The 144,179-nt window shown below is 41.7% G+C and overlaps 8 protein-coding genes across 12 annotated transcripts; 5 read left to right on the top strand and 3 right to left on the bottom strand.

Annotated features, from left to right (window-relative positions):
- Window positions 1-20,685: 20,685 nt before the first annotated feature.
- On the top strand, window positions 20,686-23,189 carry mplkip (M-phase specific PLK1 interacting protein). The gene is made up of 2 exons (XM_083697349.1): window positions 20,686-21,146; window positions 21,580-23,189. Exons 1-2 carry the CDS (start codon window positions 20,784-20,786, stop codon window positions 21,778-21,780), a joined length of 564 nt encoding a protein of 187 aa, XP_083553475.1. The 5' UTR covers window positions 20,686-20,783; the 3' UTR covers window positions 21,781-23,189.
- Window positions 23,190-25,019: 1,830 nt separating this feature from the next.
- LOC310803277 (ras-related protein Ral-A) lies at window positions 25,020-36,930 on the bottom strand. The gene is made up of 5 exons (XM_083667993.1): window positions 36,512-36,930; window positions 31,120-31,432; window positions 30,294-30,502; window positions 30,006-30,180; window positions 25,020-29,716 (listed from the first exon to the last, which is right to left on the bottom strand). Exons 2-5 carry the CDS (start codon window positions 31,231-31,233, stop codon window positions 29,594-29,596), a joined length of 621 nt encoding a protein of 206 aa, XP_083524119.1. The 5' UTR covers window positions 31,234-31,432; window positions 36,512-36,930; the 3' UTR covers window positions 25,020-29,593.
- Window positions 36,931-38,081: 1,151 nt separating this feature from the next.
- cUnh7orf25 (chromosome Un C7orf25 homolog) lies at window positions 38,082-42,368 on the bottom strand. Of its 2 annotated transcripts, none has more exons than XM_083667967.1 (2): window positions 42,288-42,368; window positions 38,082-40,743 (listed from the first exon to the last, which is right to left on the bottom strand). In XM_083667967.1, the coding sequence occupies exons 1-2, from the start codon at window positions 42,314-42,316 to the stop codon at window positions 39,408-39,410; spliced, it is 1,365 nt and encodes a 454-aa protein (XP_083524093.1). In that variant the 5' UTR covers window positions 42,317-42,368; the 3' UTR covers window positions 38,082-39,407. The 2 variants fall into 2 exon arrangements, with proteins under 2 accessions (XP_083524093.1, XP_083524094.1); XM_083667968.1 differs by lacking the exon at window positions 42,288-42,368 and adding an exon at window positions 42,071-42,174.
- Window positions 42,369-58,807: 16,439 nt separating this feature from the next.
- Window positions 58,808-89,454, top strand: fbxl7 (F-box and leucine-rich repeat protein 7). The gene is made up of 4 exons (XM_083683102.1): window positions 58,808-58,932; window positions 65,820-65,909; window positions 83,938-84,558; window positions 88,081-89,454. Exons 1-4 carry the CDS (start codon window positions 58,896-58,898, stop codon window positions 88,815-88,817), a joined length of 1,485 nt encoding a protein of 494 aa, XP_083539228.1. The 5' UTR covers window positions 58,808-58,895; the 3' UTR covers window positions 88,818-89,454.
- Window positions 89,455-97,925: 8,471 nt separating this feature from the next.
- On the top strand, window positions 97,926-104,031 carry LOC310802966 (inositol monophosphatase 1-like). 2 transcript variants are annotated; one of them, XM_083667603.1, is made up of 9 exons: window positions 97,926-100,164; window positions 100,382-100,480; window positions 100,798-100,931; window positions 101,375-101,479; window positions 101,747-101,792; window positions 102,375-102,483; window positions 102,646-102,754; window positions 103,164-103,315; window positions 103,787-104,031. In XM_083667603.1, exons 2-9 carry the CDS (start codon window positions 100,421-100,423, stop codon window positions 103,978-103,980), a joined length of 909 nt encoding a protein of 302 aa, XP_083523729.1. In that variant the 5' UTR covers window positions 97,926-100,164; window positions 100,382-100,420; the 3' UTR covers window positions 103,981-104,031. The 2 variants fall into 2 exon arrangements, with proteins under 2 accessions (XP_083523729.1, XP_083523728.1); XM_083667602.1 differs by having other exon boundaries at window positions 97,926-100,480.
- A 4,610-nt stretch (window positions 104,032-108,641) lies between these two features.
- Window positions 108,642-110,998, top strand: LOC310810535 (polyadenylate-binding protein 1A-like; the record flags this gene model as incomplete). Its single annotated transcript, XM_083678329.1, has 5 exons — window positions 108,642-109,490; window positions 109,613-110,083; window positions 110,270-110,375; window positions 110,481-110,708; window positions 110,790-110,998. The coding sequence occupies 5 exons, from the start codon at window positions 108,642-108,644 to the stop codon at window positions 110,996-110,998; spliced, it is 1,863 nt and encodes a 620-aa protein (XP_083534455.1).
- Window positions 110,999-114,783: 3,785 nt separating this feature from the next.
- LOC310803129 (inositol monophosphatase 1-like) lies at window positions 114,784-120,996 on the top strand. Of its 2 annotated transcripts, XM_083667791.1 has the most exons (9): window positions 114,784-114,894; window positions 115,471-115,570; window positions 115,715-115,848; window positions 118,264-118,368; window positions 118,596-118,641; window positions 119,128-119,236; window positions 119,626-119,734; window positions 120,051-120,202; window positions 120,428-120,995. In XM_083667791.1, the coding sequence occupies exons 2-9, from the start codon at window positions 115,508-115,510 to the stop codon at window positions 120,553-120,555; spliced, it is 846 nt and encodes a 281-aa protein (XP_083523917.1). In that variant the 5' UTR covers window positions 114,784-114,894; window positions 115,471-115,507; the 3' UTR covers window positions 120,556-120,995. The 2 variants fall into 2 exon arrangements, with proteins under 2 accessions (XP_083523917.1, XP_083523918.1); XM_083667792.1 differs by lacking the exon at window positions 114,784-114,894 and having other exon boundaries at window positions 115,503-115,570; window positions 120,428-120,996.
- Window positions 120,969-139,427, bottom strand: LOC310802828 (uncharacterized protein). 2 transcript variants are annotated; one of them, XM_083667396.1, is made up of 21 exons: window positions 139,304-139,427; window positions 138,522-138,612; window positions 138,246-138,311; window positions 137,021-137,187; window positions 136,583-136,749; window positions 134,676-134,737; window positions 131,602-131,763; window positions 130,333-130,437; window positions 129,568-129,816; window positions 129,097-129,188; window positions 128,771-128,959; window positions 128,433-128,615; window positions 127,802-127,900; window positions 126,913-127,002; window positions 126,580-126,694; window positions 126,237-126,355; window positions 125,520-125,633; window positions 125,046-125,112; window positions 124,654-124,747; window positions 122,820-122,988; window positions 120,969-122,627 (listed from the first exon to the last, which is right to left on the bottom strand). In XM_083667396.1, the coding sequence occupies exons 1-21, from the start codon at window positions 139,346-139,348 to the stop codon at window positions 122,457-122,459; spliced, it is 2,616 nt and encodes an 871-aa protein (XP_083523522.1). In that variant the 5' UTR covers window positions 139,349-139,427; the 3' UTR covers window positions 120,969-122,456. The 2 variants fall into 2 exon arrangements, with proteins under 2 accessions (XP_083523522.1, XP_083523523.1); XM_083667397.1 differs by lacking the exons at window positions 120,969-122,627; window positions 125,046-125,112 and having other exon boundaries at window positions 122,826-122,988.
- Between the last annotated feature and the right edge of the window lie 4,752 nt (window positions 139,428-144,179).

Here is a 144,179-nt window from a genome sequence, read left to right as displayed (position 1 = left end):
GGGCTGTCAGGGGAGCGGGGCTAGATCCCAGGAAACGTTCCACCTGCTTTACCGAACAGGGTTGGGGTCAGTCCAGCACCGCACGGACCTTGGCGGGGTCCATCTGGAGGTGTCCCTGTCACAATGAACCCCAAGAAGGCGACAGTGTCGACATGAAATTCACATTTTTTTGCTTTAACAAAGAGCTGATGTTCCAAGAGACGCTGGAGGATCAGCCAAACGTGCTGCTTGTGTTGGGCGATGTCCTTGGAAAAGATGAGGATGTCGTCCAAGTACACAAAGTGGTCAAGCAGGTCCCGGAGCACGTCATTCACCAGCGCCTAGAACACCACAGGCGCGTTCGTGAGGCTGAAAGGCATGACCAAGTACTTGTAATGGCCACTAGGAATGTTAAAGGCAGTCTTCCATTCATCGCCCTCTCTGATTCTCACCAGGTTGCTGCGAGAGGTCTAGGGGAACAGGAACGTGGGAACTGGACCTGCTTGTTGATGGGATTACCCCAATGGATGAGCTGGCCCAAGACCAGTCGATGTAAGGATTGTGAATAACTAGCCTGGGATGACCAAGAACTAGGGGACAGTCAGGGAGTCTACAATGAAAAGTTGGATCCATTCCTTATGATCCTCTTCCACCTGGAGATGCACCAGGATTGTGCGCCGAGATATCATGCCCGACACCAAGGGCCGGCCATCCAAAACCATGACGGAATATGTTCGGGGAGAATGATCAGTGGGACCCCCCACTCTTGAGACGACGAGTAGCTTCCGGGCTGGGTAGGATACAGGATGGCATGCCAAGAGTGGACCTCTTCTCGTGCATCCTCTCTCGTCGTTGGTTGTCCACCTGGACTGTCAGGTCGACGAGAGAATCCAATGACTCAGGTAACTCCCTGAGGGCGAGCTCGTCCTTAATACCCTCAGAGAGTAGTCCACCACCGCCTGGTTCCCTTGCCAGTTCGCCGTGAGTCATCTCCCCACCTCGTGTCCTGACAAGTATATCTGTCAAATACTTTCCGCAGCTCCTGCGTGAACTGGAGGAAGTTGGAACAGGCCAGGATCTGCTTTTCCCACTCCGCAGTGGCCCAGGTCAAGGCTCAACCCGTCAGCAGCGTGATGATATATGCTACCCGGGCTTGTTCGGTGGGGAACGAGGAAGGCTGAAGGCTGAACACCAAAGAGCACTTGATGAGGAACTCCCGGCAGCCCTCTGGTCGTCCATCATATCTCTCTGGAGGTGGTAATCGAGGCTCCCGAGACACCGCCAGAGGAGATGAAGAAACCGCTGCGGGTCCCTCTGCTGCGCTACCCGCCTGGGCTGGGGTTTGCTGTGTGATCGACAGGTGTTGGGCTACGGTGGTCAGCTGGCGTAGAGTATCGGAGATCGCCTGTAGGCTTTGCTCGTGACGTGTGAGAACGGCATCCTGCGCTGCTACTGTGAGGTGATATCGCTCTGCAACCCCTGGGTCCATTTTTGACTCAGTCTTCTGTAAGGTTTTGTGTTCGATGAGCGGACCCAGGTGCGGCGCATATATTGAGGCAGACGAAAGGCAGCGATACAAAATAAAAGTTTCTTTACTTGAAGATTTGGTTCTTTATAACACAGGACACAAACACGAACTTTACACGAAAATAAAAGGGGAGAAAACGAACACAACAGAGTTAACTTGAAAAATAAAAAAAAGAGAAGTAACTCATAAATCAAACTCGTAAATATGAAGGGCTTACTTTTCTCAGGTGATCGAACAAACGGTGCACACACTGTGAAGACTGAGCAGGGAGTGAAGGGGAGTGAGGGCATAAAAAGGCATAGGTGACAATCAAACACAGATGCAGGTGATAAGTCCATAATGAGTGAATGAGTGAGTGAGTGAGTGAGAGTGAGATGGCACAGTGGGCGGCCAGAGGGAGACACCTAGGGACCGCACTGAGAAGTGCGACCCCATCCGTAACAGTGCTTTAATTGGTTGGTTGACATGTACCGCATTACATTGTTTCTGTATGTGTGTGTGTGCGTCTGTGTGTGTGTGTGTGTCACTTCCGGGAGGAACAGAAGTGAATAAGGACAACTCTTATCAGTACAAGACAGAAGCAGCTAATGCAACATTGGACTGGCCTGAGGTTGCAGGGGAAACTTGCTGCTCTGGACTTTGTTGACAATTCTTTATCACATTCCATGTACAAAAACAAGTCAGTGGCACATATCACTAATGGCTGCCATGCATACAAATGCCTAATTGCTTGTGAAGTTAGACAGGCATCACCATCAACAGTTAAAATTCACAAGCATTCCTGTGTTATGGCAAGCTGGTTCAGTGAGAATGATGACAAGATATTTTCCAATGTGCCAAATGCACTTGACATTGTTGTTGTTGATAAAGACCAAGGAAAGGTGTCCATATTAGAAGTAGGCTGCTCATTCGATCTTTACATGGAGGACGCCTTTTAGAAAAAAACTGTTAAAATACCAGTCCCTAGTCACACTTATTGGTGGCCTTGGCTTCAGGTATCAGCTGGTAATACTGATATTTGGCAGCCTTGGACATGTATCTGACAGTGCGTGGCCTGCAAATTGCAGGTGTCCCAAAGAAAGAAACAGCTTGCAAGATATTGTTCTGTGTCAGCTGGCTGTGTGCGAAGATGATGTTACCTGTACTCATGACTATTTGTATGACCTTTGTTATATTTTGGGTCTTTGATGTAATGCTTTACTGTGAACCCAAATAAAGGATTCAAATGTGCGTGCGTTTATTTGAACATTGATTGTTGATGCAACAAAGAAGTTACATATTATACCTTTTAAGTTTAAAGCGATGAAAACTTGTAATTGAGATTTAAACCACAGTCTTTAAGATCTGTGATCATTTCAAATAATGAAATATATCCCTTAATTTTGAAGAATATAACTTTTTTCTATCTATTTATTTTAATAATTCAATGAGTTTAGTAAAAAAAAAAAACTATTAGCTTATCATCACCAAAACAATAAGGAACTATTAATCCCTTTTGTTGGTACAATATATTGCTCTTTGTGGTAACCACATATTGTAGCTTTAAGACAGGACCTTTGAGCAGCCACACACAAAGTGCTGTAAAAACACTTTCATGCTATCTATGGGGATAATACAAGTGGATCTAAAGGAGAGACAATCTTTACAGGAAGTGTCATTGGCTGACAGAAATGAGGAAGCCCTCTCATTACAGCTGTCTGACCTGATCAGCTGTTCAAAGGCTTTCTAATGCTGCTTCACTTCTCTATTAAATGATTAAGTCGGGCATAAATACACATCTTTACAGAAGTGCCTTCCTGTAGACTGTTCTTTAAATGTAATTTGAATGCACTCATGCACATGTATTATTATTGTAATGGTAACAATGGCATTATTAATGTACTATGTAACAGCATGTTAGTAGTAGAGTAATTAAATCATTACTACATAGGTAAATGGGCAACTTAATGTATAATGTAACATTAACAGGTTGACTGAATTGAATTTTTGAATGTGCCCTGTCTACCAGATACAAAGGTGTGTCATTCTGATCAAGGGCAGAGTTTTCAATTGACCAGGGTATAAAGCCTCTATTTTCCCTTTCATTCAGGGGATCACAGAATAGAAAGATGACCAGCAAGAGGTGGCAGAGGCAGGAAATGTACAGATGAGCAAGAGGCCACCATCATCAACATGGGGTTGGCTAATAATGCCATTACACTGTGGAAAATTAAACAGAGTCATACAAAACAAGATGTCCTCTTCCCAAACATTGACCAGGTCAGCCTGTCCACAATAGATTGTGTCCTGAAGAAACACCAGCTTCGAATGAAACAGTTATATCGCGTACCGTTTGAGGGCAACACTGACAGAGTAAAGGAGCTATGTTACCAATATGTGCAGGTGAGTACAGCAGGTTACTGTAACTGACCACATCCTTTCAGTACTCTGTATAGACATGTCACTATGCATCTCAGTGTTCCTGTATGTAGGCCTATTGTCTGATATGGTCATTTTCTCTCTGTATTTGAGTGCTTGAACTTGATGCCATTGCTGCTCCACATGAATATATATTCATTGACGAGGCAGGATTCAACCTGACCAGGACCAGGTGGTGGGGGAGGAACATCATTGGCAAACGTGCCATTGTCGATGTCCCTGGCCTGCCTGGAGGAAATGTGACTATGCGCTCAGCCATTGGTCACCGTTGGGTCATCCATCGCCATGCCCTACTTGGACCCTACAACACTGCCCGTCTGCTAACCTTCCTTGATGCACTCAACAATATCCTCATCCCCCCACAGGAAGAGAGACCAGAGCAGCCCAACTATGTTGCCATTTGGGATAATGTAAGTTTCCACCAGGCTGCTCTGGTTGCTCTTCTCTGAACTGGTTTGCTAACAACCCACATTATTCAGTTCTCTACCTCTTACCATATTCCCCATTTCTAAATCTGATTGAAAAATTCTTTTCAGCGGGAATGAATATGACCACAACCCCCATGAGCATGTGGCCCTACTCCAAGCAATGGACGAGGCATGTGATGACTTCCACGTAGACCCATGCCAGGGAGTCACTACCAATCTTCCGCCGTAGATTGAAAACCCATCTCTTCAGGCTACATCTTAACAGTCCCTCCTAAAGACCTTCACCCCCACTACCCTCCTGTACAAGTTTTTCTCCTGTTAAAAAAAAAAAAAAAAAAAAAAATATATATATATATATTCTTCTAGCATTGTGACTGCCAATGGCCCCTGGTCTGAGCATTGATTACTTTATCTTATGATGACTGATGGATAAATGATTCACTTACAGCAAATACATTTGTTTAAGTAAGTCGCTTTGGATAAAGGCGTCTGCTAAATTCCATAAATGTAAATGGGTGGATCTGCCACACCAGGCGCTTTTTCCCCCACTGGCCAGGGAGAACATCGCAGGCGATGTAGATGAGGTCCTTTGGCCTGATCAGGACCATAGGCGGGATGCGGACTGATTTACATGTAGATCTGTTTCACCGCATTTTAGATTTTTATTTTTTGTGGGCCCAGGAAAAACTCTTTTTTTTGGAGTCAGTTCAGTCAGCTGAACATTTGTATTACAGTAACAAATAAATATAAATAAATAATATTGCTTTGTTACCTTTTTGTATTTGTGCACTGATTTCATCATTACATCCCCAGAAAGACAACTTAAACATTTCCTTACTGTAGTGTTTTTTATTTTACTTATCAGTGCAATTACTGTGAGTTTTGCCAAAATAGGTAACATTTGTGTATTGTCAGAACTCTAACAATGTTGCAGTATCAACTATAAGTTTACAGTATGACTCTGGGAAGCTGGGTTGTGAGTTGAGCCCAATTGGAGCTCATTGGATTGACAAATGTGCATTGTATCCTATTCTGATACAATGATTGTGTCAATATGTATATGATATATTATTATTATATACAGTATCGTATTACAATATGGCAACAGTTATTATACTTTATACCATAAAATTGCAACCTATTTTGGGACAAAAACCCCTCAACTTTAAAAAAGGAGAAAAAGGAAACAATTTCTACACAATTTTATATTGTATTTGTATTTGAATATGTAACATGGCCTCATGAAGCCAAAACATATATAAACAGTATTTTGATGGTAATGTTTTAAATGTATCACACCAGTGTTTAATTGATGCTCAGTAAGAGATATTCATATGATAGCTGTGTGTATCGTTTTGGTGGAAAGAATCAGTTTTGAGAAGAGAGAACATGGTTTTGAGCGCAGTGTTTCATTTTGCAAGAGATTTGTCGAGTTTTGACAGAATGGTTAACTCTTTTCAGTTAAGTTTTTTGAGAAATTGAGCTATAGTTTCAGGAAACGTGTTTAAACGATTGGAAAAAATTGTAAGTGAACTAAACTTCAACTGTATTGGATAACTAATTCTCCAAAAACATGTGTCTTCTCTTCTCTTACCCTTAGTAATAGCTGCTTAAACAGTTTCTGGATCACCCCAATATTGTACATTAATAAAAAAAACTCACAAAATCGAATTCATTTTACGTTGTTATCTGAGACTCAAAGACCTGGCAGGTGTGATTTGTTGATCTCTGTAGGAAAGTCCACTTCTACAGTACACTGCACCTGTGGAGGGAGAATGAACAGGGTAGCAGAGGGAAGAGAGGAGACTCTCCCACACATTAAATGGCTCCCTCATAAATCTTTCTCCACTTGCTTTGTATCTGAGCTCCTAAGCCTGAGGCTATAGGCACTGTAGTACTGAGACCTCTGGTTCAGCTTCTTTGAAAAGTCATCTCAATTTACTAGACATCCCTGGATACATTTGACTTTTGACCCACTGCTGGAAAAGAAGTGGTCTGGTTTCCATATTTCCCATGTTATGCTTAGCAACCTTATATGACCTTGTCTGTCATACATAGTGGCTGGTGATGTTGTGCAGCCTCTTTATTCTTATGACTGTTCTAACTCAAAATCAAAGATATATCTGCACCTGCTCGTAGTTAAAGGATTTGACACCAGTAGCCACATTCCATAAAGTGAGTGAATGTAAATTAGTCAGCATTGCGTAGAGAGTGGTCCTCTGTGGCTCTGTTGGTAGAGCATGGTGCTAACAACGCTTAGGTTGTGGGTTCGTTTATACTGAAAAATGTATGCACTCACTACAATGCAGGTTGCTTTGGATAAAAGCGTCAGCTAAATGGCTTGTCATGTAGTTTTTCCCAATCGTTTAAACACGTTTCCTGGAACTATTTTCTCAAATCTTAACTGAAAAGAGTTAACCATTTTGTCAAAAGTCCACAAATCTGTTGCAAAATAAAACACTGCACTCAAAACCATGTTCTCTCTTCTCAAAACTGATTCTTTCCACCAAAACGATACACACAGCTATCATATGAATATCTCTTACTGAGCATCAATTAAACACTGGTGTGATACATTTAAAACATTACCATCAAAATACTGCTGATATAAGTTTTGGCTTCATGAGGCCATGTTACATATTCAAATACAAAATTAAATTGTGTAATACAATACTGTGAATATATCATAAATATTGCACTTACACAATCATTGTAGGATACAATGCACATTTGTCTATCCAATGAGCTCCAATTGGGCTAAACTCACAACCCAGCTTCCCAGAGTCATGCTGTAAACTTAGTGTAATAGTATTACTATAATATAGTTGATACTGCAACATTGTTAGAGTTCTGACAATACACAAATGTTATCTATTTTGGCAAAACTCACAGTAATTGCACTGATAAGTAAAATTAAAAACACTACAGTAAGGAAATGTTTAAGCTGTCTTTCTGGGGATGTAATGATGAAATCAGTGCACAAATACAAAAAGGTAACAAAGCAATATTATTTATTTATTTGTTACTGTAATACAGTAAAATGTTCAACTGACTAAATCAGTCCGCATCCCGCCTATGATCCTGATCAGGCCAAAGGACCTCATCTACATCGCCTGCGATGTTCTCCCTGGCCAGTGGGGGAAAAAGCGCCTGGAATGGCAGATCCACCCATTTACATTTATGGAATTTAGCAGACGCCTTTATCCAAAGCGACTTACTTAAACAAATGTATTTGCTGTAAGTGAATCATTTATCCATCAGTCATCATAAGATAAAGTAATCAATGCTCAGACCAGGGGCCATTGGCAGTCACAATGCTAGAAGAATATATATTAAAAAAAATGTAACAGGAGAAAAACTTGTACAGGAGGGTAGTGGGGGTGAAGGTCTTTAGGAGGGACTGTTAAGATGTAGCCTGAAGAAATGGGTTTTCAATCTACGGCGGAAGATTGGTAGTGACTCCCTGGCATGGGTCTACGTGGAAGTCATCACATGCCTCCTCCATTGCCTGGAGTAGGGCCACATGCTCATGGGGGTTGTGGTCATATTCATTCCCGCTGAAAATAATTCTTCAATCAGATTTAGAAATGGGGAATATGGTAAGAGGTAGAGAACTGAATAATGTGGGTTGTTAGCGAACCAGTTGTGGACCAGAGCAGCCTGGTGGAAACTTACATTATCCCAAATGGCAACATAGTTGGGCTGCTCTGGTCTCTCTTCCTGTGGGGGGGATGAGGATATTGTTGAGTGCCTCAAGGAAGGTTAGCAGACGGGCAGTGTTGTAGGGTCCAAGTAGGGCATGGCGATGGTTGACCCCACGGTGACCAATGGTTGCGTGCATAGTCACATTTCCCCCACACAGGCCAGGGACATCGACGATGGCACGTTTGGGAATGATGTTCCTCCCCCACCGCCTGGTCCTGGTCAGGTTGAACCCTGCCTCGTCAATGAATATATATTCATGTGGAGCAGCATTGGCATCAAGTTCAAGCACTTCAGCAAATTTCTGGTCGTCTTTCTATTCTGTGAAAAAGATATACAGTATAGGCTACATAGATTTCATAAATGTAAGACAAAGCAATATTACACTATACATTTCTCTAAACACAGTAGATATCCATAGAAACCATAAGGTTACACAACTGTAATTACTGTAGAGAGTAATTAAGACTACTGAAGTGGTTACTTACCTATTCTCATCTCTAAATGCCCAGATAACTGAGGCTACCGTGAAGCGGCTCAAATTTGGCTGGACTCGCTGCCCAGCTTCGGTCATTGTTAGGCCATGATGGAGTACATGGCCAACCAAAGTCGTGTGGATTTCATTAGATGCTCCTGCTCCTGCTCCTGCTCCTGCTCCTGCTCCTGCTCCTGCTCCTGCTCCTGCTCCTGCTCCTGCTCCTGCTCCTGCTCCTGCTCCTGCTCCTGCTCCTGCTCCTGCTCCATGCTGCTCTATTTTTCCCCCAACACAGTAGAGGTCACCTGAGGCCTCTTTTATACTCTAACACATGATTGCCAATTGAGTTTGAACAGGTGAGAAGTGAGTGAGACCAATTGGTCATTAGCCTGTGGCATTTTGAAGGCCAGTGTTTTCCAGGTGAACAAAGTGTGCTAAATGATGCAATTTGTGCTTAGACTTTTGCAAAAATGTGATTTAGAATTTCTGTTTGAGTGAAAACAATGGAATGCTTATAGTTTAGCAGTCTGGAGTCTTGTTGTTGATACATGAGCTTCAAGTTTTCAGAATTGTGTGCATAGTTCAATTTTTTGTGTGAAAACTGTAAATGATGCTGTATAACAGACTTCGTTCCCAATATTATTCCCAAATTTGTTAGGCTATAGGCCTACTTCATTAGGCTACACTTCTACAGCTGCGTTCGTGGGCAATTTGAATGTATCTCACAAGTAGCAAGTGAACATGAAGGTTGTTGTCCATCTGGACAAAATCCTTGTTTCCTTTGTGGCAGTCATGGGTGGAAATAGGTATCTGAAATCACCATGTTATTGGCAGAGGTAATGAGGTAATGAGGTAATGAGGTGATGAGGTAATGAGGTGATATGAGGTAATGAGGTGATGAGGTAATGAGAGGTAATGAGGTAATGAGAGGTAATGAGGTGATGAGGTAATGAGGTAATGAGGTGATGAGGTAATGAGGTGATGAGGTAATGAGGTAATGAGGTGATATGAGGTAATGAGAGGTAATGAGAGGTAATGAGGTAATGAGGTGATGAGGTAATGAGGTAATGAGGTGATGAGAGATAATGGGGTGATGAGGTAATGAGGTGATGAGGGGTAATGAGGTGATATGAGGTAATGAGGTGATGAGGTGATGAGGTGATGAGGTGATGAGGTGATGAGAGGTAATGAGGTAATGAGAGGTGATGAGGTAATGAGGTAATGAGGTAATGAGAGGTGATGAGGTAATGAGGTGATGAGGTGATATGAGGTAATGAGGTAATGAGAGGTGATGAGGTAATGAGGTGATGAGGTAATGAGAGGTAATGAGGTAATGAGAGGTGATGAGGTAATGAGGTAATGAGGTGATGAGGTAATGAGAGGTGATGAGGTAATGAGATGATGAGGTAATGAGAGGTGATGAGGTAATGAGGTGATGAGGGGTAATGAGAGGTGATGAGGTAATGAGAGGTGATGAGGTAATGAGGTGATGAGGGGTAATGAGAGGTGATGAGGTAATGAGAGGTGATGAGGTAATGAGAGGTGATGAGGTAATGAGGTGATGAGGTAATGAGGTGATGAGGTAATATGAGGTGATGAGGTGAGAACCACCAGTGAAGTCAGAGCAATTGAGACTCAGGACAGATCTTTGTATTTTCATATAAAGCACAATGGTATAAATAACAAATAATATTGATTTTTCAAACTGAAGTGATACTAATTTCATCTGTATTGGACTGACCCTTTAAGGTCATGACAATCAAGTATACTTTTGTAAGTATACTAAAGTATACATTTATGGGCATAAAATGAATGTACACTTTGAGTATGTAAAGTACAGTCATTACAACTTTAGTGTACTTTAAGTAAATATAGAAAGTATAGAATGTATTTTAAGCATAGGATACCTAAGCTTGGGGTACCTTGCAACCACCAAGAAGGTTAGTAAAACCTTGTTGTTATAGTTCATAGATTAGCATTAAGTGTCTTGGTTGAATGTCTGTTCAATCTATCAGGACAAAATGCATAAATTAAAATGTGAAGCTAACTGTATATCGACATTGTTCACTTTTGAGGTCGGAACGGCCTGTTCTGTCATCCTTGCACCTCTCTGCACTCCATTCAATTGTAAGGTGCACTTTATCACTGTGATACACTCCGACTCTCATAAGTTGTCTTAATTGATCCAACTAACACATTTACCCATGCATTTCTGGTCTGCACATTCACTGTTCCGTGGCAGGAAATGGGAGTTGCCTGGCCCTCTCCAACTCTGCCAGACTTGTCCAAGGTAAAATGGGTGTTTCTTGAATGTTAACTTCCATAGTGGATATGAATGTTATTCCTAGCCCTTGTACTAATTTTTACATAATTGATCTAAATGTAAAAAAAATATTCACGCTTGTGAAAAAATATTTGTTGTAAGTCGCTTTGGATAAAGGCGTCTGCTAAATTCCATAAATGTAAATGTAAATGGATTTACGTCCTTTTGTTATCTTTCTGAGGAGACACCCGCTGACATAAGGTGAAGGAAGCTATGCTTAAGTACATTGCAGTGATAACAGATAATGACTTCATGAAAAGAAAAAAAGAATGTCCATGTCAACCTTTTATGAATACAGTGAATGAGACGCTAACTAGAGAGAACAGTAAATTATATTTAGTGGACAGAATATTGAAGGGACCATTTTTCGTTATTTCCAGACACTTTCTCAACAATTTCAGGCTTTATTTTCTCTGCCTGACTTTCTCTGCTGTCTTCAAAGGTCTGCAGCTTGCATCTTTTATTTGTTAATGCTCTCCCACGATTAGCTCTTGGGCTGATAATTCATTAAGTCACTTAATATAAGCCATTTGTTCAATTGGGCAACAAAAGTGCAAAAAATAGCCTATTATATAACTCCAGCAATAGTACGAAGCATGGCTCCCTCCTCTGGCAGTCGTGTTAAGACCAAAGCCATCTCATTATGTAATGTTTACTAATCTATTCTTTGCTGTCCAACTCAAGTCATTTTGTTTTGAGGAATTTCAGCATGACCCCATCTTTTGTTCTGCCCCCTGTAAGACAAATGGGCCATACACAAGAACAGAGCACAATTTTCATTGGTATTGGTAACAGTTACAACATCTATATAGGACATTTTCCCATAAATACACTGATTGTGAGAGATCTGTCACTCTTTGTTTAGCGTTTTTCTCAAAGCTGTTTTTGTGCATTTTATCATAATGTATGCTCTCCGGATGGAGTCGATGGATCAATGAAATTAAATTAAATGTGTTCAATTTAAACTTATTAAAGGTTAGAACTTACGCGCATCAAAAGGAGCAGGTACTTGATATCAAAAAAAATGTTTGTCAGCAAAGAAGTTACTCTGTACACAATATGTTCTCAAGTGCGATGAAGACCTAACTCCTCAATATTCTGTAAATTTATTACGGTAATAGCCTGCTGCTAGGACGGGCGGGATTTTCTTTCCATTTCTTTCTATATTCAGTATACATATTAATCCCAATCTCTCACGGCCCATAGTCTACTATCAGAATAGCTTCACTAGTGCCTTTATGTCTGTTAATATACATTAGTTTCCCAAATGAACAGAAACACAGTGGAACATGTCATGTAGAAGCACATCCCTAACAATGGCCAGAATCTCCATGATGTCCTGCTGATGATGACTCATCCCACTGTTCAGTGTCCAAAAAAATGTTCAAAAGAGAATGTTTCAAGTGTTATAGAGAGGCACAATAAAGTAGTCACAGGGTGCTGGTTCCGAATAGCATGTAACCAACAAAGCATGAAGCCAGATGACTCGATTTGATTATTAGAGCATGAATCTGCTCAAGTGCCGAGACTCACCGCTTTAAATAAAGTCTGTACTTTGAGGCCCAGACAGGGCCCCTCGATATTGGATTGGATCTGGGGCACCATTCAGTGATAGGACACACACACACCCAATCACACTCATGGCATGATGGACCAGAAAACAGGGGGCCAAGCTGCTCATCTCCTTTTTAGGTCCCTCCTGGAACAAAGGCATAATTCTCCTGTTATGTTTGGCCTACAAGTGAGTTTTGGGAGAGGGATGACTTCCATATCCCTAATGAGACAGTCTGCTTTGCTCACCTACTTCCACAATAACTTGGCATGCTGTTCGTTGACACAAACTTTCAAGCTACATTTTAGCCCATCTTGCAATGTCATGCAGCAAGAACAGAGGCTAAGGCTGAGTTTCTTCCCCTACGCCATCAGAATCATCAACGATGACCCCACCAGTGCCCCCCTCAAGTCACTCACACACTCACTGACATCATAACACATATGCACACACATAATTGTTTATACTGTTTATACTGTCCATACTGTATATTTTTTAGTACTTTTATTTTATTCTATTTTAAAACTTATTGTATTGTTGTACTACTCTGTGGCACTGTCACTTTTGCATTTCACTGTATACTTGTATACACGTGACAAATAAAGAATCTTGAATCTTGAATCTTGAATTGATTATGTAGGACAGGATTGGCCAATCCTGCTCCTAGGGATTACAGGGAATGCAAGCTTTTGTTCTAGCCCAGCTCCAACATACATGATTCTACTAACCAGCTAATCACCAAGAACATTCTTTGTTTGATCATGTGTGTTGATGAAGAAAACCCTCCAGACCCTCTAACTCTCCATGAGTAGAGTTGGCCATCCCTGATGTGGGTGTCAGTCAATCTACAGTACTTCTAATTCAGTGTGACAGTTATGGCCATTATCTCATAATACTTGCAACATCAATTTTAGAGATTGACTTGGCCAGTCAACAACTTTCCACTTTTTGGGCCTGAAAACCTCCCTAGTTGCTATGGCAGTATGTTTTGGGTCTGTTTTGTAGTGGTTTGCACCTTGCAGTGTAACTTCTGTAGTTCTCACTTTTGGGTACCCTGAAAAAGGGGGACTATGCATAAAAGATGAGTTGACAAATCAAACACAATTAAGGGCCATATCTCTATTTTTCCCAGCCCCATTCCTCTCAGTCTGCTTTACTCTGTCCCCACTCCCATCCCTATCAGCCTTGTTTTGTAAATCCAAATATTGAAGATTAATTTTTCTCAAATATACTTTTGGCACAAAGGGGTACTTTCACAGTCCACCCTAGCCCTCAATGTCAGGTTGGAGTTTGTTGGCAGGGACAATGGGATCAAAGGAACTGAGCACACAGTTGTTGTTGTTCTACAGTTCTACACACAGTTCAACATACACTTAATGAGATTCTGTTTTGACAAACTTGGGTCCATCAGATTAAATGATCTGAAACGAAGGCATTGAGCACAGTGTTGTTACAGTCTTGTTCAGCCCAGCACGCGGGGCCTGAGGGCTTCAGGCATGTCTCTCAACAGAGGAAGTCATTGGACTGCTCTCTGTCAACCTGCCTTAAAGCCCCACTGAGTGATTTCAGCATACTGGGTCACCAACTAAACGCAACCAATGGAACAAATACATTCTACATGATTGTCCAGGTCGAATTGTCATAGCACTGGACCACCAATTTCTAAATCAGGTGTCAACTTCCTACATCTGAAACATGCTACTGTTCAACCCAAACACACTTCATCTTATGTCTGAAACCTCATGTATTTTCTTGGATGGCAGTATACGTTCTGTGGAAAGCTTTATGTTCTGACACTACTGAGGTGAATGACTAATTAGCAAATGTATTGTTGAATGTGTGTATATGTTTGTTTACATGTACTAGTCATGCTGTGTGTATTATACATGATCGTATGACAAGCATTCTGGTATAGACTCATATTGCCCTGGTATTGTTTTCTGCCTGACTATTAAGGCCATTGGAGCAGGTCAGCTTGTGGGTAGTATTTGTAGTGATTTAATTAAATCCAGGGAGAGGGACTTTGACTGACTAGATTAGATTCCCAAGTGAGCTCAATTAGTGCTTGATTATTATTTTTTGTCCTAAACCAGAAATTGCTGTTGGCAAGGTTTGAATAGACAGCCTGACTGGGTCCTACTAATCACCCCAAACAACCCCAAACAGGTACCCAAAAGTACCCCAATGTATCCAAAACAACCCAGTAGTACCCACAAGAATGCTACCAAATGTGTGTGCATTCAATTCAGGAAGTGAGATTTCAGCATAATTCTAAAACTGAAAAAGCATAATTCTAAAACATGAAAAGCTCCATATAATCTATAGTCTAAATCTATTGAACAATAATTGAGAATGGATGCTTTATTCTAAAATATAGAATTGTAATTTCAATTTTCTTTCATACTTCTCTGCTACTGTGACAATATAGAATCCTGAACCCAATATATCACATTGTTTTGAGTTGGCTACTTTTGGATTGTGACAGTAGCAACCTGTTTGTGGTTGTTTGGGTTGTTTAGGGTACTTTGGGGTACTTTGGGGTACTTGTTTACCAGTTTGTGGTTCGTTTGGGTACCTGTTTGTGGTTGTTTCTCTGTTGATTCTTTGCCAGGCCTAAAATCTTATCATCAGGAAATTAAATGCATGTTCAATTGGACTTAAATCTGAAGATTGACTTGGCCAGTCAAGAACTTTCCACCTTTGGCCCTGAAAAACTCCCTAGTTGCTATGGCAGTATGTTTTGGGTCATTGTCTTACTGTATGATGAAGCACCATCCAATGAATTTGGAGGCATTTGCTTGTACTCAGCAGACAAGATGTTTCTGTACATTTCAGAATGCCTCTGTAGTTTGGCTGGTGGCGTATTCTACGGATGGTAGTCTGTGACACATTCACGCCTACCTCCTGGAGAGTGATCTATGGGACAGTTGTTCTTCGGTCATTCACTGTAGAAGTCTTGGCCTTCCAGCCAGTTTGCGATTGCTGAGCTCACCAGTGCTTTTTGTCTTCATTTTTCTTTTTATATATATATATATATATATACATATATACAGTATACAGTACAAAATAATAGCAGTGTGATTAAAAAAGTGAGTAAAGCTCAAAATCCTTATAATAGCTTTTATTTCCATACACACAAATGCATTGGGAACACTGCACATTCTATTCCAAATCAAAACATGAAGAAACATTTATCAAATTTGTTATTACTTTACAGAAAGTGAAGAAAAAGGAATATTAGGCTGTTCAAATAGCAGTGTCTGCATTTTTCTTTACAAACTCAAACATTTACTGTATGAACTGAAAAATGCTTGAAGATTTAGCTTTCCTGTGAATCACTGAATGACCAACTTCTGGCACCTGTGAACAGGTATTCCAGCCCAGGACGATTGGACTACATTCCACAATTCCTCTGCATTTCTTGGTTTTGCCTCAGAAACAGCATTTTTGATGTCACCTCACAAGTTTTCTATTGGATTAAGGTCCAGGGATTGGGCTGGCCACTCCATAACGTTAATCTTGTTGGTCTGGAACCAAGATGCTGCTAGCTTACTGGTGTGTTTGGGGTCGTTGTCTTGTTGAAACACCCATTTCAAGGGCATTTCCTCTTCGGCATAAGGCAACATGACCTCTTCAAGTATTTTGATGTATCCAAACTGATCCATGATCCCTGGTATGCGATAAATAGGCCCGACACAATAGTATGAGAAACATCCCCATATCATGATGCTTGCACCACCATGCTTCACTGTCTTCACAGTGTACTATGGCTTGAATTTAGTGTTTGGGGGTCATCTGACAAACTGTCTGCGGCCCCTAGACTCAAAAAGAACAATCTTGCTTTCATCAGTCCACAAAATGTTGCGTCATTTCTCTTTAGGCCAGTCAATGTGTTCTTTGGCAAATTGTAACCTCTTCAGCACATGTCGTTTTTTCAACAATGGGACTTTGAGGGGGCTTCTTGCCGATAGTTTGGCTTCACATAGGCGTCTTCTAATTGTTACAGTACTCACAGGTAACTTTAGACCTTCTTTGATCACCCTGGAGCTGATCATTGGCTGAGTCTTTGCCATTTTGGCTATTCTTCGATCCATTCGAATGGTAGTTCTCCATTTTCTTCCACGTCTTTCTGGTTTTGGTTGCCATTTTAAAGCATTTGAGATCATTTTAGCTGAGCAGCCTATCATTTTCTGCACTTCTTTATATGTTTTCCCCTCTCCAATCAACTTTTTCATCAAAGTACGCTGTTCTCCTGAACAATGTCTGGAATGACCCATTTTACTCAGATGTTCAGAGAGAAATGCACTATAACCAGCATGTACAAAATTTGCTGCCTTCGTCCTTAAGCTCCACTGCTCTTCTGTACATATCTGTCCATACTGTTCATACTGTTCATAATGCACATAATGCACATATCTTTATATTTTTCTTAATACTACTGTTAATACTCTGCACATACTGTACATACCTGTTTATACTGTTCATACGGCATTCCATATTTATATTTATTCTGCTATCTACCTCATGTTACTGTTAATACATATATATACTGCTAGACTGCATTACTATACAGTTCATATGCTGCTACACTGTTCATACTGTAACTTATTTACTCTGCTATAATGCTAATGCTTACTCATATACTGCTTACACTGCACTACTTATATTATACTGCACTACTTACTGCTCATATATTGCACTACCTGTAAATACTGTTCATTGCACTTTCTGCTATTTTGCACTTCTGGTTAGACGCTAACTGCATTTCGTTGTCTCTGTACTTGTAGTCTGCACAATGACAATAAAGTTGAATCTAATCTAATCTAAATAAGGGCCACCTGTGTGACACCTGTTTTTTCACAGAATGAATGACCTCACTAAGTGAACGCCACACTGCTATTATTTTAAACACGTCCTTTGTGGTGGAAGTCTAGGATTTACCACTCTGTACTTCAGCTCTTCGGAGGTAAGAATCAAGAAACAAGTCCTGAGTAGCCACAATATCTGAGTCCGGTATTTATTGCTTTCAAACAAGAGACAAGAGCGTAACAGCAGCCCAGCGTAGATCCAGGGGTCCGTTCAGCACAAGTCTGAAGAGACGATTATCAGGGTTGTCTTTTATACAGTTTAAACATAATGGTAGGCGCCGCCAAGGCTATCAGCTGATGGGCTTGTGCTTACGTGAGAGAGGGCGGGAGAGAATGAACAATGGGGAGACTTTCTTACTGATTAATCGGCGCTTTCTTACTGATCAATCGGCATTCAACATTTCACACCTATTGGCAAGATATGTCTGTTCCCCCATTACTGCGCTCCCACACCACTCCCTCCGAAATCACCGCTGTTCATATGGTAAATTATACAGTGCTTCTCAGAACAATGGCTATAGAACTTTAGAGGTGTGGCAAGAGAAAATGTAATCACAGTATTTACACAAGTTGTATCAGTCATATGAAAGTGTATAACCTGAAAACAGTTCTATCAATGTAGTTCTATCAATGTATTTTCCATAACACCTTTTCAATTAATGATTCAATTACACAGAATCAGCAGCATGCATGTCATGACTGTTGGGTCTGTTGGTTTTCTATTACTCTACTACACCTACTAGTAAATTATTTGCCATGTAGAAATATAATTTCTATCAAAAACAGTGATTGATCTGGTTAGTGATGTTGGACTGCTATTATTTTGAACACAACTGTATATATAATCTTGTCTTTGCAGGGTCCCCCTACTTTTTCATGGCACTGTATGTATTTTCTTCTTCTCTTTTTTTGTGTGCTAATCTACAATGTCTAACTAAACTGCTCACAAGATGTACCATATTTAATGACAGTGTCTCATAAGCCCACATGGCTGGGAACCATAAAAGATGTAATCAATCAACCAATCAATCAATCTAAAGGGAGGAACCTTGGATCTTCTCCTCCTAAGCGTGCACAAGAGATAGGATGTGAGGAATTATTGAGGAGAGAGTTTTGGGATGCTCCTTCAACTCAAGGGCTTGAGATGCACCCCTGCTTTAGACAGAAAACACTTTCTGTGTTATGGCTCCATCTAGTGATTTCTTAATTGAATTTGAAGACCGTCTCTTTATAATCACGATTGTTTCCTTGTCACTATTTTAGTTTGGCCTTCCTGCACTAACAACCAAAAAAACATCCAGGAAGGGAACTTTATGAGTGGCAGAGCCATGTCTCCTTTCGCCCCTACCTCTGTACGCACTTGAGCAGAGCTCTATGTTACTGAAGTATTCTACTTATCTCCTTTTTTAAATGATCCATTACAGAGTACAATGATATCCAGAGCAGAATCATACCAGTATTTGCCAGCCTCTGTTAACACTAGTCATCCCAAACGAACTTCCACAGGCACGATGTGACACTAAAGTAAAATAACTCAGTAAAATAACTGCCATTGTGAAACCCATGCCCTCCTCCTTCCCTGACTTTTCCTAAATGTCTGTTTTTAACATAGTAGAGAAGTACTCAAAGTGATCAAGAATGAAGGATCAGAGTGGATCTTCAGAGTACAAGAATATGTTTTTATTGACAAGACTGGCGCAGACAAAACAGGCACAAAAGCAGCAGACAAGACAGGTGCCTGGGAGAAAGTTCTGGATCAGTCATTTCTCAAAGCATAATTCTCCTGTGCATTCACAGTTATACCTGGTTCTACGTCAGATTTAGCGTTGCACTGATTGGTATTTTCTTATGGGAGGAATCAAAATCAGAGTATCATATTACAACACTGTAAAAGAGTTTGCGTTTCAAATCAAGTGAGGTGTTTATATCAATTTCTTGCAGTATGAAGTTACATGCAGATGTGAGACCTTGACCAAATAATGAGCTACGTCTTCTCCCCGTCTAATGTTCCCCTGCAGAACACAAACTCTCTGGGTCCCACAAGATAACATTAAGGAGTAAAACACTTCTCTAATTCATGCTGGACACCTGCATATGTCTTCACATTCACAGACAAAGAGACTGTGTTCTGTTATCAAAAGTTAACTACATTGTTGAAGCAAAATATGTCAAACAGAGTAATAGTACATCAAAGTCAGAAATACCAAAGCCCTGCTTTACCACTTTTCCCTGCCCCTTCAGTAGCTTTTACAATTTCAAAATCACACAATCTGGAAGCATTTTCTTGTTTTGAAAGCCAACATTTCCAAGTCCCGTCTCTGCTCCTCACCGTAGCTTTTATCCTCATCATGGTGAATCCAAACTGACCTTGCAGTTATGAATGGGCTACCCATTTCAACCATAATGGGTCACACACATACAGTGCCCTGCGTAAGCAATGGGAGTGAAGCATTTTTTCTTCTTTTGGATCTATACTCCAAATGTTTGGATGAGGACCAAAGAGGTGTCAATGAAAGTCAATGGAAGTAATGGAAGCCATTATTAGGCTGAAAGAGCAGAAATAAAATATCAGAAACATAGCCAAAACCTTCGGCTTGCCAAAATCAACAGTTTGGAACATCATTAAAAAGAAAACAAAAACACTGCTGAGCTCAGCAATCACAAACGGCTGGTAGGCCAAGGAAGACTTCTACTGGATGACTGAAGAATGCTCCCCATAATTAATAATAAAAAAACAACAACACCTGTCCCACAGATCAGGAACACTCTACAGGAGGTACGTGTGAATGTGTCAGAGACTAACATACGTCACCAGCCGAACCACTGCAACTACTTCACTGCAAAGTGAAAATCACTAGTTATCAAAAAGGATGGTCAGGTTACAGTTTGCTAAAAAGTACCTAAAAAGCCTGACATCTGGAAAATGGTCTTGTGGACAGATAAGATGAATACTATCATGTACCAGAGTGATTGCAAGAGGAAAGTTTGGAGAAAAAAGGATTTTCCCAAGATTTACAGCATATCACCTTGGTACCATGGTTTGGGCATGTATATTGACCTCGAGAAACACTTGAGAGAGGTAATTCTTTCCAGTTTCTCGTACTATCTAAAAACAAAAGGATAACACCATACTGAGAGGTATTAGTCATAGAAATGTCTTCAAATCCGCTATGTGAGTCGTCGTTAAGCGGTCTGCTACCTTTTGAAGCTAAGTCCCCGCATACCCTGTGCCTACCAATCTGTGACTAATCGTCAACAACTGGTTTCCGAATAACCATTTCCTTTTTTACGAAGTGTTACGCCTGTCCAGGTGGTGGCAGTAATGCACACAATTTCGTTGCCGATTCGCCCTAGAACAAGGAGTAAAGGAAATGTTTTTTTTTGGTAATGGGTTTCCTGTTCCTGTTGATGTCCCCTCCTTCTAACTCTGTTTACAATATCTTGCCAGTTTGCTTGTAAATTAAAGTAGTTCTATCCGCCCAGCTGCCTGTGTGAATTTGGGTTTTGATCATGCAAAGACCGAATTTAAGACAGCCTAGTCCGGGAGGAGGCTTGAATTCAGGTGGTTTTCGCAGCCCGACATTCGACAACAGCGCAGGAGGAATGTTTCCCTCGCCATCGTGGGCATTTCGTGGTCCCCCCCCGCCGACTTATGGACCTAGATTTGGATTTAGTGGCTCCCCGAATACCCCTCCAAGGGACTTCAGCGGTAATGGTAACAGGGGTTATCACAGCGGGGGTAAAGGAAGATTTTACAACAACGGCTCATCACCGGCGCATACACCGCGGAGACCCCACAATGCGAATTTCCGCGGTGGTTCGCCTTACAGAAATGCTTCATACCAGTCGAATCCTGGACAACAGGGCTATCAGGTAAATTAGTAGCCAGGCGTTTATATCTGATATATGTATCCCGACAACCATAAAACGTTGCTTAATCTAGACTTGACGTACTTCAATATGTATTTTGTATTAAAACTGATGGTAGGCTATAGCTACGAAGCGACGCTAGCGTACGTATCAAAGATGGCTTCCGGACCGGTCTTGATACTCGTCGTGTCTCTAATGACTTGTGATACTGATTCGTAAACAGCTGTCTGTGTAACATCGAAACTGTTGCACTGGAACTGTAAGATCATTTGTGCATGTTTGTTGAGAGGTTGTTGTAAGGAGGTTGTTATGATGCAATGTTTTGACACCACACCACACTTTCTTTCAGTGCCTATGTTTCACATGTTGCGGATCAGGTTAATTCTTGTAGTTTCAGGGTCTCATATATGATTTCCCCCCTCCCCCTCCCCCATAGGGTTCTCCCCGGACCTCCACTCCTTTTGGGTCGTCGCGTGGCAGGGACAGGGGGTCTAATGGTGTGGAGAAGTATTACACTCCATCTATGCTGCAGGACCCTTGGGCCAGCCTACAGCCAGTTGCAGTTACAGACTCAAATTCCAAGTGCAGCACCCAACAAGCCTCACACACGGGCAGACCAGGGAGATATTTTAATTAGGACTCTGCAGTGCAAGACTGGAAGAAACCCCTTTCAAGGGCAGCAAGAAACATGCCCTGATGTCGTTGTTTAGGCAACTACGGACCTGAACAATTTATTGCATATTGGTAGGCTATATTCCAGTCTATGGAGATGTAGTACTGCAATTTTACAATGATTCAAAGACAATTCACCAGCAACTGTTAGCGGACATCTCCGATTTCTACCTCCACCAGCCTAACCCTAACCCTGGTGGACATGGCCTTTCAACACTGCAGCTCTTTTCCAGCACCTAAACACCATCTTTTTGAATATGGACATAAGACTAACACATTTCAGGGCAGTGGTAGCGTACCCAAACAAACAGGGAATACATTATACTCACGTAAGGATGTGCAAAGATGCACATTGTGGGACATGGCTAATTGGTGATGCAAGAGTTTGATTTGTGTACCTTTTTTAATTATATATTTTGCGTTCTTAATACTACCAAATGTTGGGTATAGTGTAGCAGTCACCTTTCCTGTGTTTAAATTGTAGCTATATTTTTTGCTTTTTGATTTTGCGTCACTCAAAAATACAGCGTATCAGGACAGGTTAAACCAATATTATCCCATAAAATGCAAACGCCAAATCTCAGAATCGATTGGGCTTCTCAAACATAGTCTGTTCGCTGTGACAGAACATTTTTTTTTTTTTCCAGAGATTTGCTGTATTCTACAAAGTTTTATTAAGTGCTGCATTGAGGGAGGGGTAGGGGGGGTGTAACCATGTGAAGTTGCTCTTGTTTTTCGCTCTAGCTCCACTCCCCCTGAGTGAGAGAGGTGTGCATGTTGACAGACAGTCCTCCACTGATTCGGAGGGGTTAAGGCACATCTCAGATTTTTCCTATGCCTATTTACATTGAAATTATATTTTATGTATTTTAACATTATTTCAAAACGGGAAATATATGAGTGAGTTTTTACCGCCTCAGGTTTTTTACATCTGTAAACATTATCCAAAGGATAGGACTTTTCTTATTTTTAAGAAATTGAATTTGGAAGTTAGGTTTTTATTAAATTCATACATGGTACACACGTTTGTAAATTTGTTTCACTTTGTTTTCAACTGAAGAAGTATCCATCAATGAATGAGTGGCTCCATTAAACATAAGCTAACTGAAATGATTCCAGTATGTGCACCTTCCTCTGAAAATGACATGAAACAGCTTTGGCCCCCTGTAACGTCCTTGCAGATGCACGCTAGACCTACACATTCAAGGTTCAAGGAACAGAGTGGAGTATCATTTCTAGACTACATCAATATGCTGCTCCACATCCCTGCCAATATTTGGCAACAGACATTGCTGTTTAGGCTGCTATGTAATATTTTAATTTGTATTGACTATAATTCAATGTGTATCTGAGTAAATCATGACATTGTTTTTACACGCAATAAATGTAGATTCATAAGACACCGACACTGATCTGTTTTGAAACTTACACCCAAAACACAGACAAATCCATAGCTGTCCTTTTTGAATTAACTGAGAACCATTCCTGTCCTTTGTTGAACTATTTGCGTTGTGCCACGTTCAAACATCTGAAACTCCAAGTAGGCCAGGCTTATGTTGTAGGCTAGACTTTGATTAAGCTACAGATCACTGCAATTGCATCAAGTCACATTTTCATCTTGCATCAAAGTTAACATCTTGATCGGATGTTAGGGTTAGGCAGTTACTAACAATTTCGGGTGCAAAATAAACAGGGCACATTAAGCTTCGTTCTTTTCGCAATGCAAACTAGTTCTACTTAGACAGCTATCTGGACATCGGGCTGTATTTTCCGACGCAAAACTGCTCAGGTGCGTGGAGTAGTGCTAAAAGAGGCATGTTCACGACAATGAGCAGGTCAAGTGTGCTCAGTTGCCCTGAGAATTCTAGCCTTGAAAATGGCACAAATATTTCAGACACCCCCTAGTGCTATACATAGTGGCGCAGACGAGAGCGCTCCAGCGCAGTGGTAATTTCTAATAACCTGTTACTGCAGACATATTGTCAAAGGAAGTAACGTAAAGTAAGCTGCCAACATGCTAGTGACGTTGCAAGTGGACCATGCTGTTTGAGTACAATGGTAATTTTCTTATGGGAATGTCAACTTATCCACAAGTTACCCAGACCCCAAGTGAGGTTAGAGAAATCAACCTCATGATTTGATGGCAGGAAAAGTTAATTCATATTAACACCAAAAGAGTTAAATGATTATCATGAAGCTGATGTTAACTTGATGAAAACGTAAGAACTAACATGACCTTCAACTCCAGCCTCAACAATACAACTGACATCCCCTACATCCACAACATCTACTTTCTTCCCCCATTGTAGGATTTGCAATCTCCAATATATGAAGGGCGCATATTTCACTTGGAGAAAGAGAGTCAGTGCCGTGGTGACATGAATTACATGTTTCTGCCAACATGAATGACAGCTGTGTGCACATCAGGCAGCTGTTTCAGAACCGTAGGGATCTGATGATCAATGTCCCGAACAAAAGCTCCAGGGAAGCAGGTTCTGGCTCCAGTGATCACCACATCTCTAACAATGGAACTTCCAATTACAACCACCTCCGAGGTTCAAGGAGATCTCCGCCTAGCAGGACCAGGCCTATCCACGTCAGCCAAGCCCGAGGGTGGCTGAGACGCACTGGAGCACGATGGACCGTCAGTGATCGTTGAGGCTGGAGCTGGAACGCCGTCCACCAGGGGGAGGGAGCTTTGGCGCAGACCTAGACGGTGGAAGCGGTCGATGTTCCCTGTGCCCTCACCAGTTCTGGAGGATCCAGTACGGTTGTCAAACAGCTTTGCCCCCCTGCAGCCGGACGTTCAGCCCCGGAGGGGCCACAAAGCTCCCTCCCTCTGGTGAACGGCATTCCAGCTCCAGCAGCGGCCTCAGGCGGAGCTTTCTAGTGCATGGTCAGTCGGGTATTGTTCAGGGTTCATATTAACTGTTTGTTGTTCTCCCTTAATTTAGTGATTATGCCACCTCTCTCTGCCATCTCTTCATGGAGGTGTAAAATGCCGGCATGGAGCTGTGAGATCAAAATCAACATGTTTAACTGTCCAAACACACATGGAGATGACTGTAGAGTATACGACCTTCTGGACATGCCCTCTTCATTTCAACACTATGATGCAGTATGTGAACAGGTTGACTAACACTCTCCACTAAAAAGTGCTTGAAACAGCTTGATTATCACTCGTCAACAATAAAGAACAATTCATTAGTTTCATTAAAATCAACTTTATTTAAATTCCTCTGATTCCTTAATCAATGTACAGCATATAATGAGTTGAAGGAACATCAGCTACCCATGGGCATAACAGACTCCATTATAGCGTCATTGCTCATCAGTACCCAACCTCACACACACATGAAACACCACCAGATTCCTGATTACAATAATTGTCTGGTTAAAAAAGTGCTAGGCAAAAGCTTAGTTACATTAAGAACAGTTAAGTTGATGAAAAGAAAAAAACAATAAATTATGACAAGTATGCTTTGCAGCACGAGACTTATGCTCATGTACATCTTTGCTTGCTTTTTTGATTTGTGACTGCTTGTCTTATTCACATATTTTCACTCAGACATTTTGACAGCAAGCAAACAAGTTATGGACATCGGGGGCCACTTGTCCAATAGTTTCCTCTTCAGTTTACGCCTCAATTCCTTCCAAACCCTCATGATAAGGTTCTCCAAGGTAATGTCCATCATAAACTTTGAGAGAGTAGACCTTCTATAGCACATCAGTCTGTCCTCCATTAGCTACTGACACACACCACACATCAGTCTGTCCTCCATTAGCTACTGACACACATATCTGTCCTCCATTAGCTACTGACACACATCACAGTCCTTCATTAGCTACTGACACACATATCTGTCCTCAATTAGCTACTGACACACATCACACAGTCCTCCATTAGCTACTGACACACACATCAGTCTGTCCTCCATTAGCTACTGACACACATATCTGTTCTCAATTAGCTACTGACACACATCACACAGTCCTTCATTAGCTACTGACACACATATCTGTTCTCAATTAGCTACTGACACATCACACAGTCCTTCATTAGCTACTGACACACATATCTGTCCTCAATTAGCTACTGACACACATCACACAGTCCTCCATTAGCTACTGACACTCACATCACACATCAGTAAATTGTTCCAAGATCCTCAACATGTGGAGATACTGTATGTCCTACAGTACGTACAAATGTTTGACCCATACCTACATGAAAGGCATTTCCCTTATAAAATGTGTTCAGTATCAAAAGTAGCGTATTTGAAATGAAAGTGACTATATGAATTTATGCACTTGTATGTTAAACTACACAGTTTACTCAGTTTGAGTTTTTTGGTCCGTCAATGGCAAACAAGACATTATGCCAACAACAAGGCTTTCATTAACAAGAGACAATCCCCATGCCTTGGTGCTCTGACAGTCCTGAATACCTTTGTAATGTAATGCCTACTGTAGGTGGAACTGTCGTCCTTCAGTGCAATACATTGGTTTAAGTTGAAACTAGAATATGGGGAGTGGATACAAGGGTAAAAATTGAAAAGGTATTCTTTGATTTAAACATTACTTTGCAAGAATTATTTGGTCATATGCCTACTTACAGCCCTCAGAGGACACAGTTGCTACGCAAATAGCTAATTGTTGTGTTACACATAGGCGTACAGTTTCTTGTAACGTTTTATTTTCCGATTAACCAGCATTTAGTTCTGGTAACCCTTTCTCAATTATTTTGCCTGAGTCAAAACCTGAAAATCAATAAGCCAACTTACTGTAGAGATAGCCAACTTAAAGACTAATAAAATGTTAGTTAATCAGATAAGAAAATGTAAGAGTATGTGTTACACAACACTCATATTAGCTGTTTGAAAAAAATCTTGACGGGAAAAATGAAAGGGGATTTTCGGCTTGAACCGGAACCAAGTTCAGTAAGTTCAAGTTCACATTTTGACGGCATGCTTCTGAGCTCTTTACCTACACTATTAAAATAGCCATTCAAGGTTACCATTTCAAACAGACCAAGGTGTAATTTTACTAAATATTGTTATATTACATATATATATATATGTAGTTATATATAGTGATAGGGATAAATAAATAAATAAATAAATAAATAACAAGACACTGTAAGTCATTATCCTGGTTATTTAGTAACCTGCAAATTTTCCAATTTAACAGAAGTCAATAAGGTCCAATTTCTGGCCACAAATTGGACCCCATTACATTGGAAAATGTGTCTGCTGCAAGTTGCTAAATAACTGTTATAAGGACTTAAAAAGTGTATTGGTATGTCGACAGGAGTTAAAGTATGTGGCTAATCACAGAATCTGATTTTAGAATGAACTATCCCTTAAAGGCGATTTTGTCCACATCTTGCTATCAAATTTGAAACTGTAGGTACTGTATCTAGATATTGTGAAGCCTAGGCCAGACTTAATTTTTTAGCCCAGAGTAAACTGAATCACAAGCTTTTACAACTGTGGACACTAAATGATGGATTAGAGCTCAAAACCTGGCAATGAAGAACGACACACTAGCCTCTGGGGCTATAGAATATTGTATGAAACAAAGCTTAGTCCCTTGGTTATAAATAGGCCTTTAGCTCTCGGCTATAAATAAATAAATAAATAAATCTAGTGAGAAAAGCATTAAACCACAGTTCTCCAATACTTGTCCTGGAGAAGTACAGAGTGTGCAAGTATCTAATCCTGCACATCAAATTAGTTTCAAATCAATTTATTGACAACCATTCATTGATTGAAACAGGTGCATCAGTGCAGGGGTAGAATAAATACCAACACACCAAGTAGCTCTCAGAGTTGGAAACCTCTGACCTACTTTAAACTGTATCAAATTAAACCCTAAGCCTACTGTAAACTGTATCACATTAAATGCAACAAGCCTGCATTTAAGTATGACTCATAAGTGATCTCAACTCCCATACCTTCTGAGCATAAGCCTGCACCCATGTCTCATTGTGTAAAACCCTTTTACCATGTTATATGGCATATTGTTAGGGGCTGGTTAGGTCACATTTACATTGCCCAGCAGGGAGACCAGGTCACTGAGACTTAGTGTTGCACGCGCTTGTGTTAGACTGGGAACCTTGTCTCTCACGTGGCATTGAATATGAAGCAGCTTTGACATAGAAATGTACTGAAGATACATCTGAATCAGTCAATTTGTTTGTGTGCTTTAGTGATATATTACGAGGGGAAATTGTGCATTAAAAAATATTATCTAAACGCCACTGAAAAGAAAAAGGCTATCCTAATTGCCTCTTGGTGATTTAAAACTCACTTATATTGATCTTAAGTTTGGTGTGATCCTTCCATTTAGTTTTTTGTTTAAATGAAATGACCAACTCCCCTGGGAGTTCCTTACACTGCACTGACATGACCTAAAACATAAGTTGACAGGTTTTTTTTATTCTCCCTTGGCCAATATCTGGAAACAACCCCTAGGTTGGCATAAGCAAAACTGTGCCACTCCCCCTTACCCTCTGATAGGCTAGGTGGAATTGTTGCTAATAGCTACGCTACTTTTCAGATCTATACAAGTGTCGATGCCAAAGGGGTTGTTGCGGTGTTCATTTTGTTAACAAAAAATAATAATGAAAATATACATCATTTTTCACAGGCAAAATATGAGATCATAATTGACCCAGAAGAAACAGTCTTAAGTTGGACAATGATGTGCAGTTCTGACGGCACGGCTTGAAAACAAGGCAGTGACAACATGACGGTTATTGAAATCCTCAATAAAACTCCCTATGAATTTTCTTTGAATATTCACCATGACACAACCATCAACTAAACATATGCGCAATCAATAGATCTCTCAAATACCATAATGACTTCTATCCTACCACAGTCTACACACATCATGGCATATAGGGCTTTTCCTGATTCATGTCAAGAACATGACAACATTCATTAAATTCATGAAAAGTGCCTCCCACAATAAAGGCGCTTGCTGCTTCATGCAGTCTGTGAGAAGTAACTGCAGGGCTCCACACAGCGCCTAAAATCTGTGACCCTCGATCTCGCTACTCTCGTAAATCTCAAGCAGCCGAAATGTTTGATCAAGTCAAACAGATTTTATCACCATCATGCAACAGGTATTGCGCAGAATCACTGATCTACAAATCACCTGCAAAGAAATAACCACTGATTGTGTGATCAATATCAGCAAATCTGCACAATGCCTTTCTGAAGCTGATCCTTTTAAGCGCAGAGCTTGTTTTTGCATTTAATATTGCCCTTTATGTGCCCTGTCCAGGGGTGTGACTTTTAATCTGCTGCAAAGTAATGTGTTCTTATGCCAATTTGGCTGTTGGGAAGAGAATCATGCGATAGGATGTTATGCAGTAGAATATGTTGGTGGTAGGAGAAGGCTATGTATGTTCACACACACATGGAAGTCAGTGATTTATGTTCACTATGGGTTAATGATGCAATACAAATGTAGTGTGACTCAAATTAAATGACATTAAGTCGATTAAAACAGCCCATAGTTTTCGTCATTTTCACAATAACTAGACTAAATCATTATTCAAACAACAAAAATGACTAAAACTTGAGGCTATTTTAGTCAAAATGACTAAGACGAGACTAAATCTAAAAAAGGGTTCCAAAATCAACCCTGGGTCGTTGGGGCTCAGGATTCCAACATAAACCAGAGTAGTGAGAGGATAAAGGAGTGGACTCTTGAGGGAGGGGAGGTGATGGTCTGGTCCAGTCTGGTCCAGCCACTGCCACCTGCCATTATAAAATACAGCACCGCTCCCTGATTCTCTTGGCCAGGCTTTTCCTCTTCTTCTTTCCGTTCTTTTCTTTGCTGTCCTCCATTTTCCTTGCCCGGACCTCACGCATTAAGTCAAAGAAAACCTGCAGGGGGCGAGCATTATATGGGTTGTCATTTCTACAGGGCGTGACATAACCAAACTGATCATCATGTAGCCCCAGTGGCAAAAGTGTTGTGTAAAAATTTGAGCAGGTAAGTATACATTGACAGCTCTCTAGGGCCACCCTGAAACTTACTGTGCTGTTTTCCACATTGTCCTTTCCAGCACTGTAAAAGTAACCAGACCAACACTGTACAGCTCGGCCCATCAGCCCTGTAGTGTGATTAGGGTATTGAGTGTGAACATGAGGCCATTGTTGACAGAGTACCTACCTTGTCTACATTGGCCCTGGTCTTGGCGGAAGTCTCGACATAGCTGACACCCCACTGCTCGGCCCGGGCCTTGGCCTCCTCGCTGCTCACCTGCCGCCGCTCGTCCAGGTCCGACTTGTTTCCCACCAGGAGGAACGGCACGTTCTCATCCTCCTTCACCCGCAGGATCTGTTCTCTGGAGGAAGCATGGGACAGGGCATAGTTTGTTTAGTCTATTGTATCTCTCTAAGGGAAATGTGTCTTTTACTTAAGCAATGGGTCTGCATGGTATCCTTGAGGATGAGCCACCTGAAGTCAGCGGTGGCGGCAAACGACTCCAACTCTGTGATGGAAAAAACACAAAGGAAGCCTTCGCCGCTGCGGAAGTAGTTATCACGGATGGCGGCGTAGTCCTCCTGCCCTGCCGTGTCCAGGATGTCAATCTGGACCTCCTCTCCATCCAGCACCACCTTCTTCCTGTAGCTGTCCGCCTTGGTGGGTTCGTAGTCCTCCACAAACTACAAGGAGAGAAGATGATTGGAAGAGGTAGTTGGTGACCAGGAGGGAGAGGGATTGACAGTGAGGCAAAAGAGTAAGGAGAGAAAGAGATTGCAGAAGGAAGAAGTATTTTCTTTTCCAACCTAGAAATTACTTCAACCCAACAGAGAGAGGACAAACGACTCTATTACGGCACTCTGCTCAATTTAAGAAGATCAATAGTTAGCAAGGGACTGACTGTTATTGGTGATGGGGGATTTATCATGGACGGAATTGGACCGATAAAATATGAATTGATTACCCTCCCCAAGCAATTTTTTCTTTTTTTTGCATAACCCTCCCCGAACCCCCCGAAAAAACATTGCTATTTTATAAATTGCAAATTGCATGACCCTCCTCTTGACTGTATAAAAAAAAAAACGCATAACCCCCCGCCCCCCGACTGAAATTCATCATAAACAACGATCAGTCCCTAATAATACACAACCTGTTGCCAAGTTTCCATAGATTTCCATTGATTTCTCAACAGTGACTGGGATTCATTGAGACCAAAAAGGCCTTTTCTAAACAGGCATAATCACTGTAGAGCAGAAACAACAATATAATAATGGTTTTAAACAGTTATAATAGGTCTCACCTCGTCATACATGAACTGTAGAGTCAGGGCTGACTTGCCCACTCCTCCACTCCCCACCATTATCACCTTGTGGAGGGCCAGCGAGTTCTGCCCTTTGGGCTTGTTGGCAGCCATGAGGGCACACTCTCTCTCTCAACAGGAGGGAAACAAGATAGCGAGAGGAGAGAAGAGATATCGAAGATGGACAAGAGAAAGTGAATGAGAAAAGAATGAGAAGCTTGAGAAGAAGTGAACACTTGAGAGGAAGTGAGAGACTCAGAAAAGAAAGGGAGGTGGCGTCCCAGCAGTCAGGGGCTTCCCAGTGTGGAAATCTCTGTCAAGAAAAAAGAAAAACAATTTTAGGCCGACATCAAGTAGATCAGTTAAGGCAACATGTAGTTTCCCATCATGCTACACTATGCTATCACACATTTTCCAACTCAATGGGCATACACGCTCACTAAGAACTTTATTAGGAACACCTGTACACCTTCTGATGGTGGAGGTGGTGTAATGGTGTGGGGGATGTTTTCTTGTCACACTTTGGGCCCGTTAATACCAATCAATCATCGATTGAATGCCACAGCCTATTTCAGTATTGTTGCTGACCATGTGCATCCCTTCATGGCCACAATTTACCCATCTTCTAATGGCTACTTCCTGCATGATAATGCACCATGTCACAAAGCAGAAGTCTTCTCAAACTGGTTTCATGAACATGCGTTCAGTGTTCTTCAGTGGCCTTCTCAGTCACTGGATCTGAATCCAATAGAACACCTTTGGGATGTGGTAGAACGGGAGATTCATAGCTTGAAAGTGCACCTGAAAAATCTGCAGGAATTGCGTGATGCAATCATGTCATCATGGACCAGAATCAGTCTATCTATCTTTATTTTTGTCATGCCATACTATAAATGACAAACTGTTCATGCACACATTTCAAATGACAATATCTAGGCCTATTCTAGTGGCTGTCCATGTTTCATCTAACAAGAACTACTTGAGCTCAGTTTCACACATCAGAGCAAAATAAATCTTTTTTGAGGCCAATAAGAGAGAAAACACAAATTTCTCAAGAGACATGGCAGCTGGTGGATACGAGAAAAATAAGATCCAGAAGTAACTTTGTGGGCTTGCTCATCTTGGATAGATGAGAGAAGGTTGATAGATAGAGGTTGATAGATAGATAGATTCCACTGTAACAGAATGATGCTGGGACTCGATTGTTTACATTCAAACTTATGCCAAACAAAAACCCTCAATAGCAAAGTTTAACAAGCCATACAACTGTATGCACAAGGACTACTTCTAACAATTAAAAAAAAAACACACATTTACATTAAGAACTGTGCAAATTCAGTTTCGCAATGGAATGACCATAAAATCTCCCTGGGTTTTTTTATGTGACCACGTTTCCCCAAAACTCTACATTAAATATCTGCTCCAAATATGTCTGCAAAAACTTAGTTAACATATGATACCTTGATTTTGAAAATGTTGATCTACAGTAACTGAAGTGGATTTACACAGGTTGGCTGGATGGTAACAGAATGACTGCATGGGTCCCCTACAGAACTGCACAATTTCTGGATTTGAATCTCATTCTGTACATGTAGCTATAAATTGAGAAACAAAAGGTAGACATATAGAATAAACACTCACTATGTTAATATTATTTGAACAACTTCATATATACGCATATAGCAACACCAGTTCACAAAATGGAAGATGTTATGTTGTATCTGGTGTTGTTAGAGGTTGTGGCCATGCCTGCCATGGCTAGAGATACCGCAGTGATACGTCTGCTGAGAATGACGAGTGGAGTGACGAGTGGAGTGATCAGTGGAGTGATCAGTGGTGTGATCAGTGGTGTGATCAGTGGTGTGATCAGTGGAGTGATCAGTGGTGTGATCAGTGGAGTGGCTCGAGACGTTTTTGGCAGCCAAGGGAGAAAGCATGGGACTGATTGAACTCAGAAAAGTCCTTATTTGGTATTTGAGATCTATTGATTGCACATATACCGTATGTTCATTTGATGGTTTTGTTATGGTGAATATTCAAAAGAGAATTTGTAGGACGTTTTATTGAGGATTTCAATAGCCATGTTGTCACTGCCATGTTTTCAAACCGTGCAGTCAAAATTGCACTTCATTGTCGAACTTGAAACTGCACAGATACAACTTCCCCCATCTAGCCTCGCCTGAATTCTAGTCGGGTTCAATTTTGAAGTTAAACAAGCCCATCGATGAATGAGGCCCGGTGTTCTCAGTCAACTTACCAGGTAAAATAAAGGTTAAGTAAATTCTATCAAACACCATCTTACCACATCTCTGGCTATATTAGCTATATACACACCAGTCTATAGATACGGCCTAAACAATGGAGGCTGAATGAGAGTTGGTGCCTTCTAATAACACAGGACAGGACCAGCAGGCCTCCGCCTAGTACAGTGTGAGACCACAGTTGAGGCCAGAAGAGTATGAAAGGATGGTTTATGTCCTCACTGAGACAGAGAGGCAATGGTGGAACAGAGATGACATCACTCCCGCTGGTACGTATACACACACACACACACACACACACACACACACACACACACACACACACACACACACACACACACACACACACACACACACAAACACAAACACAAACACAAACACAAACACGGGGAACCCCTGGTTTATCTGAACGATAATGACTTGGAGCGGTGAAAGTCAAACAGGGCTATTTAAACGTCTGTTAATAAAGTCCTATAATACAACTTTGTTTAGGAAACGTGAATCAAACTTAAAGGAAATGTTCACCAAAATGACATAGATTAGTCACATATTAGGTTCCTTACCCTGAAAGGGGCTTTTGTTGATTCAAGAGGTCACAGAAGTAACTGAAGCCTGCCAAAACTCTAAATAAGCATAGGTGGAACCCAAAGGTCCTCCTTTCCTTTTCGGACCTGCCTGTAAAATGACTTTTTGGTGTGGTCATATGGACTGTCCAAAGATGGACTACACAATTACAAAAAGGAAAAAAAATGCCTATCCGTTAGCTGATAGGCGTACATTTCTGCACAAATTAGCTTTTGTAGCTATCCCTCCCCCAGCTTCATTGACTTGTTTTTGTGGTGTCTGTCCTCTCCCTCTGACAGTAATGTCACTCATTTCCCCCTGCCTCCCCTTATGCTAACATTCTATGGCAATACATGTGATGCCTACTGGAATAACACCACCCTTGTCTTGTACTATGATTTCACAAAATCATGCATTGTGTTCACTGGTTTGATCTTTTCTTGTATGCAGGCCTAGCTACATTGTATTATTTCATTTAGGCTACAGTAGGTGTGACCAACAGACTTTGCATCACTTTAACACTTCTGCATGCCTTGTGTTGGATACATTCTATATCCCAATGACTGTAAAGATAAATGCATCTTCAGTACTAAGTTCTTGCCTACAGTGACTTTACAACATTTGAGTGAATTATTTTCAGTATTCAGTACTGTTCCTTAATTCTATTTAAGAAGCTAGCCTAAATATGGTACTGTGCCAGCTGAAACTGAGGGGACTGGAATGTTTACCAATGGAAATTCTAGATGCTTGATATTTCTACCGCCACTGCTGGAGGTAGATGGTGTGTCCTGTTTTAGGTGAAATGACTAAATATCCTGTCTAAAACACTGCCCATCATTTCCTTATTATGAGAGAGGACTACAGAGTTAGATAGCTGCCAAAAGGTTGAACTAATGTAATGTAAAGATCGTAAATAATACTCATATACTGCACTACCTGTATATACTGTTCACACTGCACTTTTCTGCTTTTTTGCACTTCTGGTTAGACGCTAACTGCATTTCGTTGTCTCTGTACTTGTACTCTGCACAATGACAATAAAGTTGAATCTAAGCTAATCTAATCTAATTCCACATGTAAAACGTGAAGCAAAATGCATCATTTCTGGATTGGAATGTCATTCTGTACATGATGACACAGCTATAAATAGGGAAACAAAAGGTAGACATATAGAATAGACACTCATTATGGTAAGAATTATGATATTTATGATAAAAATACCTACAGTGCCTTCGGAAAGTATTCAGACCCCTTCACCTTTTCCATATTTTGTTGTGTTATAGACTGGGACACCATATGCATCAATGCTCTTTATCTTTATCTTTCTTTGATGAAGATAAACAGCCGAAGAACCCTTTTAGGTTCTGTACAACAATAATCACTTATTAATTCATAAACTAAATTGATATCAGTAAAACACTACAAGTAAAACACTACAAGTATTTGTACTTGTTACTTTTGTTAACTTTCATTATCCTTGCTCCTCATGAAGCAGATAAATTAACAGAATGACCTGGAGGCTGGGCAATGATTCTTAAACTTACAGAAGCCAAACCATTTCCTAAAAACTAGTGTTGATATTAGTTGACCGGGGTCTATACTTGAACTAAACACCTTTAAATACTTTTTATGTTTTTTGGACGCTTTTCCATATGTTTGACCAGAAGCCTTTGCTTATCCCTATTCTTATAATGGAAGGTGGTTGACAAATGTATTCCTCACTTCATTTCCTAAAATATAGACTCTTATCTTTCATTTGACACCCAATTTAATATGCTCTGATGAATTTCACATTTTGGTCCTCATGGGTCTTTTCACTCCTTCCTTCATTTGGCAGCTAAGTCCATAGAGGACCCACCCAGACAAATGCCTTGGCTATTTTCCTCAAGCTTGCTTCTTGGTCTGTCTGGCTACTGGTGGCACATTGGGGTGGCACGCCAGAGACCTTGTCAGTCCCCAAAAAGCAGTAATAGGGGTATATGTCTCAGTTATAAATAATCAATGAAGTGTTGACTGATGGTTGGGAACAAAACAGATTAAATCTGTCACTTCTATCAATAATCACCCGGATCACTTTATAGCAGTGGCAACAGATCAACAGTGCATCTGATTCATGGTCAATGATTAAAAACAAATTTGCTGAGTAGGCTAAACACTGTGATTCCACTCAATGTGTTTAATAATGACTTCAGCATAATCTAATGTAACAGCCTTCTGCTGCTTGTCAAGAGGAATTCGGCCATGAAAGACCATAGCTAAACTAAACAGAGAAACAATTGTCATGGCAGGAACTGACAATTCTCCAATCCAATAAATATACACCTACTGAACACAACTGAACAATTCTTGAGACACGACATATGTCCAATATCTCAGATAGGTTGGAAATCAACAGCAATTTACAATTTATAAGCTCAGGTCAGTAGCAGCATGCGCATTTTGGAAATGGGTGTGGTTGCTAGAATTAAGGGTCCGATTGTAGCTAACAAAAATGATGATGACATGCCATGGTTGTACATAAATGAGTACAATCACAAGTTTAATATTACTCGTTAGCAGTTGCTTACCAAAATGAAGTCGCTGTCTTCAGTCCGTCTCAGCCTGCTACTAGCAGCATAAGCTAGCTAACGTTTGCTATCTATCTATATGATCGTACAAAGAGGCAGAGTCCACAAAAAAAAAAAGACACTCGTCGAAGCAGAAGTGCTTAAGAACCAAATGGGATTACTATGTAGTATTAAGCATACAAGCCCACCAAAACAGGCTCTCCAGTCCAGCCGGCATTCAGTTTGCTAGCTAGCTAAAAAAATGTTTTGAAAGTCCTACTACTACGACTACTACTTCTACTGGAGAGGATGCTTCAAGCTATCGTTTCACAAGTAGAATAAATCCAAATGCATTAGCGTTGACGAAAGGATTTATTCCGATCTGCTAAATAATCCGTAGTCCCTGGTTTTGGCACAATAACAGACAGGGGCTACTAGTATAGCTAGTGTTTCCCAGAGATAGGTGAGGGCGTGCCCGGGCGACGTGATGATGTCTGTGTCATGCGCAGATGTTTCGCTTCACAAAACACGTTTACTGTCAAACAGAGGAGAGGAACGGGAGGCCGCCGATTATGGAGGGAGGGTGGATCGGGTCAGAATTCCATCTGGCATCCAAGTACAATAGAGAGCCGAAATCCACCCTCCTGGTATGACGCGCTGGTACCAGAAGTAAGCATTTATACAGGAGATGCTCCATCGAGGCTCCAATGATTTCACTATAATACAACATTTTGACTGTTCGAAAATCCCCTGGTGTTATTAATGACACATCAACCTTACAGGAAAGCAACCAAGGACATGAAATGGTGAAAATGGGTACAAGACTGTGTATAAAAATAGCACCATACGAACTACATATTCCAAGACCAAACACTGGTGCACAGGAGACATCACTAAACCTGATGTGATGCTTTTAATAATATAATTCAGGTCTAAAATAACAATATGTATTACAAATTAATTTCATGATCAAAACAGGCAAGTGTTATATTCCTAATTTTATGAGTGTTGAACATGTCACCTCAGTTTCAGTCGCTGTTGGACACTGTTTCACACACTGTCATCAGTCTATCCAGAATAAATGGGAGAAAGAGAGAAGTCTGTGTCCTGGGCCTTCACTCCTGTATGCCTAGACTAGAGGTATGCAGCTGATCACAACCTAATATTTTAGTGAAGTGTAAGCATGTTGGAGAGAGGGTCATGATGAACACGGGTGTAGTGCGTGCGGAGACTCAAGCTTTTCTGTTGTACACTTATATCACAAATACAGTGCCCTGCATAAGTAATGGGACAGTGATGCATTTTTCTTCTTTTGACTCCACATTATGGCAAACGTTTGGATTTGAAATCAAACCATTAATATGAGGTTGAAGTAGAGATTCTCTTAGATTCGCTTTTATTTGATGGTATGTGTACAGATTAAAAAAATTACCCCACTTTTTACACATAGTCCCCCTATTTCAGGGTTACCAAATGTATTGGGACAGATTTATCAAATGTTCAAATTAAGCACTCATGTTTAGTATTTGGTGGACAATCCTTGCATGCAATAACTGCTTGAAGTCTGCGACCCATTGACCCCACCAGACGCTGGGTATCTTCTCTGATGATGCTCTGCCAGGCCTGTACTGCAGCCATCTTAGTTGTTTTGAGGTCAATTTGCCTAAAATCTTATCATCAGGAAATTAAATGCATGTTCAATTGGATTTAAATCCGAAAATTGACCAGTCAAGAGCTTTCCACTTTTTGGGCCTGAAAAACTTGTTACGTTGTTATGGCAGTATGTTTTGGGTCATCGTTTTATTGTAGTGCCATCCAATGAATTTGGAGGCATTTGTTTGCACTCGAGCAGACAAGCTGTTTCTGTAACTTCAGAATACATTCTCCTGCTGCCGGCAGCAGTTACATCATCAATTAAGACAAGTTAGTCCTAGTTTTAGTGGCAGCTATACATGTTTTCCAGATGAGATGGTATGCTATAAATGTTGGACAGATCCTTTTTTCTCCAAACTTTCCTCTTGAAATCATTCTGGTCCATCATAATATTCATCTTATGTGTCCACAACAGCTAAATGTAACCTGAGCATCCTTTTTGCTTCCTTGATTCCCATTGACACCTCTTTGGTTCTCATGTTGACAGAAACCAATAACAAACTCCAAAAGCAAATCCAAAGCTGAGAATAAATACTACACATTAATACCTCTCTTATGCCTGCACGAATTACGCAACGGAACATATTATTTTTGTGTACCATAAAATAGGGGAACTATGTATAAAAACTGTATAGACCCAAAAGAAGAAGAGAATGCTACATTGTCCCATTACTACGCAGGTCAGTGTATTTCTTCATTCAATATGTGGAGCACGTTCATTTTAGGTTAAAGATGTTTTATTCACATCAAACTCAGACTTGCATCACAGAAAACAAATGCACTTGACCCTCGGCACATTGTGCAAAAGCAGATGAATTGCCAAAAAATGCTCAGCCGTACTGAGAACCCAGGGAATGGGTGTGCACTGAAGCTTTTTACATCATGTACTCAACCAACAGTTTGGTCCAATGGCGAATTGTTACACAATTTGCTTGTACATGTTAGTGATGCTTTACCTTGGGAGAAAATAAAAGGCTAATATATTTGATAACATTATCATTTGAAGACATAATTGTCCTCTGCTTTTTCAGAAAGCAATTTTCCACACCCCTTTCAAGTTAGTTCAGTGGTATATTCCACAAACTTGGGGTTTTAATCTCAAAAACTCAAAACCGTCTTATCCTTCTTTCCCCCTTGACAATCGGCTGTCCAACCATGGCCCTTCATTCCATTCTTCTTCTGTCCTAGTTCCCACCATTTCACAGCCATTTTCTCTCCGTTAGTCATCCTTTTTTCCTAAGTGGGGTAAGCGCTCTCTCTCCTCTCATATTGGAGTGGCCCTCCACTCCTTGCCTTCAGTGAGCGCCCTGGGTTGGTGGATAAACACGCTATACCGAACCCCTTGATTGGCAGCTGCCCTCACAAAGCCGCTGTTGGCCGTCATGGTGACGGCTCTGAGGGAGTCTCCCGTGCCAAAGATCATGAGCGAGCGGCAGTTGACCTTGGAGCTGGTGGTCAAGCGCTGGGTGCGCTCCGAGGGCTGGTCAGGAACCACCCGGAGGCGAGCCAACAGCTCCTCAGCGCGGGCCTTCTCACCGGGACCGCCCAGGGTGTCCAGGATGACGCGGAAGTCCTGCACGGCTGATTGACAGGCGTAGAGCTCCTTGCCCACCATGAACTCCTCCAGACCCGGCAGCACCTTCTCCTGCCGCTCCTGGGCCGCCTGCTCCGTCAGCACCTGCTCCTTGAAGGTGAAGTGGCAGCAGCCGTGGCTGAGCGACGACACGTAGGTGATGAGCGTAGTTATGTCCAGATTGGCCCGCTTGCACACGTCCACCTTGACCTCCGTTGGGAAGGCCAGGCTGGCCACGATGGTGTCCCTGTCCACCCTTGTGTGCCTGACGTCCGAGTCGTCCGAGTCGGCGTCGTCTGCGTTATTTTCTTCTTCGTCATCCGCCACCTCGTTCTCGCCACCTTGCTCCTCCTCTTCGCAGCTGCCGCCGCCGCCGTCATCCTCATCCTCCACTTCGCCTCCCTCTTCCTCTCCTACCACTGAGTTCACTGCAATGATGTCCCCGCGCACAGAGATGCCCATCTCCCGAAGGCGGTCAGCCATGGGGCTGGAGACGCCGTTATAGAAAGCGAAGATGATGTGAGGGTTGCTGTACTGGACAGGCTGCTGGCGGCTGGCCTGGAGGAAGTCCTCCGCTTGCCGCACCACGCTCTTGTCCCCGTACTGACCACGGCCCTGCCAGATGTTGTGCAGGGCTTCCGCCTTGCGCCCGATGGCTTTGACCCAGGTGTGGCCCCCGTTGGCCACCACATCCACCACAAGCGTCTGCTTTGTGCCGCCTGGGCCCTCGTAAGCGAAGACATGCAGCACACTCACCACCTCCTCCAGGCTCTCTGCCGACTCCACGATAGCCTTCAGGTGGGTGAGGTTGGTGCTCTGCAAGTGGGACTCTTTGATCAGGACCTTGCCCACCTTCACCTTGGTCAGGAACTTGAGCTCGGCACGCAGCTTGCTGCAGAGCTTGGCCCTACCCTCCACGTCACACGTCTGGCGGGCGCAGAGCAGCGCCACTCGCTCCAGCAGCTCCTGGGCCACCCTGATCCGCTCTTGCAGCATGGAGTGTGTGGCCATCGCTGGCGCATTATTCCTGTGGACACAAAAAGAGGGGACAGGCTCATGTCAGTGGAAAACTACTAAGCAGCATGATTTTAGGCCCGATTTTAATGTTCATACTGTCACGATTAATTAGAAAGGTTTATAATAATAATAATAATAATAATAATAAAATAATAAAAAATAAATAGTATTATGAACCAAGTGGTGAAAAAAGTACAAGAACAAAAAAACTAAAAAAAAAGTACAAGTGTAAAAGTACAAGAACTGATTTTTTTTTTTTTCTTGCTGGTCCATTTCAGCAGTGATAATGTCTCAGTCTAATTTGCCTGCACAGCACCATCTGTCATTGGAGCCAATTAACTGCTTTGCACCTCGGCTAATTGCACATTGATTGAGCAGGTGAAATGTCAAGAGAGTCTAGGGCAGAGCGGCTCCAATGACAAATGGACTGGGAGTGCTATGCGTTCACATTGCACCCAAAGAAGCAAACCAAAACAAAAGTGACCTCTAAAGTGATCCAAACTCGGACCACCTCCCAAGAGGGGTCTGAGTGAATTTGGAGCATTCACATATGCATGAACATTTTGGCAAAGACCGCTAAGTTCATAAAATTGTCTGAATGGGACCAAGTGTGAAAATACCCTGAGACATCACTGCTGAAATGGACCAGCAAGAGAACCTGATCATTCAGAAGGGCAGTGTTAACACAAAAAGAACTGAGTTGTTTAGTTTAGATCAGCTTTAGACTGGGTTTGGTTATTTTAAAGAGGACTTGATGTGAACATACCCTGAACATTAGGACGAATGTCAAATTGTCTTAACAGAGAAAAAAACAAGTGTGAAAATACCATAACACTTTCAATGTGTGGCATGGGGAACCAAGCTTCCTAACCCTAACCCAACAGTAAGGTTCATTAATTTATTGAATTTGGATGTTCATAATAACAGCCAACTTAACCATCACTACATGCTGCTATAAATAGCAAGCAACATCATCGACACTAGCTGCAACTGTAGGGTGGAGTTCAATACGGAATATTTTCTCTGACGCACCGCCTCTGAAACACGAAAGCCTTGTTTGTCTGCCGACACAATTACATTAAATGTTGTCACAGACGTTTTTTAATGCCCCTCTATGAAACGTTTGCCGGTACACAAAAATAACGATAGACGTTTACCGACAACTGGCCAGACGAGCCGTTTGCATTGAGTACGTCTAGCTAGCAATATTAGCTAAGTCAGCTAGCTACGCTAGGCAAAGTTTGCTGTCTGTTCATTGCTGTCAAATAAGACTTATCTTTATGTTCCATTCGTATAAATGGAAATACACAACACGAAACATATTCCAAATCACTTACGAAAAAGTCGGCAAGTAAAACGTTTGCTGCGTTCAGCTGCCCCCTTTCTACGTCGATAGCTCGCTACCTATAGTAGGTACCAGTATCACTAGCAACTAAACCGCTGTGACTGACTGCTTCTTCTTGAGCTCAGTCAGCTGCTTGCAATTCTACCTCAGTCGTCACCATTGATGATAAAGGTCGCCACCTTTCGCTTGGAGGTTTATACATCACTCACCTGCCCTGCATGCCTGTCTTCACACTCATATGTATTCACACTCATGTGCTTGCGAAGCAACACACAACTTCCTCGTTTACTTAATTAGTGGGCTTGCTTCAGGAAGTCCAGCAATCGTTCTTGCTCAGAATTATGAGTGGACTTGCTTCAGCCGAGGCTTTTCGTAGTGTTGGTCAGAGGGGGTAAAGGGGTAAAGCCTCCATTATTGCCCCTATCTCAATGGAGCCCCTTGGTGGCCGAGTCATGACTAAGGTTCAGAGATTCACTGAATAGCAGACAAAGAATTGGGTTAGGGTTAGGGTACCATAACCCAAGTATTGGTATTCTAGATAATAAACAATCCTCTCTTATCAACTTAGCAGTTCTATAAAAATGTACAACTTCACAATGTTGACAATCCATTTTATATATTATATTATAATATATTGCTGTGGTGGGGGTGAGGGCTCATATCACTCCTCTTTGTGGAGGCCAGTGGAACAGGTATGGATCCTCCCAAGGCGCCTCCCAATTCTTTTTTTTTTTTTTTCTTCTTCTTCTTCTTCTTCTACTTCTTCTTCTACTTCTTCTTCTTCTTGAAGAAGCTGTTCTACCTCCAGCTTGGTGTCTTCAGAGGCCTGGCTGTCAAGGAAAGCCACCTGTGGCTGAATCTCTCCAATTGGGGTGGAGGCCTCAGCAGTGGTGTCTACTGATGTGACATTGCCACTGGTCTCCTCAATGGACTGTAAACAGACAGAGTAAAGCATCATTTAATAACACACATCCTGTAGCTGTCTAATAGAGCGCACCAAACATACAACAGGAATAACACAAGACTTATGTGCATTAGTTCAGACAGGGCACTCTAAGTTGAACAGCACAGCTGTCCGTCAGGTGACAGGATGATCACACACATGCAAAAACACCATCACATGTTCAGGGGCTTCACATGTTCAGAGGCTTAAAGCAGCCAAGTTTTACCCTCCCCCATAGCATCAACAGTGTGTTGATTGTACTGGCTATGAGAGTAAGTTTTGGTTTTCACAAACCAAACCTCCACCTGCTCGTTCGCTCTGTATGTAGCCTACCTACCTCACTGAACTGTCCAAAACAACGATGCATACGTAATACAAACAATTGATTACAGATCAAAACACATTACAGATCAAATATAATACACTAGATTTAAACAAAATCAAACAGAGCATTTCAGATGGCTCTTATTTCTTATCACAGTGGCCAGGCGTGGTCCAGGGGTTTTAGCAGGGCCCACACATATGTGTGTGTGAGCTGAAGCCCCACCAGACACTTGAGGTAACTACCCATGACTCCTTGCACAATCGTTGTCTGAAGGCTTTGACCAGAGGCTGTAATCTGGTCCAGCTCAGACAGGATGTTCTGGACAAGACCGGAGACTTGGGAGTGGTGGAGAAGGCTATGCCCGACCTCCTCCACTGCTTCGATCAAGGGAAAAAGTAGAGGATGTCTACCTCGCCCCTGTTGGCCTCGACCCCTGGGCCCAGGTGGACGATGGTCTCCTTGAGGATCTGATACACCACCCTGTTCAGACCCTCAAGGTGGTCAGGGAACTTCACAAGGTAGGAGGAGGTCATCTTCTTATACGCCATCTCGCTCACCGCGTCCTGGACAACTGCTGAAGGGGGCACCATCAAAGCTTAGGAGGCTGAAGGTCTCTGATGCATCCTCAAACTTGTTAAAGACAGTCCTCACCATGTCCTGTGGCACATCCTTGCTAAGGGCAGTGAGACGTACCATCGAGACGTCCCGATACTGGCTCAGGTACTTGGCCGCAGCTCAGGCTACCAGCCCACAGATCTTCTCAGCAGCAGCACGCTTTCTGGCCTCCATTTTGACCCTATCATACTGCCTTTCCCCCATTGGCCCTAGCCCGTCCTCTAGGAGGTGTTTAAGCGATGACCTCACCACCTCTGGGATGAGGTCATCCTTGGCAGAGCTGAGGAAGGTCATAGTTATATATAGCTCCTCCCTCTTCACTGGGTAAACCGGGCCTCTCTTCCCATGCCTCTTGTCCTTCTTGGGCCCAGCCAAGATAGAAGTTGGCAACACAATGGGATAACAGAGAAGACAGGGAGGAGGATCTTGCTAGCAGTCGTCTCTGCAGCCAGGCGGAGCTTCTCCAAGAACAGCTGCAGTCCCTCAGTAGTTATCTTCATAGGAAAGAGAGAGAGAAACAACTCAACCAAGGTTGCTCTGGTGTTCTTAGAGAAGACAACAGGTTGTTGTCATACTATACATACTGTTCTGTAGAACTGCATTGAGAGGCTTTCCCAGTGTTGTGCTAGACCAAAGTATTTACAATGCCCTCCTGTACTGCAGCCATCTTCAGTTGTTGTTTGTTTTGAGGTATTTTTGCCTAACATCTCATCATCAGGAAATCAAATGCATGTTCAATTGGATTTAAATATGAAGATTCAAGAACATTACCATTTTTGGCCCTGAAAACCTCCATCTTCTCCAGAAGGAGGAGCCTCTTTGCATTCCAGGCCTGTAAAACATCATTATTTCAGTTTCAATATTTAAATAGCAGGAGAGATGAGACACTGGTCCATCATTTAATTAATTTGAATATAGACAGACATGCCATTGTAAATGTTACTGCTTACCCTACAACATTAAACTCACTACCATTTCAGTGAATATGTATGTAGGCCTACTATGCTCTAATCCGTACCACTTCAGCTAGATAGAGCTCTCTAAACTGAAGTCATGACATTTGTATGTGTCAGATATATCTTTCTCTCTCCCTCTGTCACTCTCCACTTCTACTATCTACAAATCACCATATGCATGATATATGATTAGCTTAACACATCTAGTTTGTAACTTGTGAATTGTACTATCTAAGATTGACGAGTACAGTGTAGCAAGCAGTTATCTATGTATCTATTTCTGAGCACCAAAGCTCAACTGACTCTTCCAGGAAGATACTCCCAGCCATCAGCCAGTCCTTCATCTGGTGCAGGGAAATGTTGGATGGGACTTCCTTCTGGTTCTTCATGAAGAGACTCAAGAAGAGTCTCATGAGCTATTTTAGGTTGGCCAGAAGCTGTCCATCAACAACACTGCATACAGTTGTCAATTTCTCTCTCTCTCTCTCTCTCTCTCTCACACACACACACACACACACACACACACACACACACACACACACACACACACACACACACACACACACACACACACCATGACCCATCCTAAAAAAGAACTCTACTGTGGGTGCTAGTATGTATACACTAAAGAAATCACTATTGCACAAGGTTTTAGCTATCAGTTTGGTGTCGAATACTGACTGACTGAACCAAAGTTCTGTCTCTCAGGGTCTGTATGACACACTCATTATTACGTGCGATATACTGTAAGCCTATACGCAAATTCAGAGCCATGGAAAATCTATTCAATCAATTCAGTTAACAACATTATCAACTTGGCTGGTGGTGTAAAACTAGGGCCAACTTGGCTGGTGGTGTAAAATGGGCTGTAGGAGATCAATGTGATAAACATAAATAAATAAAAAATTATACTTGATAATACATGCATTCAAGTATTTTTAGAATACTGACATTGTATCATGATGAGCAATATCAAACTGAATGATATTTAATCTAGCTTCTCCTATGCAGCATCTGGATATCTTAACATAGTAAAGGGTGTATCATCAACAAAGCAGAGCTGCAGAATTATGTCTCTCAGTTGGAACGCAATGATAAAGGGCCCAAAGCATATTTTCAAGCTGATGTTTACTGCTCACAATTTTTAAATAGACAATGCCAATGCTGTGTGTGTGAGAGGGAACTTAGTGTGTAGAAGAATGATGTGTGTGTGTGTGTATGTGTGCGTGCGTGTGTGTGCTTGCGTGCGTGCGTGTGTGATGATGCAGAGACTGTAATCTGATTGGCTGCCACAGGACTCACACAGTTTATTTATCTCTCTCATATCTCATCTACAGTATGTACATGTACAGTGCCTTCCATAAGTATTGGAAAGAGGAAGCATATACTTCCCATATATTGTCCAAATAGAGTACTCTTGCTTAGTATTTGGTTGACAATCCTTTGAATGCAATAACTGCCTGAAGTCTGCAACTCATTGACCCCACCAGACACTGGGTATCTTCTCTGGTGATGCTCTGCCAGGCCTGTACTGCAGCCATCTTCAGTTGTTGTTCGTCTTGAGGTCTTTTTGTCTAAAATCTTATCATTAGGAAATGAAATGCATGTTCAATTGCATTTAAATCTGAAGATTGACTTGCCATCCAAGAACTTTCCGCCTTGTGGCCCTGAAAAACTCCCTAGTTCCTATGGCAGTATGTTTGGGGTCATTGTCTTTCTGTATGATTAAGCGCCGTCCAATGGATTTGCTTGGTGTCTCGTCCTGTTTCTTAGTTTATGTTTGTCTTTGTTTCATGTTATTCATGTTTCCTGTTTTGTGTTCCTCACCTTGTCTCTCGTTTCAGACACTTCACCACCTGCCCATGTGTGTTTCCCACCTGTGTGATTGTCTACCCCGCCCTGATTAGCTTCATCTGTTTCTCATCATCCTTCCCTGTGTATTTAGTCTGTGTGTTCCCCTGTCTCTGTGCCAGTTCGACTTTGTACCTTTGTGTCATACGTCCCAGCATTTTCTTGTGATAAGTATTCCTGTTTTTTTGATCTCCGAGTGTGTTTTTGACTTTGCCTTTTTGCCTTCTCCTTGTCGGATTATCTGCCTGCCTTTTTTAACTTCCTACCTGTGTACCGAACCCTGCTTTGCCTACCCCCTTCCTGGATTATCTGCCTACCTGTTGACTGCCTACCTGTGTACCGTACCTTTATTTAAATTAAAGACTATTCTATTTACAGGAGAGAAAGGCACAGGGGGGTAGTGGGGATGAAGAGGTCTTTAGGAGGGACAGTTAAGATGTAACCTGAAGAGATGGGTCTTCAATCTACGGCGGAAGACAGGTAGTGACTCTACAGTCATGACAGGAGGGGGAAGCTCATTCCACCAGCGGGTCACCCGGACAGTGAAAACCTGTGACCGAGTAGCAAGGCTGCTGTATCCACGTAGAGGCGGCGGTGCCAGGCAGCCATCCGAAGTGGAAGAGCGAAGTGACCGGGCAGGGGTTTGGGGGCTGACCATTGCTTGCAAGTACGGAGGAGCTGTTCCCTTTGCCGCCTGGTAGGCAAGCACCAGGGTCTTGAATCTGATGCAAGCTGCTACTGGGAGCCAGTGAAGGGTGCGAAGGAGGAGGGTGACATGGGAGAATGTGGGGAGACTGAACACCAGACGGGCGGCAGCATTCTGGATGAGCTGCAGAGGCCTGATGGCAGAGGCAGGTAGCCCGGCAAAGAGTGTGTTGCAGTAGTCGAGGCGAGAGATCACAAGTGTTTGGACCAAAAGTTGTGCTGCTTCTCTGGTGAGGAATGGACATATCCTTCTGATGTAGAGGAAGAATCTACAGGAGCGTGCTGTCACTGTGATGTTCGCCACATAGGATAAGTGGTTGTCAAGGATCACCCCAAGATTCTTGGCTGTCTGGGAGGAGGTCACAGAAGAGATCTCTACTGTGATGGAGAAGTCTTGGAGAGGGCAGGCTTTCCACGGGAGGAAGAGCAGCTCAGTCTTGTTAAGGTTGAGCTTGAGGTGGTGGGCTGACATCCAAAATGTCTGCGCTGAAATGTCTGCAAGACACGCAGAGACATGTGTTGCCACCTGTGAGTCAAAAGGGGGGAAAGAGAGAAAGAATTGAGTGTCGTCTGTGTAGCAGTGGTAGGAGAAACCGTGTGAGGAAATTACAGAGCCAAGAGATTTGGTATAGAGGGAGAACAGTAAGGACCCTAGGACAGAGCCCTGGGGGACCCCAGTGGTGAGGGCTCATGGAGAGGACAGCGATCGGCCAGGTAGGAAACAAACCAGGAGAGTGCAGAGCCAGAGATGCCCAGTTCTGAGAGGGTGGAGAGAAGGATTGGATGATTTACTATATTGAATGCAGCAGACCGGTCCAGAAGAATGAGAACAGAGGAGAGGGAGGAAGCTCGAGCAGAGAGGAGGGCCTCCATGACAGCAAGGAGAGCAGTCTCAGTTGAGTGGAGGGCCTCCGTGACAGCAAGGAGAGCAGTCTCAGTAGAGTGGAGGGCCTCCGTGACAGCAAGGAGAGCAGTCTCAGTAGAGTGCCCAGGCTTAAAGCCGGATTGGTGAGGATTCAAGGAGGTTGTTCTGAAGGAGGTAGTGAGACAGTTGGTTAGAGAGACTCCAAAGGCAAATGCAAAGCCTAGAATCAATACTAGACATTGACAGCTCTCTTATGTCTGCACAAATGATGTAACGGAACACACCTGACTAACCAGAAACACCTGTCCAATTGCCAATACTTTTAGACTATGTATATAAAGGATTGTGATTTCTAAATGGTGAAACCAATCTGAAAAATTATAACATTGAATTAAAGCTGAGAATCTCTACTTTCATAATAATAACTTGATTTCAAATCCAAACTGTTGGAGTATAAAGCGAAAAGAAGACAAAATACTTCCTCTTTCCAATACTTATGGAGGGCACTGTACTGTATGTGGTGCCATGGTGCATGATGTGTGGAACTCCCATTTTCTCCCTTGAAGTTATGCTGCCACCTGGTGATATTTTATGGTACTGCAACTTTAGAGGTTGGAATGATCGTCTTTCTACTGCAGCTCCTCAGAATTTACCCGGAAAAAAAGGCCTGATCAAGTTAACTTACATTACGCACAGTCTTTCATATCAAAGGTGGCCGGGTTCGCATATAAAGCTCATATTTGTTGAGTTAAGTTGAGTGATTATTTGATTAGTGTGAATGTATACATTTTAATTGCTTTATTTAATATAATTATAAATAAATAATTGAAAATATATAATAATATTTTTCTAATATTTTCTAATATAAGGCAAGAAATTACACACAATATTATTGAGTAAATGTAATTTCCTGTTTTTGAATAAACTTGAATAAATTGTAGTAAGTCCAGGGGAATCAAAATAACCGTAAAAATTGTTGGTTTGCTGATAATATGAATATACTAGGCCAAATAGTCAATCACAGAGTGCCATACAAAAAGCCAAATCCTCTTTAAAAGGACACGTTTTAGTTATTTAGGTTATTTAGCTGCTGATGTTATGCACTTGGACATATGCGAACACACACACACACACACACACACACACACACACACACACACACACACACACACACACACACACAAATAATTCCTGTTCTAAAAATTACTGCTTTTCATCACAGCTCTCCTTAATATTATTCTTGGGATTATTTTGCTGTGAAATACAACTGGTGTTTACTGATTCTTATTGAATGATAATGGAGGATACACAGGTTTTGCCAGATTTGTCACATTTATTTGTAAAAAAAAATTAATTGGTCAACCATCAAGTCGGTGATTGTCCAGACATTTCATCTGAAATGTATGTGAGTGTATGCACTCACTGCAATGTAAGTCGCTTTGGATAAAAGCGTCAGCTAAATGGTATATATTATCTGAATCTCTGGTGTCTACGGGGGCTACGTTTGAGGATTCTCCTCCACTTCTTGGGGATATGGTTGTCCTTGGAGTTGCTGGTGTGTCCTAGTGTTCCCTCCCTCTTCCTCTTTCTGGAGGCTGAAGGCCTCTGCACATTGAGGAGGACAGAGCTTTGAGGGTCAGAGGCCATCGTGTAGTTGCTGCAGATGGAGGAGGTTGTATATCTGCTGTAATAGAACCTGACCTCTTCAGAGCTGGCATCGTTAGGGTATTTTGTGTCATACTGATCCATAATTGTAATTACTGTATAATGCACCAGTAAAATTCATTAGGCATATTGTAGTTTTCATTTCATCACTGTGAAACAATTTTGCAAACAAAAATGCTTAAATATGTTATTTTTGTGTGTGTAATTTCACTGAATATACACAAATGTAGTAAGTCCAGGGAAATACAAATAACCATGAAAATGTTTGGTTTACTGATAATATGAATATACTAGGCCAAATAACACTTCTTTAAAAGGACACGTTTTAGTTATTTAGGTTATTTAGCACTTGGACATATGCGAACACACACACACACACACACACACACACACACACACACACACACACACACACACACACACACACACACACACACTGTAATTCCTGTTCTAAAAATGACTGTTTCATCACATCTCACCTTAATATTATTCTTGGGAAATTCTTACTGTGAAATTCAACTGGTGTTTACTGATTCTTATTGAATGATAATGGGGGACACACTAGGAAAATTCCCCTCATTCTTTTGTAATTGAATTTCATTATCAAATGATGTAACCGTGGTCAACCTACAAGTCCAGATGATTGTCCAGGCATTGTGTGGACAATAAAAGAGACATTAAAATTTCATCTGAATCTGTAAACACCTTCCAAACAAGCAAATGAAATGTACAATACTACTACAATACAATTACCTTGCAGAAGTATGCAGCGTATTGGAGAAGTATGTTGACGGAAAACAAAAGTAAACACATTCATGAAGAGAGAGAGAGAGAGAGTGAGAGTGTGAGAGAGAGAGAGAGAGAGAGAGAGAGAGAGAGAGTGAGAGAGAGAGAGAGAAGTAGAGAGAGAGAGAGGCAGAGAGAGAGAGAGCGAAAGAGAGGGGGTAGAAAGAGAGAAAGAGAGAGAGAGGGGGGGGGGTAGGGAAAGGAGTTAGAGAAATGCCTTTGACATATTCAGTACAAAATAATGACTCATTGATTCATTCTCCAATGTATACTGTATAAGATATTCTCCCCCCCTCTCAATTAAATTCAAAGGGCTTCATTGACATGGGAAAACAGTTGTCAAAGCAAGTGAAATTACAAATAAGCAAAAAATTAAATAACCGATAAAACACAAGCGTTTCAAAAGAATAGTAAATGTAAAACGATGTAAAAGTTTTGGCATTTAAAATGTTATATTAATGATGATGTACAGTGTTGTATCAATGTGCAAATAGTTAAAGTACTATAAATCGTCACTCCTCCCTCCCATATTCATGACAGTTTTTGCTAGATTTTAGAACATTTATTTGTAAAAAAAATAAATTGGTCAACCAAATTGGTCAACCTTCAAGTCAATGATTGTCCAGGCATTGATATTTCAGCCTCATAATGGCTTCCTTGACTTTCATTGTTTGGCGTAATTGAATGGCTCCGCTCTGTATAGCTCCCTGCCTGAAGTTTAAACAACATGAAATACTAACTAACATAAGCAGGGAGCCTATAACTATCAAACCCGCCATAGGTAGCTAAATACAGGGTTACTAAGTGGGTGGAGGCTGGGGCGGTGAGTGGGACAACCAACAGTGAAACTCTCACAGCCAGTGGCGTCACACTGTTTAACCATGGTGGAGTGTTGCATACCTCGGCTCTTTTAAGCCTTGTCTCTGAGACATGTGATGATGTTTTGCATAATTGTGAATCACTTGACGGACAGCTGCGCCGTTCAACTTAAAGTGTCCCGCCAGAACTTACGGAAACTTCGTTTCAGTCAGGACACACGCTTCAGCAAGTCCAACTATTGTTCTTTGACTTATTAGGTGGGCTTGTTTCAGCAGGAGATGGAAGCGGGTTCATAGGTAAGGTATCAGTGTTGTGCTGAGGTCCACAACGCATCTTATGGATATTGTCTGATAACAGAAAACTATAATAATAATAATAATATCAAAATGCAAAAACAAAAACAACAAACTGGATGAGATAGCAGAACTAGAACTTTTTATTGATCAACGTATTGACATGTTGAGTCAAAAAACAAAATGAACAAGACAAGCACTATCCAGAGAAACAGAAGAAGCGCGGCCTACCAAACATACAGCACAGGAATTATGGAAGAGGATTTCCCAACCACATTTCCAAAATTTGACAGCAAACTATTGGTGAGCATGAATGAACAACTGACAAAACTTGATCTACAAAGCTTGATCTACTCTAGTAGATCAAAGCTTGATCTACTAGAGTCACTTAAGGTACCAAAAAGGTACCCAACAAAAAGGTACCCATCAAACCACAACTCACTGTTGCAATGCTTACCCATTATAAGGTGAAAGTGGCGGTGCTTGAAAGCGGAAGGGAACTAAAAGGAACAAATTACTCTATACTGAACAATATACTGGGAAATTGCAATCAAATCACTACATCCAATTCTCAAACAACACAGGTTGCAGGGCACGAAGGTCCGGCTTGTTTTGGACAAATTATACATCAACAACAAACTCTTCAGGGATCCCAAGATAACTACCTGGTTGTGAGTAACCATGCCATGCTGTGACAGCAGCCGAATTCTAAACACTTAATTCTCTATCTACAGTTTAGTATACTGTGGACATTAGATACTAAATTGGTTCACGAGTGACAATTTTAAGCTAAAAGGAAACACCATTTGTTTTGTTGACTGAATATCGGGGACCAAAAAGGCCACTGACAGAGGCCGGAATGTACCGTGGCTGTTGCTGGTGTTGAGGTCAATGTAGCTGTTGTTATCGTTGTGGTAACTACAGTCTCAAGACTGGTGCCTTTGTTTTCTTATTGGCTATTTTTGTTGGCTTTTCTTGCTTTGTTTTCTGTTTATAGTGCTTTTTTATTGTTGTTATGTTATTGACTAGTATTATTTACTTGGGCGTTTCAGCTGCCGTAACAGGCAGTGATACAGCCGGACAGGATACTTCCTGTGGTGCATCTGTAAAAGTTTGTGAGGATCTGGGGGTCCATGCCAAATTACCTCAGCCGCTTGAGGGAAAACAGACGCTGATATGCCTTCTTGATCACAGAATGAGTGTGGTGTGACCATGTTATCCATTCATCCATCCAGCCAACCAACCTCATCTTACTTTCTTTCAACTAACCAGAAAATCTTTACCAACCCTGATAAAAGCTTTCTGATACCAATACAACTTTTTAAACTATTAAGCTTTTTGTAACTCCAAAAACTCTAATCCGGTTAACCATCCTCTCTTTCAACCATCCAAATCAAATCAAATCAAATTTGAATGGTCATGTACACAATATACAGGACACAATGTAATGAAATGCTTTAGGGTAAGCAATTCCTCAACAACACAACAGTCAAACAATATCAATATCAATTTGCAGTACAATGTCATAATAATAACAAAAGGAGGAAACAATAATAATAGCAAAACAATGGCAATAGCATGAAGTGTCCCAGACAGCATCAACAACACTCACAGTGAGTAAGTGTGGGAGTGCATGTGTGTGTGAGATGATGTGCAAATGGTTGCACAGCAATGTGCAATGTGTTTGTAGAATGACGATGAGTTGAGGAGTCTTATGGTCTGCGGGTAGAACCTGTTGGTGCGGGCCTGGATACACCGGTACCGCTTCTCGGAAGGAAGAACTGGGGTCGTGGCTGGGGTGACAGATGTCCCTGATGATCTTCCCGGCCTTTCTCTTGCACCTCTCGGAGTAAATGTCCTGAATGGCTGGGAGCTCACGGCCCGTGATGGACTGGACCGTTTTCACCACCCTCAGTAGAACCTTACGGTCTAGGCCGGTGCGGCTGCCGTAGACGAGGCTGTGATACAAATTTATGAAGATCTGGGGGTCCATGTCAAATTTCCTCACTAAATAAATATTTATATATATGCGTTTCGGCAATTATTCATAAGGGCAGCGGATCTCGTCAGACTGCGCATGTGTGTAGCAGTCACTCTGCTGAAATAAACCTTTTTTTTTTTTTTGCTGATTGGCTGACTAACATGCTCCGCTCTGTGCGGCGAAAATACCGTAAGACCATGAACATTACACATGTTTCGCTCAAATCAATAAGGACAATATAGGCAGATAAAAGCATCCCAGCATTGAAAATCCGGCCTAGTCCTTATTTTTCCACAGACTACGGACGGAAACGGATGCCGAATGAACCCTCTGGCTCCTCTATCTCTGTGCTACAACTGCCCAAGCCCATTAACACAGAAGGGGTTTAAAGCTATTTCCCTCAAAGGGAAAACATCCGTTGGCTGATTTAGAACAAAGACACCATTCAATGTTTTGTTGGGTCCCAAGTAGAGAGCGTTGTGCTAATTAGTCTTTTTATGTCTTCATGCGCGACAAGCCACTGCAGGGGGTGTGTAGACTTTATGTAACTTCCCCATTAATTGACATTAGTGTGAAGTGCCTGACCCCTGGAAGTGCTTAGGCTTCATCTTTCCTTTCCGTTTTTGTTTGAGCATGGTCCACAGCAACTTACAAAACCGACATTATAAACACCATGTGTACAGACAGATGAGTCAGTGAGGTAATTCAGGTTTTGGATCTGGTGAGCCATTACCTTGTTTCACTCCTACTTCAGGTTACACATAGAAGCCCAAGTGGGAGAGACAGCCCTACAACACACACAAAAAACATCTAAACAACATCAGCTGTTTGCCGTATTATTTGCATGATGCAACTCAGTGATTGCCATCCAAAAAGGGCTCATAATGATGAAAGAGAGGGACTGGGTGGCAAAGATTTAATTTTATTGCATGTCTAACAATAGTGGTCAGTCATTGTTTCTACAACATTTGGATAATTCAATTCATAAAATACATTTCCTGTTAATCTACAACTGGTTAGTAAACAATTTACTGGCCACCATGAACTTCCTGTAAATTGGCAAGTTCCAATTTCAGTTGAAGACCCCCTCCAATCAAAATTGGACATTTTAAGCTGAAAATGCACATTTTAAGTATATCAATATACAACTATTTTGGTCCTAAATAAGCAGTTTTGTTCAAAGAATAGATATTTAGACCCAAAGTCAAAATCCTTACAATCTGCTTTTGATAATGTGTGATCGATCTGACGTCATTCAGGTAAGTTCTCTGCCTGCCCCTCCAACCTTATTTGGAAACAGGTAACACCCCCCTCTAATAGAAGTTTGTAGTGTGTAGTGTAGACTGTAAGATCAGAGTGTAACGGGGTGGAGTGGTGTGGACCCAAGTAAAGCAATAACACAGGAGTCAAGGTTTGCAATAATTGAAAACGTAGGTACTTTACTAGGAAACTCAGGTGATACATACAACAGTGAAGGCTCAGGACTGAACAAAGAGTGACATTTGAGACAGGTTTATATGCTGGGACTAAAACAAGGCACAGGTGTAGCCAATTAACTATATAAGGAGAACACAGGAGTGAGGATTCCTCACACAGAGCAGCGCCACCGCTGTGCCTACAAGGCTTTCTTATATTATAGCCTGCTTCAAGATACCGAATGATTTTGTGAAAGTCAAAAAAATCTGAAACATAACAAAAATCTTACCAAAATCAACAGTGTGGGACATCATTAAAAAGAATAAAAAAAGCACTGGTGAGCTCAGCAATCGCAAACAGGCTGGTAGGCCAAGGAAGGCTTCGACAGTGGATGACCGAAGAATGCTCACTATAATTAAGAAAAAACAAAACCTGACTGTCCCACAGATCAGGACCACTCTCCAGGAGGTAGGCGTGAATGTATCAGAGACTACCATCCACAGAAGACTTTACCAGCAGAAACAGAGGCGACACTGTAAGGTGTAAACCACTAGTTAGCAACAGAAACAGGATGGCCAGATTACAGTTGCTGTAATAAAAAGTACCCAAAAGAGCCTGCAGAGTTCTGGAAAAAGGTCTTGTGGACAGATGAGACAAAGATTAACATGTACCAGAGTGAAAGTGTAAAGTGTGGAGAAAAAAAAGGAGGAGCCCATAATCCAAGGCACATCACCTCATCTGTGAAATATGGTGGAGGGGTGTTATGGCTTGAGTGTGAATGGCTGCCACTGGAACTGGCTCATTTGTCTTCATTGATGATGTAACTGCTGACCGCAGCAGAATGAATTCTCAAATTACAGAAACATCTTGTCTGCTGAAGTACGAGCAAATACTTCCAATTGGGCGGCACTTCATCTCACAGCAAGACAATGACCCCAAATGTACTGCCATAGCAACTAGTGAGTTTTTCAGGGCCGAAAACTTAAAGTTTTAGAGTGGACAAGTCAATCAAAGTAAAAACGGCCTCTGCATCTGTGCCCTGACATTCACAAAGTCCTCTCCTGGATTGTGTTTTTTTATTTTTTGTATTACGTTTGTTTTCCATCATCATTACTAATCAGAGGGCAGGGCTCTCCCCAAAGCATGTTAGAGTGGCGCTGCAGCGTGCTGTGAACTTGCCGGTGTCACTATGTAAACATTTCAAGGCAAATTAAACTATATATTTAGTAATGATAGAGTAACTATCTTTGATCACCAACAACATTGTTGTTAAAACAAAAGCGAAAGTTCAGCGTTTTCAATTGGAGTTGCTCCAACCAAGTCTCGAACTTGCGACCTGTGACTTGCCGACACACATGACTGTCTCCTCAAATACCCAAGGGTAGGGTACTCACCAAAAAGTAGTAACCCATGTAAAAAAGGGCACCCCCCTCCCCTAAAAGGTTTTGCTTCAATAAATCTCCCTCTTATTCACTTGCTGTCTTGCAGATTGCAGTGTGCTGCTCCAACCAAGTCTCGAACTTGCAAACTCTGACTTGCTAATCCACGTCACTCAAATACCTGATGTTAACCAGCTACGATATCGAAAAGCTAACAATTCAACAGCACCGGTGGAGGTATTTGAACTTGGAGTGAGTTTACCATCTCAACTTGGTTACATGAGCATTTGCCCTTCCATAAGTCTGTGCCTGAATTCAGCAGAATTGGTGCTGGTACTAAATGGCAGTGTTAAATAGAGGTGCTTCATCAGTGTATCTAAAAGAAACAGTGAGTGGACCTAGAAAAGGAAGTTCCTGAAGACATTTTGTGGGCTTGCAATGTACTTATTTTGGTAGTTGATAAAGTTAAACAATGGTTTGGACTATAGATAGTCCGATAGATGGAGAGAGAGAGAGAGAAAGAGTAAATGTGCTTAATGTTTAAAAAGTCTAAATAATATACAAATCTGTATAGATGTTATTTAAGTAGCGTCAGTCAGTACACATTTTAAAGTTGGATTGAGTTGTCAAGCTTAAAAGTTGAAAGAGGAGATACATTTTAAAATGTATCATAGGAACCCAATGGTTCTCATAGAAACCCATGTTAATTAATGCAATTTAAAAAGGCTTACATTTACATTACAACTCTGAATGGAAGTTCTTTAAATGGAGTCTGTTTACACAAGTTGAATTGAGGTGTCAAGCTTAAAAGATGAAAAAGTGGATACATATTGAAATGTCCACAGGAATGAATAGGATTTCATGCAAATTCGAGTACAGCTCAAAAAGTATAAATGGTATGAAAATGGATTGCTATTTGTTTTTTATGTCCATGCACCAACCTCACCAAGTTGAGTGGTTGAGAGTAGTAGAGTTGGTTGAGGATTGTTAAGGTTGGAGAGAGAAAGTGTAAATGGTTTTATTGGCGCAATAGTTTGGTAAATGTTTTCCAAGAGAGTGCGTTGTTGTGTAATCATTCTAAGAATGAGTTCTGCAGTTCTCACGCTGTTTTTATTTAAGAGTCCTGAAAGTTCCATGGCAGTTGCAGTAACAAAGAAGGTCACAAAATGTTGGCCTAAATCAGAAGGCAGAGACCTCTGACTCGCATGTATGCTTGTATTCAACCTTTTGAAATTCATTATGCTTTTTAAACTATTAAAACTTGACATTTTAACATTGAGGTTTATAGAAACCAAAATATGCAATTTTGGACCATCACTATTCTTACACCTTTCAGGCTATTCACACCAATCAAACTGTATAAATGTGCCAAAAACTCCAAATTATCAACCCTGATAAACAAGCTTTCTGATACTTATTAAACTTTTTAAACTATTAAGGTTTTTGTGACTCCAAAAACTCTCATACAGTTAACATTATGGAATGTTGATTTAGGCTAATATTATGAGAGCTCCATTGTTACAGCTACTGCCATTGAACCTTCAGGACTGTATTGTATCCGCTACCATAAGACTCTCAACTTCTTTTAACTACCCAACAAATCTATCATCCAAACCATCTTTAAACTTGAATCTTTAAATCTGTTTTCCATTACCAAATGAAGATTGTTTTATTGTTACAATCGAGTTTATAATAACTGCGACTGTTCCAACTCCACTGTCTCTTTAAAACTTCAGCCCTCCATTCGCCATTCCTATGATAGACTGACAAACCTCGGGTAAAGAGAGGGAGGGTTTTTAGCAAATCCCCCTTGCCTCTCGCAGACGCTGGATGGATGTCTGCTGTACATGGTACTCGGCAGGAGTGGATGCTTGGGTCTTGACGCAATAAGTATCCGTTTTTATATACTACAGCTCGTGAGTCTGGTAGTGAGTAGTTCTCAATTTGCAACACTCGGTGATAAAAAACTTTTGGTCAACATAGCTTATTAGGCTACATAAATGCGTGACATTTGCGTGCAATTTCTTTGAAACCAATGCACTTTTATACATTTCAGACTATTTTTGGATTTATGGATCGTTAACGATTCAGTGAGAATTTTCCACTGGGAAAATACGGTCTATACACGCATCTTCTTCCGACTCACGCATTCTTGCTGGATTACTTTTTATTTTATGGATACCTCGGGGCTCTGCAAATAGATTATGCATAACACAGGATGGGTGCGAACAATGGGAAACAGAGTGGGAGCGAGGGTAAGTGTTAAAAAAGAACGAATTTTACAGTACATTTTTTTCCCCTCAAAAGTTGGCTTATAGTTGCAGTAGCCTACGTTCTGCAGCCATAATTGTGGCAACGTCATACCTTTTGCCGTTTCATGCATATGATGTTCAGGCAACACTTAAACAATGCTGTCAAAGTTTTCACAGTATATTGGCTACTGCTTTTAACTCTTCAGATGTTATTCATGTTAACAGTCGTCAGCACAGGGGATTTGAATTACTTTGGGCTACGGGCAGCCTTTTGGTTGTACTCTTTATGGCCCAAGTAAGCGAAAATAGTTTAGAGGCTATTGAATTGACAATATTATTTGAGTTTTAGGAACTTGGTAGTACTTTTGACTTGAGTTGAACAAATACATTATCAGTACAATGAAATTAAGGCAGTTCAGGCAACCTTCTGTTCTGATGATGGAAATGCTGATTCTCCATATAAAAAAATGTCATACGCCATTGTGGCATTAGAAAGGAGCTGGGAGTTATATCTGAAAGATCTCTTTACTATTCAATTAATATCATCAGCCTTTACATTATGAAGGGTTGGAATACAAGGCATACAGTAGATGATGATGATTGGAATACCACTGTCTAATGACAATTTAAAAAGAAGATCAAAACCCAGGGGAATGATCTGAGAGGATTTACTGTGAGAGAGAAACTGGCTGTTCTGTGATGGTGTTTAGGGAGAGAGGCCCTGTGCCAGGTGCTGGATAGGTCCTTATCTTAAGCCAAGAGCAGTGGCTCAAACATTCTCATTCTACTTGTGTTCAGGGGAAAAACAAAAACAACAACTTTGAAAAAAGGGAAGTAAAAGGCTTTGGACTGGCACCAGCTTTTTTCAATGGCCTCATTATACCCCATGGACATTTTTAAAACTGACGCTGCATTAACATTGTTTTTTGTTTTGGTTGTATTGTTGTACAGTGCATTCGGAAAGTATTCAGACCCTTTTTCCACATTTTGTTATGTTACAGCCTTATTCTAAAATGGATTAAATTATTTTTTTCCCTCATCAATCTACACACAATACCCCATGATGACAAAGCCAAAACAGGTTTTTAGAAATGTTTGCTAATGTATTAAAAATTAAAAAAACGTAAATATCACGTTTACATAAGTATTCAGACCCATTACTCAGTATTTTGTTGAAGCACCTTTGGCAGCGATTCCAGCCTCAAGTCCTCTTGGGTATGACGCTACAAGCTTGGCACACCTGTATTTGGGGAGTTTCTCCCATTCTTCTCTGCAGATCCTATCCAGCTCTGTCAGGTTGGATAGGGAGCATCAGTGCACAGCTATTTTCAGGTCTCTCCAGAGATGTTCGATCGGGTTCAAGTCCGGGCTCTGGCTGGGCCACTCAAGCACATTGTCCTGAAGCCACTCCTGCGTTGTCTTGGCTGTGTGCTTAGGGTTGTCCTGTTGGAAGGTGAACTTTCGCCCCAGTCTGAGGTCCTGAGTGCTCTGGAGGGTTATTTCATCAAGGATCTCTCTGTACCTTGCTCCAGTCATCTTTCCCTCGATCCTGACTAGTCTCCCAGTCCCTGCCACCACAGGTGGACTCCAATCAAGTCGTAGAAACATCTCAATGGAAACAGGATGCACCTGAGCTCAATTTTGAGTGTCATAGCAAAGGGTCTGAATACTTACGTAAATGTGATATTTCAGTTTTTTTATTTTTAATAAATTAGCAAACAATTTCTAAAAACCTGTTTTTGCTTTGTCATTATGAGATATTCTGCGTAGATTGATGAGGAAAAAAATGAATTGAATCCATTTTAGAATAAGGCTGTAACAAAACAAAATGTGGAAAAAGTTAAGGAGTCTGAATACTTTCCGAATGCACTGTATATCCGTCATGATGGAAAAAAGTATGCTGCAGCAATGTCTCAGAGATGTCAGTTTTAATATTAGTACCCACTGTTCCACTTAGGTGTTGTTCTGACGTATTCTTAGAAACATTGTATTAGCATGTGACAAATGTGCATTGTAGTTGTAAACAATCGTTGAGGCCATGTCCCATGGCCATGTGATTGTAAACATAACCTTTGTTACATCCTCTGTAGAATTCTTTTTTTTATTGTTCTTTTTTTTTTGGAGTGTGGTAGTTCCACTCTTGTATATTTATATTGGATAGAGACAGTAGAAGTAGAGAAAGACAGGAATTAAGGAGGAGAGGGCATGTCAGCAGGGCATGGGCTGGATTCAAACCCATGCCGACATGGGCAAATGTCTGCACTGTAGGCCATGGTGCTAGACCACTAGACCACCCCAGGCCACTCTCTGTAGAATCATACTGTACAATAGCTAACATATACAATATATACTGTATATACAGCATTATGCAGTAAGAAAGTCTAAACTATACAGTACCAGATGAGTATCTATACAATAACATTATTTGCACTGTTAGTAACATTACCTCACATTCATTGAAGTATGATGAAGGGAAATTCAATGAGCACTAACATTTGATCTATGCATGTTTGAACCCCAGTCTCCCACATACTCTACAACTTTACTAGTCACCGAGCTTTGGAAAGATTGAGTTGTGCTGATATTCAAATTGTATATTCAGCACTCATTGCATGGGAGAATAGGTAATTCTCTGGCACATTTTTCCATGAGAAAGACACCCATTGGAATAAAATTGAGGGGCTCCATTTGGACACAAGCAGAACTCTACAGTCAATGCCCACTCTTCTAATAATCACTTAAGCCCACTGAGCTATAGGAGGAACTCCTCCTGTGGGAATCCACTTAATGAATCACCTCTCATATAAGGTTACCCACACAGAAGTGCTTATCTGTACATAGTTTGTTGCTCATTCTGTATGTTGACATTCATGATAATAGAGTGCCAGGATGCTATGTTTTCTGAGATAGTTATACTATTGGTTCAAAAGGAGACAAAGGCATAGGAAAAATTGGCTGGACTTTATGACATCCAAATAATAACCTACTAATTTCAAAACATTATTTTAATGGTATGATGAAATTTAATACATGGTGAAAATGTATTAAACTAAATTGGGACTTATTATAAAGTAATGTGTGTTTATTCAAAAATTTAGAATATAAACAAAAATAGGTATAAAATACCAGCTTGAGACACAGTCAGTGCAACCTAATATACATTTTAGTAATGGATGAGTAACATTATCATGGTTAAATATTTGTAATCAAGACATTTTCAGTATGTAATAGAACAGAATATACCCCACCAACATTAGACAACTATGCAGAAAACACTGACGATGGTGAAATGTACCTGTAGAAGTCAATCAAATCAATGGCTGGGGCGTAGATTAACTGAAACACTTGACAACAGTACTCAGGCCAACTTTGGCAAAGTTCAGATGTGTGGTCTTCCCAATACGTTGTCATGAAGCTGTTCAAAATCTGCCTTACAAAAGGTTATCAGTTTGAATCGCATGTAAGGACACATCAAAAAATGAATGTAGCAAAATATTCTCAGGCAAGGCCCTTCTGGCTGTTCTGGAGTCTAGACTGAAGACAAAAGGTGACCATGCCTTTGCCATTAGGGCCCCTAGACTCTGGAACGACCTGCCTGAGGATCAGAACCAGAATCAGAATTCTTTATAATTTATTTGACCAAGTATATTTGCACATACAGGAAATTGACTTTGTGAAGTTGGTGCTGATATTAGGCTATAAAGATCAGTATTTTCTTTTAAATCTCTTCTTAAAACTAAAAATCATTTTTTGTTTTATCCAACTACAGTGTCTGTGATCTGACTGGAAAAACTCCAGGCTTAGTTCTCCAGCTCAGTACATCACATAACTACGGCCCAAGGTTCTTCCTAGTTCATGTGGTTAGGGAAAACTCCTGACCCTGCTTTCTCCCCACTTGTCATTGACATCTGTTTGAGATGAATATTGTGGGAATTATTTGCATGGATTCAGGTGATAGACAGATACATGTGCTGATATTGAGGTGTAATTAGTGCTGTACCGCATAAGCTGATCAGCAAGTTAATATTGGAGCGTGAATCTGTCTTGTTTTTCTTTTCTTATTTTAAGTTTGGCCAGACTGTACTTTAGCAATCTGTTTAGAACACATGTTTACTGCGAGCACACTTTGAACAAATAACAGACAGAAGCATCACATGCACAAGTTCTTTTTTTGATTATAGAAGGATTGACCCATTTCCACCACTAACACAGCAATGGGTAATGTTATGGTTGAAGAGAAAACCTATTGTAATTTTGAAGGCAGTAGCTATTTTTGTCATTAATTGCAGGTTGAAAGTGAAAATGACAGCTCTGGTGACCAAAGTGGTTATCTGTGTAACGAGGTAGGATAAACATGAGCTTAGATGGTTATTCTTTAAGCATGCAGAGGCCTTGTGGTCATCACAACTACCAGTCATGCCTAAGAGATGTACAGATGTGTAGATAAATAGATACATCTCACCTGTGTCTTTTTGCATAATCATGTAGGCCTATAACTGTAAAGACCCATTTTATCTTTTAGCATCATACATATTGTCAAACACAAAACTCAGAACAGCAGTTTATATATTCTCACTGTAGTTTGAATATCCTCTTAACTTATTTCATGTTTTCTTCTGCCATATTCTTCTCTCCTACGACTGTTTGGCGCTATTATAAAATATGTGGCAAGCAAGCCAATAAACTAGCAACTTCTATTAAGGTTATGGTTTGAGTCGTCCTACAAACTGGCTCACATAGATGACAGAAACTTTCCACTGGTGAAAATAACTTGAGGTAGAAGTTGCCCTTCACCACAGATCCAGGATCAGATTGCCCCAATATCAACTTTAACTGTTAGGAAGCCCATGGTATTGTCACTGACATGCTATGGGTATTCCAGGATTGTCAGATTCATACATTGCTGTGTGAGTGTTTTGGTAATTATTCCCCCCTCCTACGCATAGCTGAGAGAGACAATAGACAATTAACAATTAGGATGATGTCATGACTAATGAGAGAAGATGAAGCTGTGTTGTGGAACAGTATCATGCACATGGGCTGACTGCCATGCTACCTTTGATTCAAAGATAAATTAAGTTGGGATTGAATTCACTCTACAACATGATTTCAAGGTCCCTGACAATGCTCTTGTTTCTAATGGGAACCAGAATTAATTGATGTTTCATTATGTTGGATAATATGCATATTCTTACCTTTTATGGTGAAATGTCGAGAGAGAGAGAGAGAGAGAGAGAGAGAGAGAGAGAGTGAGTGAGAGATCACTTTTGAGTTGTGAATGTGATTATAAAACGCTGTGTAACTGGCCTTTGGTCCTGGAGTGGATCCCCTGATCTTTCATAACTATTTCTGACAAGTTTTCAAGTTATGCCCAGATGGGTTTTATTTTTATTGTGAAGCTTGAGGCGCTGATTGGCTATACAGACATTATGCAACAACATCATCAGAAGAGCAATTAAATCAAAGACCAGCTCATTAGCTCATGTTCTTCAGAAAGTGCGGAGTAGGTGGAAAATAATTTGATCCCATGACAATTTTAAATGTAATTCGTACAACATTTATGCCTCTTAGGATACAGAATACCACTGTTGCGGTATTAAGCCTAGACCTAGTGGATGTAGTACTGTAAATAGCATGGATAATATGTTATACAGTGCACTACGTAAGTAATGGGACAGTGAAGCATTTTTCTTCTAACTGCTGTCAGCAGTTACATCATCAATGAAGACAAGTGAGCCAGTTCCAGTGGAAGCCATACATGTCCAAGCCATAACACCCCCTCCACCATATATTTTGTGGATATTGGGCAGTTTCTTTTTTTCTCCACACTTTACTCTTGCCCTCACGCTGGTACATGTTAATCTTTGTCTCGTCTGTCCACAAGACCTTTTTCGAAAACTCTGCAGGCTCTTTTAGGTACTTTTTAGCAAACCGTAACCTGGCTATCCTTTTTTTGTGGCTAACTAGTGGTTAGCACCTTGCAGTGTAGCTTTGTATTTCTGCTGGTGAAGTCTTCTGTGGATGGCAGTCTCTGACAAATTCACGCCTACCTCCTGGAGAGTGTTCCTGCTCAGTGGGACAGTTGTTTTAGGGTTCTTCTTAATCATGGTGAGCATTCCTCAGTCATGGTGAGACTTCCTTGGCCTATCAGGCTGTTTGCAATTCCTGAACTCACCAGTGCTTTCTTTCCTTTTAATGATGTTCCAAACTGTTGATTTTGGTGCTGTAGGTTTATGGTTTGGCCTATGTTTCTGATTGATTTTTTCAGATATTTCAGCCTCATAATGGCTTCCCTAACTTTCATTGATGTCTCTATCGTCCTCATGTTCACTGACATCAATAGCAGACTCCAAACACAAACACAAAGCTTAGAATCAATACTAGACATTGAGACTCTCTTATGACTGACAAATGATGTGACGAAACACATCTAACAAACCCGAAACACCTGTCAAGCCATTTGTCCCATCACTTTTGGGTGCCCTGAAATAGGGGGACTATGCATAAAAAGAGTTGTAATTTCTGAATGGTGAAACATGTACACAAATACCATCAAATGAAAGCTCTCTACTTTAACTAATAGTAATTGTTTGATTTAAAATCCAAACATTTGGAGTGTAGAGCCAAAAGGAGAAAAAATGCTTAGCTGTCACATTAATTACGGAGGGCAGTGTATGTATGTACATTGAAATCTCACAAAAGATTACAGAGACTAGTAACTTTGATTTATCATTGGTCCACAGGGCGATGTTAATATATTTTACCCATTAGCTTTTTACATTGAAAAGCACCAGCTAGGTTTCATTTGACACCAGTTGTCCTTTAGTCATGTGTGTTCTGTGATATGGGGTGTCCTGATTTGTTCTGATGTGTTTTCTGTGGCTCTTTAGGTAAAGGCAGCTCCAGCATTTCCTCCGACCTGAGTTCAAGCACGGACCAGACATCCACCAAAGCTCCCAAGAATGCGGCTACCAGTGAAGGTAAGGGCATCTGGACCTCATTAAATGACTCTTGGCTGTTTAATTTTTTCCCTGTCTCCCTTTTGTACTAACTATTTTTGGAAGAAGCCAAGAGATTTTCAGAGATACGTGTGCGTGTGTCCGTGTGTGTGGAGTTTTCCTTATCCCTGGGTTCGTAAAAAGCCTGGTCCCAGTTAAGAGAGGAAGAGGAAGAAGGCTGACTCCAAATTGTGGTGCTGCCTGATAGAGTATGTCTCTGGGAGGGGGGAGGGAGGAAAACTGTTTCCGAAGATTAGAGGTGTCTTCGGTGAGCTCACAATTAAGTGCTGTTATAGCTGGAGGTTGGAGGAGGCACATGCATCTTTCTCATGGCAGGTGACCGCCATCTTGGCTAGTCTTCATGTTCATGGTTGTTTAGTAGTAAATACTTGTATCTCATTTGGGTACTAACACACTCAGTGACAACTCAGTTACAAATGTTTTGGTTAAAAATGTGACACACACACACGCACACACACACACACACACGCCATAATTTGTCTTCTTGGACTTGCCGCCTACAAAATAATAGCAGGGAGCTGTCCTCTCCTCTCTATCATAACAGTAGTGCAGCGAGGCCTGAGGGCCCTGTTTTCAAGAGTGCAGTCTTTTAACAGTCAGCATTGGTTTGTGGTGTCTGTGCATCTCCATTTCATTCCCCAAAATGGCTGCTGCTGCAGAGCACCAGCAGGACTACTAGCAATGTAGTAAATATTGAACAATATGAAATGGATTGTATTTGCATTTATACTGTATGCAAGAGAGTTGGAATAGAATAGATTGGAGTGTTCACTCAATCGGGCCTTTCACTTATCAAGTGCCACTGCAGAAATTGAGTTGAGGAAATTCTATAGGAGTGTAAGACAGAGGCCAGACACACTTACATCTTTTGACTCAACAACCAAATATATGAATTGACTCTTACAGTCTTTTTTGGAGTTTATTGCCAGTGCACACACTGAAAAGGTTGTGTGTGTGTGTATATCTGTGACTGTGTGTGTGCGTGTTAGCGGTGACGTGACACCTATAGTGGAGGTAGTATAAATATCATGGAGAAAAGAATGGATCACTTCAATTTGCCTGACAGTGGAAATTTTTATTTATATCTGTTGATAATGATGCGATATAATATTGACATGACTGGCTAGGTAAGGTACTCTATCTGGCTAGTGTATCGTTTGCCAGCAGAGGAGGAAAATAGGAGTCTATTTTGTGACTTGGTGGTGAGATAACATTGTTCCTAGCATTGGGCCTCTCCTACTATGGTTTCCGTAGTGATAAACTGTGAAGTCTGTGCCCCGGCCAGCCCACGGCAATGACGGACCAGTGTGTGTGTGTGTGTATGTGTGCGTATGCTTCAGACCTGAGTTGAAATAGTAGTTGAAATAGTATTTGAAATAATTTCACATACTTATCTGTGCTTGATTTTGTTTGCTAAAATGTGATATCTATCTTAATTTTTGAAATCATATTACGGTTGCCTTTATAACATAATCTTTCCCTCCCTTTAAGTGTCACCTTGGAGCATGCACTACTGTACTCTATGTACAGTATTCCAGGAAACACCGCAACTTGACCATGTTTGCGCACACTCTCTAGACAGTGGCTAGTGGTCAGTCCACTTTTTTTTCACTGAGGAAAACCTTACTCCAGACTTCTGCACTCCTTGTCCGTTACAAAGCCCTGTGCTATGATCTCATTCACATTCTTCACATATTTCTGTTTATAAAGAGTACAACATTTTGCAATTCACCTCTAAGGAATCAATCTCATCTTCTGTGACCTCTTGACCTTGGTAGATAGTAGCCACGTGGGCTTTTAAAGCTGTTTGGAGTGTTGAGACACAAAGAGCTATGCTCATATGCAGCTGTGGAATTAGTAGGCAGCATTGTTTGCTTTTTATTGTTCTTGCAATTTCCACTCAATCGCTTGAAAGTGTTTTTGGAACAGTGTTGTTGAGAAGGACAGGACAGAAAATGGCAATGCATTCGACAAATATAATTGTTTTTTCAAAGCTGTAAATACACTAAACTTAAAAACATTCCCTATTGTATGGGCCAACGTACTGTATGTGTAATGAGATAAAACAGGCCTTTGTCAATTATGAGCGATCAATTATTAATTAAAATCCTTTTTGATATATAGATTGACTGAACAAAACACATATTTCCCCTTAAAAGATGTTTTGAAAATTTTGCATACAAATCTCAAGTTAATTCTGTTTTCACTGATGACATTTTGTGCTTTAAGTTTCAGAAAAACAATTGAGATTAACTGAAATACCTATGGAAGCAAATGGAACAACTGGCAAAACACTCCTGATAATGAGACAAGGATTGTGTGTGTGTGTGTGTGTGTGTGTGTGTGTGTGTGTGTGTGTGTGTGTGTGTGTGTGTGTGTGTGTGTGTGTGTGTGTGTGTGTGTGTGTGTGTGTGTGTGTGTGTGTGTGTGTGTGTGTGTGTGTGTGTGTGTGTGTGTGTGTGTGTGTGTGTGTGTGTGTGTGTGTGTGTGTGTGTGTGTGTGTGTGAGCGAAAGTCCATGTTTGTGTTCCAGGGGATGGAATTTGCCACGTGAACTTTTCTCTAAGTGTGTGTATATGTTTGTGTGGTCCGTGTGACTCGTTTATTTTTCAGCCTTCAAGAAAAGAGAGAAAAAAACAAAGCAAAGCAATTTTGGATTGATTTTTATCAGTTGAACTAAACTGTGTTGGATTTGCTACTCCTGTTGTAAGTACAGTAATCATTACCCTCATGCTCTCCACATCTTTAAAGGAGCATATGTTTTCCAGTATAATCCCCCTGTTGCAAACAACAAACCACTTTGTTAATGATGACCCGGGGAGCTATGACCTGTCCCATCCCATTACCAAACAATGAATCTTGCTCTTTAGCTCCAGCCAGGGCTACTAAGAGTGGACAAGCTCTTTAAACCGTTGTTAGGAGAGGTTCTTAGGAAACAAAGAGATTGTCTCATTTAGCTATTTGAATTGTTGTTTGGTTTTGGTGGTGTTACAAGAGAGGGAAACATTTTGAAACATTTTAATCAGGCAGTGCTTTGAGACCCTCAACATGGATTGTGGATCATGGATTGTGAGGACGCAAAGTAATTTTGATATCAGTGTATGCATACAGTGCCCTCCATAAGTATTGGAAAGAGGAAGCATTTTGTCTTCTTTTAGCTCTATACTCCCAACAGTTTGGATTTGAAATCAAACAATTACTATGGGGTCAAAGTAGAGAACTTTAATTCAATGGTTTTTGCTTTCAGATTTGGTTCACCATTCTTCACCATACTTATGGAGGGCACTGTATCTCTATATAATGTATCTCTATATAATGTGCATTTTTATTTTCTGTGCTCCCTCAGTGTAAGTTTGATTGCATGTAGCCGTAGTTTCTTCCTTGCAGACCCACTGTACGGTATGAGATGCTTTGAAGTTTTTAAGTACACCAGCATGGAGGAATGCATCCCCCCTCCCTGGCAGTGAGTGGAGGACATTAGAGGAGTGTGTACTGACTCACTTTGAGCCTGCACAAGCTTTGCATAACAATTGCTATAGTCTGTGGAAAGTCAGTACCATGTTCTCATTGACCAACAGTTATTTTCGTATAGAAAACATTATTCCTGAACATTATTCTAATCACCGCTTACAGCATGTACTTGATAATGACCCTTTATTAAAACTGCACAGGAGGTGTATAGCCTATGTTTGAGTATTTAGGATTCCAAACAAGATTATCTAAAGGCGTATAAGGGAAATTAATTTGAAGAGTTTGCGATTTATAGCCATTGTCATCTGAGGTTTTCAGTTCAAGTCTATCCCACACAACATCTCAATTCTGACTGGACACGGTCTTTATAATATATATTACAATAGAAAACATGTCGATAGAAACTATATTAAGTATAGGTACACAGACACACACACACACACACACACACACACACACACACACACACACACACACACACACACACACACACACACACACACACACACACACACACACACACACACACACAGAGTGGGAGGACAAGCACTGGCTTATTTGTTGCTGGTCCTCTCAGCTCAAAATCTGCCTAAGAAATCTGATATCTGTGTCTGAAGCTGGACTACTGCAGCACAGTCAGGGGTTAGCCACAGTTCACAGTGAGAGACCCACATGCTACCATACCGTGGGGGGTGCATGGGGATGGGGTGGCATATTGGGACTGGGTTAGGGTGATGAATTGATACAAGGGAGGCTGATGGACCAAGCCCTACAACATCTCCCTATAAGCCCCAGGGCCTGGCTCAAGCCCTGTAAGCTCTGTAATGCACCCTTGTGCAGTCTGTCTCAGCAGTTGGTAAATTAAAAAGATTCTCTGTGGTTCCCTGAAAAATATATTTCTCTCCTTTTAGGGACTTCTTTTGTGGGCCAATTAGTCTGGATACATTTTGGATAAAGATTATTTGAGGTGAATGAATGTTAGAACATTTGTGTGGAATATGTTGTCAGTTAACTCTGAGCTGGCTAGTTGACAGCTGTAAGCCAGCTGGTGCTTAATTTAGACATAACAGTGATAATATAATAATCTTCTTCGATCTACTGGATGTGTACATTCAATAAACCCTCATCTACAGTGACAAGACAACCTATCATATTTTGTCAACCTACAGATCTTAACAAAGGAAAGTTAGTTGTCTAGTTGCTTTTTTTTGAGAATGTGATTTGAATGCAAGCCTATATTATTGTCTTAGCTAATAATGTCATGTTACAAGAGTATAATAAATTATTATTTTCGTTTGCTAGCAAGTGATCAGAATTGTGCCAGATTTAACTTGGCTCCTTGTAGTAATATCTATCCACATCTAATCCTACTCCTAAGTGAATACCGATATGCAGACTTCAGCAGACTTGATATGGGAGAGGCATTCAGCCATATGCTATAAATTCAGGAAGCAGCGTTCTCTGATCACTGTCAGTGTGGTGAGATGAGACTGTATTAACACCTGCCCATCCTCAGACTTATGGTGAGAGTTTGCACACAAGAGATTTAAGGGTCTGGAGAGGGCTCTTAAGAGCTTTAAGAAATCAAGTTCACAGAATTACAATTTAAAGGAATATCTCCCCAATTGCTCGCTACCTTGCCAAAAGGAAGTCAATGAAATTGGCACCTACAGACCCAGATGCAGCAATTTGTGGCCAGCACAGTAACTGGAAACGACCAGCCCTTTGTTACTCTCTGCAAAACCGTCACATGACATGTAAGGCATGCAGCTGTAGCTGCTGAATATGTTTTTTGGAACGGACCATAGACCTGAGGCAATAAGTGTGGATATTAAGAGTAGAAAGTACTGTAGTGTGTTTGTTTAATGCATTCCATGTAGTCCTACAGAGTTCAATGCTGGTGTTAGGCCCTGCACCCCTTCAAAGAGAGGATTTATAACACATTCCTGTGTGATAGTACATTTATATTGCAAGAGCAGATTCCAATGATAAACACTCATACCTATAAATGGCCATGCCAAAGCTCTGTTCACTCTATTATTTCTACTCAGGCAATTGTACACAGACAAGTGAAAGAGAGGGCTGTTGATGCTTCTATTTAGATACAGTAACACTTTTGGTAAACCCTCTGTCATAAGGCATACTGCTATCAATGTGATGTAAAATATACAGCTGATGTCAGCTTATGGCAACTGATTTTGTATGGCATTCAATTTGATCTCGATAAGCTAGTAGGCAAACATTTTGTCTTACAGCGACACTTATATGTGTGGTGTTTATTTTGTTTTTATTTGGTCATTTGTCTTATTATCCAAAACCTGATCGGCTCGGCTATGGTTGTGCAGTGTACTCTAGTCTACATTACCCCTCTGCTCCTCTCGAAGACCTATGACATGAGTCCCGGAAAAGCTAGCTCTGTACAAATGTTTTTTGGCAGAAAACGTGTGTTGGACCGCTTCCAATGAGTGGATCTGCTCTATTTATCTGTTGTGGATTAGAAGTTTCATGGAAAGAAACCTTGGTTTGTATGAGAAGCATAGAAGTTATGAATCAAATTCAATATCATAGAGCAACCGGGTCAGTTAGCACCCAGTCCTATATGAAGCCAAGTATGCTACATCCTGATTAAGAGCTGAACCATAACAGTGACCTTCCATGATTTTTGGTAGTGAGGAAGGTACTTTGGAATCTGTGTAGTGTGGAAAATTACCCAGAGAGTTCTAGTTGGATTCCTGTTTGCAATGGACCTCATTTTAAGACATTATATTTAATATGCCTATTATAACAAGGCTGCTGACCAGAAGAAGGAAACCATGTTGTTTTTGGAGGGAAATGTCTTGCGTGTGTTTGTATTACGACTGCCCCCTAGACATGATGTTGCCACCCGTGAAACAAAACATTCAGAGCAGTCAATTTAGGTTCACAGGTTAGCAATGCAATGGTTAGATGTGTAGTCTGAACTCTGACTCTATGTTCTGAATCTATGTTCTGGTGAAAGTATCATGGGAGTAGGCTCACCCACTCAACCCACTAGGTTTCAAGAGCCCACAGTTGTGGTGAGTTGGAAGAAGAGAAGTTACTTTGTTTGAGAAGAATAAGTATTGCTGTAATTGTATTCTTTCAGTGACAGTTTGGCAGATGGGTGAAGATAACGAAACACAAATACATCTAGAGAGGATTCTGAAGTGGAAATATCTGTGGTCCCTGGTCTTACCTTTGGCATTGAATTGAGTCTAAGACTCAACAGCACTATTATTCTTTCCAAGACATAATAGGAAACCACTGAAATCTTAGTGACAAGAGCAGCATTAGCTAAGATGAGACAATGGTTGAGCACCACACTTGATTTGTGGATATGGACCAAAGTAGAGTCTGCGTTAATCTGACAGTCATGTGGCATGGTTTCATGTAAGTTGTCGACTACTTCTTAGCTTAGCATCAACTATTATTAGGGCCTTGACTTTTTGCTTGATCATGTGACCCGGCCAGAAAAAAAACATATTAAGGCTGAGTATTCATGTAGGGTTATGAAATGTTATAATCAATGTATTTGTCACCTTTTTGTTAAATTTTGAGAGGAACTTTAACACACAGTTTTGCATTAAGGGCATTAGTAGCAAGCTTGAGCATTAGTAGTAGGGCATTAGTACCAATTGATTTGGCCTCAATCTCTTCTCAATAAGCCATGCAGGCCAGTCATGAGCTTGTGTCCTTAGATTACCTGTATTCAAATGATCACTCTTAGTATCATCAGCACATGGGCTGATGATACTATGTGTCTCGCTGGTCATAAGTACATTTTAACATCTGCATATGTTTAGATGCCCTTTGGAACCCCCTATAGCTGTCCACCTAAAAATAATGTGTTGTTGTATTTGCTACTTTATTAAAGGAGCAGAGTGTAAGTTTGTCGGAAATCTGCCACCTCTTGCCACCATTCGAAACAACAACATCCTCCTTGTTAATAATATTACCCCCACCTGAGATGGACTTGCAGTGTCGGATATTAGCTGTTGTGTTTCTGCATCTGCACACAATACGAAGAGGCAGCCACCAGAGACTGAAAGGTGAGTCCACTCCCTTAGAACACCCCTGGCCAGTAACAACATCTTTGTATACAAACTAAGTATCAGGTAGGACACTCTCATTCCCTGATCGCTACCGATTAAACATAGTCGTTACAACCATTGGGAAGCTTTTAGAAAGCCTGAATGTTACATACTGGACCTTTTAAGTATAATTTGGTAACACTAATAAAAAGTTCCTCAGCTCTGACACCTGTGTAGTAATACGGTAATTACTCTTGTAACAACACTGTGCAATTATGAATTACAGCATAATTACACAGCAGCAACTTAATTGCAAAGTGTTGCAGTAACATTTTACTTAAAGCATACAGTTATAATGCATGCATAGCACATTATAAGACTTGTTATAAGCATATATGACTGCATTAATTATTATCAGCCATTTTCTAAAAGACAGATATATTATTAATAAATTATAAGGCATCACAGATTCCTATAATGTGTTATATATGTGTGCCTCATAGAAAGTGTTACCAGGGCATTACCTGGGGCTACTGTATATAGTCTTAAAGTAAGGTACCAAAAAAATTCTGTACCCTTATTTGGTGTTTGGCTATATTTTACCTTATTCAAGTTTCTGTTTTTAATTCAAAGAGGCAGCAGCTTCTGCATTGGTCTCCTACCACTGCTTCGAGTGCCAGTTCTTTCTGTGGAGAGTTCCTGTTCCTGAATTGCACATCGAGTGTCTCCTTGACATTACTGGACAAACGTCAGTAACCTTTTTACTGAAATTGCAAACCCCTTGAATTACTGCCTTTTGATTGTCACTTTTAAAGTGTGTGTATGAGAGAGAAGAAAAAGAGAGAGAAAGGAGGTAAGAATGGCTCTTTTTAGACACTACAATTCTGGCATTTTCAGATATACGTTTTCAATTCACGTGACCATTGTGGGTTTACTGCTGGGGCCTAAAGTAGCATGTCCATAGCCATAAATCCTTATACAGCACTTGCTGCGAGACATGGGCGGTCTGTGTTGTTCTTTGGTCTGTGTGTTGTAGGGAGGGACTGCTAGGGCATAGCACAGTACACACACAAGTGCATGTACCCACACATGCATGTGCACACACATACAGTACACATGCTGTCGTCACCCATGCACTTCTGTCACTGACCCTGTTGGGCTTTTTAATAATGAGAATATGCTCTGGAAACATCAGTGTTCGATTTGCCAAGCGTAGCCTATCGAATAAGGGGCACCACTACTCAAGTCTGGCTTGAATTAGTGGCAGGTGTTGAATCAGGATCTGTGTTTGTGACATCTAGGAATCCTGGATCTGAACTTGACAATAACTCAAGCCCGCTAACTTTGGATAATCGTGAATATGTATAGCTTGCTTCGTAGTATAGCCTACTTGGCTGTTGGGACTTACTGTGGCCTGGAAATGGCCTCTGCCAGAAATTCCACTCAGGTTATTTGGTACGGCAATGCTGATTGTGTTTTTACCAACCAACAGGTATTTGCTTTTTAATTGGGAGATACTTCTGTGAAAGAGGACAATAATTTGCATGTCCAACAGCAGCTCATTTCTTTTGTTCTTGGAACCTTCTCAAAATAAGCTACATTTTTTAAAGCTGTTTGTGGTGTATGTTTTTCTTCATTTCGTCTTCTTCAAGTGAATTAAAAAGCAAAGGCACATGAGAGTAAGACAACAACCAGATGTGTTTTTGCTCCAAACTGCTCCTCTTTTTCTATCATCTCATTTTTGCTAATGTCAAGGCCAGTGTGAGTGTGCAGGATTAGCTTTGTAGGGTCTGTTTATGTTGGAGTGCATGGTAGGGTGGCTCTATTCCCTAACACACAGCATTCAGGGTCAGAGAACACTTCTCCAGATCCTCTCTGGTTTATAGATCACTCGCAAGGCACCATCATTCAAAGGGAAAAAAGAGAAAGCTATCCAAAGTGGTTAGAAACATGAAATGCGTCTCTTTTCTCTTCCTTTCTGTTGTGGCAAAGCCGACCAGATGTTGGAATATTTCCTCTATGATGTTTTTGATTTAATAAAGAAAATCCCATGCCCATCTGTATGAATGATTTCAGAAAGGGTTGAGGTTAGTCAGAGAGGGTGATTCAATAAGATGAACCACATAAGTCAACCCTCTTTAGTTCACCCAAATGACAAATGTACATCATCATATGGAAACACAGTAGTCTATGGACCTGGAGAGTCAACATGATTTGGATTATATATATATATATATAATCCTATATATATATATATATATATATATATATATATATATATATATATATATATATATATATATATGTATATATATATCTGGATCAACTTGAAATGACATACAAGTTAGGATTGTGGTAGCCAAAGTTACCAAACAGTGCATCTATTTACCGTTAATTAGCTATTGTACCAACTCCCTTCTGCTAGCTATTGTAACGCAGCTTCATGTCTCCAAAAATTATGTGGTGTCTCCAGTTATGTTTACATTCTGCAAACCCCAGGACCAGAATTGAATAAGTGGTCTCGGCCAGGGTATATAGAAGCTGGGGAGAAATGACCTGAGAAAAGGAACTATTTTTTGAAACTACTGCCCTGTCCACCCCCCTGCAGACCTCACTAGCTGAGGGGCAAACGACCAAAAGGGACCAAGAGGGATCACGAAAGAGAAAGTGGAGAGGGAGAAAAGATTTTGGGCCTGTTGCTCTGCCCACAGACTCTGATGGCTTTTCCCTCTGTCCGCTCTCATCCATCCCCCCATTATTCCATTCCCCTCTCAGACAGGGTAGCTGGCAGGCCTGGGGTTTTTCTTCAGGGAGCTGGGGCTGCCATTGCTATGCGTCCACCAGCGGGGCACCTTGCTCTAATTAAAATGCCTTCTGTGCTTCTCATGCGAGGCTCCCCTGGCTGTGGAGCTCCTGAGGTGCTTAGAGGGCTCAGTGGAGAAGCTTTTAAAGGGATGGTTCATCCTATTTTCTTGTTTCGGTGAAAAATCAGAGTTGACCTCATAGACCAGTAGTGAAAGCTTCTCCACTTTGCTACCGCAGCACAGGCTAACAGTTAGTAGCGCCCTCTCTAATAGACAGCATTCTGATGATACTTAGTTTAGCATCGTTGAAATGACTTGCCAAAATCTCCTCAGAGAAACTTCCAACAAACTTTAGTAACGGCTATATATTAGACTAACCTGTACATTATTTTATTATACTCTCAAACAGTGTAGTTTTGCAATAATATGCAATGATCCAGTGTCACATATACTTCCTGGATTCCATTAGGATAGAAGCAACTTTTTGTTCACAGCTAGTAATCACTCTGCGGTTGAGTGCCCAACCAACGAGGGGAGCGCTTGGCTGGAGAAACCAAAACCAAAACAAGGCTGAAAAAACGAGGCTGTGTGTGTCTACAAAGAGGAAATAGTTCTAGTTCTAAGCAAATGGATTATAGAGACTGCAATTGTTTGATTTTCGATACAACATCAAAAAATCCTTTCAAGCGTAACTCACAACTACACTTTGTTTGAAGTGTCTCTGAGGAGATTTTGGCATGTAATTTAAACGATGCTAAACTAAGTGCCATTGGAATGCTGTCTATTGGAGAGGCCGCTGCTAACTGTTAGCATGTGCTGTGGTAGAAAAGTGGAGAATGGAGAACCAGAGAAACTTTGACTACTAGCCTATGAGGACAACTCAGGGTAAGATGATATTTCACCGAAACATGAAAATTGCCCTCTTTTTTCCCTTATTTTCATCATCCTCCTTCTTCCTTTGTGGATGGCGACATGTCAAATCAAATCAAACTTTATTCATACACGAATGCAACACAATGCTCTTTATGGGAATATGAATAAAAACAATTAAAAGACAAAAAGACTTGCTTATGTAAAATAGAACACATCCATGTCTGAAAACAGGTCTCTAGAAGTGAACAAGTCTTTTTTCTCCCTAGCCTGGGTGCTTTGAGTGAAATCTGACATCAGATCAGGTTACCCTAGGAAACCAGGGGTCAAGCCTCTGTGTCGCTATGAGTGAATAACGACCTGTGATATCACTCTGCTTTTCTTTACCATAGAGCCCATGATGAATTTCTAGTGAAACTCAGTAAAGCGTGATCTTGAGTGACATGAGTAATATATTCACAACTGTCAGAGTAGTATATGTCTATGAGGAGCAGCTTCAAAAACAGCAAATGAGCTCCAGTCGTGTGTGCGTGTGTGTGCGTGTGTGTGCAGCACCATCCAATGAATTTGGTTTGGGAGAGTCTAAGGTTTTGGCTGTTTCTCATAGATTTTTCTGATATTTCAGCCTCATAATGGCTTCATTGACGTCTCTTTGGTCCTCATGTTGACAGACACCAATAACAGACTCCAAAGGCAAATGCAAAGCCTAGAATCAATACTAGACATTGTCAGCTCTTATGCCTCCACAAATGATGTGATGGAACAGACCTGACAAACCAGAAACCAGCCAATTTTCTAATACTTTTGGTGCCCTGAAACAGGGGCTATGTATACAAAGGGTTGTTATACTTTGTACCCCCACACACTCAGTCAAACACACACACACACACACACACACACACACACGGTGGAGGGTGTGCTATGGTTTGGGTTTGAATGGTTTGGGTTTCAAGTGTACAGAAACACTGTCTGCTCGAGTACAAGCAAATGCCTCCAAATTCATTGGATGGTGCTTCATCATGCAGTAAGACAATGACCCCAAACATACTGCCATAGCAACTAGGGAGTTTTTCAGGGCCAAAAAGTGTAATGTTCTTGACTGGTCAATCTTTAGATTTAAATGCAATTGAATATGTATTTCATTTCCTGATGATAAGATTTTAAGCAAAAACACCTCAAAACAAGAACTGAAGATGGCTGCAGTACAGGCCTGGCAGAGCATCACCAACGAACATACCCAGCGTCTGGTTGGGTCAATGGGTCAACTTCAGGCAGTTATTGCATGCAAAGGATTGTCGACTAAATACCAAACATGAGTACTTTCTTTGGACATTTATATATTTTTTTCCCCTGAAATAGGGGGAGTACATTTAAAAAATGTTGTACTTTCTAAATGGTGAACCCAATCTATAAAACAACAACTGAATTAAAGCTGAGAATCTCTACTTTGACACCATAACAATTGTTTGATTTCAAATCCAGTACAGAGTACAGAGATAAAAAAAGACAAAATGCAATTGACACATTCTGATAAATAAGCCCTGACGTGAAGTGACCACAAAGGAAATGGTGGAGAAACACATAAACAGACACAGCCATTTCTTAACCTAAAGCAGATCATACCTAATATATCAAAGGTATAGTGTTTCAAAAACTAGGATTATCCAGCATGAATACCTTTTCAACACCTAGAGAGTTGACATTTTTTACTCCTGAGCACTACAGAGTGTGAAGGTTTTTTTCTCAAAAGGTCAGTGGAATTCAATGCCCAAACGTTTACACATTTTTATTAGTTTTTGAGTAATGGTTGTGAAAGATGTGGAAATGTGGGTGAACAAGGCAGAAAGGCAGCATTAGGATTCCTCTACTGGGGATTATGTGGCTTCTAGCCAGGAGTTTTACCACTACACCGAGCTTCAGCACCAGGGTGTTCAGGCTTTTGCACTGGCCCAACTCTGCTCATGAAGTCCATCAAGACCTACATTTAACTGATTCAAGTGTGTTAGTACAGAGCTGGAACAAAAGGCTGCAGCTCTCCATGAGGGGGGGTTGCCATTCCTGATGCATTGAGTACAGGTTAACTGAAGAGATCAATGGTAGTGACATGGTAAACAAAACATACATGCCATATATCTGGATATGCTTTACAAATCAATAATAAGCAACTTCATATACTGTACACATATAGGGTGATAACAGGTCATTACATCTGGCTTTTGTCAATCTTTATAAGGTATGTTGTCTGCTTACTGTACAGTATGATTGTTTTCTGAAGCATTCTTTCTTATAAAAGTTTAGGAAGGCTTCATCAAGCCTTAAAAGTTATCCTGCTTTTAAAGTCAGACCCTCCATGTCTCTCTGACCACCTCTGCTGACGACACTCCTCATGGAACCTTCTTGAATCACCCCCAGTGAGAGTAAACAACATGTGAGCAGTTGACCTCTTGCTCACATTCACAGCAGGATTCAATGAGACCACCAAAAATGTGGAAACTGGGCCATATTCAGAACATCTCATTTTTGACTTTCAAAGAGGAACAATGCTGGACAAAGATTGCAGCAAAAGGTCCAGTCCGTCAAAGCCGTAAGCAGCTTTCAAAGAGGCCATATTTTTTTTGTGTTTTTTTTCATGTCGTCTTTATTGAGCGTTATGAATGCCTAAGATGTGTGAAAGCTTTTTATTTATTTTTTATATTCATAAAAGAATGGTCGGTTAATAAAGTTTGACCAATTTTGATAGTTCATAAGTCATGCTTAAAGGTGCTATATGTAGCTTTTTATCCTTCAAAATGTCACTAAATAACCATGCTGAATCATTACTTATGATGCATTGACAGTGCGTGCACCTGCCAAGACGCTTTTGCCTGAATTTGCTTTTCCAAAATGTTTGGGACATGCTGGGTGTCTACTACTTGCTGTGGGCGCGTAACCTGCAATTTGCTCTTTGGCTACCTATTGCCTGAGCTGCAAGCAAGCATTTGTCAGTGCTTGAAGCCAACCTAAGCAACTTAAGCTTTGTATGCAAAAAGAAGAAGTTTGTACTGTGTAAAGCCAGTCATGCAACCGAATTTGCACCCTCGCCCTCGGTGACAGTTGGCTTCACAGAGCTGGCGGCTAGTTTAGTGAGATAATGGGGCTTCTGAGTGTTGTAGTGTCGGGTCACAGTATGAATGCAAAGCTGCTGGTAAAGCACTTGTTTCATGTGAAATGTAAGAGTCTCCGCTGGCTGGTTCATTTTCAAAGCTAACACTTTGTTCGCCACTTTGTTCTTCATGTAAGCATTGATCTAAGCCTACCCTCACCAGAAACTGATGTTAACTACAGCAGTCAAATAAAAAAACGGTCAACAGTTCATCATACATTGATACTACATTGTGTTGTTTTATCTGCCATATTTATTTGGGTAAAGGGTCAACTAGTTTCAGGGTGAGTGTTTGCAGGGCTCCTACACCTAGTGTGCTGGTCACCAAAAAGGCATTCTTTGCATTCCTGGCTGACATCTTCAAGACGTGGCATCAGTAAAACATAACACTGTCCTTGTCAAACTGAGGTTTTTTTTATGTGCAGAAAGTAGCAAACTATCGACGACGTCAGAAACATGGAAGAAGCGGAGAATAGCTGGTTAGGGAGAAGCGGAAAGCTCTTCAAAATGCCCTGTTAATTTTGAAGGGGTACAAAGAAACGATGCCCTCTAAAATATCTAGTGGTAAATTAGCTAGTTGCTACAGGATTGTAATGTTCTTACAGGTTGCCTAATCAAATACGAATTATCCTACTGATTTCTTTATCAAATGTATTTACCTTACTGGACAGGTAGGGGTAGAGGTGGGTGAAGCAACAGCACAAGGAGTGCAGCAAGGGAGAGATGAAAGAGGAGAGGAGAGGGCAGAAAGAGAGGAGAGCGACCGGCTTTGTCTGGGAAGCCCAGACTGTCAGGATGGGACCCCAAATGGATAGATCTTCCAAGGCTTAAGCTATAGGCATGAACCATAACATTTGTGTAATTTGAATTCAAGTCTTGACTCACCTAAATTGACATTAACCCCAACTCGGTTGGGGGGCTATGTCAGTGTGTGCTGACACACATTTAAATCCAATTGAACATGCATTTAATTTCCTGATGATAAGACTTTAAGCAAAAATACCTCAAAACAAACAACAACTGAAGATGGCTGCAGTACAGGCCTGGCAGAGCATCACCAGAGAAGATACCCAGTGTCTGGTTGGGTCAATGTGTCTCAGACTTCAGGCAGTTATTGCATGAAAAGGGTTGTTGACCAAATACTAAACATGAGTGCTTAATTTGGACATTATATGAATCTGTCCCATTACTTTTGGTGCCCTGAAATAGGAGGACTATGTATAAAAAGTGCTGTCATTTCTAAATGGTGAAACCAATTTCTACACAAATACCTTCAAATAATAATAAAGCTGAGAATATCTACTTTAACCTCATAGTAATTGTTTGATCTCAAATCCACATTTTTGGATGATGGAGCCAAAAGAAGAAAAAATCCTTCACTGTCCCATTACTAATGCATGGCACTGCAAATACTTTTAAAAGTGACTTAAAACTTAGTTTATAGTTTATACTGAGTTTTCATGGTTTTGTAACATAACAAGTAGCAATCCCATAAACTAGGCTAGCCAAACAATGGGAGGGCTACAATACACATCACCCCAGCAAACACAGTATGTAACCGCAATGTCCAGCAAGCGCTCAGAACAAAACACATATACTGTATTCAAGTACAAAAGGTAGGCTACATGTTTGGAGTGGCAAGTCCAGATTGCTTTTCAAGAAATGTTTGATTGCCTTTCTGTTTTTCCAATCCTGTCTTATTGCACTAGCCCCCTGTACAAGTTTCTCTCCTGTTAATAAAAAATAAAAAAATGAGTAATTTTTCCTTCTTCTAGCATTGTGACTGCCTATGGTGATGATTACTTTATCTTATGAAGACTGATGGATAGATGATTCACTTACTTAAACAAATGTATTTGTTGTAAGTCGCTTTGGATAAAGGCGTCTGCTAAATGCCCTAAATGTAATGTAAATTACACCCTATTGTATCCAATTAAACTACCCATTCACCCCTGCATCCTATTTGTTATCAGAATGAAAAGACTGAAACATTGTTCTTGGGTTATGTTATTGCTCCATTTACTGTCCTAACACAAAGACTGTATTATGCTAGCTCAACCCACTGCTCTTGGCTCTCTATGCTTGAAACGCTTGGCCTATTTCACAGAGGACATTATTATTCATCCAGTTTCATTCATCTTTGTGAATCATTGACAGTACTGTACCTGACACAACCTTCTAATGTTATGAAATTACAAAACAGGAAAGCATCACAAAGGGTTACAAATCAAAGCTAAAATGAAACACACTGAATTCACAGTATTGTAAATTAGTCATATTGAAAATCTAAATGTGTTCTATAACGCTGGTAAAGTGATTGCAGGTCAATGAAAGAATACCATGACCACAAAGCTGTCTGGAGACTATACACTGGTAAAGTGGAACGTCACTGGAGACACCCAAACAACCATGCAGCGCTGTAACACTGACATGGTAATGCAGATATTTGGCTGTCAAACTTGATCCCACTGTAATAAAATGTATGAGTGTTAATTATTTTAGCTTTCTCCCTCATCCCAGAAACGGAGACAGTATGAAAAACTGGGGAGGTTAGAAGATTTTGTTTTCAAAAATCGGTTTTCAGCTAGATTACCGACACGTTACCCATATTACTTGTACCAGAACACGTCTCCAATATCAAACAAAAATATTGTATCACGCTCAAAAATAGCTAAAATAGCTTTATTTACAGTCTCCTGTGGAGTGTCCAATGCAAACTTGCTATGTTTGTCCCCAGACAGTTTCGTTGTCATGGTATTCTTTGATTATTATGCAAGCACTTTACCAGCGTATCGGAAGCTCCAAATATAGTTATTTTAGCATGTTTTTTAGCTTGATCAAATATTTTTTATTTGATATTTAAGACACGTGTACTGGTACAAGTAATGTGGCTAATGTTACCAGTCGCTAAAATAGTTGAAAACTTATATTTTATATCTTGTAACCTGCGCAGTTTTTCCACACTATCTACGTTTCTGGGATGATGGGGAAATGAATGAATGAACACTAGTCCATTTTTATTACGGTGGGATTAAGTTTGACAGCCAGATATCAGTATTATCATGTCAGTGTTACAGCGCTGTGAGCTTGTTTGGATGTCTCCAGTGACGTTCCACTTTACTAAGGTATTGTATGCTTCATTAGATTTGCTCAAGAATGAAAAGCTACAGTTGCTGACAAATAGCTTATTGCTGCTGCATATTCTAATTCAATTACCATTTTGTTGTTTTAGTCTGGTAAGCTTGTCATTTTCAGGAAATTTTCTCAGACATTCTGCCTGTTTTTTTCATCACTGCGTAGGGATGGCCTCAGAAGGGTCTGGAATACTAATCTCTTTGACAAATGAAGAAGAGGGAGTTTTGGTCTTATTGCTGTCCTGTCCTGTCATGAATGGGCCTTGTACTGTTTTTTTATTGCTGATGAACTCCTGCCACTCATACTGTATATCAGAAATGGCAAGTTGTCAGATGTCAATCAAATGCAACATTAGAACATTTCATCAGCTCAAATAAATTATTTTCTAGTAAAATGTGTTTTTTTTTACAAATCATTTTCACTATGGACAAACTCCTGGTACAGAACATGCATGTACATGTGCAGGACAAAATGGCCAATGTGGCATAAATTGACTCTCTCTCTCTCTCTCTCCCCCAGACTCAGACCTGAGCATGCGGACATTGAGCACACCCAGCCCCGCACTCATCCTCCCCCCCTACTCCCTCTCCTCCCCCCTCCTTACTTCCACCACCCTCAACGGTTCCTGCTCCACCGCCTCTTCTGAGACCATTGCCATGGTGCACTCCCCGCCCGGCGCCTTCCCCACACACTCGCGTCGCGGTGCCAGCCGCCTCCCCAAAGACCACCAGGGGGTGCCCATCAACCTGCTCCCGGACCACCTTTTCCTGCAGATCTTCGCCCACCTGCCCACCAACCAGCTGTGCCGCTGTGCGCGGGTGTGCCTGAGATGGTATAATCTAGCCTGGGATCCCCGTTTATGGCAAACCATCCGGTTGACGGGGGACATCCTCCACGTGGACCGGGCCTTGCGGGTGCTGACGCGGAGACTGTGCCAGGACACGCCCAACGTGTGCCTGATGCTGGAGACAGTGGTGGCCAGTGGCTGTCGGAGGCTGACGGATCGGGGGCTGCACACGGTGGCTCAGTGCTGCCCAGAGCTACGGCGTCTGGAGGTGGCTGGCTGCTACAACATCTCCAACGAGGCCGTGTTTGACGTTGTGTCACGATGCCCCAACCTGGAGCACCTGGACGTCTCAGGTAAACAAACGTCTTCGTGAGACCGGAACAAAGCAATTGCTGGAAATACAATAAGTATTTTATCTAAAAATGAGAGATTGATAGGCGACTTCCACACTACCTGTTAAGTTGATCCTGTAATATGCATTAGAGGGAGTCATTCTGCAAGCCTCTATTCCAAAATAGTGGGAAAGATAGAATTCATGGTTTCCATTCATTTTGAGTTGAGTCTGATTTCTACAGTATGTACAGTACAGTATCTGTATCAGGATATACACATTAGATAAAATGGAATATGGACAACATTTGATATACAGAAATGTGTGACAAACTTTGAACTATAACTTTAACCACACCAAATCAAAGAGCAATACAGATTAAACTTCAGATGAAACTGTCATTTCTGTAATGACAAATAAACTGAACTGCAGATTGCACTGTTTATTAGGGATGCACCGTATGACAATTCTTGGCCAATAGCGATTATTTGTTTTTGTATTGGGTACTAGGCGGGGCTATATGCCTGCAAGTATCCTCAGCCTATACCAAGCGTGATTGAATAGGTTTTTCAGTGAAAACAGAGGGACACATCGGGTACACAGAGGGAAATTGAAGCTGAAAACATGATGACTGGGAGTAGTGACCGCTGGGCTTTCTGGTTTTCCCCCTTTTTGCTTACATTTTTCATGAGAACATGCCGGATGTTTTTAATTATCACCCTATGCCAACATCCTCAATGTGGGCTATCATGATGAAGCTCTTTTCTTCCTCCTGCCTTGCTGTACTGTACACATTTTCATGCCTTATTCACAGAAAGTAGAAACAGGTAATGACAACTATAACCTTGTTGAGATCATGCGTCCTAGTTCTGAAAGCCTGGTGAAATCCTTTGCAGAAAGTAGCTACAAAGCCTGTTTGAAATCACCACATGTCAAACCTATCAAATACCTAATGCCAACTAGATTTTCTCCTGGCAAAACAGAATTCAGTTTTTCCTTCACGTTTTCTTGCATTTTCTTCATTGCTGCAAGCTAGCATCTAGCAACAACTCTGCAAAATAGTCCTACCCAGTTGGAAAACAGTCAAGATGACCACATAATAACAAGCAATAATTTACGGACATGTGAGGGAGGTTTCAGAATGTAACATCCAATTCAATTGCGAGCACATTCTCCCATCGCTCCGTCAAGGATAAGCCAGGTCAGCTAATCTAAAATTCTCACGATTTGGTATGGTTACGCAAGACTATCACAACTCATGATATGACCAGGGGCATATTTCAACACAAAGAAAATGCTGAACTGTCAAAAAGGTTAGTCGATGTTACTTGCTTTTAGGAATGGTATGATAGGTCAAATCTGAATGAGATATCTGATACATTTTGAGGGTTAGAAAGGAGCAGAAAAAGGGGGGCATGGTCTTGTCTTGATTAGTGTATTATAGGCAGGGGTATTCAGTAGGTTTCATTATAGGCAGGGGTATTCAGTAGGTTTCATTATAGGCAGGGGTATTCAGGAGGTTTCACATTTTACAGATAAGAATGCAACATAGAGCATACAGCTGACACAATTCCCTTTTAGATGCCCCAGACAATAAAATCGTCTCTACACAACCCATTTCTATCTGAACGTTCTGTAACATTGCATGCTCCTGAATATGCCCCTGATTTATTCAGCAGAGGGAACTCCTGCTGAACTACAACATGCACAGGGATGACAACAATGTGCTCCGACAGGAAGCGGAGCACAGGAAGTGGGAAATAAAACACCAGGAAAGGGACTAAAATAAGGAAGGAGGAGGAGGAGGCGCTTTTTTGATTAGTCACATTTCAAAGCCTTCCTCTATTCCCCATACCATAGTCCCATCAGAAACACTATTCTGAGGACAAAACTCGGTGAGAGAGAGATAAAGGACAAGGTAGAAAGAGAGAGAGCTTTGTATTGTCAGTACCCAGTAGGACAGTACCCAGTGGGAGAGGGGGACAGTGGTCAATTCAATTCAGGGATGCTTAATCAGCATGGATTATGAGTCAAGGGTTACTGGATTCTCTCAACAGAGTAGACATGCACATGGTTTTACCTCAGACAGAACTAGGGAGGGTCAATGGAGTGGGAGAGACAGTTGTAAGAGTGATTCATTACTCCCAGCCTCTGGTTCTTAGAGAACTGTAGCTAGAGCTATATGTCATACTTTAGGAATTTGCTGGGACATTTTACCACTGTTGCTCTCTCCTTAATGTCCCCCACTTTTTTGTAGGCAAAAGCACATTCGGTGGACACGGCCCTTAATGCAGTAGGCATATAGCCTTACGAATTTGGAAAAACTATTTCGAAAATATCAACTCAAAGCTGTAAGAAGCAGGACTGATAATTAATCAAATAAGCACTACACGTTCCGGTCACTTTTCAGTCTAGCTACGAATACAGATTTAGTGAGAGAAGTCTGTTATGCAGCATAATTTATTACCGAAACATGGCCTATATCAATACGGAAACCAGAGTTGTGTAACCTAGGTTTATAGCTAGTTGCATTGAAGTAAAAGCGTCTTATATCATAAGAGTTAATATGATAGTAGACTAATGTCGCCCAAATAATGTTTCTTTTTGGTCACAGAAGGTGATCGCACCAAGACAAAGGCCTCCTGGTGCGCAACAGGGGCACAGCCTTGTAAGACAGAGACAACCAGAGTGTCAGAGTAAAACGTTTATGAATAAACGTATCCTTTTATAGAGGGGTGCTACATCATTTGTGGGGGACAACATGTTTACTGTACAATTGTTTCTTTTTATGGTGCATTCATCAGAAGTTATCTCATCATATATTAGAGCACAACAGACAAACGATCCGTGTTAATGTACCCAACAAGCGATGGGTCAGTATTAGTGCTTATTAATGCTTGCTTCATTGTTGCTTTATCTTGGAAAAAAAGTGCATGGAGCCAGACAATCTGCAATAGAAGAGTTTGAATGGACACTAATAAATTTGAGAGGCTTCAATAACATTTTTGTTGAAATTATACATTTCATACCAATGTAGGCATTAACATTAGGGATGCACCGATTGATCGGCCAGCAATTGGTATCAGCCGATTTTGGGAAAATGTGCACAATCGGTGATCGGCAGATTGCTTTAAAATGTCAGATTATTCAGACCGTTTATTGATTCTAACCTGGCATGTTAATTTGATCAGGGACTTTTTCAAAATGTGTAATAATAATAAAGTGTAATGGTAATATTTGTATGCCATTATATTTATGGGAACTGTATTTCACTTCACTTCTCCTCACCATTCTTCTTCTGCGACAAAATAACATTCTACCGTGTGCTCCCATAATCCCTGGGCCCTTAAAGGTGTACACATTTTTTAAAGAAATAAATAAAACTTTTTCCCTCACTTTGTAGTTGTATGATTGTATGCCGAATGTTGGGCTTCCCGTCACGTTTATACATACAGTAGGTGATAAACAAATGTCACATTGTTTGGTTAAAAGTTGGCTGCTTGACCTAAACGTGCTCTCTCTCACTCTCTCCCCTCTCAACAAGGCTGTTCTAAAGTGACCTGCATCAGCCTGACCCGGGAAGTCTCCCTCAAGCTCTCGCCCATGCACGGCCAGCAGATCTCCATCCGCTACCTGGACATGACAGACTGCTTCGCCCTAGAAGACGAGGGCCTGCACACCATCGCCGCCCACTGCACCAAGCTCACCCACCTGTACCTGCGCCGCTGCATGCGGCTAACCGATGAAGGCCTGCGCTACCTGGTCATTTACTGCCCCTCCGTGCGCGAGCTAAGTGTTAGCGACTGCCGCTACATAAGCGATTTTGGTTTACGCGAGATCGCTAAGCTGGAGGGAAAGCTCCGCTATCTTAGCGTGGCACACTGCAGCCGAATCACGGATGTCGGTGTGCGCTACGTGGCCAAATACTGTGCACGGCTGCGCTACCTGAATGCAAGGGGCTGCGAGGGCCTCACGGACCACGGTTTGGAGTATCTGGCGAAGAGCTGCCCCAAGCTGAAGTCGCTGGATATAGGGAAGTGCCCGCTGGTGTCAGACGCCGGCCTAGAGCTGCTGGCACTAAACTGCTTCAACCTGAAGCGGCTCAGTCTGAAGTCGTGCGAGAGCATCACAGGGCGAGGGCTGCAGGTGGTGGCAGCAAATTGTTTTGACTTGCAGCTGCTCAATGTGCAAGACTGCGACGCACCACTGGAGGCACTGCGCTTCGTCAAGCGCCACTGTAAGCGCTGCGTCATCGAGCATACAAACCCTGCCTTCTTCTGAGGCAAGGGAGGGGTAAGGGTAGGGGGACCTATTCACATTCAAATTCAGAATGATTTTTTTTATTGCAGTGGATTATTTCACACAAGACTATTCTTAAGTTATTTTTTTTCCTTCCCTCACCCACTGTCGCCAGAAAAAGGAAAACATTTAAGCGCATATTTAAAATCTAAAGGGATGCATTTTGAGCAGAGGAAAGCAATAATAATATAATTGCACGGTATTATCTTTTCACTTGAAAGGAAATATATAACCACATGAAATGCACCTCTCTAGGAGCCTTCTCAGTTTCACTGCATTATCTTGGAACACCAAGGAATTAAAATGGAATGTAATTCTATTATGAAGACTGTAACGATGATTCACATGTGACATTCCACTGAAAAGACTTTCCTTTTCCTCTGTATAGTCATAGTAGTGTTGGTATGACTACCAATAACTACATTCAACAGTGCTTAAGCCATTAGGTTTGAAATGGTTGGCTTGTCAGTTTAAAATGAAATCATTGAATCGTTTACATCATATTTTCCCATGGTTAAATGTTTTTTTATTGGGCGGGGGGGGGGGGGGGGGGATTTGAATTCAATGCTCAGTGCCATTTTGTGAAAGTATTGTGTACAGTTCCACCACATTCTAACTCTGCTCCGACAATCACTGGAACAAGTACATAGAAAGAACATAAAATTGAAATAAAATAACCCATGTTCTAAATGATGATGGTGTGATTACTTTGTCTGAAAATAAAGAAATGATATACCCATTAAGTTAATCTGCATTTCCTAATAAATACTATGTCTGACTATATTGGTCATTGGAGTGAAATTGTTTCAGAAACAGCTAGAAATTACTACAGAGTCAGTATTTTCGATAAGCCCATACAAAAAAATGCTGAAATGTACATAATGAGGGAAATTACTTATACATTTCCTGCATTTAAAAACTTGTGAGATACTCTCTGAGAAGCTGAACTCTGTTTGGACGACAGCGACTTCTATTTATAGGTGTTGTCAAGAACTTGAGCTGTGAACCAAGACATCAAACACTGCATAGTATAGTCTTTCTCATTTGAATTTTTAATGTTATATCTAATGTTGTGTAAAGCCTCTGAAAATAATAGTAGTGTGTATCAGCAAGTGTATTGTTTTAAATTAATTTGTATATGTCTACAGACCCCCACCCTCAGGCACAATGATACCTACCTACAGTATGCAAGGGGACCAGGGGAGCCTGGTGGAGGTAGAAAGGACGGGGTCATTGTGATGCATGGAATGGAATGAGGAATGGTATTAAACACTTGTGTAGGAACGATGCCACCTGTTGTAAGACAATGATAAGAGGGTGCAGGAAAACAATGTAACCCTCACCTTCCCACTCACGCTACTACAATGTGACTTGTGCACAATGACTACACACACACACACACACACACACACACACACACACACGGAAAGGAAAAACCCGGGTCTGTAGTGATTAGCCTATAGTTTTTGGTGGCCAGGTCACCTGATTAAGATATACTCTCCCCAAGTATTACCACTCACCCCTACTGTATGCATAGCAACACTTATGGTGCTGAATGGCTGCCTTCCAGTGGTGCAATGGTGAAGCTGCATTTATCAGAATATTGCATAGGCAGGAAAGAGACTGGTAATAGGCCCATGTAACACAAAAATGTAACATGTAACTGAAAAAGGGATAATGTGTAAATGAATATCATTAGTAGTGTTCTATTTTATAGTACTCTGTTTTGATAGACATTAATATGAACTTATTAAAATGTCATATAAATTAACTTTAAAGCACCATATTTAAAAGTGGTGGGATGAGGGTTAGAGTCATGCTGAAAATCTAAAATATTGTATGAAATAAATCTTTAAAATAATATAATTATGTTTATTAAATCAATTCAAATCCATCAATCTGTATTATTGTTATGGATAACTTTTCAAAATGAATTGCTGACACTACAACATCCCTTGTCTCGTATATTCATCCAATCACAGGCCCTTTCATGCGCATGATGAATTGTACGTATAGCGTAAATGCGCCAATTCCAAGTAATTTCTGGTGTTGTTCGGTTTGTTTGCCATGTGCAAATATGGATAAACGTGCAAAAAGGAAAAGACAGTGCAGCTACAATAAACAATGGGAAGCAAAAAAGACGTGGGTTAAGCCCGTCAGCGGTGACTCGACCAAAGTCTGTACTTTATGCCGTCGGGAATTCTCAATTGGCCATGGAGGTGATAATGACCTAACTCAGCATGCTTCTATAGAAATGCACAAGAAGGCCACACTAGCTAAAGGTGCAAGCAATATCGGTGCATTCTTCGTGACAGCTACTGCAGAAAATGACAAAATCGCGGCAAGTGAAGCCTCGTATCATACGAGGCTTCACGAGTCGTATGTGTACCATACGGTTAAACACGGACTCAGCTACAACAGCACCGACTGCCTTGTTAAGCGCAAAGGTGCTTTGTTTCATGACTCAAATGTTGTGAAGAAGATGCACTTGGGAAGAACGAAAACTGAGATGATTACAATGAATGTTTTAGGACCAAAGACTGCGAGATATTTTGGATGATCTGTCCCCGACCGAAGGTGAGCCCGTGTATTTCTAAGTTGCCAGTGATGCCTCAAATAAGGAAAATAGAAACATGTTTCCAGTGTTCTGAGATATTTCTTTGTCTGATGGAGTGCAGTGCAAGTTACATGACTTTTATGAAGACAGTGATGAAACTGCAAATGGCATACATCAAGCTCTGATGAACTGTCTGGAAAAGCATGAACTGGATATTAGACACATCACAGCCTATGCAGCAGATAATGCCAATGTCAACTTTGGAAAACTCTGCTACCTCTGCTAACTCTGCGATCGTCTTCTGCAAAGCTGGCCAGCTTTTACTTCATACTTCAGGTCCCTTGGGGAGACCTGTTCTGTGGCACTGAAGAGGAGTTTTGAGGATGAAGAAAAAACTGGAGCTGCTGAGATTTATCTGTGCTTTTTCCACAACGTGGGGTGTGTTTTTGACCAACTCATAAAAAAGCTGGAGGAAACAAAGCTCTGCATTACAGATATTTACGAGGAAGTCCGAAAGTTCAAAATGAAGATGTCTCAACAGAAACAGGACAGCTTTTTTGGATACCAGACCAAGCAGCTGATGGACAAACAATTGTCAGCACAAAGGTCCAAGCAGCAACAGGACTTTGTGAAGTCTATGACTCTGTCATTGCATACATTGACAACTGGTTTGATTTCTCACCAGAAAATGTAATAGTGAAACTGAAACCAATCGACTTCTATGAGGAGCTCTCCTTCACTGACCTGGTGCAGGTGGTGGCTGCCCTCAAAATGACAGAGACAGTCAGTATGGACCAACTCTATGAAGAGTTTTGTGCTAGCCGGGAGGAAATACAGAAAGCCGGACAGGATACCACAAAATCCACCAGTGAGAAGTGGGTGGCAGTTTTCCAAAACATAGGGAAAGCCAACTTGATCAACATGATCAGGATTGTCTCATTTGTCCTCAGTATGCCAGGCTCAAATGCCTTTGTAGAGAGGATTTTCTCTCTGATGACCATTAAATGGTCAGAAACAGATGCAGCACAGAGCTGATAAAAAATGAACTTCAAATATCTGTGAACTGTGACTTCTCTCTGGCTATGCAAAAGGACAAAGTACTGTTTGAATCAGTCAAGAGCAGCAACAAATATCCATGGAAAAAGTAGACTTGGTGACTCATGCCCCTGTTTTCCTCTTTTGCATTTGAAATGTTTTTTTTGTTGTAAAGGTCCAAATTGTGATTTCTTTGATCATTTATTTTGAGGTTTATTCACGAGTTTACATAATGATACAGTTTTAGTAAAGCTATAGTTTTTGTTGTTTTTTTACTAAATGGAATATACACTTTTTGCTTTTCCAATTGAATAAGAATATGAATATATACAGTATATTCACACAACACCATACCCACACCGCCGTGGCACGCCACCTTTTGTCCCCTATTTGGTAGTGAGAAAGTTGGCAACCCTACACACATTAGACCAACAGTATAGTGAGCGTTCCATAACAAACACATTATGCGGTTCCTTTCAGGAAAGAGAATGAAGATTTTTAACTTGAAAACCGGAACGAGAGATCTTGCAAGTTTTCAGCCCTCTCTAGTGGCCCTTTAAACTACTTTGTTTTGATGGTGAGATGAGATTGACAGAACTCCTAATGTAATATTGTACTTCAGAGTTATAAAATAAGATGTGTATGTAATAAAGGCGTAATTGTGAATACGTAATTGTAACAGAGGGGTTGTATTTGCAGAAGATTTGGGTCAAGAAACTCACATTTGAGGGGTGTGTCTCATGAATATCATAGATAGGCATTCTCATCTGATATTTTCTGCGCAAAATCTCCATGTTCCCTGCATGCTGGAGAGGCTGAATTAAGTCCAGCAACACTATTGGCAGGGTTTGAAATTGCAAATAGGTTTAATTTAATTGAAATCAATGTGATCCTATGGTTCATTGAAATGATAGAGAGGACACAAACATGTTACACTGCTATGAAGACCCCCCCTCAAGCACAGTTCACCCCCTCATTAGAAGTTTCACTTGGAAAACTTGGCGTATTATTCTCCACAATTCAATTCCACTCAAGGTGGGCCATGGCAAAGAACAGGCTATTTAGTTGTGATGATGACATTTCAGTCTTTATATGTTACGATTCAGAAGGACTGCCTTAAAAATAAAGGTTATAGAACATGGGAATTCCCCAGCCAAATCTGTTTAAAATTTAACTCATAGATGATTTCGTTTGGCCACCAGAGGGGTGTGATTTTGAGGCAGTGTGACTTTCCAAGTGCGTAAAGTCTGGAACGCCTATTTGGCGAGATAACCGTGCACCTTTTCAAAATGGGAATACCAAATATTGGAAAGTTTGGAGCCAGGAGTGAGTAAAAGGCACGGAGTGCAAGGAAATCAGAAGAGACCTGATGCACATCAATGAGGGCAGGTCCAGACGATATTAACATAAGTGTAAAATACTGTAGCCTATATATGCAAAGGCTATGTGTCTTTGTTTACAATCTACTTGCCAATGCACATGCCCATTCCTTTGAGAACTGGTGGTATGTAATAGCTCTGCGGCTTGCTGACGCTGAATTTAGAAGGGCATGGATTGGTTCATAGATTTTTTTACTTTTAAATTCATTCCCGTCTGCTGTCCATAACTACAGACCAGTATCCCTTCTCTCCTTATCTAAAACCCTTGAATGTGCTGTCTCTAACCAACTGTCTCACTATCTCCTTCAGAACAACCTCCTTGACCCTCACCAATCTGGCTTTAAGGCTGGGCACTCTACTGAGACTGCTCTCTTTGGTGTCACAGAGACCCTCCACTCGAGCTTCCTCCCACTCCTCTGTTGTCATTCTTCTGGACCTGTCTGCTGCATTCGACACAGTAAACCACCCAATCCTTCTCTACACCCTCTCAGAACTGGGCATCTCTGGCTCTGCACTCTCCTAGTTTGCATCCTACTTGGCCGATCGCTCTTACCAGGTGATGTGGAGAGGATCGCTGTCCTATCCATGAGCCCTCACCACTGGGGTCCCCCAGGGCTCTGTCCTAGGGCCCTTACTGTTCTCCCTCTATACCAAAACTCTTGGCTCTGTAATTTCCTCACATGGTTTCTCCTACCACTGCTACGCAGATGACACTCAACTCTTTCTCTCTTTCCCCCCTTCTGACTCACAGGTGGCAACACGTGTCTCTGTATGTCTTGCAGACATTTCCGCTTGGATGTCAAGACAAGACTGAGCTGCTCTTCCTCCTGGGGAAAGCCTGCCCTCTCCAAGACTTTTCCATCCCAGTAGAGAACTCTACTGTGACCTCCTCCCAGACAGCCAAGGACCTTGGGGTGATCCTTGACAACCACTTATCCTGTGCGGTGAACATCACAGCAACAGCACGCTCCTGTAGATTCTTCCTCTACAACATCAGAAGGATATATCCATTCCTCACCAGAGAAGCAGCACAACTCGCCTTGACAACTGCAATGCACTCACCCCTGCCCGATCACTCCGCTCTTCCAGCTCGGCTGGCTGCCAGGCACCGCCGCCTCTATGTAGATGCAGCAGTCGCGCTACTTGGTCACGGCTTTTCACTGCCCCGCTGGTGGAATGAGCTTCCCACTGCTGTCAGGACTGCAGAGTCACTACCTATCTTCCGCCGTAGATTGAAGACCCATCTCTTCAGGCTACATCTTAACTGTCCCTCCTAAAGACCTCTTCATTCCCACTACTCCCCTGTACAGTTTCTCTACTGTAAATAAATTAATAATAATAAATATATATATAATAATTCTTCCTTCTTCTAGCATTGTGACTGCCAATAGCCCCTGGTCCTAGTATAGATTACTTTTTCTTGTGATGACTGATAGATTCAAGATTCAAGATTCAAAGTGTTTATTATCATATGCACAGTAGAAAACATGTTTCCCTGTACAACGAAATTCTTGCTTTGCTGTCCGCAGAATGCCAACCAATGTAAAATATACAATACAAAAGAATATACAATATATACTAAACAAATGTACAAGACAGCAAAATTTAAGGCATAAAATAAAATAGCAGCAATAATAATAATAAACAGTGCAAACGTAGCAGTGCAATTATGCAAACTGGAATTTAGTTATGAGGTAGTAAGGTTATATTAATCTCCTATGGATTGTTTAGGAGCCTGATGGCAGTGGGAAAGAAGGAGTTCTTCAGTCTGGTGGTCCTGCCTGAGGGTAGAAGTGTGAACAGTCCGTGCTGGGGGTGGGTGGGGTCCTTGAGGATGGAGGCGGCTCTCCTGTGGACTCTGCGGTGGTAGATGCTCTGCAGAGAGGGCAGTGGAGTCCTGGTGATTTTCTCAGCGGTATTCACCACTCTCTGCAGGCGTCTGCGGTCCATAGCAGTAGTGCTGCCGTACCACACAGTGATACAGCTAGTTAGGATGCTCTCAACAATGCAGCTGTAGAAGTTGCTGAGGATCTTGGGCGACATGCCAAACTTCCTCAGCCTCCTCAGAAAGTACAGCCGCTGTTGGGCCTTCTTAACCAGCTGAGTGGTGTTAAGTGTCCAGGTGAGGTCCTCGCTGATGTGGACGCCCAGGTATTTGAAACTGCTCACCCTCTCTACTTCAAGATCCCGGATGTACAGTGGCCGATGAGGTCCCCTCTTCTTCCTCATGTCCACTATCATCTCCTTTGTCTTGTCCGTATTGAGGGTGAGGTTGTTGTCCTCGCACCATGTTACCAGACTGGCCATCTCCCTCCTGTAAGCCGCTTCGTCCCCGCCCGTGATGCATCCTATCACTGCGGTGTCGTCTGCAAACTTTAGGATGGCGTTGTCCTTGTGGGAGGCAACACAGTCGTGGGTGAACAGGGTGTAGAGGATGGGGCTGAGGACGCATCCCTGTGGGGTGCCAACATTTGTAATAATGCTGGCTGAAGTCCTATTGCCAATCCTGACAGACTGGGGCCTGCCAGTCAAAAAGTCTAGGAGCCAGTCACAGAGGGTGGGGTGCAGGCCAAGTGTGGACATTTTGTGGATGAGTCTGTGGGGGATGACTGTATTAAAAGCGGAGCTGTAGTCTACAAAGAGCGTCCTGATGTAGGAGTCTTTGTTTTCCAGGTGGGAGAGGGAATAGTGGAGGACAGCAGCGATGGCGTCTGAGGTGGACCTGTTGGGCCGGTAGGCATACTGCAGGGGGTCTAGGGTGTCCGGCATGCTGCTCTTAATGTGTGCCAGTACCACTCTCTCAAAACACTTCATAATGATTGGAGTGAGTGCTACTGCATTCAGGCAGGCAGGTTGGCTCTTCTTGGGAAGGGGGACGATGGTTGTGGTCTTGAAGCAGGAGGGAACAGTGCTGTGACTGAGGGAAAGGTTGAAGATGGAGGTGAGAACATCAGCCAGCTCGTTGGCACATGCTCTGAGAGCCCGCCCAGGGATGTTGTCTGGTCCTGCTGCCTTGCGGGGGTTGATCTTCCTCAGGGCTTTGTTTACCTGGCCTGATGAGATGGTTAGTGGAGGGGAGGGGGGTCGGGTGGTCCCGGTGTGTGTGTGATCCTCTCTGTGCTGTGGCTGGAGGTCTCAAAGCGGGTGTAGAAGATGTTTAGGTCGTCCGGCAGGCTGTCTGTGGAGCTGATGGTGTTGGTGGTGGTCCTGTAGTCTGTGATGTGCTGCAGGCCTTGCCACATCCGCCCGGAGTCAGCAGTGGAGTAGAAGCCGTCTAGCTTCTCTCTGTACTGCCTCTTGGCCGCTGTAATGGCTTTTTTCAGTCCATACTTCGCAGCTTTGTACTCCGTCTCATTGCCTGATCTGAATGCAAGAGAGCGAGCACGCAGCATGTGGCGTACCTGACTGTTTATCCAGGGCTTCTGGTTGGGAAACTTCTTGACTTGTATGGTGGGCACGATGTTGTCAACACAAGTGCTAATGTACCCAGTCACATACTCAGCATAGTCCTGTATGCTGACAGAAGAGTCCTCCAGCGTGGCTGCAGCTTTAAACACATCCCAGTCTGTCTGAGCAAAACAGTCCTGCAGGGTGCTCTCAGTCTCTGGGGTCCAGAGTTTGATTTGTTTAGTGACAGGGTTTATCTGTTTCAGTCTTTGTCTGTAGGCTGGATACAGGAACAACGAGATGTGGTCCGAGTGTCCAAAGTGGGGGCGGGGTGCAGCCTTGTATGCACTGCGTATACTGCTGTAAACATGATCCAGTGTATTCTTCTCACGGGTGGGAATATCCACATGTTGGTAGTATTTGGGAAATACAGTCCGTAAATTGCACTGGTTAAAGTCGCCGGCGGCGATAAAAACAGCATCAGGATGAGCAGTTTCTAACGCGCTGATAGCTTCGTGGAGTTAGCTCCCGGGGGGATGTAAACAGCGGCCAAAAACACAGCAGTAAATTCCCTCGGTAGGTAATAGGGACGGCATTTCAGCAGCAAAAACTCCACATCTGGCGAACAGTGCTTGTGAACGGTCCGTATGTCGCCACACCACGAGTTGTTGATAAACACACACACAGCTCCCCCTATGGTCTTACCGGAGGCTGCAGTCCTGTCTCCTCGGTGTACGCAGTGAGTCTGTAGCTGAACGGCGCATTCTGGGACTTTGTCTGAAAGCCAGGTCTCGGTGAAAATTAGAGCACTGCACTCTCTTATTTCCCGCTGTGTTGTAGTCCTGGCTCTTAGTTCGTCCAGCTTGTTTTCCAGAGACCGCACGTTAGCTAGCAAGAGGCTGGGTAGCGGTGGTCGGCTAGCGCGAGCTTTTAGCCTAGTATGGAGGCCTCCTCTCTTGCCCCGCTTGCATCGCCGTCTCCGAAGCGCTCTCCTGGGGTCAGCTAGCGCACTCCAGCTCGGTGCTCCGGGGCCTTCCCGGGGGTGGTGGTGATGGCTGCGGGAACGTACAATGAGTTGTAGCTCCAGTGGTATAAAACCAGTAAAAACAGGAAGACTGTGTGAGTTGTCGATGTCCAGCAATGCCTGTCTGTTGTATGTCAGCAGTGCATGGCATGTGTGCACTGTAGATAAAACAAAAAACACAAAAAACAAAACAAAACGCCGGCACTGATAGATGAATAGATGATTCACTTACTTAGACAAATGTATTTGTTGTAAGTTGCTTTGGATAGCATCTGCTAAATGCCATAAATGTAAATGTAAAATGCAAATGATAAATGCCTCCTGAGTATACAGTAGTTCAACTGTCTTACCCCATCAGAACCCAATTTAAGATGTTGTTTTATTCCATTATTTCTAAACAATGTGACTGTGGGGAAATTATGGTCACGTGGGTTAAAGTGTATTTCAACGTCCGAGTTTCAAGGTCTATGGGATTTTCAATTGGATTTGATCAGTTTCATCTTGGTAGGAGATTCTGTTTCAAGTTTAACACAAATATAAGCAGATCTGTAATGTATTGACATCATAGATGTTAAGCAACTCAAGACTATGAAACAAGGGGTTTGAGTCAGTTAGGGGGTCAGAAAATGTTGCCGTCCTTACAAAATGCTTCTGGAGAATGAGAAGATGAGATTGCTCTTGTATGAACTATGCCCAGACAATGTTACAGTTTAACGGTTCTACTTGTAGGCCTACTACCCCAGACAAAAGTCATCTTGTTATAACATATGATAAGAAAGTAATAATCATACGTTGTTCCTTACTGGAGATAAAACAAAATAAATAGTCAGAAGTTTGAATAAATATAATCCGCAGAGCTGTTGTTAGTTTGATTGTTAATAACATGGTTACAAACATATATGACTGGGAACGGCAATGATTTAAGAACTATGAAAAGAGGGGTAAGATCTGTTATGTTGTCTTTGCTGGTGTTTTGTTCTCTCTGTATGGTGTTCAGGGTCATCCTGAATGAAAGAATGACCTCAGAAAACACTGATTTGAGCCCCTATCTTTTTCCTCCAGGATTTGTCATGCATGGTGACCCTGTGTGTGCGTGTGTGTGTGTGTGTGTGTGTGTGTGTACTCTCAATCTCTTATCAATGTACACTAGATCAAGTGTTAAGGTACATGACATAAGGTCTGTGCACAGCGGACGCCTGATGTCTAGCAATCAAAATGTCCTATGTAAGTATGATTAGGTCACACTCACTCTCAAAAAAATAATTCAAATTACACAGGAATGAAAGAAAGAATGTTGCTGAACATCAATAATCAATTTGTTCCAGATATAGAACAGCAGCATAATATAATTGTGTAACCACGTGAAACGCCGTCTGTCTCACATTTTTTACCGCAGTAAATCAATAATGACATTAGGATCTCGTGATCATTACAACCACGAGAGCTCACACTCACACAATTTCACTCTCGCACGCGCGCAAACTTTTTTTGAAGAAAAGGACTGCATTTTTCTGATACCTATCCGCGTGATAAATCCATGAAAAGAAAGTATAGTGGCACGTCAGAGACGTTCATCTTGACCTAATTTAAACAAAATATTGCTGAACTATATCAAATCAATTAGAAATGTTGTTTTAAGATACGTAGTGTCCCTGTGTTCATCTTGTTCTCTTATCTTGTTTCTGTAAAAAACAGTCTATTTTCCTGGCAAATGCGATAAGTGGACTGGCTATCGTATATTTTATTTTGATTCCCATGACCAGGACACCAGGGTGTTGTATCTGATATAATCGAACAGTAAAGGTGACTCATTATGATAATCGGACTCTTTCATTGGTCCACAATTTGAGAAGGGCATGTACTTTTGTGGAAACATTTTGTATAAATGTGGGATGTATATTTATTGTAATTTACACTCCAGTCTCGTCGGGAAATCTTCATTGTGAGGTAAAGTAGGTATTTTTATTTACATGCTTAACACTGTATTAATTTAATGGAGGACATTTTTTATATTTACTTTTAATATCATGTCGTCACAGCCTAATACACATTATGTCGGTACATTGAATTGACTTTTGTCTAGTGTACATTGATACAATTAAACATTGGTGTAAAAATAAAGCTGTTTTTTAATATTTTAATTTGAACTGTGACTGTTTTTAAGTTGATTAAGGTGAAATCTCCAACCTCTAACATCATCATCATGGCTGAATGGACAGAATGCATGAATTTTGGGATCACAATCGCCAGACAAGCTAGCGCTGCAAGTTACCTTTTATTTTTACCTTTCAGAAATTCAAATGCAGTATTATGTTAAGCAGAGTTGATGAAGTTCAATTGTTACATCATGGGCTATGGTACAATTACGTAATTTTAAGTTCACTTTTGAATATTTCAAAACCACTCAAGAAAAATAATGGATAATGGATACATTTGAATTACTTCAAATACTGAAGTTGAATGCAATGAATAACCATCTGGTATTTCACACCAATACACACCAAAACAGTAGATTTATTTGTGCCATTATTTGTGGTTTGAAGGATTATGCACTATAAAGATCAAGTCAATGTATTTCAGGTGGTCTTGGATGCCTTTAAGTCCAAGAAGGAAGTGATGTTGAAGAGTTCTCCAGCTGACCTGGTGACAGAGACAGACCTGAGGGTAGAGAAGATGCTCATCTCAGCCATCAGAGAGAAATATCCTACACACAAGTAAATTATTCTATTCTTCAATATTGCTGTCTCATATATATTGTGACTGTCTGATATCTCAAAAGGGTAATGCTACCACCTACTGTCTGCCAAAATTTCAATATTGATGTCATCATGCCTCCAAAGGTGACATTTTGGGAGGCAGTTATCACCAAAATGTCTCAAACCCAAAGTCTGTAGTGTAGATTGTCATATCAGATGCAATGAGCCCAGTGGCCCCCTTGAATTTGAATACAGATTTGTACATAGACTGGTACAATATCACAACAGTCTCTGAACAACCCAATGTGGAACTGTGTGGCTCCTATTCAGGTCAACAAGTTCAAACTGTGTCAGGAAGCAGATCAGGGAGAGGAAAGGGATGTGACCATATGACATGTTTAAAGTGCAACTTGAGCAAAAATTGCCCTTTTTCTTCTTTGACCATTCTTCTGACTGCTCAGGTTCATCGGGGAGGAGTCAGTGGCTGCAGGGGAGCGCCTGGTGTTAACAGACAGCCCCACGTGGATTATTGACCCTATTGATGGGACTGTCAACTTTGTGCACAGGTAAAGGACTCATTGGGTACATATTACATAATTCTGTCCATCTTTTGGCTGATTGGGTGATGTGTTTTAGGTACCTGGGTCATTTGTCAAAACACTCTTTTAGGTGTGCTTGATTTTGGCAAACTAAATAAAGTGCAGCTGAAGCATTTGAAACTATTTGACATACTGTATGTTTGGCCCAGGTCTTGTAATGTAATGAGATATGTATTTGTTATATGTTATACTTATGCTTTATTGTTATGAGGTAAAGTTTGCCTGTTCCCACAGGTTCCCCTTTGTAGCCATTTCCATTGCCTTTGCAGTCAACAAGGAGGTAATTAAGAGGATATGACTTTTGATTGAAGAAACAACAAACTATCCCAGGGCATACTTACAGTAAAGGGATAGTTCACCCAAATTACAAAATCACATATTTGGTTCCTTACCCTGAAAGGAGTATAGGGACTAGGACAGACTGAAATCCACACTTTGGTTCTGTTTATCTGAGCACTGTAACTAACAGCTAATTATTTGCATTTTTAACCAAAACTCAATACTCAATGGACCCTAAGTTAGCATTTTTGAAATGTTATGCTCAATTCATCTCAAAGTCATTTAAATCAAGTAGTTGAGTCTCTTCATTGAATTTGAGATGATTTGGGCATGACATTTGCTAACTTAGGGTCCATTAACTTGCACTGGGGTTTGGTTAATGCTAACAATTAGCTGTTAGTTACAGTGCCCAGATTAACAGAACAGAAGTGTGGAGTTTGTCCTTGTCCATAGACTCCTTTCAGGGGAACCAAATATGTGATTTTGTAATTTTGGTGAACTATCCCTTTAAAATAAATAAATAATAATAATTGTTATTATTATTATATATACACTCACCGGACCTTTCACATTTCATCTCCAGACTGAATTTGGGATTGTCTACAGCTGCGTAGAAGACAAACTCTTCTGCGCCCAGAAGGGCAAAGGGGCTTTCCTCAACGGTGTACCGCTCTATGCCTCTGGTCAGGAGGGTAAGACAATCTCACTTTGTGCTTCATCAATCTTCTGTCCGTCAAGTGAATCAAACATCATCATGAAGGGTTCACCCAATATGGCCAGTCCACAATTCTCGTAACATTGCTAACAATTGGAATGTCTGAGAACTCTAACTCTATTCAACCTTTTCCAAACAGACATTACCAAGTCCCTGGTGGTAACAGAGATAGGAGCTGAACGCGATGACCTGGCTCTCTCCACCATGACCTCAAACATCTTCAGGCTTCTGAAGCTCCCCATTCACGGGTAAGGAGATCACCACTGGTACCATCAGAATGAAGAATAACTGGTCCGATTCCAATACATATGAGCAATCTTTTACCAGCTTCCTTTGCCCTGAGGTCTTTTTTCTAAACTGACATGCACTATTTTCTCAAATGTATCTGCAAATCTTAAGTGTTCTCCAATGCACTGATACAATAAGTGCAATTGGCGGATTAAGTGCAAGCGCCTCAAATCATGACTTGCACTCAACTCATGCAGCACCATATCTGCACTAGAGCCCTTTGCCTTCTTCCTTAATCTTCCTCATTGCAAGGGCCTTTAGTTTTTCCTGGCCAGATTACATGGTCAGGAAAAACCACTGGCCTTACTCATTGCATTAAACTCACATATGAACAGGAACCCCCCTGAACTTTGTCCCTCTGTTGGTCAGTGTCCGTGCGGTGGGCACCGCTGCGGTGGACATGTGTCTAGTGGCAACAGGTGGTGCTGATGCCTACTACCACATCGGTATGCACTGCTGGGACATCGCTGCCTCTGCCCTCATTGTCCGCGAATCCGGGGGAGTTGTCATTGACACCGACGGTATGTTGTCTGTAAAGCACGCCTGGGTTGAAAAGTATTTTAATTACTCAAATACTTGAGGTGCGCTTGATGTAGCTTTACAGGCGCAACGGAACCAAGACAATCATTTCTGCAGTGCAAATCCGCCCCACCCGATACGCAAAGCAAGCTGCATGTGAATTATTTAAAATACTTTCAACCCAGGTCTGCTGTCAGGTCCACACATCTCTGAATGTAACTTGAATCCACATAAACTGCGAGTGCTATTTAGTGGAAGGAAGATTGAGCCCGTAAGCTCTAAGTTGTGTATAATTGTAAACGGTATGGGATCACAGCATGTTGTTTTGTTGAGCAGATGTTACAGTAGTGCTGAATGGGTGCCAGAGGCATATTGTGCATGAAATCCTAAATTGCGAATGACAAACATAAGCACTTCACATTGCTTTAATAGTTTAAAACCATACATTGAGGGTGTTGTCTTTTTCTTATCAGGCACTGAGTTTGATATGATGTCCAGGAAAGTTATTGCCGCGAGCAGCTCAGCTGTAGCCAATCAGATTGCAAAGGTGGTCCAGGCCTTCCCTTGTACCCGTGACGACGAGGATACAACCAAGTGTACCTGTGGGGCAGCCAGCAGTGGACATACAAGCACAATGGAAAATAAAACACTTAGTGTAGGCAAATAAATCATTTCTTGGAGAGATGAAACTTTATGAAATAAAAATGTAGTTGATTTATTTACTGTATGTGTCTTACTTTTCGGAACTGCGAGGCTGTGCTTTTGTGTTTTAAGCCCATATTTGACTGCTACTTTATCAAGTGGCTTTCTTCTGCATAATGAGATCATTACATGCACATTTTCTTATGCCTAAATCATGTTAAAAGAATATTTCCACAATGTTGGTTTTATATCTCATTTGAAACCGCATGTACAAATCACTTTAATTGTTGAATGTGAGCTACAACACACCATATTGGGGAATATACTGACGTGGTGTAACTTACTGAGATGGGGGCCATGACTGTTTGACATTTACAAGAGTCGCGAGATCGATGCTCAGGCAGTTTTTAGAATGAGGCGCTGTGCAGCCCAAAAGTTGCTCCTCACCAACTGCACGGATAGCAAGTGTCTTCATAATGGGAGGCACTTTAATGACCAATCATAGGAATGTATTCTTGACATCACCTATACCTGAATCAGGAAAAGCCCTTTATGCCGCAATGTGTAGACCATCCATGACTTAACTGGAGGTACCCGTCCCCGTTATCTCTCCCCCCAGCACCCAAAACCACACATGAATGTCTCTCAGAGACATTCTCATAAATGCAGCTATAGTTATACAAAATGATTAATACATGCGACTATAGTTATGCAAAAGGATTAATACATGCAACTATAGTTATGCAAAACGATTAATCAATGCAATTATAGTTATACAAAATGGTTAATAAATGCAATTATAGTTATACAAAATGATTTGCCTTCCACATGAACACCAGACGAGTAGCAGCGCCAGACGAGGCGGGGTAAAGGTGAGAGGATCACAAGTGTCTGGACCAAGAATTGTGCTGCTTCTCTCGTGAGGAATGGACGTATCCTTCTGATGTTGTAGAGGAAGAATCTACAGGAGTGTGCTGTCGCTGTGATGTTCGCCGCACAAGATAAGTGGTTGTCAAGGATCACCCCAAGATTCTTGACTGTCTGGGTGGAGGTCACAGTAGAGTTCTCTACTGTGATGGAGAAGTCTTGGAGAGGGCAGGCTTTCCCAGGGAGGAAGAGCAGCTCAGTCTTGTTAAGGTTGAGTTTGAGGTGGTGGGCAGACATCCAAGCAGAAATGTCTGCAAGACATGCAGAGACACAAGTGCCCAGGCTTAAAGCCAGATGGTGAGGGTCAAGGAGGTTGTTCTGAAAGAGATAGTGAGACAGTTGGTTAGAGACAGCACATTCAAGGGTTTTAGATAAGAAGAAGAGAAGGGATACCAGTCTTATGGACAGCAGACGGGTCAAGAGTTGGTTTCTTGAGAAGAGGCTTGACTCAAAGGCGGCCTGTCTTAAAGGCAGCTGGGACAGATCCTGTGGATAGAGAGGAATTGATTATGGTGGTAAGGAACGAAAAGGTAAGGTCGCAGGAGAAGAGAATGTCAAGTACTCCAGATGAATGAAGCTTCTCTGACTGGATGTTGAAGTCACTCAGTAGAGTGAGTGGTGTGCTGTCCTCAGGGAAGAAGCTGAGAAGGTGAGAAGGACATCCATCTCTTCTAAGAAGTTGCCAAGCTGACCTGGGGGACAATAGATAACAACAATGTGAAATTTGACAGGGGAGGTGACAGAAACAGCATGGAATTGGAAGGTGGATATGGACAGGTGTGACAGAGGAAGGATATTATGTGACCACTTAAGTGAGATGAGGAGCTCTGTGCCACCCCCTTGGAGTCTAGGGGAATGAGGAAAGGAGTAGGCATCAGAGAGGGATGCCGGTGTAGCTGTGTTTTCCGATGTAATCCATGTCTCTATGAGGGCCAGGAAGTGGAGGGACATGAAGCAGGTAAGCTGAGATAGCCTCTGCATTCCAGACCACTGACAGGCAGTTCCAAAGTCCTCCCGTGACAGTGAGGTTGTGGTCAGTTGAGCATAGTGGGTAGACTAGCTTAGATGGGTTGCTAGGGGGGGTGTAGCATATGTGTCCTCCTGAGGGATGAAATAACAGGAATAGGGAGAAAGCACATTGTGATATTTGCAAGTATAGAGATAGAGGGTTTATGGGAAATACAAGATGTAGGTAAATACACTCTGAGTAGTGAAAAAAGATTCAAATAAAATAAAAATACTTAGTAGTCTGGCCTTCCTCGATGGACTCCACAGACTGACTCCTTCGTCTTCGAGGCTGTCGCCCTTTGACAGTCAGGATAGAAGTACAGATTCTGTATTGTTGGTTGCAGCCCCCCCCCCCCCCCCCCCCCCCCCCCCCACCTAACAATCACTTAACGACCAGAGAGACTTCACCACTCAAGTCCAAATGTACTTTGTTCTAGTCAGAGCTGAGTAGGGACTTACGTAGGTTGCAGAGAAGTTTCAGCCCCTCCCATTGGAGATTGACAGCATTTGGCTTCAAGCTGATTTTTCTCAACAGAAACTAGCTCCTTAGGCTTCAGGCAGGATAGCCACGACAACAACAATAACTAACAGCAACACACTTAAGTTAAACAAGATTAAATTAATTTACTTAGTCTAGAGCAGGGGTCTCAAACTCAATTTACCTGGGGGCCGCTGGAGGTAGAGTCTGGGTGAGGCTGGGCCGCATCAAGTTAATAAAAAAAAAACTACTATCAATGCTTTGGCTTCTGCCTACCATACACTTTTGCAGCGCTTTGGGCACCCTTAAGGCGGGCTTTCCATTGTGATATATTTACATGTTTTTATCCCAATACCTGAGTATTTGGGATCTTATGTAGTATGCTCTTTCTATATATTCTGAGAGGGATTTGAAAACGTTATCATTGTTCATAGCTTTTTTGAGCACGTTTTTCTTATCATTATTAAATTCATCAATCGTGTTCTCTCTCAGGTGTTTATACCTTTCATATTCATAAATAAAGTGATCTAGATTTTCTTCTTTTTGTTTACATCCTACACATCCTTCTGCTCTACCAAATCTCTCTGGATACCATTGAGCTAACTCTGGTGTCCATGTTACTCCACCTGTCTTAATTCTTAACATCAAGTGCATTGTCTCATGTTTTATGTCTTTTAATTTCTTGCTCTTTTTGATTAAATTGTTCTTGGTAAATTCGTTTTCTTTTACGATCGCACACATCTGTCCTTTTCCCTTTTCTTTATTTCTCTTGTAATAATAATCTATAACTTCTTCTTTATAATATTCAGGTTCTAACCACCATTTAGCTTTTGTTCATGCCGCCCATCTCATGCTATTTGCTATCCATGTCATTCTTTTCCCTTTCCTATTGCAACACTCTGCTGTCTTTATTAGGTCACTGATTACTCTTGTTGAGTCCGCCCACTTCCTAAGTCCTCTGTACCAGTCCTCTGCACTGGGTGACAGGAGATATTTTCGTTCCACTTGGTGTCACTCCGGAATCACGTTTCAACCAAGTGACTAACGTTGCTAATTCGCGTTGGCTAACTTGTCAACAAACACCACCGGAAGCTGTCACGAACATGAGCTATGTTAGCCCATAAGACTTTTTTTTTATCACTTATGGCATAAGTGATAAAAAAAAATATATATAAAACGCCCAGGGCAACGACTCGGCAAAAAGGTGCGTGTGAGAAAAACGCGCGGGCCGCACTAACACTAAACTTTGATGTCAAGTAGGGGGCCACAAAATATCGTCCCGCGGGCTTCAATTGGGACGCGGGCCGTGAGTTTGAGACCCCTGATGGAGACTAACAGCCTTTGTCACAATGGAAACCTTCAGCCTACATCATGGAGACGATACAACTCATCAATTGTGGAGCAGCGCTGACACAGACTTCTTTACCAAGCATCTGTTTACTGTAGTTATATCAGTATTACAAACCATTGAGATGGGACAGTTTGGGTATTTTTGCCACCAAAATGCTAACTTTGATATACTTGGGTATCCATAAACCATAAAAGAGTTTTACTGAAAAGAAAAAGGGAAACACCTAGAAGCAATATCCGAATGTCTGTCAATCCTACATCTGAAGCTCTATGTCTAAACACAGTTATGTGCAAAGTGTAGGAACAAGTGATTCAAACATTTGACAATGTGCTGAATTGTTCTATGTTCAACCGTTATTTAGCGAATGAACAAACACATGTCCATGAGTTCAATAAGTAGTTACATTGTTTTAAATGTTTTAACTTCTTTCAAAGCTTTCTATGAAATGATTGTTTCAAAAAAGGCCCTGCCACCATTGTTGGACCGAGGACCGTGGCTCCCATTGAAGACACACAGAGGACATGACCTTGGTTGTTTTGAGCCAGTAAAATGATTTGCAGTAAAATGATTTGTGATGAATGTGGTCAACTCCCCCCCCCTCATGAAGGATTCCTCATGAACCCCTACATGGGGTTTGCTGACCTTAGTACAAAATGGACCCTGGCTATGGTCTGTGAGGTAACAATGACTGAAGTTAGAATTCTACTAACATATTACACACATCACATCCAGTCATTAAGGATGTCACAATTGACAATGTGATGACATTACAATGTAGAACATGCAGCTGGGCTTCTAGAATCCAGCTACAGTACACATGCCATTCATTTACCTGCAATTCCTCTGTGAAGAGCTTGATAGATAGATGTTATTTGTTCTTTTCACTGTTTTTTTTTCACCTCTTGTTGTCTGAATGGCCTCGATGGCCTCCTTGTATGTAGGAGATCTCCACAGGGACACCACTGAGGGAATGCTGCATGAGAAATTCAGCCCTTGTGGTCCAATCATCTCTATAAGAGTGTGCAGGGACATGATAACACGCCGATCTCTTGTGTATGCCTATGTCAACTTTCAACAGCAAGCTGACGCAGAGCGTGCCCTGGACACCATGAACTTTGATGATGTCAATGGAAGACCTATGCGCATCATGTGGTCTCAGCGTGACCCTTCTCTGAGGAATAGTGGGGTAGGCAACATCTTCATTAAGAATTTAGTGGAGACTTTTGACAGCAAGGAACTCTACGACAGGTTCTCTGAGTTTGGGGACATCCTTTCCTGCAAGGTAGTATCTGATGAGAATGGCTCTAAAGGCTATGGCTTTGTGCAGTATAATACCCAGGAGTGTGCTGAGAGAGCTATTAAGAGACTCAATGGCACGTTATTGAATGACAGAAAAGTGTTTGTTGGACACTTCAAATCTTGCAAAGAACGAGAGGCTGAACTTGGATCCAGGGCCCGAGAGTTCACTAACGTGTACATCAAAAACTTTGGAGAGGATATGGATGACCAACGTCTTAAGGAGAGGTTTGAAAGATTTGGACCAGCCCTGAGCATCCGTGTCATGACTGATGACACTGGTAAGTCCATGGGTTTTGGATTTGTCAATTTCCAAAGGCATGAGGATGCCAAGAGGGCCATTGATGAGATGAATGGCCGGGTGATAAATGGGAGGCGGGTCTACGTGGGCCGCGCCCAGAAGAGAGGAGAGCGCCAGACTGTGCTGAAGCGCCAGTTTGAGCAGATGAAGCAGGGCCGCAGGACCAGATACCAGGTGTGTGTATATGAAAAAAATGATATACTGTAAAAGAAAAATAAGTTGATAGTCTTGGTAAACATTGTTGATATATTTGAGGCATGAAAAACATCTCACTAAACAGGGTTTCTCTCTACCAGGGTGTCAATCTGTATGTGAAGAACTTGCATGATCGCTTGGATGATGAGCAGCTGCACAAAGAGTTCTCCCACTTTGGAACAATCACCAGTGCAAAGGTGATGATGGAGGGTGGACGCAGCAAGGGATTTGGCTTTGTGTGCTTCTCCTCCCCTGAGGCGGCCACCAAGGCTGTGACTGAGATGAACGGCCGCATCGTGGCCACCAAGCCCCTGTATGTGGCCCTGGCCCAGCGCAAGGAGGTGCGCCAGGCTCACAGAACCAACCAGCGCATGCAGAGGATGGCCAGCGTCGTTCGTGCCGTTCCCAACCCAGGCATCAACCTCTACCAGGTTGCTCCCCCACCTGGATTCTTCATGGCAGCCATTCCACAGGCCCAGAACTGTGCTGCTCCATACTTCACCAATCAGCTGGCTCAGCTGAGACCCACTCCTCACTTGGCTACCCAGAGTGTGAAACCTCTGCACTTCCAGAACATGCCCAACACCATGCCCAACCCAGGCATCAACCTCTACCAGGTTGCTCCCCCACCTGGATTCTTCATGGCAGCCATTCCACAGGCCCAGAACTGTGCTGCCCCATACTTCACCAATCAGCTGGCTCAGCTGAGACCCACTCCTCGCTTGGCTACCCAGAGTGTGAAACCTCTGCACTTCCAGAACATGCCCAACACCATGTGTCCATCCGCTACCGGGCCTCAGACCTTCAATGCTATGAAGACCACACCCTCCCAGTTGCCCCATATGATGACCTTTCAGCGCATAGGTCAGTATATTTTCTGAAGCAACGCTGCTCATAGTGGTCTGACAACACCACTCGCCAAACATTTACCATAAATATCCCTTTGATCATGATGATCTTTCCTCTCAGCTACCCAGGCCTTGAGACAGCGCCCTGCCAGTGCAGATGCAGCTACAGCACGGATGCGCACCGTGCCCCAGAACAAGTACACAGCTGGTGTACACTACCCCCAGCAGCACATGGCTCCCCAGCCACAGGTCCCCATGCAGCAGCCTGCTGTCCATGTCCAGGACCAGGAGCCTCTGACTGCCTCCATACTGGCTGGCGTTCCCCATGAGGACCAGAAACAGATGATAGGTGAGTCTATTTGTTTGTTTTTATGGATCCTCATTAGCTGTTACTGTTACTGTTACAGATATGAATTCTCCCTCCCTCCAGGTGAGCGTCTCTTCCCATCTATCCACAACATGCACCCCAGCATCGCTCCCAAGGTCACCGGCATGCTGCTGGAGATGGACAACTCTGATCTGCTCCACATGCTGGAGTCTCCAGAGTCCCTGCGCTCCAAGGTGGATGAAGCGGTTGCTGTGCTGAAGGCCCACTGGGCTGAGGAGGCAGCACAGAAATCTGGCCACATCCCAGCTTGAGTTCCAAGCGGCTAACACATAAAAAGGAGATCCGGACTTTGAAACCTACTTCACCATGAAAAAATATTGTTGTTCTGACCCTCGTCTTCCTTGGATTCCCCCTCGTCTACCTTCCACGGACCTAGCCCATTCCTGTGTTGACTACCCGCCTGCCTACCTGACCCCTGCCTGTCTGACTACCCACCTGTCTGCCCGACCCCTGCTCTTCTGACTACCCCCCTGCTTGCCGAACCCCTGCTCGTCTGACTACCCCCCTGCCTGCCGAACCCTGGACTGACCCTGGACTACTCGACTACCATTCCTGTGTTGACTACCCGCCTGCCTACCTGACCCCTGCCTGTCTGACTACCCGCCTGACTTCCCGACCCCTGCTCGTCTGACTACCTGCCTGCCTGCCGAACCCTGGACCGACCCTGGACTACTCTCTATTGGATTATCTTTCTCTCTCCTACCCCTATTCCCCTGTTATAATTAAATACGCCTTCGGGCTAAACCCCACCACCTTCTCTGTGTGCCGTCAATCTGGTTCTTCAGACGTTCACCAGTAACATGAGGAATGGTATGAAAGACACATGTTGACATGGAATGGAATGATTACAATGAGCCTGTCCTCCAATTTCCACCTCTAGCCTCCACCAGCCTCCACTGTTTATGTGATGTATAAAGTTTGATTTACTAAGACAGATACATCGTTAGGATGCACCAGTTGGTCTGAGGTTAGTACTGAGGTTATGGCTACTTTGCAGGTGTGTTCCCCAGGAGGTGGATCCTGTCCAAGACACCGCATGTGTGTGTGTGTTTTCTACATTAACAGGAAGAGGACAGATATCAAGGTCCTGGCTCCTGCTGATAACCTGTACCACCACTGGCTGATGATCATCGCCACGGCCGTGCTGTACAACTGGTGCCTCCTGGTGGTCAGCTATTTTATCACGCCTCTCTGCATCCCCCCAACCAGTGACTGACATGGTTTATCTCCTTTAATGACATGTGCCTTCTGAACAAAAGAAAACCATGTAGTGTCCTCAGTAACCCTTAAATGCCATGTGTCTTTTGGACGAAATACCTCCATTACCCAAAACCCATGATAAACAGCAGTAACTATAATCCATGGTAACCTAAATTGACCCATACAAACTCATGCTGCTCCACTTGCTAGTCTGGGAACCCCTTTGTGTGTGTGTGTGTGTGTGTGTGTGTGTGTGTGTGTGTGTGTGTGCGTGCGTGCATGCGTGCGTGCGTGCGTGCGTGCGTGCCTGCTCGCGCGTGCGCGTGTGTGTGTGTGTATGTGTCTCTGTGTGTGTGTGTGTATGTGTCTCTGTGTGTGTGTGTGCTACAGTGCCTGATTTGATGAGTTACAGACCAGAGGTTCCATGGTGTGGCTGGTTCTGGACTACCTGTGTAATAGTCTCTACCTCCTGGACATGGTGGTCAGACCGAGCACAGGTCAGATGTCCTACGCTCAGTCACACCTAGTCTGACCGTAACCCTACCTCTAACTATCCGTGCTCTGACCATATGTAATGTAGTCTCACCATAACCCTACCATTAACTGACTGTTCTCTGACCATGTATCGTCAAGTTGTTCTGACCAAAATTGTTCTGACCATAATCCTACAGATACCCGCTGTGACTGCGGGTATCTCTTCTCTCCCAGCTTTCCGAGAGACGAGGAGTTCTTTTTGTGGTGTTTGACTTCCTGGTTGGCGTTCTGACCTTCGCCTCAATTGTGAGCAACATTGGCGCCATGATATTGAACATGAACACCACGCGGGCGGAGTTTCAGAGCCACATCGACGCCATCAAGCACTACATGCAGTTCAGGCACGTCAGCAAGGCAAGGCCTTAGTCATTTTGGTACCCTAGGCGAGATTAGGATTAACAATGGCTTAGGTTCTAGGAAGGAGCAGTTATGCAGATTGCAACCGACTGTATGACTGAGCGTAGGACGTCTGTCCTGTCCTCAGTCTGACCACCATGTCCAGGATGTAGAGACTATCACACCGGTAATCCAGAACCAGCCACACCCACACCCACACCGACACCCACACCCACACACACACACACACACACATACACAAAAACGCACACACACAAACACACACACGCGCACAAGCACACACGCACACACACACACAAATACAGACACACACACACACACACACACACACACACACACACACACACACACACACACACACACACATACACACCTGGCATGTCCTCACACCCTCTCTCCCTCTCTCTCTCTCTCTCTCTCTTTCTGTGCAGGTGCGTATATTCCAGGACTGCGAGGCCGGCCTGCTAGTAGAGCTGGTATTCAAGCTGCGCAGGACTTCCACCCAGGAGACTACATCTGCTGCAAGGGCGACATCATCAAAGATCTCTGAGTTACCGTCACTATGGACACCAACCACAGTCTCCATCACTGTTGGGACCAACATTCAACTTCATCTTGCAGACCAACAACACCCCATGTCACCATAGAGACAGACTTCACCACTCAAGTCCAAATGTACTTTTTTTGGTCCAAACAAATCGCTTTAAAAAATCAAGTTTCATGGTCGAGCCCAGGCCTTTAAAGTAATTTTGTTTGTTAACATATATGCCCACATTTGTTGCTATAAAAAAACCTAGCATATTGTATGTGTTCACATTTTCAGTGTCGCTAAAGAGGGGAGAAACACGCAACATTACATGCTTCACTTTTACTACAACAATTTTGGAACAAATTAACCCCATACCAAGTTGTGTCACTGCTAACTTTTATTCTGAAAGGGAATTACTGAGGTCACGGTGTGAGCGAAAATCCGACTCAGTGTGGAAATCTACTCGGGTAGCATCTGTTTCTGGGTCATTTCCGGGTTGGAAATGTCATTGTTGCACAAGTCATAAGTATTAGTGTACATGTATTTAATGGATGTTTTCGGGTGTAATTTAGCTAATATGCATTTGTATCGAGCTAGCTTTATGTAATGTAGAGAGTCACTACAGTAATTATCCAATTAAATATTAGGCAGCCATAAGCGCTGTTCAACTCGATCATTAAAATCAAAAGTAAATGTTCACGTCGAGTCGAATTTTTCTTTCTCATGTAGAGTGTAGCATGATAGAGATGTCCCTGCTCTTCCATGCGTGATGCGATGGTTCGATCCTTGCCTGGAGCATGGTTTTGGGGGGGATTTAAGTTAATTTTAATTTCATTTTAATAAGAATTGGACAGGTGCAGGTATTTAATGACTCTCTACATTACATACATCTAGCTCGATACAAACGCATTTGAGCTAAATTTACGTTCCACAAATACAAATGCAGATTAGCTAAATCACAACTAATTTACGATCCATAAATACAAACTCATATTAGCTAAATTGCACCCGAAAGAAATCCATTAAATAGACATGTACTCATAATTCTGATTATTGCGCAATATCAAAACCCAGAAATGACACGACGCGCAGAGCATCTTGTGTTATGTCTAGGGTTTTACGATATTTTCGCCACACAGACCGCAACATGTTCACAGCCCGCCAATTGGCCAAACATTGTTTTTTTTTTTTAAAGAGAGTGACTACGCACATGCGCAGTCTGACTAGATCCTCTACCCTTGTTAATAATTGCCTGAATAAAAACATTCAACGCAATTTAAAATATCTTCCCACCTACTTGCCTTTCGTTTTCTAGCTACTTCACCGAATTTATATTACGAAGTTTGAAACCAAACCATTCACAAACCTCTCTACGCATGCCTGCAGACAGTGGCTACGTTTTTTGTACAGTTGCATTTGTAGTTTCCGGGGTGGGTAGCGGCGATTTAAACCCACTCAACTATCTTCTTAATTCGATAATCTTTACAGGAACTGATTTCCTGTTGTCTCAAGATTAATCTACACCGGGTAAGGTTTTCGTCATTTTAGTGACTATATCTATGTCTTTTATCGACTCTTTGCATGCATGTTTCTTGCTTCATGGAAATTGTAAAGCCAGACCATAGTTTACTGTCATTGTCAATGCGTTAAAGACTCGAGCAGGTAAATATGTTGTCATTGAACGGCAGAAAAGCAGTCTCAAAGCCTCAACATTGACAGTATCAATTCTAGAGCTACGCGAAATTGACTAGTTTGCACGTAGACATGTTACCAGTGGAAACAACAGTGGTCCAAAGTGTGCTCTTTCATTACAATAAAGGTGCTATAAGTATTAGATTTCAGATTAAAATCACACAATTTCACAGTAGGCATAGGCTTATTTCTGATGAAATCCAGGAAACTGCTAGGCATACTACACTTACTACACAAAGCAGCAGACAGTCATTTGATTGAGTATTGTTGTTGTTGTCAAATCACAATTAGGTGATCCCACTGAAGCAATTAATTTGCTGTTGTCACCAATATTGATATTTTGGCTTAACCTCTGAATAAGATGTACTGATACCATCATGGTCAGAATGGCTATTTCACTGTGTTCTACAGCCTCCTTTTAAGGACATATTTCTCACATCAAGGCACCATGCCTGACCTCTGGCAGGATGCCATGGACCATGCTGTGGCTTTGGCCAGGAAAGCAGGATCTGTGAGTGTGTGTGTGTATGTATGCACGCACGCATGTGCACACAGAGTAGTTGATTGTGGCTGTTATATACCTATTGCTGCCCATAGAATGTTATTATACATGACCACACTTTACCAACCATTAATCCACCTTTATTTTCTGCAGATTGTAAGGGATTCAGTGCAGAATGAGATGAAGATTATGTGTAAGAGCTCCTCTGTGGACCTAGTGACCAAAACTGACCAAATGGTGGAGCAACTCATTATAAAGTCTGTGAAAGAAAGGTTTCCCACACACAGGTAAAATAACTTTTTATAGCCTCTGTAAAGCAGTTGTTTTCCTGAACAACTTTATTGCAAATAGATACAATAATTTATTACAGTCTTTGAAGTTTTATAACATAGGTATGATACTACTGTATTAGTAGGCTTACTGTGAGTAATGGCATATATTATTACTGTATGTACTTTAAGTAATACTGATTGTAAAATGTGGTCGGCTGAATGGCAGAAACACACACACACACACACACACGCACACACGCACACACACACACACACACACACACACACACACACACACACACACACACACACTCATAGGTGGAACTGAAGTGAACTGTGATTAGATCTAATGCATGCATCGTGCTTCAAATGGTGCCAAGAGTCCAAAGTGGAGGAAACTCGTTTTTATCACTCTGCTATAAAAAAACCATACTAAACTGAAGTGGGTAAGGGACAGTGACCTACGGTGTGTTATTGCAAACTAATTGGGTAAAGGAGATTTTGGAGGACTGGAGTGATGTGTTCTCTGGAGTGGGTTCTAGTGAGCAAGTGGGCAGCTGAGTTCTGAACGTGTTGGAGTCTGTTGAGGACCTGTTAGTGGCCCCAAATAGAACAAACGCATGGATGAGGATCTCTGCATCACTGAAGGACAGGGAGGGTCAGAGACTAGCAATATTCCTGAAGTGGAAGAAGGCAGTTTTAGCCATGTGTTTGACATGAGGTTCAAATGAGAGAGTGAAGTTCAGGATTACTTCATTTATATGTAAAACATTTTAGAGTGTACATAGTGTTGAATTTAGTTTGCTGATATGTAGTATTGGTATATACAGTGTCCTGTGTAAGTAATAGGACAGTGAAGCATTGTTTCTTCTTTTGGCTGTATCCAAAGTTTGCATTTGAAATCAAACAATTACTATGAGGTTAAAGTAGAGATTATCAGATTTTATTTGAGGGTATTTATGTACGTATTGATTTCACCATTCAGAAATTACAACACTTTGTAAGACACAGTCATCCTTTTTTAGACAGATTTATATCAAATATCCAAATTAAGCACTCAGTTTAGTATTTGGTTACAATCCTTTGCATGCAATAACTACCTGAAGTCTGTGACCCATTGACCCCACCATACTCTGGGTATCTTCTCTGGTGATGCTCTGCCAGGCCTGTACTGCAGCCATCTTCAGTTGTTATTTGTTTTGAGGATGTTTTGCCTTAAGTCTCATTTTCAGTAAATGAAATGCATGTTCAATAGGATTTAAATCTGGAGATTGACTTGGCCAGTCAAGTCAATTCCAGACTTTCCACTTTTTGGCACTGAAAAACTCTCTAGTTGCTATACAGCATGTTTTGGGTAATTGTCCAGCTATATAATGAAGCGCCGTCCAATGACTTTGGAGGTACTTTGCTTGTACTTGGACTGACAAGACGTGACTGTACACTTCATAATTCATCCTGCTGTTGCCATCATTGAAGACAAGTGAGCCAGTTCCAGTGGAAGCAATACATGCCCAAGCCATAACAACCCATCCACCATATTTCACAGATGAGGTGGTATTCTGTGGGCAGTTCCTTTTTTAATTCACACTTTACTCTTGCCCTCACTCTGGTACATGTTAATCTTTGTCTCGTCTGTCCACAAGATCTTTTTCCAGAACTCTGTAGGCTCTTTTAGGTACTTTCTAGCAAACCGCACCCTGGCCATCCTGTTTTGTGGCTAACTAGTGGTTTGCAGCTTGCAGTGTAGCCTCTAGTTGCTGGTAAAGTCTTCTGCGGGTGGTCTTCTCTGACACATTCACGCCTACCTCCTGGAGAGTGTTCCTGATCTGTGGGACAGTTGTTTTGGGGGTTTTCTTAATCATGGTGAGCATTCTTCAGTCATCCACTGTAGAATTGTTCCTTGGCTTACCAGGCTGTTTGCTATTTCTGAGGTCGCCAGTGCTTTCCGATCTATTGATTTTGGTAGGTTTAAGGTTTAATGTTAATGTTTCTGATTGATTTATTTCTGATATTTCATCCTCATAATGGCTTCCTAGACTTTCATTGACATCTCTTTGGTCCTCATGTTGACAGACACCAATAGCGGACTCCAAAGGCAAACAAAAGCCTAGAATCATTACTTGACATTGAGAGCTCTCTCATGCCTGCACAAATGATGTGACGGAACACACCTGACTTACCAGAACCACCTGTCAAGCCAATTCTCCCATCACTTCTGGTACCCTGAAATAGTTGGACAATGCATAAAAAGTGTTGTAATTTCTGTATGGTGAAACCAATATGTACACAAGCGGGGAACCTCCACTTTAACCCCATAGTAATTGATTTAAAATCCCCAAATTAGGAGTGTAGAGCCAAAAGAAGAAAAAAATACTTATGCGGGACAGCGTATTGATCTATTAAGTCCGGTTGTCCTCCTCTGTATTCAAGCTTCATCGGTGAGGAGTCAGTGGCAGCTGGAGAACCTTGTGTCCTGACTGACAACCCAACCTGGATCGTCGACCCAGTTGATGGGACCACTAATTTTGTACATGGGTAAGTTGTTGGGATACCTCTCTTGCTTAGAATACGTATAGCCCACCTATATCATTATGCATCAATATTGGACATTATATCTGGATAAACTTCAACATATACAGTATATGATATTTAACCTCAAGAATGTTTAATACTTTTCACCCTACAGTAGCATCATACATGCAGTGGTTTCTTTCTTTAATGCTGTGTAGCCATTTTCCTCTGACATTTCTGCTCCCCCATAGATATCCATTTGTTGCCATTTCTATTGGCTTTGCATTGAACAAGAAGGTAAGTCTTCGGAATCACTCAGGGTTCTTTCTCTCCAACAGACTGTGTCACCTAACCTTGTTCAAATGTTTGTTCAAATGTTTAAAATGACATGCATAACATCCGGTTACAAACTACAAACTAAACTGCTGAATTTACAGAAGAACTTAATCATGAGATGGCTGTGCCGCTAGCGAAAAACTCTTAAGTTGGGATTTGTTTTGCTATAATAGGAAGAAAAAAAATCCTGTTCAGAATGGCACCTCAGTGGCTCATTCCAGAAATGACCACCAGAGATCTTGCGTAACTAGATACATTAGCAGTATAGCAAACATTCCACCTAGCCTTATAGAGAGCCAGGTGGACCCACTACCATATTGGTCCTATCTTCTGTACAGTATCCAATCCTTTCAGATCTATAGTGTGTGTGTGTGTGTGTGTGTGTGTCTTGGGGGTTAAAGGCAATGGGTTGTTTCTGGACTAAATAACTTTATTTATTTTTTACAGATGGAGTTTGGTGTGGTCTATAGCTGCATAGAAGACAAGATGTACACAGCTAGGAAAGGAAAGGGAGCCTTCTGCAATGGACAGCCTCTCCAGGTGTCGGACCAGAAAGGTACCAACAGCTGTCCATTATACTTCCTATCACTATATTTTTGGCCTCACTTACTAGGCTCCATTGCCATGCACAGCTTCATTAGAAATACCCCCCCCCCCCATTGTCAAGTTGCTTTTTGGCCAATTCCATGTCATTCCAGTAGGTTTGGGATTCAGTTGATTTCCATACAAATATTCTTTCCATTTGGACCTCAACCGAACTCCGATTAATATTGAAATCCGATTAATAGAAAGGACACCGCAATAAAATACAGATTGTTTTCTTTTCCTGACAAATTCTTTTCACACAATACTCATAATTGGGTCCAGTAGTCAACCCCTCCCCCTCCCTAATTCGCCCAATCCCTGTCAAAACACTGATGACAATGTCTCTTAATTCCTTTTAAGAGATCAATCAGTCAATCATCGCCACAGAGTTCGGCTCCAGCAGAGACACAGAGGTGGTCGACAAAATCTTTTCCAGCATGAGGAAAATCCTGTGTCTGCCAATCCATGGGTGAGTCAACACAGTTATATAATTAGGGCCAAGAGGGAAAAATTTGTCTGAAAAATCATAGATTAGCTAAATAGTCAAATTATTCATTAATAAGCACATGGTCTGTCTCTTCCTCTCCTGTGTTTATCTGTAAATCCTGACCAGACCTCAGCAAAATATTGAAATTGCTTGAGAATACTCTGTGCGGTTTAATTAATGTGCTTGGCGCACCGGTTGGGCAAGGTTTGCTCATTTGAGATGATTACATTTACATTTAGAAAGCTAAATTAAGTGCTTTAAATACTTTTGAACCCAGATCCTGTGTTTCTCTCCTCAGGATGCGGGGTGTAGGCACGGCTGCCACCAACATGTGTCTGGTGGCGTCAGGGTGCGTGGAGGCCTACTATGAGATAGGGATCCACTGCTGGGACATTGCAGCTGGTGCTGTCATAGTCACAGAGGCTGGGGGAGTCCTCATGGATGTAGAGGGTAAGGCAATAGACTATAAGAGGACGTCATGATCATTGACACTAATACAAATAAGTCACCACATAAATACGGATTCGTGCCTGATTTTGTCCTCAATAATATTTTAGAGATATTCCCACTGTTTGTCTAAGCTGTTATTATCCCTTAATTATGAACGTTGATTAAGTAAAAGTGCTTTTATAGGTTAATTAATGCATTTGTTGTTGTTGTTATGTATTTCTTTAGGTGGAGAGTTGGACCTCATGTCCAGAAGAGTGGTGGCTGCAAACAACAAGACAATTGCTGAACAGCTCGTCAAAGAAATAGATGCATTTACCCCTTTGCGAGATGATGCACCTCTAGAACCAAAATAGGTTAGATGAAGAAAATTGTAATGTTCAATTCAATGAAGAAAATGTTGTTGTTTTTTTTGTCATATTTTCTTAGAGAAATGGTTTGATGTATTTTTGAAGAAATCGTTCTTCAATAAGTCTGCTCATTGAAAAGCAACATATTTTGTCGTAGTATACGTTTCAATCGTTTGAAATTGTCAAATGAGAGAAAATCGAATGTTCAGTTGAAAACTATTATCCAGGAGATCTGAAATGTACTGTATATTTGTCACCAAAGTCATTAACACAAGATGCAGGAAATGTGCTATATGTCTATATAATGTCTATATAACTGTATAATACTTCATTTATATGATTAGAAGACCTGATAAGTTGATTATAGTCTGTAGAAATTGACACTTTTTACAATAATTCAGACACACTGTAGACAGACAGTCAGTAGAAAAATAAGTTTATTAAAGTACTTTTACCAAGTAAAAGTGTTAATGACATTATGGCTGTTATTTATCACATCCAAATCATGATCCTTTTCACACAAAACAAAAATTTATGCTGGAACAAAACATGCAAACACAGACAGTTTAAGCCAATCAGTACATAGTAACCCCCCCCCTCGAGTCCCATACCATCCTTGTGTGGCTCCAGTTATACCTAAACCCCAATTTTAGATTTTTAAATGCAATGTCCATTACATTATGTACCTGATTTGAGTATATTAAATTGACCGGTCCCAAAAAAGTATTATTCAAAATCCAGACAGAAATATGTCTGTGATTTACGGTAACTGAATAAGGCTACATTTTTACTCAAAATGTGGTGTTAAATTGTGTGGCTTTTCATATCCACATGCATAATATAGTTCCTGACATTCAACAATATTTCTGTGTTAAAGTGTGACAGAATTCACACACTGGTAAGTGTTATAGAAGAGGAAATACAAGTATGAAGACAACTCTTCGAGTCATATTTTATACGTTTGTTCGAGCTAACCTGAGACCTTGTGGAATTCAACAGAAAGAAAACATTCCACAGACGTGCCATCAACATAGACAAAGTGCTTTTTAAATAGCTACACATGCTTTCATAAATAAACTCCAAATGACCGAAGTAAAAACAAAATTAAAAATCTGTCTAAAAGTACTGCTTTTACATGAAACCGCTAGCACAATACTGGGGTACACAACTCACTTGAAGACCAAAGTGTCTGCTTGTGTTCTTGTCACACAGCAACTACTGCATGAGCGTGCAAATAGGAATGTCTTGTGTAGAGCTGACAGCTCTATTCTACAGGACAGTCCTTCATAATACATTTCCATCTGAAAGATCAGTAATGTTGCACCCTATAGACAATGAGTTGCTTTAACTGCATAACAGAGACCTACTGTATGTCATCTCTGATTCACATTAGGCACATTTCTGGGTAGATGCTGTGAAACCAAGGACCCAAATTGTGCATCACAGTTCTGTGTGATAGCAGGTGGTCAGGGGAGGCTGGTGGAGGCAGAATTCAGAGGACAGGCTAATTATAATGCATGGAATGAGGAATGGTACCAAACAAACACAAACTATTCCTATGCATTACAATAAGCCCATCCTCCGATTTCTACCTCCACCAGCCTCCCCTGCTGGTGGTGTATGAGACTGGAGTGCATATAGCAACACTAGAATTCAATTATCTTTCATACAGCCTACAACAGTAACAGTAATCTTCTTATCTTGGGATGTAGTAGGGCGTAGCTAAATGTAAAAACGCCTTTATCCACCTAGCATGCTATTGCTACATTAGCATTATCAGCATTAGTGTTTGTGTTGACATTTTTCTGGTCAGATCACATTGATCTGGAAAAACCACACGCCCTATTTATGTCATTATTGTGTTATATATCCCTTATGACGTGGGGTTCAAGTGGTGATACAAAGGCTCAATCGTTAAGCAAAAGTAGCAGCTGAGAGTCCTCAGGGAACCCCCTTGCAGCGTTGATTTGGGCAGAAGACCACAAGCTCCCCATAGAGGTTGACGAGGGCAGAGGGCTACGGGCGACCTTGAACTTCACAGGGTGATCGTTTCTAAGGCGAATTTTCTGGGTCAGAGTCTAAGAGAGATATACATTGCATTATAATGTGCTTTAAACTACAATGGAACTATATTGAAACCATGATCATTTAAGTACATAGACCTGTCTGGTTTTGGAACAGCACTGGGATTTAAATGAAAAGCACTTTTTCAAATGCAGCTTAATTGTACATTTACATTTAGTGCGGTCAGGTTTCCTAAAAGTGCTCACCAGTCTAAGGCGGTGTGTGTAGAGCGGCTCTGGTTCTTGAGGGTTCTGCAGTGGAATAGGAACGTTCCACCGTTGCAGCTCCGCCACCATCTCCGCCGTGTCAAACAGCAGCGCTGGGTCGGCGCGCCTCCAGTTGATGAGCTCTACCAGACGCTCCTTATAATGTAAGCTGGAGAGAGGGAGGAGAAAAAAAGGTGTTGTCATTTCTAAATGGTGAAACCAATATGTACACAGATACCATCAAATAAAAAGTGAGTCAAAAGAAGAAAAAATGTCCTGTCCTATTACTTGCGCAGGGCACTGTAACATTTGATTTATAACTATAAGCTTCTGTAGCAAAGGTAGGCTATTTACTTGGAAACTTGTGTTATTTCGACAATGAACTTTTAGACATCACAGCTTCAGAACAGAAAAACAGCTAGGCAGATTAGAAGCTTCTCATAAATAAAAAAGGATTTGCACAGAATCTAAATAAATGACACTACGGGAATCCAACAGGGCAATGAATAAATGTCAGAACAAAATAAACACAATCAAAATGACGATGTAGGCTGCCCATTAAGGTTACTGCAGTTTATCTACATGTGCTTTAGCCTTGTTTTGAGAAAAGCGACTTCTATTGTTTTATCAGCTGAGTATGGCAGGTGGTATATCGGGAGACGTCAGACTTCAATGTGTCCATTCTTTTACAGTCATTGATCGGTATCGGCTGATTATTTTATGAATAATGGGTATCAGCCCAGAATGCATCCCTCCAGGCTCTCCAGGACAGGAGTTTGAGATGCCTGTTCTACAGTGGAAGTGTGATAAAGGCCCTGTCCAGAAACAACAGTTAGGCCCAGGGCCTAATATATATAGATATGCAGAGTTTGACAAACGACCCTCCATCTTGGCACCAAACCTTCCATGAAAATAACATCGTAACTTTACATTCTGATTATATGCAATTGGTATTGGAACCTTTTAAATGTCTAAATCCCAAACAAAGTTGACCAAACTCTGTATATCTATGGCTCTCAGTCCTTCTCCCTAGACCAGGGGTTCCCAACTTTTCAGCACACTACTCGGAATTCTCACAACCCTAACATGCCCCAAACCTCACCCCTGTTGAGACGTCCTGCCCTAGACACTGAAAGGATAGGTATTAGCAGGATGGTAGAACGCCAAGCTTGGCCAGGTGAAATTCACCATCTTGCTTTTCCCTATCCTATCTTTTCAGATATACACAGGTGTCAAGGAGGACCAGCCTCAGTCTGGTACGGTAACAGCACGGCCCAGGACAGGCGAGCTCTGCAAAGGGTGGTACGCCTGGCAGAAAAAACCATGGGAGCTCCAACCCCCCCTCTCCATGTCCTGTACACCAGGAGGTGTAGGACCAGAGCCTACAGGATTATGAAGGACCCTCACCACCCGAAACATGGACTGTTCCAGCCGCTGCGGTCAGGAAAACGCCTCCGCTATCATGCAGCAAGAACAGAGAGGCTAAGGCTGAGTTTCTTCCCCCACGCCATCAGAATCATCAACGATGACCCCTCCAGTGCCCCCCTCAAATCACTCACACACGCACTGTCATCATAACACATATGCACACACATAATCATCCATCTGCTATTTATATTGCTTACTGCTTATACTATTCATATTGTTTATACTGTCCATACTGTATATTTTTTAGTACTTCTATTTTTATTTTATTCTATTTTTAAACTTATTGTATTGTTGCACTACTCTGTGGCACTGTCACTTTTGCATTTCACTGTATACTTGTATGCACGTGACAAATAAAGAATCTTGAATCTAAGGGCTGCTTCTGGACAGGATTGATGTTTCTTACGTGCAGTAGCCACTGTATTCTGGGAGAGCTGGGCGACCGCAGGGCTCCTCTTTGCGACTGCCCGTCTCTCCGTGTTCCAGAACCGCACAAACACCTGAGACAACAACCGCACAGTAAGAAAATAACGTTTTCGGGTTTAAAAATTGAATTCAAAGTGAGCACGAACGTTCAGGTGACATCGCTCGCCCCTGGGGTAAAATGGGTAATTTTGAGAATGATAAGTTGGGAGTTCAAGTTTATTTAAAATGGTCTGACGCTATAATCAGCCTCTCAGAGTGTAAGGCTTAATAAGGGGCGAGTACAGAGAGCAGAAGAGGGCTGAGTCCCACATTGTAACTTGAGACCTTGTTTACTGTAACATACCAGTAAGTGCTTTCTGGATCAAACTTTACCTCTGGAGCTTGTTCCCTCCCAGCCCTCTTTGGATCTGACCTGGCCTGACAAGGACACTCTGTAAAGCTGGAGGAGGATATACGAGCATTTACACTTTACATTATGACAGCAGGTCACTACGGTCATAGACATAAATAAATAAATAAATAAATAATAATACAAAATAATATCCTAACAACTTGTTTTCCTCCTCTTTTCTCTAGCACCGTGACTGCCGACGGCGCTTGTTCTTATCGAAGGTTTTTACTTTCGATGACTGATGTATAGTTAATTTACCTACTTAGACAAATGTACTTATTGTAAGTCCCTTTGGATAAAAGTGTCTGCTAAATGACTTAAATGTAAATGTAAGCACAAAGGCATTTGTTAGTTATTTAGTAGCTCCCACATCAGGATTTATAGTACATACAATACTTGGATGTACTATGTACTAAATACTTGCATCAACATAGTAGTAGTAATGGAGGATTTACTTGGAGCAGCTTCTGTAATCTGGCCACGTTCCAGTCCCGTAGGTGGTACAGGCAGTCCCTGGGGTGGTGAGCGTGTAACCCCCTGGTCCCACACTCCGTAGAGAAGTCACACGTCTGAAGGGATAAATATATAATCACTGTAAGCATTTAACCAGAGGCTGAGGGGGTAGGCAATAAGACAATTCATAAGTATATGTTAAATACACCGTAAGTACTTTACGTATACAGATACAGTAAATGTATACATGTACCTGACAGCCCTGACCAGGTCAGGTCATTTGGTAAGAAGAATTCCTGGCCCTTGTCAGGATGCAACATCTGTTATGTCATTATTGTTGTTGTTATTTTTTAAAGTTTTTTTTTTTTTTTTTTAGTGGTGGCAGTCCCACTCTTATATATTTGTATTTGTCTTGGATAGAAACAGTGGAGAGAGACAAGAAAGGAGGAGGGGGCATGTCAGCAGGGCATGGGCCGGATTCAAACCCATGCCGGGCAGGTGTGTGCACTGGAGGCCGTGGTGCTAGACCATAACACTGTGACAGTGTGATGCAGGCCTTTTGATAATTCATCTGTTATGTCAAGATTGTGACAGTGTGATGCAGGCCTTTTGATAATTCAACTGAGGGTCTCTTTTCAAGGTAAAGAGTGAACACTGTTATTAGCACCAATGCTTAAATCTGAAGAAAAGCTTTTACTTAGATGAAACTACAAACTTACATATCCTAATTTGAAGGGCCTGTTGCAGCCGCCACAGAACTCATGCTGGCATTGGGTACATTTGAAATGGAGACAACCACCCTTGGAGAGGTAGAACACAAACTTGCATTTTGGACACTCTAAAAACAAAAAAACAATATTGTGGTTAGGTCCAGTATGGATTAGAATCAAAGTTCTTGATATGGAGACATAGATGCCAAAATATGATTTCTCGTGTGTAAAGTATGTGAACACAAAACATTGAGATGAATGTGTGGCAGTATGAATGTATATCTTTCTTTCTTCATCTAACCTTCAAAATCTCATCGATAGACCCGAGTATTAAGTGTGTTTGTGTATATACCTATTTTGTTCTTGCTGAGGAAGTTCTCCAGTCCTGTAGTCTGGTACTCTGGGTTGTTGTGGAGTTGCCACTCTCCAAACTTCTCACAGGAGAGACCCTCATGTTGTGGAGCCCACTGGTGCACCAATGCACCGAAACACACACACACACACACACACACACGCACACGCGCACACACACACACGCACGCGCACGCGCACACGCACACACACACACACACACACACGTGTCAAAAGTCCATGAGTTCAACTGAAAGCTGTCAAAGATAGCACAAGCTAACCCCACCAGTTAAATAGAAAGTGTTGCATAGTTTGCACGTTGCATAGTACTTACAGCAGTCTTGCATTGGGAGCAGGTGCTTTTCCCACAGCTAGGGCAGTCCATCCTGAGCCTGTCTGCCTCGTGGAGATGGCCAAAGGAGCACTAGAACAAACACACACAAATACATGGATGTCAGAATGAACACAAACATGTCTTACATCTAGTGGCCCGTCTGGATGCTGTGGCCCTGCAGAGTTTTTCAGGGGGGTGGAGTTGCGATTCCTAGCGTATTGTATCTTTATCTATGTTGTAGATCAATGAATCCCTAAATATTCCAACCCCTTACGGTCACCCCTATCCCTCATTTGGCTCAGCCTCAGACTGCTGCTGTTCTGCTGGCTGCAGCTGTCCCTCTGCTACCTCTCCCTGGCTCTGTCCCTTCCCCCCCAGAGCAGGTGTGTTCTTCTGCTTAGCCCTGACTTGCTGCTGACTACAGTGATTTAATGCCACATCCAAAATCACTTAAATTGCATTTAACATATGTTGATTATTTACCAAAACACATAAAACTAGCAAATGTTTCTCATTCAATTTGGTAGCTGGCTGTGCTTTGGTGGCTACTCTTGCTTTATCAGGTCTGGCTCTTTAGCTAAAGCTGTTATCTTGCCACCATTTATTTGGTCTATGAGTGGACACTCACATTATATGCACTTAATACTAGTGCTACAGATACATTCTACCAGCAATCTCCTCCATTGCGTGAAAATGCTTCTTTGAGGGAGTAAATAGGGAGCAGTTTTTTGAAATAGTTGTTTACAGAGTGTGTGTGTGTGTGTGTGTGTGTGTGTGTGTGTGTGTTTACGAGGGAGAAGGGAGAAAGGATAAAGAAAGAGAGGAGGAACGAGAGATAGAGAGAATGGAAGCCAGAGAAGGAACAACAACAAGAGTGGTCTTCTCTTACGTGGGCACACCAGCGGAAGTTGGGCATTTCCTGCAAGGCTCTGTCTCTCAGCTTCCTCTGAAACAACTCGTGGGTCTGAGGATCCAAATAGTGCCTGATCTGTCACATAAAATAGATGTGTTTTAACAGATCTAGATGACATAAAATAGATGTGTTTTAACAGATCTAGATGGAGATACATTCATAGAGTTGGCATTCATAGAGTTGGAGCCCTGTCTACTGTATGAGATCCTGGTTCATAGGAAGATGTATACGTAATTGTTTTTATGCTTATTTTGTAATTTCCTTTTTCCCTGCCCTACATGCTGTCTTGACTGTAACATCCAGTACATTAAGTAAAGACATTCTGATGTAAAACCAAACGCACAGCTGAATACAACAACGATAATGACTATGATCATGATGACATCATCATTAGTGAAGTATGAACACCTTAGGTTAGACGCAGACTGAACGGAACATGCAGCTCGGAAAATAAAATGAAAAAAAGTTGCGTAGTCTTCTCTCTTTACGGCAAACTGTTTTACCAGATGGCAATGAATGTTCAATGCAAAGAGAGAGAGTGTGCCACCCATAATATGTTCAGGTATTATCATCGGTACAGTGCCTCTTGCCTGCGGGACCCTCTGACCTGTGTGTCCAGCAAGCTGAAGTAGTCCATGGACTCCTCCATGCGTCGCTGTCTGCGGACGTCCGGCTGGCTGCAGAGGGGACACACCACATGGACAATGCTCTTTTCCTTGATGGCCGCTGAGAAGTAGGCCTTGAAGCAGCTCTCGCAGAATGCACACGAGCAGTGGGTCATGGTGATGATCTGGGCCGAGACAGAAAGGGAGAGGGAGAGAGAGAGAGAGAGATATGTCATATGTCATATTTTCACAGGACGGAGAATATGTCCTTCTCTATAAATGGTTAAATGTACCAACATTGACACCACCCTTCCCAGGCCTGACCTGGGCCAATTCTCACCTTGCTGAAGGACACCTGCTCCTGGCAGATGGGGCACTCGTGGGAGAGGTACTTCAGAGCCGAGGGGAGGTCCCTGCATGACTGCACTGCCTCCAGGACGTCTGCAGGGGTGAAGCTCCGCCCCTCCAGAGACACCAGGCTCTGGAACATGGCAGCCTTGTCACCGGGGACGCCAGCTGGGACCAGGATCTAAGGGACAAACGGTAACAAAGGAAGAGTTGAGCTTACTGACTCTTTATCATCAGGATGTCAAATATAACATCATTATAACCTAGTCAATTCTATACTCATGGAAAGGATAACTGTCAGTTCCCAAGTTGCCTTACTTGAGTGCTGTTAAACCTCTTGAGCTGAATGGGGAATGGCTGATCATTCACAGTGATGACTCTGTCTGCCTGTTGGAGCACATGCTCTGCATCTGCAAGGACAAAATCAAAGGACAAAAAGAACAAAATCAGATATACAGTATCTTCTAAAGAATCGAAATGAATCTACACATTGCTACTGCAAAGATAGAGAGTAGGCTGTGTACATTCGAACAGTTAACAGTAAACTAGACATTGTTTCAACCAGGTGTTTTTCCTGACAACCTCCCTGATCATTTCAATGTGTCATGATTGCATATTATGTTCTAAAAGCTACTTTTATAAGTGAAAACAGAAAGCAGCATAGCACAGAAAGGTAAAAAAGAGAGACAAACACATTTTATAGTATCAATTCTCCTCCTAAAATAAAAGAGTACAACAAATAATACCATAAACATCAGTTTACAGTAAACATCCTGGTCTGGTGCTTGCCTTGGGGACTACGGAAGGTGACACAGGCCTGGTCGGGCTGGGCTGCAGGGTAGGTCACGTCCAGAACCTCCACCCCCCCGTTGTTTCTGCGTTGGAAGAAGAGGGTGAGCTTGTTCTTCATGTGCCGGGGGGTCACGTCTGGGGGCAGCTGGCTCACCTGGACCTTGTGTCGGTCGTCCACCAGGCCAGGGGGAGTGAGGAAGGGGTTGGGGGGATTCCCAACACTGTTGCTGCTACCCTGGTTCAGTCCTGAAGAGGCGAGAGGTCATTGATCATGGCAATGGTGATGGTTAGTTGAGTGAAAACACACTCACAGCCCCTACATGCTGACTCAACCCACCCACAGTATGACACGGTATGAAACAAAGAAGGCCAATCTGCAACCCCAGATGAAAGAATAGCTGAACATAAAGCTGCAGTTATATCTAGTTTCTTGTCAAGGACTTCTCTTACTTTGCCATAGGTAGGAATGGGGTGAAGCACTGGTGGGAAGTGTTGTGGGGTGAAGCACTGGTGGGAAGTGTTGTGGGGTGAAGCACTGGTGGGAGGTGTTGTGGGAGATGACTGATGCGATGTAAAGCCAATGGCTACGCGCCATCCGTTATCTAAGCTCTTTCAATTGGCTTAATGAAGGCCAAGTTTCACACGTGAAGGCCAAGACTATTCCCAAGTTAACAAAGTAGAGAAAATAATTGAGTTCCATTAACGGCTGAACTCAATTATTTTTCTTTTTCATTAGAACAATCAATGAAGTATATGACTCACCCTTATCTTGGGTACCAAGCTGGTACATGTTGACAACATTTTCCAACTGCAGGCTCTTGAATAGGTTGCTCATGTCCTCAGAATTGGAGAAAGTTGTGTTTTGAGCTGTCAAGCAGAGACATTTGCTGGTAAATAATGTAATTTCGCTAAACTTAAATGTTATAGTGTGTCATAATACTCAACACCATATGTTTTATATAAACATTACCAGCACAAGTGAGGCACATTCAGATTTGTCTTACTCAATGACTAATAATGAATACAACATGTGAATAATGAATACAACACATATACAGAGCCCTCCATAAGTATTAGAAAGAGGAAGCATTTTGTCTTCTTTTAGCTCTATACTCCAACAGTTTGGATTTTAAATCAAACAATTACTATGGGGTCAAAATAGAGATTCTCAACTTTAATTCAATGTTTTTTTTCTTTCAGACTGGGTTCACCATTTAGAAAGTACACCATGTTTTAAACATATTCCCCCCTATTTCACGGTATTGGAAGTGAAAGTATTGGAAAAATCCTATAATGTCCAAACAAAGTACTCATGTTGAGTATTTGATTGTCAATCCTTTGCATGCAATAACTACCTGAAGTCTGCGACCCATTGACCCCACCATATGCTGGGTATATTCTCTAGTGATGACAGAGAATTCATTGGATGGCGCTACATCATACAGTAAAACAATGACCCAAAACATGCTACCATAGCAACTACAAGTTTTTCAGGGCCAAAAAGTGGAAAGGTCTTGACTGGCCAAGTCAATCTTCAGATTTAAATCCAATTGAATTCCTGATGATTTTAGGCAAAAAGACCTCAAAACAAACAACAGCTGAAGATGGCTGCAGTACAGGCCTGGCAGAGCATCACCAGAAGACACCCAGAGTCTGGTGGGGTCAATGGATCACAGACTTCAGGCAGTTATTGCATGCAAAGGATTGTCCACCAAATATTAAACACGAGTGCTTAATTTGGTAATTTGATAAATCTGTCCCATTACTTTTGGGTGCCCTGAAATACAGGGACTATGCATACAAATTGTGCAATTTCTGAATGGTGAAACCAATATGTAATACCATCAAATAAAAGCTGAGAATCTGTACTTTATCCTCATATTAATTCTTAAATTCCAAACGTTTGGTGTGTAGAGCCGAAAGAAGAAAAAATGCTCCACTGTCCCATTACTTACGCAGGGCACTGTATATAATTGTTTTTATCAAAGGCACTTTGAACCCTGCCTCTCTCGGATTCACTTTGAGTCCTACCCGAGGCACTGGTGATGAAAGGGTTGGAGGGGGAGTAGGGAAATGGGACCCCCGGCGCTCCAAAGTCAATCCCCATGTCTAACAGCTCCTCTGTGTAGGACCGCCTCACCCTGGACTCTCGGACAGGCTCTGATTGGCTGGTCTTTAAACTCTTGGGTGGCGCTAATGTAGAAGTTACATTGTTAGTGGGAAAACAAAAATTAAGGTTGCCAAGTCATAAAGCATAGGTGTAGGTGAGGGAAGAGGAGTTAATGAATGCAGAGAAGAGAGACGGGGCAGAGTTGCTAATGCAATAAGCAATGACCATCACTACTAAATAATACTATATATATATATATATATATATTAAAGGGATGGTTCTCTATTTTGACGATCGATCCAGATGGTTTTCAAGTGCTTACCTTTGTTATTTGATTTTGTTCAGCAGCCGTTATCGCTCAACTAGGAGATAGAATGGGACTAAACAGGTCTAGCAGCTTCTTACCCCATTAAGAACCAAAACCTCATTTTATAAATTCCAAAGCTACTTGTGTAGTAGCTATACTGTATGTCCTATATATGTCCTTATTTGGAAATGTCTAAAATGACATTTTGGTGCTTAATGGAGCAAGAAAATACTTTACTCCCATTCTATCTCCAAGTTGAACGATCGTGGCTGCTGGACATGACTAAATAACAAGGGTAAGAACTTAAAAAACATCTAGGTCGAACGTCAACATGTAAGATATATCAAAAACAAATACTAATACCATAAGATATAAAAAACAAATATTAATACCATCCCTTTAAAGCATATACTAGGTATCATTCATTCATTTGTTAATACAAAGTAAGTAAATAAATTAGTAACACAAAAATGGTACACAAAAATTCTCAACAAAGTACATTTTGACTTTAGTGGTGAACTCTGTCTCTAGTCTACTAAATTAAATTAATCTTGTTTAGGCTCTTGTTTAGTGTGTTGCTGTAGCTATCGTGCCAGAAGCCTAGCGTGCTAGTTTCTGTTGAGAATAGACTGTGTTTCAAGCCAATCGCTGTCAAGTACTAGTGGGAGGGACTGCAACTTTGCTAACTAAGTGGTTAGCAAAGTTGCAGCCCCTCCCACCTAATGATCAGCCTGTTTAAGTAAACAGGCTGGTCTTTAGGTGGGAGGGGCTGCAACTCTGCTAGGTCTGTCAAACTTCACATTGTTATCTATAGTCCCCCAGGTCAACTTGGTGACTTCTTGGAAGAGATGGATGTCCTTCTCAGCTTCTTCCCTAAAGACGGCACCTCGCTCACACTACTGGGTGACTTCAACATCCAGTCAGAGAAGTTTCACCCGTCTGGTGTTCTTAACCTTCTCTCCTCATTCGACCTTACCGTGTCCCACTCTCCTCCGACTCATATGGCGGGCAATAAGCTCGACCTTGTCTTCACCAGATCCTCCCATACCTCCAACCTTACTGTTACCCCTCTTCCAGTTTCTGACCATCATTTTGTATCCTCCTCCCCCTTCCAGTCAGACTCTACCCACTCTACTGTATCCACTCGTCCCAACCTGCGAACCCTCTCCCCCACCCCTCTCTCTTCCTCTGTCTTATCCTCCATACTCTCTGTTGAATCCTTCTCCCTTCTATCTACTAATGCAGCCTCCTCCATCCTCCTGTCCAGTCCTTCCTCATCTGTTGGTTCTTTTCTGTCTACTGACCACAAGGCCAGCACAATCCTCTCCACGCGCTCCTTGGCTGTCTGAAACCCTGCAAGCTTGTGGATTAGGTCTCTGAGCAGTTGAGAGGAAATGGAGTAAAACCCCTGTGTCCCTGATGACCTAAAACCTTCTCTCTCTCTCTCTCCTCCTCAACTACACCTCCTCTGCATCAGCTGCTAAAGCTTCTTACTACCATTCCAAAATTCAATCCTCTGCCTCTGACACAAGGAAACTGTTCTCCACATTTTCCTCACTCCTCAACCCACCTCCTCCCTCCTCCCTGTCTGCGGATGACTTTGTCACTTTCTTTGAAAAGAAGGTTGATGACATTACCAGGTCTTTCCCTCTACCTCTCACCAACACTGCTACCTTTCCTCCCAAACCCACTGCGCTACCCTCAGTCTCTGGTTTATCAGCTCTTTCCCCCCTCTCCCCTGATGATATTCTAAAACTGATCACATTCAAGCGGGCAACCACCTGCCCTCTCGATCCTATCCCCTCACCTTTTCTCCACTCCATCTCCAAATACCTTATTCTGTTGATTACCACCATAATCAATTCCTCTCTATCCACAGGATCTGTTACAGCTGTCTTTAAGACAGCCAGAGTCAAGCCTCTTCTCAAGAAACCAACTCTCAACCAACTGTCTACTGTCCATAATTACAGACCGGTATCCTTTCTCTCCTTCTTATCTAAAATCCTTGAACGTGCTGTCTCTAACCAACTGTCTCACTATCTCCTTCAGAACAATCTCCTTGACCCTCACCAATCCGGCTTTAAGACTGGGCACTCCACTGAGACTCTGCTCGAGCTTCCTCCCTCTTCTCTGTTCTCATTCTCCTGGACCTGTCCGCTGCATTCGACACAGTAAACCACCAGATCCTTCTCTCCACCCTCTCAGAGCTGGGCATCTCTTGCTCTGCACTCTCCCCCTCTACGAGGATGCAACAGCCGCGCTGTTCAGTCACGGCTTTCCCCTGTTAGCGCCCCGGTGGTGGAACGAGCTTCCCACTGCTGGGATTGCAGTGTCACTACCAATCTTCCACTGTAGACTGAAGACCCATCTCTTCAGGCTACATCTTGATTGTGCTTCCTAAAGACTTCTTCACCCCTCACTACCCCTCTGTACAGTTCCTCTACTGTTAATAATACAATTTAAAAAAAATCCTTCCTTCTTCTGGCATTGTGACTGCCAATGGCACCTGGTCCTAGCATAGACTGTTGCTTATGATAACTGATGTATAGATGATTCACTTACTTTAGACAAATGTACATGTTAGTAAGTCGCTTTGGGTAAAAGCATCTGCTAAAAATGTAAATGTAAAAATGTCAGCCACAGAAGTACAGTATGTGTGGAGTTACACAGACATAGCAGACAGCTCACCTCTCCCTCTGGGAGGCTGTATGGGGGACATGGAGGAGGGTCTGGCTCTCTGGGTGTCCTGGCTGATTGGGTGAGGTCAACAAGAGTGTCACACAGAGCAACAGAAACTTAAACCCTTTCTCAATTGTTAGACACATGATTCTTCGCGTCATCTCCTCCATCCTCCACTCTCTTTCTGCTCAAAACGAATTGAAGGAGAAGATCTACATTGCTCCCCTTAGATATTCTCCTCCAATGCTTTATGAGAAGAAGCGAGTGGAGGACGGACGAGAGGATACAAGGAATCGAATTTCTAACAATTGAGAAAAGGCCTTAAACTATCCAGAGACACAGAACAGCCAATGGTTTGGTTTCTATGAAAATATTCTATTTAAAATTAGTAACTATCAAACATGATCCAATACTACCATACAGTGGCTTCGTAAAGTATTCAGACCCCTTCACTTTATCCACATTTTATTGTGTTATAGACTAAATTTAAAATGGATTACATAAAAAATGTTTGCCATCAATCCACACACAATACCCCATAATGCCAAAGTGAAAACAAGTTTTTAGAAATGTTCGCACCTTTATTAAAATTGAAATACAGAAATACCTCATTTACATACGTATTCAGACCATTTGCTATGACACTCTTAAAATTAGCTAAAAAGCAAAAATGGCGTCAACAAGTCACTCAATAAGTTTAATTGAGTCCATCTTAATGCAAGGATAATATTTTGTGTGATTTTGGAATTAATATCTTTGTTTTTATAGGGTCTCTGATTTGCATAGGAATCAATCACACACCGTGTGGATCAGGTTGTCATTACAAACTGAGCAAATGGAGAGGAACAAAACTGTTCAGGAATGCTACCCTGAGGCCTGGGGAGACTTACAAAAATCTACAAAGTTGAATAGTGGAGAGGAAAAAAGCACAATCGATCGGAACAACATCATCTCAGTCACTCTACAATATTGGTCTATAACCAAGTGGCCAAAAAGAATCCCTTAAAGGAAAATAATCTCTCACATCCATAATTGTGTTTGCAACAATTAATTCAAGTGATACAGCAAATGAAGTGGCTGGAAAGGTGTTTATTTGGTTTACTACAAAGCATTAAGTTTAGCGCAAGTCCAGCACATGCAATGCAGTTTCTGCAGTGTCTCTCGTGTGAAGAATAGTAGTAACTGCATCATGTTATGGGTATGTTTGTCACCGGCAGGGACTGGGGAGTTTGTCAGGGTCAAGAGAAAATTGTTACATTTGCTGAGTTGGTAGTGACAGGCTAATCCACAAAGTGTGTAATTGATTCCTATGCAAACCAGAGACTATAAAAACAAAAGATATTCATTCCGAAATCACAGGAACTATTATCCTTGGATTCAATCAACTTGTTGAGTGACTTGAAGACATTTTTGCATTTGAGCACATTTTAAGAGTGTCATAGCAAAGGGTCTGAATACTTATGTAAATTAGATATTTCTGTATTTCAATTTTAATAAAATTGCAAAAATGTCTAAAAACCTATTTGCTTTGTCATTATGCGGTATTGTGTGTGGATTGATGGGGGGGAAAAGGAGTCTATAACACAACAAAATGTGGAAAAAGTGAAGGGGTCTGAATACTTTCCAAAGCCACTGTATGAAGTCAAAAGTAGCTTACTTTCCCCATCTCCTTTTCCTTAAAGGACTGACACATTAAATCTTGCCCTGTGGCCGCCAGTCGAAATTGCAATTACAACGAGCTGTTTTGTTTACACTAGTCATTGGTACTGACTGCAGAAGAGGAGAAAAGAGATGAGGAGCGGAGGCCACTGTAGACTATTGAGACAAATCATTTCTAAGATTACAGGATTTCAACATACAGAAACCAAGATAAATATTGGGTGCTTGCTTGACAGGCTTAAGGAAGCATGATTTACCTGCTATCAGAAACTAACTGTCCACGAGGGACGGAGAACTCTGCACGTAAACTATGGGCTGGAGTTGGTAGTGTCTGAGCTCTGGTTGGGTATGTGGCAAAGAGGGGTGTTTCCTTTTGAAAGGCAGACCTCATCTCCGAGACGAGTAGTAAGAGGTTGGACAACCCCTGCCAATCATATAAAAGGGACAGAAGCAGTTAGTCACAGCTAACTAGGAGAATAAATAATGGTGTTTCCTCAAACTGTATGTAACATTCAAAACCACACCATTCATGAAACAACACACTTGCGCACGCACGGCACGCACGCACAATAAAACGAACAAAAATGTAATCTAGAACTGACCAACTACAACTAAAATGTGAATATCTGGATAAAGCAAACATTTACGAACTTGGATCACATACAGTAGGTCACACTGTAGTAGGATTGACTTACACTCTCCCAGCTGCTGAGACAGTTGAGGAATACATGTCCATCTGCATCCACACAGGGACATCTGGGGTTGATCACCATGGAGACTGAAGGGCAAACATAGCACCTGGGCTGGCTCTGTGGGTGTGTTTCATGGAGCCAGATGCACACTGGGATGTTGTATGTGTTACCTGAAGAGCCAAGAGACGACTCGAGTGAGAAATGACTTGAGTGAGTTACTTAGGCCGGGATTCAAACCACTGCAGATAGCAGCTTTCCGCGCAGCAATTTCAGAACCGCGCCCCCGTCCACCTGCGGGGTTAGAGCAAACAACAACCATTGTCGCGTTTTTTCTGTTTTATTATGTATGACCTGCTCCATAATTCTCAGTCGGTTGTACCCCTAAATGTATATTGAGTTCTGATAACCTTTGAGAATCTCAGCTTTCGAACCATGCCAAATGCTTGGCTCAATAATGCGTATCTCCCAGTAATACGTGAGAAAGAGCCCGTTACAGTAGGGGTATTACTGAACACTGATTTGGGGAAATCCACTCCCGAAGTTCACTCTATTTTTGAGGTTACAATATCGCATTCCACTCGCGGCACCGCGGAAACTCACACTGCGGCTCAAATGAAGGCAGTAATTTTCCCTCTGACATTAAGCAAAATCACATAGCTAGCTAGCTAGCTAGCTGGCTGTGTTCACAGTTCAGTTAATGAGTTTGTCAGCTTGATTTAAGCTAAACTGGAATGCAAGAAAGCCAGTTAGCTAGCCAGTGAGTTTACAGCTTCAGTTAGCTACTGTAAGTAGCAAGCAACTCCATGTCGAACGGAAAACTCTATCCACCTTGTCTTTTAAGGCATGAACAATATATATACACTATGCACTCGGCATTTATAACGAGGTGAAATGGATATAACACATGTTGTTATCGAGAAATCTCTACAAATCCGTAAAAAAAATCAGCAGTGTTAAGACACTTTCACAACCATGGATGGGGAAATTCAAAACGCTACAGCCCTAATTTGCACAACAGTGTTTCCTGGATGGAGGTAGTGTTGTCATCAGTACTGATTAGTTCTGCAATGACACATTCTAAATCAACTAGTGTGAAATGGATCTTTCAGGGTGAAATCCATTTTCCATGCGGAAACTGCTATCTGCAATGGATTGGATCCCGGCCTTAAATAAGATACATGAGTGATAGGTGAAAGTGTTTCAAGTAGACTCGTGCAAGTGTCATTACTGTCATATGGAACTGGAATGGTCCCAGCCAAGTAAACCAACTTCTTCTTTTCCTTGTTGGGATAACCTATGGTGTAGATATGAAAATAATGTCAATGCAATATTTTGTAAGACAGAAATTGTTTTCCACAAATAAAACCTTGATAACCTCTCTAATCCACATTGCTGCCATACCCTGAGATTTTCCTCATCAGTATTATCCTAAAATCACTAACTTAGCTACTAACATAGTGCTACCAACATCCAACCCTAACGTGCCTTTGACACGGGAACTTACAGTAGAAGTCCACATGCAGACGGAGGTCTCCGTAGGTTGCTGTGACATTCCTGATGTCACTTAGTGCTTCAAATGGGAAGCTGTACTGACACTGGAAAAGGAAAAGTGAAGAGACGAAGGAGCATTACAAAGAAGTCTCCCTATAGCCTTAGCTTAGAAGAAGTTAGACATATTTATTAATAGATTATGAGACGATAGATTATATACTATAGATTATTTATTAATAGATGCATTCAATATCATCGTAATATATTTCCAGCTATTTGTTCTTGTTGTTTGAGCAACTGTCTTTTCTCATACATACATACATACATACATACATACATACATACATACATGGGCAAGTGAATTGCCACTTTCACTTTCATTTGTTTACTTCACAGCTATCCGGGTGGCATAGATGTATTATCCTATGAAGTCACTTCAAACACTACAGTACACATAGCCTAGATATCAGATTCAGTACATGGGCTTGAAAGCCTAGACAGTATTTTGACCGGTGTTCTTGCCTGCTAGTAGTGGTTGCAAAATAATTAGCTACCTAGCTAAGGTTTGCATCTGTTTCATGACAACTATCTTTCCAGCTAGTTTTTCCTACATCAAGTTCGGCAATGTGATTAATGCATAGCTAACTTGCAATGTATCACTAACAACATATCTATTAGTACGATGAATGGTAGTACAGCTAACTTTAGCTAGCTAACTATACTGTAGCTAGCAGGCTGTTATTAGTTTGGTCAAAAACAACAGAAAGTCTTGTCATGTAGCTGCTATCCTCTTACCTCGGTCAGTGTTTTATATTCAATATCTGCAAGGACTCTCGGCATCTTTAAGTTTTACGTTTCAACTTGATATTGTGGCATAACGATAGACCAAGATTCACAGATGTGTGTTCTCTGAGCTCCAATAGTGGAACTCCGCCCGCTTATTTCCGCTCAACATAAGTATAGTAAATGAGGGTTTCTTCAAAAGAAGAGCGCCCAAGTTAAACTTTATTTAGCATTTAAACATGGTAAACGGGGATCAAGCAACCACAAACAATATGCTAATTATCGGAACAAATATATATCAATCAACACCATATAATATTTGGTATAGTATTGCCGCAGAGTGGTTTGTAATTGTTCTTACATCCTAATTACCCTGATAAAATAGTATTGCCCCAGAATAATGGACTGTACAAAACTATTTAAAAAAAAAAAAAATCATATCTGGTACCACTCTACTCGGCAACACTTCTAGAATGCAGATCAGGTGAGTTTGAGTCTAAAGAGATGTTTTAGCAAATGTTGATGGCTCTTTACTCCGGCCATACAGCTCAAAGTGCCCTATCTGCACTGCGTAGGACACATATAATGGACTGTACAGAACCATTTTTTTTTTAAACTAACATACACATTTTAAAGATCAGCGAATTACTTTTTCTACATTGTATAAAACTTCTGTTGGGTAATTTGTCCTTATTTCAGCAAAAATAAAATAAAATATTGGGATCCCATCACTTTCCATTCATCTCTTAACTCGCGCTTTTATTTTGAAGCCGCGAAAATGGCGAAAAGCGAAACTGGAAGTCTTAATGGAGTTTTATAGCGCTTATTAGAGCTCAGAGTACACAGATGTGGTATGTCATCATCTGACAGCGAGCTGCTTTTGATCGAATTACCTAACTAACTGAAGCAAGCGAATGGTTATTGGAGCTCACAGAACACATGTACTGTAGCCTCGGGCAAGGTTATAACCATGCTTTGTATCTTCTAGCTAGACTGATGGAAGCAATATTTTAAGTAGAATATTAAAAAATAACTTATCGGTTGAAGATTGAATATGTTTTGTTCGGCATGACTGACAATGATGTTGTTCGACATGACCTCAATGTTTTTAATGATTTATTTTTTATAGATTTGTTTTTTTATTCACACCAGCACATTTTCCCACCAGAGACCTATTTTGAACTATATATTTCAAACTTGTAATATTTGTAACACCTTTCCATAATTGATATGTAATGCAATTCCCGAGCATTCTTGTTCTGTCATGTAATTGTATTGGACATTGTCACTGATTAATCAAAAAAGAAAGAAACAAAAAAGGGGTGTAGCTAGGCTCAGGGCAGGTCTACAGGCCTTTTATACCAAACCCCCTTATTTACAATAAGGTTATTACTGAACCTGCTGTATTGGTATATTAGGATGTTGAATATGATATTGTGTATCTGACAGGATAGGATCTGTTACCCATATACAGTGCCCTGCATAAGTAATGGGACAGTGAAGCATTCTTTTATTCTTTTGGTTCTATACTCCAAAAGTTTGGATTTGATATCAAACAATTACAATGCAGTTAAAGTAGATATTCTATTTTTATTTTTTATTTGAGGGTGTGTGTATTGGTTTCACCATTTTGAAATGTTTATACATAGTCCCCCTATTTCAGGGCACCAAAAGTTATGGGGAAATTGGCTTGACAGGTGTTTCTGGTAAGTCATGTGTATTCCTCCACATCATTTGTGCAGGTATAAGAGAGCTGTCAATGTCTAATATTGATTCTAGGCTTTGCATTTGGCTTTGGAGTCTGCTTTTGGTGTCTTGGAATTATTAGGCTGGCAATAGCAAATGGGCTAGTAGGCCAAGGAAGACTTGGATGATCAAAGAATGCTCACCATAATTAAGAAACCCCCCAAAACAACTGTCCCGCAGATCAGGAACACTCTCCAGGAGTTAGCCATGAATGTGTCAGAGACTACCACCCGCAGAATATGTCACCAGCCGAACTACAGAGGTTTCACTGCAAGGTGCAAACCACTAGAAAGAAAAGAAAGAAAGAAAGAAAGAAAGAAAGACTGTTTATTTGCCATGCAATCAATTCTCATCAATTGTTGGAATGTAATTTTTTGCACACCCCCCCGAGACAACACACACGCACTGCACACCCCCCCTTCTGAGACAACACACGTGCACACCCCCAGGGAGAACAGAGCGCAGGGCTCTGGGCACTAGTCTTAATTGATGATGTAACTGCTGACGGCAGCAGCAAATGCCTCTAAATTCATTGTATGGCGCTTCATCCTACAGCAAGACAATGACCCAAAACATACCGCCATAGCAACTAGGGAGTTTTTCAGGGAAATATATTGACTGGCCAAGTCAATCTTCAGATTTAAATCCAATTGAACATGCATTTAATTTCCTGATGATACGATTTTAGACAAAAACAACTGGAGATGGCTGCTGTACAGGTCTGGCAGAGCATGATCAGAGAAGATACCCAGTGTCTGGTGGGGTCAGTGGGTCACAGACTTCAAACATACAAAGGATTGTCAACCAAATACTTAACATGAGTGCTTAATTTGGACATTATATGAATCTGTCCCATTACTTATGGTGCCCTGAAATAGGACTATGTATAAAAAAAATTGTCATTTCTGAATGGTGAAATCAATATGTGCACAAATACCATCAAATAAAAGCTGAGAATCTCTACTTTAACCTCATCGTAATTGTTTGATAGAAAATCCAAACCTTTGGAGTACAAAGGTAAAAGAAGAAAAAAATACTTTACTGTCCCATTACTTATGCAGGGCACTGTAGGTAAGCAAGGTATCCTCAATGAAGTCCATATGGTCCTGAAGTGTCTAGGGTACAGGGGCCAGGAGTTGTTTCTGGACAGGGCCCATCTATCACTACTCTGGCCCACACTTTTTAGGGGAAGAGAGCCCCTTCCTGGACCCTCTGACATCACTTGCAGCTGCATCTCACAGCCCACTAGGCCTAAACTAGTATATAAACCCAATAAAGAGGGAGGTACAGCTGTTGGCAGGATGGGTGATCTTTAAGCATCATGTCTGCATCTTTAGTGAGCACTGCAGATTCAGAGGTTCTGCAGCAGCTAATGCTTCTCTGTTGGCAACTGTAGAACAATCTTTTGAAGAGAAAACGAACCTGTACATTATTCTGCTGAATTAAAAATCGGTCCACAGCCCCACACCCTAGCTTTACCGTAGATCTGAACGGTAGGTATGGTACAGGGGAGGCTGTGGAGGTAGAAATCAGAGGACGGGCTCACGCGTGTTTGATACCATTCTTCATTCCCCATGCATTACAATGAGCCCGTCCTCCTGTTTCTACCTCCAGCAGCCTTCACTGGTATGGTATCCGGTATGATGTCTGACCGCATGAACAGATCCACCGGAGTGGGTGCGTCTCTGGTGCTAGAATAAAAACCCCTATTTGGATACACTTCTTCTCCACTAGAGGTCAGTGTGGCACCTCACATGCCATTTTCCAATCACTGGTGCTGTCCTTCCATTTATAGGTGACAACTAAGAAGGTAATCATTTAAATAACATAAAATTTCAGCCAGCTGACAGCCATAATGTAAAACTGTGTCCTCATTACATGTAAGGAATATTTTCAGTGAAATGCAAGCAGGAAATCTGTGCTAAGCATCTGCCAAGACATTGACTGTTGTGGCATTTAGGGCAACTTGGGGCAATTTCTACAACTAAATCTAGATATATCTCTTTTCTTTTAATCCATTTAAGTCCCTAGAATCCTACACAACCCTACAGTACCTTGCAACGTAGATGTTTGCAACATCTTCATAATGTATTACAAGGTCTGCAAATCGTTGGTGCATAAAAAAATATGTTTTGTTTTAACAGAGTATGTTGTATATTATTTAGAGGAGCTATACAGTATAATTGCGTGTCTATTTTAACACTGACACTGAAAAGGATATCTCAAGGCAATCTCACAAGTGTATCTCTCCAATACAAGGGCACATATATATATATATGAAGAGAGAGAGAGAGAGAGAGAGAGAGAGAGAGAGAGAGAGAGAGAGAGAGAGAGAGAGCTGTATGGGACATTGGAAATACTTAGTAGGTTCCAGAGAAGTAAAGGGGACAGGCATACAGTAGATAGAGACTGCAGTGAAACAAATGCATTTTTCACACAGTTGTTAAAGCGGGGGACATGGAGAGAGAAAGGCCTGTGTCTGGTGATGACAATATCTACCCGCCCGCTGAGTGCGATTATGGTTTCAGTGTGAAGGTGACTCCCAAGCCGAGGTAGATCTCAGAGATGGGGGATACAGCCAGCAGCCCCAGCCACAGCTTTAAGGGAGATAAATTATCAATCAGATGGACTCTTGGTTTAATAAAGAAACAGCCATTGTTGTTTGGAGGTAGTCTTCTTTTGACCTAGATTTGTCCTCCAAGAACATATTAGAAAACAGTCTAGCTATGTTCTCCAGTCCAGGTTGTGTTTTGTACAGTATATATTGATTTTGCTGCAAAACCAAGTTGCCCCTTTAGGATAGTTGTCTACTATTACAACTACTACAACTAATAACAGTTTATCAAATGTAGGCAAATCCTTCATATCAATGAGTGTCGATGTGATGGTTAGCTGGAGTGAAATTCAGAATACACAGTGGGCCTCATAGACCAAGATTTTGATACACTAGTGTATGCCGGCATGTGTGTGTGTGTGTGTGTGTGTGTGTGTGTGCGCGTGTGCGTGTGTGTGTGTGTTTCATACATTGCACACGCATGCCCAAGGTGCGGCCCCTCCATTAGTTCAGCTGTGCTTCCACACCCCATTAGCCACAGTCTCTCCACCCTGTATCAGACTGTAATTACTTCACTTTGGTATGGGT

This window comes from Argentina silus, assembly GCF_951799395.1.
Source record: "Argentina silus genome assembly, chromosome: 1".
Taxonomy (NCBI): domain Eukaryota; kingdom Metazoa; phylum Chordata; class Actinopteri; order Argentiniformes; family Argentinidae; genus Argentina; species Argentina silus.
The sequence above is the reverse complement of the archived record's forward strand: the minus strand, read 5'-3'. Positions and strand labels throughout refer to the sequence as shown.

Bases quoted from the DNA above. Each gene is read 5' to 3' on its own strand.
- LOC310803129 (XM_083667792.1), top strand. From the start codon at position 115,508: ATGCCTGACCTCTGGCAGGATGCCATGGACCATGCTGTGGCTTTGGCC. The intron at 115,571-115,714 runs GTGAGTGTGTGT...TATTTTCTGCAG, and splicing joins TGGCCAGGAAAGCAGGATCT to ATTGTAAGGGATTCAGTGCA. The intron at 119,237-119,625 runs GTACCAACAGCT...ATTCCTTTTAAG, and splicing joins CCAGGTGTCGGACCAGAAAG to AGATCAATCAGTCAATCATC.
- LOC310802966 (XM_083667603.1), top strand. From the start codon at position 100,421: ATGGCTGAATGGACAGAATGCATGAATTTTGGGATCACAATCGCCAGA. The intron at 100,932-101,374 runs GTAAATTATTCT...CTGACTGCTCAG, and splicing joins GAGAAATATCCTACACACAA to GTTCATCGGGGAGGAGTCAG. The intron at 103,316-103,786 runs GTATGTTGTCTG...TTTTCTTATCAG, and splicing joins AGTTGTCATTGACACCGACG to GCACTGAGTTTGATATGATG.
- fbxl7 (XM_083683102.1), top strand. From the start codon at position 58,896: ATGGGTGCGAACAATGGGAAACAGAGTGGGAGCGAGG. The intron at 58,933-65,819 runs GTAAGTGTTAAA...GTGGCTCTTTAG, and splicing joins GAAACAGAGTGGGAGCGAGG to GTAAAGGCAGCTCCAGCATT. The intron at 65,910-83,937 runs GTAAGGGCATCT...TCTCTCCCCCAG, and splicing joins GAATGCGGCTACCAGTGAAG to ACTCAGACCTGAGCATGCGG.
- LOC310803277 (XM_083667993.1), bottom strand. From the start codon at position 31,233: ATGGCTGCCAACAAGCCCAAAGGGCAGAACTCGCTGGCCCTCCACAAG. The intron at 30,181-30,293 runs GTGGCTCATCCT...TGCTTCCTCCAG, and splicing joins GCCGCCACCGCTGACTTCAG to AGAACAGATCCTGCGGGTGA. The intron at 29,717-30,005 runs GTAGGTACTCTG...CGCCCCCTGCAG, and splicing joins CCAGGGCCAATGTAGACAAG to GTTTTCTTTGACTTAATGCG.
- cUnh7orf25 (XM_083667967.1), bottom strand. From the start codon at position 42,316: ATGAGTGTGAAGACAGGCATGCAGGGCAG. The intron at 40,744-42,287 runs GTGAGTGATGTA...TTGTGTCCACAG, and splicing joins AAGACAGGCATGCAGGGCAG to GAATAATGCGCCAGCGATGG.
- LOC310802828 (XM_083667396.1), bottom strand. From the start codon at position 139,348: ATGCCGAGAGTCCTTGCAGATATTGAATATAAAACACTGACCGAG. The intron at 128,960-129,096 runs GTAAGGCAACTT...TTTGTCCCTTAG, and splicing joins AGAGGTTTAACAGCACTCAA to ATCCTGGTCCCAGCTGGCGT. The intron at 127,901-128,432 runs GTCAGAGGGTCC...TTTATGTGACAG, and splicing joins TCAGCTTGCTGGACACACAG to ATCAGGCACTATTTGGATCC.
- mplkip (XM_083697349.1), top strand. From the start codon at position 20,784: ATGCAAAGACCGAATTTAAGACAGCCTAGTCCGGGAGGAGGCTTGAAT. The intron at 21,147-21,579 runs GTAAATTAGTAG...CCTCCCCCATAG, and splicing joins CTGGACAACAGGGCTATCAG to GGTTCTCCCCGGACCTCCAC.